The 110,133-nt window shown below is 43.0% G+C and overlaps 4 long non-coding RNA genes across 5 annotated transcripts; 3 read left to right on the plus strand and 1 right to left on the minus strand.

The window, feature by feature from the left end:
- Nucleotides 1-18,611: 18,611 nt before the first annotated feature.
- LOC103349281 (uncharacterized) lies at nucleotides 18,612-43,438 on the plus strand. The gene is made up of 5 exons (XR_007921868.2): nucleotides 18,612-18,739; nucleotides 32,452-32,573; nucleotides 33,870-34,401; nucleotides 40,705-40,832; nucleotides 42,809-43,438. It is a non-coding gene; the product is annotated as an uncharacterized lncRNA (long non-coding RNA).
- A 19,231-nt stretch (nucleotides 43,439-62,669) lies between these two features.
- Nucleotides 62,670-68,241, plus strand: LOC138844071 (uncharacterized). Its single transcript, XR_011379467.1, has 3 exons — nucleotides 62,670-63,398; nucleotides 67,539-67,721; nucleotides 67,814-68,241. It is a non-coding gene; the product is annotated as an uncharacterized lncRNA (long non-coding RNA).
- Nucleotides 68,242-72,676: 4,435 nt separating this feature from the next.
- Nucleotides 72,677-79,700, plus strand: LOC103349279 (uncharacterized). The gene is made up of 3 exons (XR_517494.4): nucleotides 72,677-73,256; nucleotides 73,449-73,562; nucleotides 78,766-79,700. It is a non-coding gene; the product is annotated as an uncharacterized lncRNA (long non-coding RNA).
- A 10,914-nt stretch (nucleotides 79,701-90,614) lies between these two features.
- LOC138844067 (uncharacterized) lies at nucleotides 90,615-98,518 on the minus strand. 2 transcript variants are annotated; one of them, XR_011379463.1, is made up of 4 exons: nucleotides 96,737-98,518; nucleotides 94,493-94,790; nucleotides 91,084-93,886; nucleotides 90,615-90,721 (listed from the first exon to the last, which is right to left on the minus strand). It is a non-coding gene; the product is annotated as an uncharacterized lncRNA (long non-coding RNA). The 2 variants fall into 2 exon arrangements; XR_011379462.1 differs by having other exon boundaries at nucleotides 96,617-98,518.
- Nucleotides 98,519-110,133: the final 11,615 nt, after the last annotated feature.

The following is a 110,133-nucleotide window of genomic DNA, read 5'->3' on the forward strand; positions in this document are numbered from 1 at the left end:
AATCTCCAGACTGATTTCCATAGTGGCTTCACCAGTTTGCTTTCCCACCAACAGTGGGTTAGTGTCCCTTTTTCCCCACATCCTCGCCAGCATCTGTTGTTGGTAGATTTCTGTATGTGAGCCATTCTAACCGGGGTGAGGTGAAACCTCATTGTGCTTTTGATTTGCATTTCCCTGATTGCTAGTGACCTTGAACATTTTTTCATGTGCCTGTTGGCCATTTGGATTTCCTCTTTTGAAAAATGTCTATTGAAGGGAGGAATCTGGAAAACATCATGCTGAGTGAACTAAGCCAGTCCCAAAGGGACAAATATCATATGGTCTCCCTGATCGGCAACAACTAACTGAGCACCAAAGGGGAAACTTGCTGAAGTGAAATAGACACTATAAGAAACAGTGACTTGATCAGCTCTTGTCTGACTGTTGATGTACAATGTAATACTTTATCCATTTTAGTATTTCTTTATTGTTCTAGTGCTATTGGTTGAACTCTGTAATTAACACACAATTATTCTTAGGTGTTTAAATTTTAACTGAAAAGTGATCCCTGTTAGGAATTTGGAAAGCATTATGCTGTGTGAAATAAACCAGTCCCAAATGGACAAATACCATATGTTCTCCCTGATCGGGGACAACTAACTGAGCACCAAAAAGGAAACCTGTTAAAGTGAAATGAGCACTATGAGAAACGGTGACTTGATCAGCCCTTGCCCTGACTGTTGATGAACAACTTAATACGTTATCCTTCTTAGTATTTTTTTTGTTTGTTCTACTTAATACTTTTGGTTGAATACTGTAATCAATACACAGTTATTCTTAAGTGTTGAAACTTAACTGAAAAATGATTGCTGTTAAATATAAGAATGGGAATAAGAGAGGGAAGAGATGTGCAATTCGGGACATGCTCAAGCTGACTTACCTCAAACGGTAGAGTTAGAAACATACCAGGGGATTCCAATTCAATCCCATCAAGGTGGCATGTACCAATGCCATCTCACTAGTCCCAGTGATCAATTTCTGTTCACAATTGATCATAATGATAGGACTAAGAGCCAAAGGGATCACATAAACAAGACTAGTGTCTGCCAATACTAGCTGATAGAATAAAAAAGGGAGAGACTGATTCAACATGGGAAGCAGGATACACAGCAGACTCATAGAATGGAGATGTCCTAAATAGCACCCTGGCTTCAGAATCAGCCCTTAGGGCACGCGGATCTGGCTGAAAAGCCCATGAGAGTATTACAGGCATGGAAAGCCAAAACACTCTGGGGAAAAAAACAATACCTAAATGAAAGATCTTCTCGCGAGTGAGCTCCCACTGAAAAGAACAGGTCATCAAAGAAGGAGGTACCTTTCTCTGAAGGGAGGAGAGAACCTCCACTTTGACTATGACCTTGTCTAAATATGATCAGAGTTGGTGAACTCAAAAGGCTTCCATAGCCTTGGCAACACATGAATAGATCCTAGGGTGATTACTGATGCCATAAACAAGAGTGTCAATTTGTTAAGTCAACAACAGGAGTCACTGTGCACTTACTCCTCATGTAGGATCTCTGTCCTTAATGTACTGTACATTGTGATTTAATGCTATAACTAGTACTCAAACAGTATTGTTCACTTTGTGTTTCTATGTGGGTGCAAACTGTTGAAATCTTTACTTAATGTATGCTAAACTGATCTTCTGTATATAAAGAGAATTGAAAATGAATCTTGATGTGAAATGGAAGGGGGGAGGGAGAGGGAAAGGGGAGGGTTGCGGGTGGGAGGGAAGTTATGGAGGGGGAGCCACTGTAATCCATAAGCTGTACTTTGGAAATTTATATTCATTAAATAAAAGTTAAAAAAAATAAAATAATTCAGGTGCTTAGTACAGTATCTGTAACCTGGTGCTCAGTTAACATCATTTAGTATAGTACCATGTGACAGTCACTGGGATGAAGCTGGGTAGGAGAATCTTGTACTATATGAAAGAAAAGACCAATAATTGTAAACTGACTAGTAAATAGGGAATAAGGTACATGTGCCAACAACATACAAAACAGGTTCACGTCAGGGAGCAGAGACTAGGAGGTCATCTCGGAGGAAGTGATCACAGGTTGAGGCACAGCACATCAGGTAAGTTATATGGAAAAGCACAGTGAGGAGAAACACTAGATTGATCCAAGGATTGAAAGTAGTCCGACAGGGTCACAGCACAGTGAGAGAGGGACTGAAATTAGTCGGAGAGGGTCACAGTACAGTGAGAGAGGGGGCCACGCCTGGTGATGAATGAACTGAGGTGTCCTTCCCGGAATGCCACGCTTCTTCCTCTCTACTGTCTTAGGGTAGAATTAGGTAGAGAGAGGATGTAGTTTCTATGTATAAACGTGGGTATGAAGTTTGGAAGGGAGGGTCTCATAAATAGTGAAGGGAAAATACAGAGCATAAAAGAACCCAATCAAAGGAAGTACGATGTTATCTGGTGGCTGGTGTTGTGGCCCAGAGAGCTAAGCCACCACATATAATGCTCACATCCCATACTGGAGCATGTTTTTGAGTCTTGGATGTTGATCCAGCTCCCTGCTGCTAATGTGTCTAGCAAATAGCAGAGGATGTCATGAGTACTTGGGCCCCTGCCACCTACGAGCAATATCTGGATAGAATTTGTGGCTCCTAGCTTTGGCTTAGACCACCTTTGGCAGTTGTGTTCATTTGGAAAGTGAACCAGTGGACGGAAGGTATCTCCCTCTCCCTCTCCTTTTCTCTTCCTTTGAAGTAAAAATGAAAACATACTTTAAAAATGATATTATCCAGAGGGGACTCTCCTAGTTTCAGCAAGGATGCAAACTGGTATTTGGGACCATAAGGGATGTAACAGGTGGTTAGGGGCTTCAGAGCCAAGGAGTTTACTGTTATCTGCATTATATTAAGATCATGCACAGCCCTTGATTCACATTCCTTCATTACATGCCCAGTCATCCTGCCGAGATGGACATTTTCCTCCAATGAAGAAGAGTGCAATGGGAGGCACAAAGAATTTAAACACAGAGAAGCTGGTAGTGGCCAGGAAGATCTGACTATAACACCAGGTTCATTCATTATCAAACTGCTTCTCTCCAGTGCAAACTTGTAGGAGTTACACACACTGGCAACCATTATTATTTCAGTAAGAAGGATTTGATCAGATTTTTTTAAATTTATTTGACAGAGTTATAGACAGAGAGAGAGAGAGAGAGAGAGAGAGAGAAAGGTCTTCCGTCAGTTCGCCCCCCAAATGGCCGCTATGGCTGGCACTGCACCGATCTGAAGCCAGGAGCCAGGTGCTTTCTCCTGGTCTCCCATGTGGGTGCAAGGCCCAAGCACCTGGGCCATCCTCCACTGCCCTCCTAGGCCACAGCAGAGAGCTGGACTGGAAGAGGAGCAACTGGGACTAGAACCCAGTGCCCATAGAGTGCCCAGTGCCCAGTGCACCTGGTGCTGCAGGTGAAGGATTAATCAGATGAGCCACAGCACTGGCCCGATTTTTTACAACCTTTTGCCTCCTGTCATGCTATTGACTTGCTCATGTCCCAGGGCCTTTCTTCTTGGTAGCTATGGGGTGTTTTTTTTTTTTTTCCCTTTGCCTGTCCCTAAGGCTGCTTCCTGCTTGGCCTCCAAACTTGCATTCTATCACATGCTGCATCCAGCAGCAGATCTTCCCGTCACTCACCTGGTTGCCTATTACTTTAAATATAACATGGGTCACTATCACTCTTGGATTTACTGAGCTATCCTGTCATTTTGACTCCATCTAGATTCTGACTTCAGGCAGCAGGGACCATGGCTGTCTCACTCAGAGCTCTATGTACCCTGGCACAGTTTTTTGTGCTCACCACATATTTGATGAAAGATGAGTGGAGGAACCAGACCTTCCTGTCTCAACGCTTTGGCAAGCCTCTGAGGCCAGGAGGGTCTCCTTAGAGGGAAAGGCACAGGAGCACTCACTGGTCCCAAGCTCTGACATCTCACTACCATGTGCCTAGTCTCCCAGGCAGATTTCAGAATTGCACTCTGCTGCCCAGAGTAAATCATACAGAGATAGACGTGGATGGTAAAATACCTGGAGGGATCAGAGCCAACATAAGAAAGCTTCCGTCACTTAGTAAATAGCAGGAGGCACAGAGACAACATGGGAAGTGACTGAGAGAACACAGCAGAAAATAGGACTTTTCTGGATTTGAATTCTGGCTACTTATTACTAGCTGTGTGGCTTCAGGTAAGCTACTAAGCAATTTTATGACTCAGTTTCCTATTGTAAAATAAAATTATAATCTAACCTATTATAACCTAATACGGTTGGTGTCAGGATTATATGAGATAGCATTTGAAAATGCTTAGAAGAGAGCCTGGAACACAGCAAATAAGAAGTGCTGACTTAAAAAGGTGAGTGCACACAGGCTGCCCAAGAGAGATTTCCAGGTGATTCATGTGTTTATGTGTGTTGGGGCAGGGGGTGGATGCATCACTTAATATCCTTGAGTTTTGTTCCCTTATCTTATCAAATGGGAATGTTGACAGTAGCACTCTCTGGATTATATTTGAAGTGTGACAAGTAACCACAAGGCAGCCCAGGAAATGACCATCACAAATCATATAGGGCTCCTGTTACTAAGGAAAAAATACAGAATTTGGAGTATACAATTTGAAGTTTCTCTCACACTTGTCTTCTAACTCTATTTATGTGTGTCATCAGAAGTGCCTTTCCCTTTAACTTGTTGCCCTTTTTTCATTATGGTTTCTGGGTTTTGTTCATTACATAAGAAAATCTTCAACACTGAAAGTTATAAAACAACTTTTCATCCATAGTTTGCTATAGAATTTTTGTTTTATTGTTTTTCTTTTAACTTTTGTGTTTTAAGCTATTTCATATATTTAGTGTGTGCTATCAAGTTGAACACCTTGTTCTTCAGCTGCATTTCAACTTCTTTAGCTCCAAGGCACTAAGATTGTGCACTCTGTATGTCTATACTTACTGTTCTTTCTGCAGTCCCTGTCGCTCCAGGAAGTCGCATAGTCACTAGGGATGTCCTATAAGTCCCAGCTCAGGAGCCTCCTGAATCTTTCAGAATCCCAAATAACTGATGTTTACCATACCACTCCCCGCTAGGCAGAATTGGGCACTGCTTCCTTCTTGCTGCTTTTGTAGTCCCGTGGACCCCTGCTGCCCCCCATGCTGAGTTTCAATGTGACCTTGTAGCTCTGCAGCTAGCTTGGGTTCAAGTCCCAGCTAAACCTCTTTCTACATGTACGAACTTAACTTATCTTAGCCTCAGTTTCTCTGAAAATGGGTATAATGACATCTAAATAGGAACGTTTGCTGTGATGACTAGATGAAACAACCTATAGAAACTTAGTAGGGCAGTGCCTAGGACATTATAAGTACTACCCAGGGGAGTAGCTGGCCTTTCATGCTTCTGGATGTGACTTCCATATCCCAAATCACAGTGTCTGACTTTGGTTCCAGTTCCAATTCCCCTTCCACTTACAGCATCCTGCAGGTGCACATTCTGGGAGTCAGAACATGATGGCTTGGTTACTTGGGTCCATGTGACCTATGTAGAGACTCAGATTTTGTACCTTGCTCCCTGCTTAAGCCTGGCCCAGCCTTGGCTGTTCTGGGCATTTGACGGGTGAACCAGTGGGTAGGAGACCTCTGTCTGATTCTCTCTTTAAATTTCAAATAAAATGAAAATCAATAAGAAAATAATTTCAAAAGCATAAAAAAGGCCAGCGCCACAGCTCACTTGACTAATCCTCCACCTGTGGGGCTGGCATCCCAGGTTCTAGTCCCGGTTGGGGCACCAGTTCTGTCCCAGTTGCTCCTCTTACAGTCCAGCTCTCTGCTGTGGCCTGGGAAGGCAGTGGAGGATGGCCCAGGTGCTTGGGCCCTGCACCCGCATGGGAGACCAGGAGGAAGCACCTGGCTCCTGGCCTCGGATCGGCACAGTGCGCCAGCTGTAGCAGCCATTTGGGGGGTGAACCAACGGAAGGAAGACCTTTCTCTCTGTCTCTCTCTCTCTCTCACTGTCTAATTCTGCCTGTCAAAAAAAAAAGCATAAAAAAGAGAAAAGGAAAGACTCTACCGAATGTAAAGGGACTAATCCAGCAAGAGGAAATAACCACCCACCCACCCACCCACACATACCCCCTCTGTCTTGGAGCATGACAGTGTATAAAATATATAAAGCAACATTGAAACTCATAAAATCATAGGCTCCAAGAGTAGGACACTTTATTATCCTACTTTAGCAAGTGGACAGTTAATCAATACAGAAAATCAACAAACAGATTTAAACTGCACTCTCGAACAATGGGATTTGACAGACTTGTGTAAAACATGCAATCACACAGTTGTGGAACAGAGGCTGGCACTGTAGCACAGCAAGTTAAGCTGCCACCTGGGATACCACTAGCATCTCGTGTGAGTGCTGGTTTAACTGCTGACTGCTCCATTTTTTATTCAACTCCCTGTGGAAAGCAGTAAAAGATGGAACAAATGCTTGGACCTCTGTCACCCACATGAAAGACTGGGATAGGATTTCAGGCTTCTGGCTTCCACCTAGCCCACCCTCCAGCCTTTGAATCCACTAGGGGAATGAAGCAGTGGATGGAAGATGTCTCATGTTCTGTCTCTAACTCTGCCTTTCAAATAAATGAAACTTTCCAAAAAAGGAAAAATAAAACAGTTAAATAATTACAGAATACATATTCTTTTTACAGCTCATGGAACTTTCCCCAGGATAGAATAAATGAGAGTTCACACAAAAGTCTAAATATATTTTATATAACAGAGATTATATCAATATGTTTTCTGGACACAATCCAGTAACATTGGAAATCATTAACAAAGAAAACTGTAATCCATATTAATACAGTAAAATTAAACAGTCTCTTCTGATCAAAAATGGTCAAAGGGGAAATTTAAACATGTTGTGAAGTGAATAATAATGTAAATACAACACATTATAGTTGATGGGTTATTGAACAAGCAGAACTAAAAGGAAAGTTTTAGCCATCAGTGCCTTCACAAAAAAAGAAAGAAATTCCAGTCCAGTTCTCTGCTGTGGCCCGGGAGGGCAGTGGAGGATGGCCCAGGTGCTTAGGTCCCTGCACCCGCATGGGAGACCAGGAAGAAGCACCTGGCTCCTGGCTTTGGATTGGCACAGCACCAGCTGTAGTGGCCATTTGGGGAGTGAACCAATGGAAGGAAGACCTTTCTCTCTGTCTCTCTCACTATCTAACTCTGTCAAATAAAAATAAAAATAAAATAAAATAAAGAAAATATTAAATTAGCAACACATTTGTTTATTTAGAAGAATCACTAAAACTCAAGGAAAGAGGAAACATAAGAAAACCAAACCCAAAATTACTAGAAGGAAATAAATATTAAAAATCATAGCTGAAATGAAGAATATTGTAAGAGAAGCGAATGAACAAATAGGTGGTTCTTTGAAAAGATGAACAAAACAAATCCTTAACAAAACTAAGAAAGAAGATTCAAAGAAGTGGAATCAGAGATGAAAAGGGAAACATTACAACTGACACTACAGAAATACAGAGTATCACCCCAAATCCCATCCATAGTTATACGTTTTTCTCTAATAAAGCTCCAGCTGGGATATAGCTATGGTTTTAATGACTAGGACAGTAATGAAACAAGAGGGAGGAAACGAGTTACATGTATCATGTGGTTTTCTGGTATCTTTAGAAAGCATTCTATTTTTTTAACAGAATTTGACTAAATCAGCCTATTCCATTCCTTTCAAGAACACATACATGCAGTTCACATTCAATGGATACTGAATGGATGGATACTCCCAGCCAACTTGAATATCTCAAATTCAGTCTATCCAACATCACATAGCACATGTCCTTTCCTAGACTGTTTTCCCTCACATGCACGCTAAATAAGGCTGATGCTACATAGCCAGATGTCTTTAACTCCTTATATCCATTTCCACTATTGAATGCTTTTCATTTGGCTTCTTAACTATTTCTTCAATCCATTTTCTCTTCCCTAGCTCATGACCTCTCTCAGGTGCTCATCACTGCTCATCAGGACACTTCTAACAGTCTGCTCTTCAGTATCTCTGCTTTTCTGAAATCATTCAATTACACAAGCACCACCATCATCTTTTCAAAATACAAACATTACCTGTTCACTATTCTGAGTGTATATTCTGAGTATAACATACAGTATTTCCCCACTGCCTAGCTCAAGCTCTTCAACTGACAAATATATCAATTGGGCTCCCAGTAATGTGTCACCAGTCCTTGCTTCAAACTGGACTTGAAGGATGCCAAATACTCACTGTTCCTCTCGCAAATATCTGATGATTCACATTTTTTACCATCGGCTCACTCATTTTTCCCATCTTCCTGAACGTGGCTTGTTTACTACTGTGATTAATTCTTACTCATGCATCAGACCATGCTCAGGTGGGACCCTCTGCTAGGAAGTCACATGCATTGTGTTCAGTATTCTTCAGTGTGCTTCCACATAATGCCCTCAATGTCTCCCTCACAACAGTGTATTGTATGGAAATTATGAACCCCCTTGCCCACACAGGCCTGGTGTGCAGGAACATAGGGAAGAGGACTAAGAACAGTAAGGGCCAATATTTCATGAAGTACACCCCATTTCCTCACTGTAGTAGACAGGGTCCCTAAGGCTTAGAGAGGCAATGTGCCCTGCTCAAAGCTACCTTCTTCCTGTGTACCCTTAACCATCAAACTGTATGACACAGAATCACACAATGGCTAAACATTCATACCGTATCAAACACTTCAATTACCCTACTTTAATTATCAAAGACTGATAGGTAGTAGAAAGACGCACGACTTGGCAGTCTCAGCTTTGGCCACAAGCAGCAGTTGCACCTGAGTCTCCACTTAGAGGACACCATGATAATGGCCGGTGCCATGGCTCACTTGGCTAATCCTCAGCCTGCGGCACCGGCAACCCATGTTCTAGTCCTGGTTGGGGTGCCGGGTACTAGTCCCGGTTGCTCCTCTTCCCGTCCAGCTCTCTGCTGTGGTCTGGGAGGGCAGTGGAGGATGGCCCAAGTGCTTGGGTCCCTTCACCCGCATGGGAGACCAGGAGGAAGTACCCAGCTCCTGGCTTCAGATCAGCGTAGCGCCGGCCATAGCGGCCATTAGGGGAGTGAACCAACAGAAAGAAAACCTTTCTCTCTGTCTCTCTCTCACTGTCTAACTTTGCCTGGCAGAAAAAAAAAGTCACCATGATGGAGGTTTCCCAGGTCAATCAAAAGCTGTTGGTCCACCACACTTTATAGAACTACACAAAACCACTTCTCACCCCTCCTTCATCTGCTGGGCTTTAGCTCCTGCCTAAATGTCCATGTGATTGAATTCTGACCTCTCCAGGAAATTAAGTTCATCAGAGAAGCCCATGAGTGAAGAAGTACTTTGATAAGCAACATTTCATTTTAAAAATAAAAGTTTAAATTTCAAAATAAGACTAATATTTACTAAATTCACTTTAGTAGGCACACCTTAGGTCCAATCCCGAAAATTAGGTCCAATAGTTCCAAATCACTTAGGAAGGCATCAAAGCACTACATTTCCAAGTGAAGTCTACAGCACCTGGTACCTGTTTTCACTAAATACTTAGCAGATACACTGACCTTTGTGACATCTTTTTTTAATGGCATCCATCATAAGTGCTTTTCCCTGCTGCCTCTTCTGAAGAACTTCTATCCATGCCTGTGATATGGACATGAGCACAATAACAGCTTTCACAAACCATTATTCCACGTGTCCAAATTCCCTTAGTAACAGCACCACAAATAAATCACTGCTGTTTAATGTTAATGTTTATCATGAGCTAAGAACCAGGTTCAGGGCTCTGAGTATATGCTCTGTCATTATTCTTAACAATCCAGTGAAGTCAAAATTCTTTTTATCTCCATTCAGGAAGAATATACAGTAATTAATTCCCTTGCCAAAGTCACCAAATGAAAAAATGCAGAGCTGAGATTCATACCCAGGAAATCTAACACCAAAGCCTACGTTCTTACTTCATTATGCAATACTTCTTACAAAAATCCTAACAAGTCATGTTGAAATATACAATTAAATTCAAATTGTCAGTTCTATTCACTTTGTTGCAAATCTCAAGATGTTACTTTTTTTAACTGGAGCTATTAAAATTTAATGCAGCATACACATACACACACACATACACACACACACACGAACACACACCCACACGTACTCTGGATCCAGTCATCAGTTGATAGATATTTTGATTGACTTCCTATTTTCCAATTTTGAATTGGGCTGATATAAAACACAGGAGTGTAGGTATATCTTTCACATGGTGATTTCAATTAATTGGATATGGAGAGATCATTATGTTAAGTGAAATAAGCCAGACTTAGAAGGAGAAAATTATATTTGTGGAATATATAGTGAGTGCAAAAACTGTATGGATGTCATATCATTTGTTGTTGTTACAAATAATGCTTCATTGAAGTATACAATGTACCTTACAACATACCTCTTTCCCCATATTATAATCATTATCATGAATCCCTCATTTTGTACCACTGTTTAAGAAAAAGTAATATACGGGTATGCACAACCTACATATGAAAGGAATGTTGAAAAATGTTAAAAAGTTTAAAAGTAAAAAATATAAAAGGGAAAAAAGTATGTGGATGAACTTTGATGTTCACAATTTCAAAAATAAATCAATTATGTAATAAATACAAATTTTACCACTAGTTATATTTGGGCAAAAGAACTACCTAACTACATCAATAGGCATGGAAAGTACCAAAATGAAAAGGAAGAATTCATCTGCCCAGAAAACTAGAAATGCTTTAACAATTAACAGAAGCACGGGGCCAGTGCTGTGGCTCACTTGATTAATCCTCCGCTGTGGCGCCAGCATCCCATATGGGCGCCAGGTTCTAGTCCTGGTTGCTCCTCTTCCAGTCCAGCTCTCTGCTGTGCCCAGGAGGGCAGTGGAAGATGGCCCAGGTGCTTGGGCCCCTGCACCTGCATGAGAGACCAGGTAGAAGCACCTGACTCCTGGCTTCAGATTGGCACAGTGCCGGCCATAGCAGTGATTTGGGGAGTGAACCAATGGAAGGAAGACCTTTCTCTCTGTTTCTCTCTCTCTCACTGTCTAAAACTCTGTCAAATAAAAAAAAATACTCCAACGCACACTTTCTCAGTCTCACCTTCACTGACATTTTGGACGATTCTTTGTTGGAGGCAGGCCTGGTTTGTGCACTGTTAGGTGGGCAGTAGCATCAATGTCCTCACCCCAGTAGATGCCAGTAGCACCCTCATCTGAGCTGTAACAACTGAAAACATCTTCAGTGACAGAAGTCACCTGAGGAGCAACGTTATCACCCACTTGTGAGATGCTGCCCTAATGTTTCCTGGAGCAGCTGGCACTCCTGAGATATCTTGGCCTTTGGCAATTAGGTTATGTTAAACCAATTGCAGTGTCACTGAGATAATCTCAGCCTGCCACTTCCGGATCAGAAAATCCATGAATCTGAAGCAGACATGATCTGATTTTACACCAGAAGACAGACATTCACAGTTCAAACAAGTAATCACTCCTCTAGAGAGACCTGCAGTGACTACTGGCTCCCCATCAATACACTTTTATCTAATTCTGAAAACATTATAGAAGGAATTCCAGCTGAATATACTTAGGTATACAACCTCAGCTTCCCAGAGAAAAAAGAATTCCCCCACTTCTTACCTTTTGCATCTGCTTTTCAGACTTGGTCATTCCTGCAAAATATTCAGTAGGCCTCTTGGAATGGACTTTGAGCTGTGGCAAGGCAATAACACCGAAGCACTGTGCCTGGGCCTGGCAGTAGCTGAAACTGCATGACAAAGTGAAAAATGAGGGGTGAAAGTCACTCCTAACATTTCACTTCCTCTTATGAGTCACCCAAGCTCAGAAAGTCTCTGCACACCTGACCTCTGACAGCTAAAAGAAACAAACAAAAACTGATTAACCTCCCTAATTTCCTGTCTTGTAGAAAACTGGCTGTGCCTCTTATTTTTAAAGAGAAGTGAAATGTTTCCAGACATTAATTAGTTTTAAAGAATGATCACTCTAAAGGCACTCACTAACACATGAACTAGTGTCAAGCGAAAGAAATTCCACACATAAAAGTGCTGGGCACTTTTCCCCAACATTTTAATATACTGTAAAAGAAAACACTCCAAAAGTATTTTTAAAAACCCATCAACTGGACTTGGAATCACAGCTGAGGGACCAAGGAGCTCGTCTCACTCACCCAAGGAGAATCTCCTCCATGCTCCAGTCTAAAGCAAGCATCCTCCCCAATTGCAGGCTCTTGCTAATTCCCTGGTGTGTTTCTGTGGACTGCACACTCAGTGCTTGCCCCTCTCCCTGACTCTCCAGCACAAGGGCCATTATTCAATATTTGACTTCCATATTTGAAGATAAACATGCAAACTTCTCTCTTGCTGGAAGCACGTGGTTTTTATTCTGAGGTCAACAAATTTGGGGTACTAGATAGAGGACCACATTAACATTTTCAATCCATGTTAGTTCCAGCTTAAATTCAAACACTGCTTTAGGCCACTAAGACACTAAGCCTCCAAGAAGGGGCTCCTAAGTCCTCTATCACACCCAGGGTGCAGGAGAAACATACAAATGCCATCCTTCAATACCCAACATACAGGGTGCATCTCTCTTGGTACGAGTACTCCAGCATGACAGTGTTCCACTGGATGCATTTGCTCACCACGTAACTCTGGGTCTCATAAAGTCTCTCTAACCTGTGGACCTTGTTTCAGGACCCCTTGAGAAATCATGTGTGGCAACTACAGGATGCAGGCAACATCAGAGAAGAAAATCACTCTCCATGCCTGCGCAGCTCACAAACAACTCTTGGTCAGAATTAAAACAATCACCAGAATCGAGTCCAAAACCAAGAACAGGGCATTAGGCTTGCAACACCCAACCCCCACCTCACCCTGTACCTGGCCTTGAGTCAAATTCTGAATTAGGAGCTCTACTTCCTGCCATATATCCACATTTCCAGCTTATCACTTCTATGCAGACCGCTGGCTAAATGCAAAGGTTGCTTGCAATGCCTAGTTGTAGCATCTATGGGTACCATTGTGATCTGTGTCTCAGGACAGAGCAGAATCAGTGATGTCCCAAAGCCAGAGGCATGTCCTGGGGTGGAGCACTTTCCACTCAACTAAGCTGCTCAGGCACAGCAGAAATTCTTGGCCAGCGCCCTACACACAGTGGTAGTTGCTTGATTTTGGTCTTTGATCTCATGTGGTCAATCAACAGTACTTACTTTTTTAAGATTTATTTATTTTGAAAGTCAGAATTACAGAGACAGAAGGAGAGACATAGAGATCTTCCATCCACTGGTTCACTACTCCAGATGGCTACAATGGCCACCTCTGTGCCAGGCTGAAGCCAGGAGCTTTATCTGGGTCTCCTGCATTGTGTAACAAGGATGCAAACATTTAGTTCATCTTCTTCTGCTTTTCTCAGGCCACTAGCAGAGTGTTGATTTACAAGTGGAGCATCCTGGACATGAACCATGGGTTACTGGCATCACAGGTATCAGTGTTACCAATTATGCCACAACATTGCCCCCCAACCTTATTCTTCGAGGAATTGATCATTATATTTTCCTTTGGACACCACTGTGTAAGTGCAATAGGGCACAGAAAAGGCAAAATGTTCACTCCAGTTAAAACCCTTCTCAACCTGATGATATGACAATGGAGATGTGTCTGAAATCAGAACAAGAGTAACTAATCACACACATATAGCTAAAATCACATTGATGCCCATTCTCATCATTGCTATTCAATATAGTCCTGGAAATTTTTGCCAGGCAAGAAAAAGCAATCAAAGGGATACAAATTGGGGAGGAGGAAGACAAATTATCCCTATTTGCACACAATATGATTTTATATATAAGGGATCCAAAAAACTCCACTAAGGGACTATTGGAACTCATGGAAAAGTGTGGTAAAGTAGCAGGATATATAGTCAATGCACAGGGCTGGCACTGTGGCACAGGGGGTTAACGCCCTGGCCTGAAGTGCCAGCATCCCATATGGGCACCGGTTCATGTCCCAGCTGCTCCTATTCCAATCCAGCTCTCTGCTACAGCCTGAGATAACAGTAGAGGATGGCCCAAGTCCTTGGGCCCCTGCACCCGTATGGGAGACCTGGAAGAAGCTCCTGGTTTCGGATCAGCACAGCTCCGGCGGCAGTTGAGGCCATCTGGGGAGTGAACCAGTGGTCGTAAGACCTCTCTCTCTCTCTAGCTCTCTCTGTAACTCTGTCTTTCAAAATAAATAAAATAAATGTTTTAAAAAAATAAAGTCAATACACAATAATCAACAGCCTTTGTATACAAAGATGATGTTGCAGCTGAGAAAGAACTTCTAAGATCAATCATTCACAATACCTACAAAGAAATCAAATACCTTGGAATAAATTTAACCAAGGATGTCAAAGATCTCTATGATGAGAATTATAAAATATTAAAGAAAGAAAAAGAAGAAGACACAAAAAATGGAAAAAGCTTCCATGCTTTGGGTTGGAAAAATCAATATCATAATGTCCATTCTTCTGAAAACAATTTACAGATTCAATGTGATATCAATCCAAATACCAAAGAAATTTTTCTCTGATCTAGAAACAATGATGTTGAAATTCATATGGAGGCACATATGAACAACTAAATCAGTCTTATACAACAAAAGCAATACCAGTTTTCAAGACATACTACAAGGCAGTTATAACAGAAACAGCCTGGAAGCAGGCGCCGCGGCTCACTAGGCTAATCCTCCATCTAGTGGCGCCAGCACACCGGGTTCTAGTCCCGATCGGGGTGCCGGATTCTGTCCTGGTTGCCCCTCTTCCAGGCCAGCTCTCTGCTGTGGCCAGGGAGTGCAGTGGAGGATGGCCCAAGTGCTTGGGCCCTGCACCCCATAGGAGACCAGGATAAGCACCTGGCTCCTACCTTCGGATCAGCGCGGTACGCCAGCTGCAGCGCGCCAGCCGTGGCGACCATTGGAGGGTGAACCAATGGTAAAAGAAAGACCTTTCTCTCTCTCTCTCACTATCCACTCTGCCTGTCAAAATAAATAAATAAAAACAGCCTGGTACTTGTACAAAAATAGAGGGACAGACAAATGGAACAGAATAGAAACACCAAAAATCAATCCAAACATCTACAAACAACTCATATTTGATCAAGGAGCTAAAATCAATCCCTGGAGCAAGGACAGCCTCTTAAACAAATGGTGCTGGGAAAACTGGATTTCCACATGCTGAAGTATGAATTAAGACCCCTACCTTACACCTTGCACAGAAATCTACTCAACATGGATTAAACATTGAAATGCATGAACCGACACCATCAAACTATTAGAGAACATTGGAGAAACCCTGCAAGACATTGGCACAGGCAAAGAGTTCTTGGAAAAGATCCCAGAGGCACAGGCAGTCAAAACCATAATGAACAAATGGGGTTACTTCAAGTTGAGGTTTCTGTAGGACCAAAGAAACAATCGAGAAATTGAAGAGGCAACCAACAGAATGGGAGAAATTATTTATAAAAGATGAACTGATAAAGGATTAATAACCAGAATCTAAAAGAGATCAAGAGATCAACAACAACAAAACAACCCAGTTAAGCGATGGGCCAAGGATTTAAGCAGATATTTTTCAAAAGAGGAAATTCAAACGGCCAACAGACACATGAATAAGTTTTAAGGACCATTAGCCATCAGGGAAATGTAAATCAAAACCACAATGAGCTATCACCTCACCCTAGTTAGAGTGGATTTCATACAGAGATTAACAACAAATGCTGGTGAGGATGCCGGGAAAAATGTACCCTAATCCACTGGTTGGTGGGAATGCAAATTGGTAAAACCACTAAGGAGATACCTCAGAAACATGAATATAGACCTACCATAGGACGCAGTCATCCCATTCCTCAGAATTTAACCAAGGGAAATGAAATGAGCAAATAAAATAGTTATCTGCACCTCCATGTTTTTTGCAGTTCAATTCACAATAGCTAAGACATGGAATCAACCTAAATGCCCATCAACAGAAGACTGGATAAAGAAATTATGGAATATATACTCTATGGAATACTACACTGCAGTAAAAAAAATGAAATCTGGTCATTTGCAACAACATGGATGAATCTGGAAAATATCATACTTAGTGAAATAAGCCAGTCCAAAAGGGACAAACATCATATGTTCTCCCTGATCTGTGACAACTAACAGAGCACCTGAAAAGAAACCAGTAGAAGTGAAGTTGACACTCTGAGAATCAGTGACTTGAATAGCCCTTGTTTTGACTCTCAAGGAGCAGTTCATTAACTTATTTCTTTTTTACTATTTTCTTTTTCTAGTTAATACCATTGTTTGAACCCTTTACTTAACAGAATTATCCATTGGTGTTTAAATCCAATTGAAAATAGACCCCAGTAAAAAATAAGAGAGGGAATAGGAGATGTAAGTTTCAGGACACATGACCACAGACTTACCCCAAGGGTAAAGCTAAAAAATTGCCATAGGACTCGAAATCTCATTAAGATGGGTGGTACTAATGGCATCCTACATGTTACAGTGATCACATTAAGTGTGTAATTGATCATATAGTTATGATTAAGTGCCAAAGGGATCACATAAATAAGACCAAATGTCTGTTAATAACAATAGATAGAATTAAATAGAAGAGAATGTTGCCACATAGGAAGCAGCCCACACAGGAGACTAATGACAAATGTGCCCTAAACTCTGACCTCAGAATCAGCCCTTAAGGCATTCGGATCTGGCTGAAAAGCCCATAAGAGCCTTTCCAGGCATGGAAAGCCAAGACACTGTGCCAAAAATGATCTACATGAAGGACCTCTGTGAGTGAGATCCCAGTGGAAAGAAGAGGCCATCAAAGGAGGTACCTTTCTCTGAAGGGAGGAGAGAACTTCCACTTTGCTTATGACCCTGCCTAAATACCGATGGAGTTTGTGGACTCAAAAGTCTTCCAAAGCATTGGTAGCTCATGACAAGGGCCTTGGGTGATCACTGATGTCATAAATAAGAGTGTCAATTGTTAAATCAACAACAGGAGTCACTGTGCATTTATTCCCCATGTAGGACCTCTGTTCTTAATGAGTTGTACTGTGAGAATTAACTGTAAAACTTATTTTCAAACAGTAATTTATATTTTGTGTGCCCAAAGAAGTGCCAGTTATAGAAATCTTAGTATAGGGTTGGTCTTCTGTATATAAAGTTAATTAAAAATGTATCTTAATGAAGAATATTATGGGGAAGGGAGCAGGAAGTGGGAAGAGAGAGGGGATGGGAGGGCAAGTATGGAGGGGAAGAACTGCTATATTCCTAAATCTGTACCTATGATTTTATATTCATTAAACATAAACTTTCTAAAAAATTAAAAATCACTTTTTTCAGTGTCAATTTATTTAAAAATAACTACTATTATTTTTCCTTTTTTTTTAAACAGATAGATTTAGTGAGAGAGAGAGAAAGGTCTTCCTTTTTCTGTTGGTTCACCCCCCCCCCCCCAAATGGCTGCCACGGCTGGCGGGCTGTGCCAAGCGGAAGCCAGGAGCCAGGTGCTTCCTCCTGGTCTCCCATGCAGGTGCAGGGCCCAAGGACCTGGGCCATTACAGAGCTTTTTGCAATCACATATAAAGGCACCAGCAATATTACCCCGCCTGACAAGTAACTACTTGTGTAACGTGATCACATTTGTTCTCATTGGCATTAGCCTTTCCATGATACCATGACCTCAACAACTTACCCGCTTTCCCTCACTGCGTGCTGCATTCAGCACTTCACATGGTGACATACACATACAAAACACCATCAACTTAAACATCCACCATTACAATATGATGAAGACGCATGCACCCAACAACCCAGGGGAGGAGACAGGACATTTCCCAAACCACTGTTGCATTCCTCACTCACCCTACACACCCGTTCTCGGATTTTACAATTATTACGTTTACCACGCACGCTGTAACTTTCCGCTAGAGGTAATAGATTTTGCTAGTTTCCTATTTTACAAGGGCAGAAGCACAAAACTCACCAGCACCTGGCGTCCGTCCCTGTGCCCACTGCTCAGGGCTCCGGCGCCCCAGACCGCAGTGGGCCCGCTGACCAGAGCCTCTCAGCCTCCAGCCCGTTCCGCTGAGAGTTTTGCCGCAAACACGCTCTCCGGAATACTACGTGACGTGGCGTGGCGCGGCGCGGCGTGGCGCGGCGTGTTGTGGCGCGTGTGACGTGACGCGGCGTGTCGTGTCGTGTCGCGTGTAACGTGACCTGGCGCGGCGTGGCGTGTTGCGGCGCGCGTGTCGCGCCATGTGAGAGCCATGACTTTGGTTCTGCCGGGTCCCGACTACGTCGTTGGACTGCACACGGCGGCGGTGGGCACTGAAGGAAGCCAAGTGCACCTGCGCCTCTGGCTGCCAGGACTGAGCTCCGGCTTCCTCCTACAGACTAGAGCGGAGCCCTGGTCACGCCGGCGCCTGAGGAGGTCCGTGTCCGTTACCGCGCGCTTGTGCGCGCGCGCTCGCTGAGCTCGCCGAGTGTCCGCGCTCCCCCTGGTGGCGGTAGAGGTGATCGCGCCGCCTCAGTCCCTTGCAACAGTGCGTGTCCGGAGCAGCAGGTAAGTAGGACCTGAGGGGCAAGGGAACGGGGCAGAGCTCCAGCGGGCACAGGCATTGCAGGTTGGGAGGGGATGAACCTAGAGGCCAGTGCCTGGAATTTTCTGTTCCCTCCTGCAAGATCGCGGTGGAATTGGAGCCTGGAGGTCCGAGGCCCCTTCCGGGAGTTAGGCAACAGGTGGGGTCTGCAGAGATGCAAAGTTCCTGGTGTTGGTGCCCCTGCTCTGGACTTTGGGCGGGTGTGTAGGCTTCACCTGAAGCCCAGGCCTTGCTGCTTTGTCTTCATGAGGAGCTGCAGAACGCCAGTGGCACCACTCTCCCTGGCCTGCCTTTCATGGCCGCTGGGCTAAAGGGTCAGCTCATGGGGCACACCGAACTTGCAGGCAGGGCCCCGAAGAGAGAGGGAGGTGGTGTAGAGTCCAAGCATACTGGGGAAGCAGACTGGCCGGTAGCCAAGGTACTGAGTGGATCGTTAGGATTATGCAAGGGGGAGAGTGCAATAGGCCTCATCCTGCAGTGTGGCTGCCAGGCTCCGGGTGTTGGACGTGACCTGGCGTGGCAGGCGGTAATGGAAAACTTGACCTCCGGGACAGCCAGTTAGCTCCTGTGCACCCTGACATCCTGTGTTTAGGCCTGCAGCCTCCAAGAGAATGCCTTGGCCTGGGGTGCGAGGGTGTTTGGGGAGGCTGGGTGACCCAGCTGATGTGACTGACAAATGGATGAGCCTCTTCTGTCTGTGGAGGGCATCTGCCAGGACCCCCTGAGCTCCAGGCTATTAGCTGCCCACACAGGCTCCTGGTGCCTCCTTGCCCCTCAATTTCCTCATCTGGGCATCTGGATCAGTCTCCCCTTTGTGACTTTATTATTGTCGCTCCCCCTCTTCATGGAGGAACGACACAGGACCCTGCGCTGTTCTTTTGTCTGCTCGGCCCTCCCCGGGTTTGCTGCTGGTTCTTCCCGGGTTGGCTACCGACCCTTCCACCTCCGTGGAAGGGCGGTTCCCCCTGCCACATTCCCCACTTCCGCGGGGGAGTGGCACACCGCCGGCCGGCTCTCTCGGGGGCTGCACAGGTGTTCCTTCAGATAGATGTTCCCCTTAGATGTTCCTGGTGCATGTTGTCTCTCTCCTCCTTTATAGTCCTCTTCCACCAATCCCAACTCGGCTGCCCATACACCGAGTACGCTGCTCTCCTCCAATCAGGAGCAGGTCCTACAGTTTCTTGGTTGAACTGGAGGCAGCTGTGTAGAAGCTGTTTCCCTTCTCAGCGCCATATTGTGGGAAAGCAGATGCATAGAATAAGTCTTAATTCCAGTAACTTAGTCTAGTCCGAGTTGCTCCCCACAATTATGAAACTGCAGAATGTCTTCTGGTTAGGAGGCTGGAGGGGAATCAAGATGGCCTACACCTAGTCCTATGCCTAGGCCTTTTTTGTACTTCAGACCTTTTTTTCTCTTTTGTTAAATATTTTATTTATTCAAGAGGTAAAGTTACAGTGAGAGAGAGAGGTTTTCCATCGTTGTTTCACTCCCCAAATGGCCACTACGGATGGAGGTGGGCCCATCCGAAGCCCAGAGCCAGGAGCAGCTCTTGGTCTCCCATGCATTTTGCAGGGGCCCGCCTGATTGGGCCATCTTCTCCTGCTTTGCAAGGCCAGCAGAGAGCTGGATCAGAAGTTGAGCAGTCAGGACTTGACCTGGTGCCCATATGGGATGCCAACACTGAAGGCAGAGAATGAACCTACTGTGCCACAGTGCAGGCCCTGACACTTTAGACCTTGTACCCGATAACATACCCTAAAGCTAAGGGAATCCTAGAGAGCTCTACTCTCAATTTCACTCACATTCATTCAGGTATGTTTGTTTATTTGGGGGTTTTGTATGCTATAAGCTCAGTGTATTTTTTTTTTTTAGATTTCTTTATTTTGAAGGAGTTGGGGGTATAAAAGGGTTGTGAGAAAGCCAGCAAGAGGGTGCTCTTCCATTCACTGGCCAATGGCAGAGAGCTAGGTCAGAAGTGGAGTATCTGGCACATAAACCAGTGCCCAGTTAGAATGCTGATGTTACAGGTAGCAGCTTTACCAACTACACACAACACTGTCCCCACTAGCTCACCTTCAAATCCACCCCATCCTCAGCTGTGTCAAAGTGCATGTCCTGTTGCTGAGCAGTTAGTGTCTTACCAACTGTCCTTGTGAGAGAGAATACATCCTTGTTCAAATCTGCCTTTCTGACTTCTTTCCAAATGGCTTCTTGTTTGGAATCACTTGGCTAAATTTGGAAGAGATGGGGTTCACAATGCTTAACTGCATCCTGGGATGGTTGTGCAGGCTGTAGGCCTAGCTGAAGGAGTGTGCTTGGTTCCTGTCATTACCAAAGAAGTTGAATTTGTTGTTGAGTGCATGAACTGACGAGGGCTATGTGCAGCTGGATGGAGACCAGCCGAGTGTTCTAAAGGCATCACCTTGTGTACCTGCACCACAAACCCATTATGTGGCCTTGTCAACTCATGTGTGTGTTGCTGATTGAATGAATGGCTTCCCAGCCCACCTCTGCCCCTATGGGTGTGGGAAATTAGCCCACTGGTGGCCATATGTCCACCAAAGGATTGACTCAGAAACATGAAGGCATGCATAACATGAGGTGTTTGTTGTTACCTGCTCTTGAGAGCTGTGTCCAGCAGGTAAAAACAGGCTCCCCGCTCAGAGATGCAGCTCCTTTTAATCTGCCATACAAAGTTTGAAAAACTAGGAGGTGCAATCTAAGCCCTGCATGCTAGTTGAGGGATTATAAATAATTCATTTTCTAGGACATTTGTTTCTAGGACACCTGTCTAGAGCAGCAATTCCTTTCTTTAATCTTGAAGCTTGAGTATTTTTACTGTGGCTTGCTGAGAGCTACCCCTGTGGCTACTCCAGAGAGTCAGTAATCTGGTCTGCATTCATGTATGTTGACACATAATGCTACTTCTCTCTCACACCCATTCCACCTGCCAACATACAGGCCATCCCAGGGTGAGGAGCGGCTCATCCCCAGCATTAACATGATGGTCCCTTGAGATTTCTAGGAATTTAGTAAATGTTTTATTGAGATATAATTTGTAATCTATAAAATCCACATCATTTAAAGTGTATTAGTGTACACATTTATCACAATTGGTATCTTACAACCATTATAACAGTGCATTCTAGAACATTTTCATTACCCCTATAGGGAATTGTGCCCCTTAGCATCTCCCTACCCCCACCCTTCCTCAACATTGGATAACTATTAATCTTCCCTGTCTCTATGATTTTGCTTATTTCCTGTAAATGGAAACATGCAATGTGAGGTCTTATGTGACTGGCTTCTTTTGTATAAAATAACTTCCAATGTTCGTTTATGGTAAAATACATATTGATTCTTTTTTTTTTTGACAGGTAGAGTGGACAGTGAGAGAGAGAGACAGTGAGAAAGGTCTTCCTTTGCCGTTGGTTCACCCTCCAATGGCTGCCGCGGCCAGCGCACTGTGGCCTGCGCACCGCAATGATCCGATGGCAGGAGCCAGGTACTTATCCTGGTCTCACATGGGGTGCAGGGGCCCAAGTACTTGGGCCATCCTCTACTGCACTCCCTAGCCACAGCAGAGAGCTGGCCTGGAAGAGGGGCAACCGGGACAGAATCCCGCGCCCTGACCAGGACTAGAACCCAGTGTGCTGGCGCCGCAAGGCAGAGGATTAGCCTAGTGAGCTGCGGTGCCGGCCATATTGATTCTTTATTCCCTTTTTCATAGCTGAATAACTTTCCATTGTATGATTTTGCCATGCTTTTTCTGTCCATTCATCATCAGGACATCAGAGGTGTTTCCATCATTGAACTAGTAAAACCAACACTGCTGTGAGCATTCATTGATGTGTTTGTGTGTATGTGTGTGTTCACATAGGTTTTCAGTTTTTTGAAGTACACATAGAGGTATAACATGTGGTCATACAATACTTCTGTGTTAAGCTTTTGGGGAGCTGCTGGACTACTTATCAAAGTGTCTGCATGATGTTACAATCCCACAAGCAATGTATGAGGCTTCCGTTCTCTCCACATCTGTGCCAATTCTCTGCCATTCCTGTTGTCACTCTCCTCGTGAAATTTGTATCTCCCAGTGGTTTTGATCTGTATTTCCCTAATGAAGAATAAGGGTCAGCATCTTTTTATTTGCATATCTTTTTTGAGGAAATGTTCATTCATACATTTTGTTCAACTTTTATTTGGTAATTTTGTTTTTTTGTATTGAGTTATAGGAGTTTATTTATATGTATACATTCTGGTTACAAGTCCTTGTAACAGTGTATGACATGTAAATATTCCTCATATTCTGTTGGTTGTTTTTTTTTTTTCACTTTCTTTGATGGTATCCAGTGAACAACATTTTTTTTAACTTTTATATCTCCTCCTCTCTCTGTGTAACTCTAACTTTCAAATAAATAAATCTTTAAAAAAGTTTTATGAAGTCCAGTTTATTATTTCTTTCTAAGAATTTTACAATGTTAGCAGTTTACCAGATTCTGATCAACTTTAATTTAGTGTTTTATGTGATCATGCATACATTCTTCTGTATATAGTTATTCATCATCCTTGCATCATCTGATGAATCTTCTCCATTTAACTGCCTCAGCATACATTGTATAAAGTCAGCTGTCTATAAATTTAAAGGTTTATTTGTGGCTTTAAACTTACCCCATGGATCTGTATGTCTGTTCCAGCACCATGCTGTCTTGATTACTGCAGATTTTTGTTAAGTTTCAAATGAGGAAGAGCAAGTCCCCAGCTTCATTTTTTCTCAAGATAGTTATAACTGTTCTAGACTCTTGAATTTTCATATGAATCAGGATCAACTTGTTGATTTCTGCAAAGAAACCAGCTTAGATTCTGACAGGATTATGCTGTTGTAGGTTAACTTGGAAGAGTATTGCCATTTTAGTTATCTTAAGATAAATATAGATTGGCATCCGTTTCTTTTATGTTTTTACTTATTTCAGCAGTGTTTAATAGTTTGCAGAGTTCAAATTTCACATTTGTTTACATCTATTAAATAATTTATGCTATTTTGAATGGGATTGTTTTCTCAATTTTCTTTTCTGATTTTTTCACTTCATTTTTTTAAATGATTTCATATTTATTTATTTACTTTTTTATTTAAACACAGTTCAAGGGAGAGAGGGAAAGATGGAGATTTTTCCATCTTTTTGGGCCACTCCCCCAGTACTCATGACAGCCAAGTTTGGGTCTGGCCAAAGTTAGGAGCCAGTAACTGTCCTGCTCTCCAGTGTGGGTGGTAGAGGCCCTGGTCCTTTGGCCATCTTCTGCTGCCTTCCCAGGTGCATTACAGGGAGGTGGATCTGAAGTGGAATAGCCGAGGTTTTGAACTGGCACTTATGTGTTGGATGCCAGTGTTACAGGTGGCAGCTTAAACCACCGTATCACAACATGACTCCATGTTTGTTTGTTTGTTTTTATGTTGATCTTGTATCCTGCAACTTTGCTGAGAGTATGTTGAGTTTTGAACACATCAGGCACTGAAATGGCAAATGTTGGTGCTGCTGCCACTGCTACCCTGAAAGTTTAAGCACTACATCATTTCCTTCTGTTTGAAGATGGCTCTGTTCTCAGTTTTACTCAGCTCTGAATTGGAACAGGTAATACCATCCCTTCCTTGTATGAAAAGAGATGATGAAAAGAGAGATGAAAGCTCCATGAAAAACACCTAGTAAGAAGTCTAATAAGGTTTATGTGGATATTACTCCTTTCACTGGAATTTTCATTTGGAAACTGTTAGCACAGGGATGAGGAATATATACATTTCTACATGCCCACCCCATCATTCATTTAGGTCATTTTTTTGCCACAGTGCCTTAGCTTTCCATGCCTGAGAAACTCTCATGGTCTTTTTAGCCAAATCCGAATGCCTTAAGGGCTGATTCTGAGGCAAGAATGCTGTGTAGGACATCTGCCATTCTATGAGTCTGCTGTGTATCCTGCTTCTCATGTTGAATTGTTCTCTCATTTTTAATTCTATTTTGTATGACATAGTAATTCTTCTGAACACTAAATTCTGCAGGGATTCACTGAAATACAGGCTGTTTCTCAAAGTCTCTAAAATAAGAGTTGAGTGATTTAACATTTTTTAAGGAAACTTTTACTTTAGCAAGTCAATAATTTACTATTTGGTGCTGGTTACTTTGAGTCCTACAAGAAAGTCAGTTACACACTGCTCTGAGCTCTGACTACAAAAAACAAAAGGTATCTAAAGAAATTTTCAGTATGTTAATAAGTCTTAAATATTTAGTATTAATAGGACTCTGAAGGACACAGGTAAGGGAGGTAATGATCATATACTAACTACTAAAGCACAATTATAAGAGGATAGTTGAGACTGATTGGATACCATCACATTTGGTGCCTATTCTTTGATTGCTAAGTCCTATGAAGCTTTGCATGCCTGTAGAACAGAACCTTTAGCATGGTGAGCAGCTGCAGCCTTTTAAGACTGTAAAGAATCTGAGAAGAATGGTGATAGTACTTTAGGATTGCATTGAATCTGTAAATAGCTTTTGGTGGTATAGAAATTTTAATGAGATTAATTTTTCTAGACCATGAACATAGAAGACTTCTCCATATTTTGTGTCTTTTTCTACTTCCTTCTTTAATGTTTTATAATTTTCATAGTGGAGATATTTCACTTCCTTGGTTGCTGGTTAAATTTATTCCAAGGTACTTAAATTTTTTTTAACTATTGTGAATGGGACTTACCTTACAAGTTGGTTCTCAGCCATGGCATTGTCTGTGCATACAAAGGCTATGGATTTCTGTGTATTAACTTTATATATTTAACTTTATGAAAGTTTGAGTGCCAGCAGTCTTTTAGTGGAGTCTTTGGGTTCCCCCATATATGGCATCAAGTCATCTGCAAACAGGGATAATTTGACTTACTCTTTTATCATTTGTTTGCTGCAACAGCCAGGGCTGGGCCAGGCCACAGCCAGGAGCCAGGGAATTCTTCCAGATCTCCCTCATGAGTTCAGGGGCCCAAAGACTTGGGCCATACTCTGCTGCTTTCCCAGGCACATTAGCAGGGGGTTTGATCCAAAGATGAAAGCCGGGACATGAACTGGCACCCATATGGGATGCTGGCACTGAAGACGGCAGTTCTCCCCTACGAGAACTGCTTGGCAGTGGTCCAAGTTTGGAACCACGTTCTATTCAGTGAACAAATTTGGGGCACTATGCATCTTGCAAGAAAGACTCTCCCATTGTTTCCCTTCTTTTTATGTAGGGATAATGATTTTCTTTTCTTTGAATAAAGTTCATGAAGGGCCCATGAGAAGCACAAATAATGGTTTTACACCAGCAACAACATTAGTGAGAGATTGGAATTCATTGCTATGTTTTATTGAGTTAGAAAGCTCAGGTCACCACTCATCTTGCCAGAAATCTTTTCCCCCCTCAATATATGACCTGGGAAGGGCCCTTATTCACTAAATAAAGAGTCTTTTGCAACAGTAGCTAAAGCACTTCTTCAAAGAGTTTCCAGATGCTTCAAGAAACAAACTGTTGTACAGCACTAGCCAAGAACACTCAGTTTCTAGTGTTTCTCATTTCTCTTTTTTCTTCTCTCCCTCCATTCCTTCCTATTTTTTTTTCTTTTTACAAAAAAGATTTATTTAATTGAAAGACATACACACACACACACACACACACACAGTTCTTCCATCCACTCGTTCATTCCCCAAATAGCCACAGTGGCTATTGGATGGGCCAGGGGTATGGAGCTCTATCTGGGTCTCCCATGTTGGTAGCAAGGACCCAAGTACTTGAGCCAGCTTCAGTTGCTTTCCCTTTGCATTAGCAGGAAGCTGTATTAGAATCAGGCCAGGGGCCAGTGCTGTGATGCACCAGGTTAAGCCACAGTCTAGCTCTAGCATCCCATATGGGTGATTTAATGTAATTTTGTCTACCTGTTTCACCACAGAAGAGGAACAGTATATCTAGGCTGAAGCTCAAGCCTCTGCTCGTTTTCTGGTGCTTCAGCAGCCAGAGTTCTATGCTGTGAGGTATTCAGTGGTCCAAACAATTAAACTGTCAAAAGAAACATGGGAATTTATAACACCAAGATCACCTGGTTTCAAGTCTACTGGCTGGGATGAGGAAGTACATTATCAAAGCTGTAGATTATGATAAAATCAAAGGCAACACAAGAAAAGGAAGTAAATTCAGCTTTGTTTGATGGCTGGTGAAAGAATTAAAGAGATATACTAATCTAGTCCCTGGTAGTCCTGTATGACAGGTCCTACTTGGTACCCATTCTGTTAGTCAGTCATAAAAAATTAAAAGGGAGCCTCAAAAGCTGGCCATGGGACCCCAGACGCCTACAGGCCAGATGCCAGGGATAACATTTTTAGTGTTCTAGTATAGAGGCTAAAGTAGAAGTATTTTCCAACATGGAAAATAGTCCACTCAAATCATAGGATGATAATCACTGTAATTCGTACCCAGCAACCTCAGAATCAACACAGAGGCCATTCTGCTATTGAAGGAACACATATTAGGTGTGAGAAACTGGATCATTGACACAAGGAAGGTCTGTCTCTGATCAGGTCTATTCTAGTAGGCCTGATCTATGAGAGGAAACTCTGGAAAAATTGGAATGTTGAGTGATACTTTGATGGAAGAGATTTCACTTTTTAAACAATCTTAAAAACACAGTGTCTCCCATAGTAGAACACTCAGGTGACAAAAGCTCAGATATTACCATCTAATGCATTCAGCTCAAAAGCCTGAGCTTATTGTGAATTAGAGCCCTAAACTGGAAAAATGCCAGAGTCAATATTTCCACGGACTCCAAATGTTTTCCTTGTGCAAAATGCATATGCAGCAATTGGGAGGCAAGGAAGCCAATGGACTACAAAAAAAATTAACATGGGAAAGAGATATTAGCTCTCTTTCAAGCAGCATTGGATATGAGGGAGGGCACGTGGGTAGGAAAGTGGCATGTAGCGTGAGTGAGCAGGCACGAGAACTGGCAAAACGGTGGGGCTGGCTCAGCATGCTCCAGCCTTTTATCCACTTCCAAAAGGGGAGTGGTTACATAGTCTGACAGGTGGGTGAATACAGGTGAGATCCCATAGGGGTAGGAGGGTGTGGCCGCCAGCTCATGAGCCTAATTCTGTCTCCCTGATTATTCCCATATCTTTCCCCCCTTCAGAGATTCCAGACCCTTAATCTTAAGGGGATGCTGAAGGACGTAGACTTATCATATCTTCTATATCTACTTCCTGCTGATCAGGGATGCAGGCCCTGTCTGTCCTGGGTCCAGAAATCTCTTTCTAGCTCATCTAATGAATTCATTTCATGAGCTGGAGAATTTTCAGGCACTGCCAATGGCTGCATCGCCTGCACGGTCATCATTACTCTCAGAAGTCTTTGAGTTCTGAAACATACAAGTTTATCAGTGAGCATAAACAAAACTGAAACAAAACAAATTGCAAGTGAAGTACTCTTTAAGATGGAAAGAAAATATTTTATAGACTCCTAGGTAGTGGGTAGTGATAGGCTATCCTACGCAGATTATAAAACCACTTAGCCTGAGCATAGAGATTTATTTTTAATCTCTCTCTCAGTGAACATACAGCTGTTTGAGTAAAGGTGGCAGATTCTATCAATCACTGCACATGTTCCTCCTTATTCTATTAATATATATTCCAAGGTCTGTGTACCATCCATAACTACCATGGACAGACCATCCACAGACATAACTACTCGCTGTAAAAGCTGGCCTGCAGTGTAAGCCAGACTGCCTAATACAATGGTAAGGTTTTTAACATTATCTTCATGTGGCTCACCAGGATCTTTTATTATAATAGAAGAAACCCACTACAGAGTTTTTCTTCTAATAACATCTTCTAGAAAGAATCAAAAGAAGATGTAGCTACAACATATCTGACTAAAAGTGCAAGCAATCTTGATGTGATGAAAGCAAAATCTTTACTTATCTTTTTGCTTTTTGAAGAGCTCTTTCAGATCTTTGGCTCACAGGAATAGCAGACATGTCTTTTGAGTTCACCTGCAAAGACTCAAGAGGTGAAGCTTAATCCCTGACAAATGCACACAAGCTGGGATGCCCTGTGATTTCACTGAGGTAGGCCTGCTCAGTAGCACCTGGTATATCCCTTCCATTCAGGTTGCAACTGGTCTGAAGAGGATCCTTCCTTCGAAGTTTTTATTTATTTATTTATTTATTTATTTATTTTATTTATTTTTTTTTATTTTTGACAGGCAGAGTGGACAGTGAGAGAGAGAGACAGAGAGAGAAAGGTCTTCCTTTGCCGTTGGTTCACCCTCCAATGGCCGCCGCTGCAGCTGGCGCACCGCGCTGATCCGATGGCAGGAGCCAGGAGCCAGGTGCTTTTCCTGGTCTCCCATGGGGTGCAGGGCCCAAGCACCTGGGCCATCCTCCACTGCACTCCCTGGCCATAGCAGAGAGCTGGCCTGGAAGAGGGGCAACCGGGACAGAATCCGGCGCCCCAACCGGGACTAGAACCCGGTGTGCCGGCGCCGCAAGGTGGAGGATTAGCCTATTGAGCCACGGCGCCGGCTCGAAGTTTTTAATAAAACTAAATCTTCTGGGGAAGTAGGCTGCTCATGAGTCTTAGGATCTGGCCCTGGGAGAACTGAACCTTCTGATCTTGAACCTCTGAATCAAAGAGGATGGCAGAAGTGAGGAAGAGCCTTCCATATAGCATCTGATCTGGACTAAGCTTTAAGGCAGACTTGGGTGTTATTCTCATCCTGAGAAGGGCAATAAGCAATAGTTTAAGCCCTGATTCTGAAGTCTCTTGGCAAAGCTTAGCTAGAATTTTCTTAAGACTAAAACTAGCCTTTTCAACTTTACCCAATTACATGTCTCCAAGAGGCATGAAGATGCTAAGAAATTGCTAGAGGAGCAACTACCTATTGAGTTATTTTCAATACAAATTAAGGTTCACTGTCACTCTGGAGTGACTGCAGGAGTCCAAATCATGGCACAGCATCCTTCAGCAAGGCTTTGGATATCTCCCTTGCCTTTTCTTTTCGAATTGGGAAGGCTTTTACCTATCCTTTGAAAGTATCATTAAAGCTAGAAGATACTTATAATTTGCTGGAGATATATTAATGAAGTCAATCTGCCAATCTTTACCTGGATATGTTTCTCTTATTTGCACAGGAGTCAGCAAAGGAGGTGACTTTACATGACCACCAGAGTTATTTTGTAAACACATAGGGCAAAAATGAGCTACTACTCTTATGTCAGCGTTTATCCCCTTACCTCTGAACACTTCAGAGAGTATTTGCATTAAAGCTTCTCTTCCCATTGGGTAGAGTCATGCATGCATGTCCTTAATAATTTTCCATTGAGAGGCCATTGGGTGCATAACCTTACAATCCAAAGTCCACCATCAATTATCATCTTTAGTATAATCCTGTTGTTGGGCCCATTCAATCTCAGACCCGGTATCGTGAGGTTCTTTGTCATTGCTACAGGCTGAGGGCCATTCCTAGGAATTCCTGTGCAGCACCTTTTTTGCTGTCTCATCTGCTAGTGCATTTCCCTTGACATGGTTGACTTCCTTCTGATGTCCCTTAGAGTGAATGACAGCTACTTCCAAAGGCACCAGTACTGCCTGAAGTAGAGCTAATATCTTCTTTCCATTTTCAACAGGGGAATTCTTTGCAGTCAGTAAGCCTGTATCTGTCCAAGCTGCATGTGCACATAACACAAGGAAAGCATATTTGGAATCTGTGTATATGTTAACTTCTTTTCCTAATTGCAAGCCTCTAGTTAATGCAATAAGTTAAGACTTTTGAGTTGAATTATTGCTTGGCAATGTTTCAGCTTCTATTACCTAGGTAAGATCTATTACAGCATAACCTGCCTTTCTAATTCTTTCTTCATATAGCTACTTCCATCAATAAACCACTCTGCATCTGGATTCTCTTTAATAGCTCGGAGACCTTTTGCCATTTTATTTTATTTGACCTTAAAGCATATAAGACAGGAATATTACCAGGAGATATGGATCCAAGAGTCCATGTTTAAGAAACTTAACTTTAAAGAAGCACCTAAAGATAATAACTCTTACAAGAAATGGAGTTGGACACTTAGACGTAAGTAAAACTTAAGAGACATAAGAATATCCTCTATTCAATACACTAAAAGTAAATCTTAATAATACAACTCTTTGGAGATATAGATTCTGCATGAGTTGGTAGTACACAGTGACTCCTGTTGTTAATTTAACAAGTAACACTCTTACGTATGATACCAGGGATCACCCAAGGCACTTTTTTTTTTAACAGGCAGAGTTAGACAGTGAGAGAGAGAGAGAGACAGAGAGAAAGGCCTTCCTTTCTCCATTAGCTCACCCCTCAAATGGCCACCATGGCCGGCATGCTGTGCTGATCCAAAGCCAGGAGCCAGGTGCCCCCTCCCCGGTCTCCCATGTGAGTGCAGGGCCCAGGCACCTGGGCAATCCTCCACTGCCCTCCCAGGCCACAGCAGAGAGCTGGACTGGAAGAGGAGCAACCGGGACAGAATCTGGCACCCCATATGGGACTAGAACCCGGGGTGCCAGCACCGCAGGTGGAGGATTAGCCGAGTGAGCCACAGCGCTGGCCCAACCAAGGCTCTTGACATGAGATGTCTAGGCTGTGGAAGTCTCTTGAACCCACAAATACACATCAGTTTTCAGACAAAGCTATGAGCAAAGTGGAAGTTCTCTCCTCCCTTCAGAGAAGAGTAAATCTTTCATTGATGATCACTTCTTTACATTGGAGTCTCACCAGTGTCCATGTAGGGACACTTTTTGCAGCATGTTATAATGGTCATTCTGTGATGCAATAACCTGGGGGATAGTGTATGCGATAAAAGTAGCCATAGTCCTAGGAATGTGTCCAGTTACTCATTGTGACTCACTTTAGCTAGCTGAGTATCAAGCAGAATTTTCACACAAAACGATGAAAAAGCTACCTCCAATTTTCCCATGTCAATCCAAGCCTCACCCTCTTTCTTCTTCAGATTCTTATTTTCCAACCTGCCTGCCTTACCTCACTCCTCATGCTGGCAAACCTAAGCCTGTCCTCCAGCACAAGAAATCTCCAGCTGTCTGCCCTGCCTGTCTCCTTGCTCTGACCAAATGCTCTTTCCACAATTGCATTCCTATTCCCAAGACCTCCAAGACTTCCAAATGCACCCTGGCCTCTGTTGACTCCAAGTCACCCACTCCCCACCCTGTTCATCTTGCTGCCCGTTCCTGCTTCTCCTCTGCCTGCGCACGGACTCCTCCTCTCAGACCCTCTTTCTAGTTCTCTGGACTCTCTTCTTCATTGTGCATACCCTGGCCCAGACCTGCATATTCTCAGATATTATCTTGGAGATTGTACCTTTTCTACTGGCCAACACAGTACAGACACAATTCAGACAGGAGTGGATTCCCAGCAACCTTGCCTGGTGAGTAAGGGGAATACAAAATGATGGCAGACTGACATAAAGACTGACATACAGTCTGTACTGTCACCTCTGATAGTTATAGGACCCTTTCTACAATGACATGATCCTAGATATATTATTAATATCTGTATATCTTCATCTCCATCTGTTAGTTCTTTTTAGAACCATAGATATCAGTAATGATGTCCTTTCTCTGAACAGGTTCTTTACTTTCAGTCCTGCCAGATGGACCAGACTGTAGGAGCCTCCAGATGTACAAGTAACTTCTCAATGGAATGTGGTCTGTAAGCACAGAGCTGACAAGAGGACAAGTCACAGAGAAGGTAAAGAACACGGAGCAGGATACCTCTAATGTGCTTTGGAGGAGAAAGAGCAGAGGGCAGATAATAGAACATAAACACAGAAAGTAAGTGGTTATTTTGAGGAGATTCACCTAGCTAGGGCAATGAGATGCCACAAGTGATGAGGATTTTCAGAGCCACGCCCTAGTGCCATCTACCTTGTATTAAAGACATGCTGAGCTGGATGCCAAGCCCTTGACCCACATTCCTTTATTACTTTCTCAGTCATGCTATTAAGATGGCTATTCTCCTAAAATCTTAAGGTAAGTAAGGCCCAAAGGAGTTAATGCAGCTGAGTGGCTAGTAGCAGAAGGACAAGGAATATCTGACTACTAAGTCTTGGTTCATTCCAGTTTCAAACTGCCTTTCTAAAGTAGAGGCATGGTAGGACAGATGAGTTGTGGGGTCATAAATGAGCATATTTCAAATATCCCTGGAAAGAAATGATTGAATTCATGCCCATGAGTTTTCCAAAACTTTATGAAAAATGCAGGTATCATGAAAAAACAACAGAGTTTTCAGAATGATTTTGTGCAAACAAAACTAATATTTTAATTCCTCTTTCCATAAACTTTTTGAGATCACCTCCTGGGTCAAATGTCCCTATCAGTACCCTGGGGATCATGACAATATGGATCTGGAGCCAGAGCTAATGAGTCTAGGAGATTCCAGCCCCTCATTATGTGTAAGCCTCAATCTCACCCTAGCCCTCTGCCCATGTATAATGAAGGCTGCTCTATCACTGTCCCTGGAGATAGGGAGAGCTCAACTGGCAGGGAACACAGTCTTGACAGTTTTTCTCCAGCTAATACAGCTTCCCAGTAGGATGAGAGTGTATTTCCCTCTTAGCCTTACAAAATAGTGAAGACTGCAGGAGGTAGTTTTGTCCTTGCTAGGACAAAAGGCGCCCAGGAAAGGACCACGATGCCAGTAATTCAGCCAATATGGGTCGGCCTCTGTTCATGTTCCTGGATGGTAATTGCTTGTGTAATGGTGTAAGTAGGGGAACACGGTGTTAACAGTCAGATATTTGCTCAGCCAGTTACATGCTGACCAATCATGAACCTGTCTCTACTCTCCCAGATAATGCAGAGATGCTCAGATATACTTCTTGCTCTTAAATATTTAAATGGAAATTAATGCATTTTTGTGTTCATGAGACAGAAACATGAAGGTTTTGTCTGTGGCATTTAAGTTGGAGAGGTATCTGACTCACTCCACAATCTTTTCAGATGATTGGTCAATATGAAGTACACTCATCAGCCATTTATTTCCTAGGTTGGCCACAGGATGGTGAACTCATTACTGGCAATGGCTCAAGCAGCTTCAGTGCCAGCATCAATGCTGAGAATCTGAACACATGGCTGAATGTCTGAAGACAGAGAGAGAGCCAAGACGGCAGTGGTGCTATGGGGATGCCAATTGGCTGGATAGCTTGTAATGCTGTTACCCAGAGATGGCACTGACAAGCCACTGGCCAGAGACAGCAAAGTGAAGCCACTGCTGAGAGATGGCAGAAGGCCTTAAGTACAGCCACAAGGGGTATAAGGCAAGCAGAGGGCAAATTATTAGTCCTCTGCATGCTAAGTCTGCAGTATGATGGCAAACCATTTTCTTATGGTATCTCCAACAGCTTCAGTAGCAGGGTAAAACCTGTGGGCCTGTGCACATGAGTCAACATTTGAAATGGAACACAGAACCCAGAAGGGCAGTGTTGTGCCATGTGGATAACACTGCCTGGATACAGTATGGGATGCTGCTACCCAGAGAGGCCACTACTCGGACATGGCAGAGAGATGCCAGTGCCAAGGTACAGTAGAATGCCTGGGACCCAGTTGGCTCAAGTGGACTTTCTCCACAAACATATGAGGTGTTGTGCAAGGAATCAGAGCAGTAGGAATGCTTGGAACTACAATTTCATTAAGACAAAATGTCTCTTCTGACCACAGCCACTGGATATTTCAGAAACCCCTGAGGCCACATCATAGTACACATATTAGACATATGGAAATGCAACGTGTTAGATGTAGTCATGTTGCCTAAAATGGGCATTGTTAAAGCTGAAGATTTTATAATTCTGTTTTTCAAAGTTTCATATTTTGTGAAGTTGTGTTTAATTGCTTCTTGTTTCTTTTTAATAAACTAATATTTTCCTCACCCTTTTCCTTTTTCTGAGCCCTGAGGAGTTTCATTAGTAGGTTGGAAGCCCACTGGACTCTCCACTGTCACTGTGCACTCCCAGAGTCCTGGAACTTCAACAACCACTAAATACCTGTGGTCCCTATGTGGAACTGCAGACCCACGTCAAACCACCTGAGATGACCTGTTGAAGTGTCACCTATCAGCTTATTTCAGGCTCATTCTGCAACTTCTTCCATACCCACTGTTGCTCCAAACATCCCCACTTAGTAACAGGGCAGTCATTCAGTTTCCCAAGTCAGAAGCATTCATGTTGTCCCAAAGTCTTTGCTCCCTCATTCTACACTCTCAGGAGTATCTTTTTCCAATTGCCTTGCTTTGAAAGACAGCATCTCAAATGAGGACTTAATTCTGCCCCATCAATGCTACCTAAATTGGCTTCTGAATCGAGCCTCACTTCTGCTTGAATGGGTCTGATAGGTTCCCAGATACTCTCCTTCAGACAACACGGTCCTTTCTGGCCTTCCTGTGCAAAATGACCAGGCAGAGATATGCTGACCTTCATTTGTCTGACCTGAATCCTTTATTCCTGCCCTCAGTCTGCTTCTGTAACTGTTCCTTTGCATTTCCCCCTGGGATGGAAAGAGATAAAATGGCTGACGACAGAATGAGGTGAAGCACCCAAGAGTCCTGAGATGGAATTTAAACATTTGTCTTCCACAGGCAGGTCCTAGCACCCAGGTTTCAGGTGTGGTGCCTGAGTTGGAGGTGTGTCTGAGCTGATTACACTGCCACCCTCTTTTGCCTTCTCAGCCAGCAGCTCAAGCCTCAATGGTGTGCTGTCTTCTAAGAATATTGTGCCAGTGCCCAGATCACAACGCAGGCACAACAGATTTCCTGTGGAATGTTGGCTCCACCATCAGTGCAGGTCAATCACTCTGTAGTCTATAGGTCCATGGAGGCAGCTCTAAATATACTTTGTATATTTAGAGATAAATATACATCTAAGAACACCCATTCCTGGTACATGGCTCAGTAGCTATTAGCCAGTGTTGGCTTGGTGTTTCTCATGCCCAAGATTTCCACACCAGCTTGAACCTCCAATGTGAGTTACAGCTCCAATGTATTGGGAGACCTGAAAGTGTGTTTCAGCTCCAATGTCTGAGGATGGTTGGATACAGGCTACAGCACCAGGAACTAGAGAGACCTGGATGTGGATTAGAACCTGCTAGAGGCCCAAGAGTCGTAGGTGTTGCAATGAGCCCCCTAGAGTCCCAGAAGCCCTAGAATTTATGGTAAAAAGGCTGCAGAAATAACCAGAGCACTGGACAGGGGCATTGGAGATATGGGAGGAGATGACATATGTGGATCAATCTGTAGAGAATCCTGGAAATGTCTGTGATACAGAGCTACATACAGGGAAACTCTAACATGGGTACAAGAAGGCAATCTTGGATGCCAGATCTCACCTCAAGTCTTAACTGGGACTTGAGCACCTCCTTGACTTGCTTTCTCTGGTCTGCTTTAACGAATCCAGGAAGTAAAGAAAGCTAGGCATCAGTAGCAATGTAAAGATAGGTGGCAGTCTGATTAAGGCTGCTCTGTATAGTGATCTGCCATCAAAGAGACCCAACAGGTCAGTCCACTACAGGGGCTTTCAATGTGGAAAGTCAGGGCTTCAGCAGAAGTCAGCATATGAAGAGCTCTCCCAACCAAGAGTTGAATCACTGCAAACAGAACTGCCCTAGATTCCAAGGACTTCAGGTCAGAGCCACAGATCTTGTTGTCTCTAAACTGAAAAGTCTTTCATTCAGCCCAGCTTCCAAAGTAACCACCACTGCTGAGGGGACGGTTAAGTAGGGTCAGTGACATTGCAGGCAGAACTGTGAAGTTCCTCTTACAGATGCCACCAGCATTCACCTGGCCAGAGGCTCACACCTCCCTTAGAGATACCCCATGTGGAGAGAAAGATAGACCTAGGACTCCTAAATGGCAAGGCCTTAAAGCTCAGCAGATTATCAGGCCCATTCTGTCAGCTTCTCTTGGCCTCCATTGGAAAACTTATTCATGTTTAGACAGCAGCTTACTTAGGTGCCCTCCAATATTGATTCTGTCCTTTGTTCTACACCCTATCTAGCCCACATGGGACCACATTCATTGGTAATTCTCAGTCTCTAACATCAATGGCTCTACCCCTGAACTGTGTCCACTGATGGTCCTCTCCCCCACTTAATGTTGTATGACTTCAGAATTTCTCTACAGAGAGAATCTTCTACCCACAAAAGAGGAGTGGCCTTTCTCCCAGTCTTGGTTGGGATAAGCTTCAAACCACATCCATCAGACAGTCTTCACAAGGGTCCAGAGACCTCCCCACATTTCCTCTCCTCTATGAAATCCTATTACTTGTTAATGCTACTCTTAGAATTGTTGGTTGTTATTCTCACCCTGTCTTTTATACTATCATATCTGTTGAAGTGTTACAGGAAATGATAATGGAATGAACCAAAGCCTTCACCAACCAGGCAGTCAACCAAATGCTGCTACAGGGATATATTCAGCTCCCCACCCAGGAGACAGTCACCCCATGCCAACAGAGAGCACCTCGTCACTCCATGTTAACAGGAAGTAGCTCTAAAGACAGATCATCATCCCTGTACCACTCCTGGACTTTTGGGGCTAATGTAATCCCAGAAAACTCTTGCTTTATAAAAAACAAAAAGGGGGATATTATTAAAATGGAACAGTCTCATCTGTGGCATAATCTATGCCCCAGACACTATCCTAGGCTCTATCCCCCACTGCCAATGCTGGGAAGCCATGTGATCACATGGCCCAACCACAGGTGTCAGCTCTACCGCTCCCCCATGGGATTCACTGCTCCTACTTTCCTGCCCGCCCCCCAGACAAAGGTTTAATAGGACCTGTTCCTGAAAATTTCTCTCTCTCTCTCTCTCTCTATATATATATAAACATATATTTATATATAAATATATTAATATTATATATTATAATATATATTAATATATATTACATTCTTCCCCTCTCTCTTACCCTCTTGCCCTCTCCCCCAGCCCAGTGGGCTTCCCCCACCCAACAAACAATTTTCCTCTAAAAAAAGGTAATCTTGGATGCTAGATCTCACCTAAAGTCTTAACTGGGCTGATGAGGAACCATAACCTCCTTTTGTCCTCCAAGGTTAAGAGAAGACTTTCAGTTATATGTAATTCTATATCAATTCCCATGATTTACCATTATTTAGAAATTGGACCTGGGACCCCAGAGTCCCATGGACCAAATGTTAGATATAACATTTGAGGAGCTTAAAAACAGATACAAGTCTGTGGAGGAAGTGTTACTCCAGGGTGGACAGCAGCCCAGTAAGTAGGCTCCAATCATTGCACTCACTATAACTAGTGCCTAGTGATGTCACAGTTAATCCAGGGGGTATCATTCTGCTAAGACTTAAGGGCACACAAGTGGATGTTTAGGTATGGGAAGCCAGGACATTGATGCAAGGAGTTTTCCTACTTGAATAACCCACCCAGCCTTCACCTGCAATGTAAAAGAAAAGGTGACTGGAAATGGGACTGTCCTCACCTCCAAAGGTAGAAGACTCAAATTCCCTCAAGGCCTTGTCTGAGGAATGATTCAGCCAAGGAACTCAGGCAGCTCCCACAACCCATAGGAATGGCTCATGCCAAGAGTCCAAGGGAATTTTGATATTGCAAGTAAGAATATTAATTTTGTAATTTACATGGGATCGACATACTCGGTACTGAATTCTCATGTGGGGCACCTATCCTCCCTGAGCTATGCCATGGGAGGTGGCAACAAACCAAACTTTCAAAAAATGACTTTGCCTTTAGTTTGCCAGATAAATATTCTTATTTTTCAGTATTTTTCAATGGTACCTGAATGTTCACATCCTGTATTGGCAGGCATTTAATATGATCAATTGGTACCTCTCCCATGTTGCTTTCCTCTGTGTCTTTGTCCTAATGCTAATGTGTTGCTGTGGGTTTGTTCTGAGAGGAGGAGTGTGGTGGGGGCAAGAGGCACGGAGTCACCACACAGTCCCCGGGAGTTGGGTGAAAGCGGGCCAGAGGTGAGCAGCCCACAGACTTGTTTATTTCAGTTCTTACAACAGTTTTTATAGCCAAGACAGCCAATCCGGTCAAGGGGCGGTTTATTCCCTAACCAATCACAGCCTGTTGCCAGGCAGGCTCTGAAGCCATCCAATCACAGCCTGTTGCCAGGCAGGCTCTGTTGCCAGGTGGGTTTCAAAGCCATTCCTGAGTAACTGACGCTCGCTTGCCAGTGGCCATCTTGGCATGGCCTTCTCATTCCACCACATTTCCCCCTTTTCATTTACTTTTGAGCAACGGGAGGTATGATTCTTGGCCATACCATTGTTGACCCCATTTCCATGTGGTCTCTGAACGCAGCTGTGCCTGTCTTAGGTTGTCCCCCAGTGGATCTTACCCGTCATTGACTAACCAGCGCTCAAATCGAGAGACCACAGGATTTCTTGCTCAGATAGGGGTAGGAATGAGGAATAATGGTTATCAGGAATGGAATGGCATGATCGCACACAGGCTGTGGGCCATTTGAGTGGCTGACCAGAGCTAGTGGGGTACAAAACAGTAATGTAGCTATGGGCAGTTTCTCAGGGTAGGATGATAGGGCAGGTGCATCTGCCAACAAGGCAGATTCTCAGTCTTGTTCAGCTGGTTCTGGTTGGCTGTCATTTGCAGGCTGGTACCCAAATGGGCTGTCCTGCATTCTCTGGAAAGACACAAGCATATCCTCAACCCTTGGTTAGCAGAAGCCTTTTTACAGGCGTTGGAATCCAGGGCCTGAATTTTGCATCCATTCCTACATTTACAGCAAACATGTGGGTGGGATGGGGTCTAGCAGCTGCCCTGAGAGCCTGGGGTGCCTGAGTACTGCTACAAATGTGGGGATCCTTACTGGGTGTGGATGGGATGACCTCGCAGGAGTTATTGTCTTCGAGGTCCTCTAAGTTCATCCCACGGGTATGTGGGGGGTGGCTGACTAGGCATTGCTACATTGTTTGCTGCATTGTTTGCTACATTCTTTGCTGCATTGTTCACTACATTCTTTGCTACATTGTCATTTTCACTGTCCAGAGCTCTCTCTCCCTAAGTCATCAACTGTTGTCTGTGAGACAGATGCCTGGAGTGACAGGCTCTTATCACTCACAGACTAATGAGTGCAAACACAAGAATCAGCTTGGATGATCCTCCTGAAAACAAAGATAAAGTAGATCCTCAATTCTGGGATTAGGGCATAGCCTCACAGCACACACGCTGTCCCTTTAGCAGTCCTTTTAAAAAAACATTCTGTCATTGGTCAGAGGCTAGAAGGAGACTTGCCATTCATGGAAATTTTTCTCCATCACGGAGACCTTGTTCCTTGTCACTTTAGAATACACCTGTTCTTCCTGTATAGAAGCCAAATGGAGAATACAGAATGGGTCAGGATCTCAGAGATATTAACAGAGCAGTTCTTCCACTTCACGCTATTGTGCCAAGTCACTACACTATAATAATGCAGATACCTGGAGGCACCTCATAGTTTCTAGACCTAGACATAAGGGACGACTTCTGCATGCCATTAAAACCAGAATCCTAGCATTCGTTTGCCTTTCAATGGGGTGATTCTGCCTCAAATGTCACTCAGCAGTATACTTGGAGAGTCCTTCCTCAAAACTGGGAGACAGACCTCACCCATTTAGGATTCCTTTTGTAAAGGCTATTAGGGAGTTTCAATTAAGACTGCAGCCATTCTAAAATATGTAGATGATATTATTTGCAGTCCCTAAAAAGAGGACTCAGATGAAAATATCATCCAGGTCTTGAAATTTTTAGGTAAAGAGGATATAGAAATTCCTCAACCGAATCTCAGGTTCTTAAATGGGAAGTATAATATCTGGGATATATTCTAACCACAGGAAGGATCCCTCTTTCATTGAAGTCAAAGGAAGTGATATTACAAACAGGGCCACTACCACAGATGAAGAAAGTGAAGGACATCCCTGAGAAGGCCAAATTTCTGCAGGATTTGGGTATCATGATTTGGGTAAGTAGCGAGACCCTTATATGAGGCCTTAAAGAGTCTGACACAGACCTATGTTATTGGATAGTAAGACAACATGAAGCTTTCAAAAAGATCAATGACATACTACCATAGGCACTAGCACTAGGAATGCCTAATGAAGACAAGCTAATTCCTCTGTATAGCAGAGAAACAGGGCATAGTTCTGGATATGCTCACTCAAAATTGGATTCACTTTTATGATAAGGGCCTACTTTTCAAGATAACTGGATTCAGTGGCTACTGGACACTCTGTGTTTTTGCTGTTACACTGCATCTGGTAGAAGGAACCATCAAGTTGATTTCAGGGCAAAACTTGAAAGCTCAAACTCCACAGCAGGTACAATGAATTCTACAGGAGGATGCCTTATTAAGTACCTGAGTACCTGTTTCAGAGGCATCTTAGGTAACACTCAGCATGAAAGTCCTCAATCTAGCTATCTCCTGCCATTTGAGGCACTAGCTAACTCTTGTGTATAGATCATACAGCACATCTACAGCAACAGGCATATCAAGGTGAACCTCTGGAAAATCCTAATGTTTAATGATTTACAGTGATGGAAGTAGCTTCCTGAAAGGAGTTAGAAAGGCATGATATTCCATAGTTGATCACACTCAAGTAATACATGCAAAGGCATTGACTTCAACCCTACAAAGTGAAACACAGACCAGAGCCTTATAATTATAAAAAAGCTCTAAGGTTAATACTAAGAAAGACTACAAATATAAACTCCTTGTGTTACAGACACCTGTGGAAATTTGGATAGAAAAGGCCATTGGATGCATAGATATCTCCCATTAAGCTTCAGAAAGATTTGAGCTCTCTTCCTGGCAGTCACCATCAAAGGAAATACACTAGCAGAAAAGGCAGCAAAGAAGTCTATTGCTCAGTAGGTTTTAGAAATAGCCCCAATACTCAGTGTATAAAGAGAACCATAAGACTCTACTATCCCATGTCTGAGACATATTGTTTAAGCAATAAGGATACACTAAAAATGTTCATGGGTGATGGAATTAAATCATAAGGCCATATTACCAATGACCTCTCCATGGAAATTTACTAAGGAAATGCAAGGCTCTACCCATTTGGGGTAAGATACCCTAATAAAAATAGGCAGCTGGGTATTAGAAGGGAAAGCATTTCTTAGTATTATAAGGGAAGTACCTTAGTCTATCCTCTTTGTTTACAAAATACCCCTAGTGGTCACACCAGACCACATCCCTTAGTCCTATACAAAGGAGAAGAATCTACCAAGGAGAACATTGGCAACTATGCTTTACTGACATGCCCCTAGAAAATGGTCTCAGACACTTTTCATTCTTTATTGATACTTTAACTGGATAGATGGAGGGTGTCCCAACTTGAACAGAGAAGGCACAAGAAGTTAAAATCCTGCTAAATGAAATCGTTCCGTGTCTGGGTTCCTCAAATTACTGCAAACTGACAATGGGCCCTCTTTGCTTCAAATGTTAAGTCAAATGTTAAGCTTCTGATTTAGGAATCTCCTTCATCTCCATGCAGCTTGAACAATTCAATCTTCAGGTCGGGTCAAAAAGCCAATCACTGTCTTAAGATGCTCCTGGCTAAGCTTTGCCAAGAGACTTCAGAATCATGGCATACGTCATTGCCTATTGTCCTCCTTAGGATGAGGCAGGCCCCGACTACCTTAAAACAGACCTTTCTAAGTTGTTATATGGGAGACCTGTCCTCATCTTAGACATCCTCTGATTCAGATACCCAGGATCTGACAAAGCATTTTGTCAACATTGGTCATGTACAAAAGTGTCTGACAATATGGCAACAAAATTTTCACAGTACTAGATTCCAAAAATCATTAAGATCTCTCAGTGAGATCTTATTTTCATTCTGGTGCTACTTAACATTTCCCGTGCTATTATATGTAATTTCTACCTGGATACACCTGTCACGTATTAAAATTCTACCTCTTGGGTCTTCACAGGTGCATACAGGATATAAGCCTGCCTATTCTTGGGAGACAACTGAGGATCTCATATTTCTTTTGGAAAAATTATTTAAAGTTTCTGTTTTGTTACATTAAAGATGTTGAACCTACTAGCTGATGTGATTTTCCTACCACTTCTGACAATAACAGGAGTCTGTTTTTGGCACACAAAGTCCCTTGAGACTTCCTCCGCTATTACTGTTTTGGGCGACTTAGCTAAGACTAGTTGCCAGGTTCTATAGCAATTATGCAAGCCTGAAAATTCTCTATCTAAAATGCTCTTGAATAAGTAGAATATCTACTGGTAGAGCAAGGTTATATACAGTAACTAACAGCATGTGTCACATTTACTTTAACAGTTTGCTAAAAAGAAAATATAACAATGATTTATAATAAAGATAAATGGCTCCACAATTTTGCTAAGGAAAGTCTACTATCTTTCACCACACCATTAGAGAATCAAAAGAAAATAATTCTCTTTATAACAGGGACCCCACCTTTGATTTGACTTTTTCCAAGTATGCTCTTTAATTTGCAAACTTAGCTATGTTCGAAGTTCTCCCTTTCTCAGGGAACTGATAGAATCCCAGCCACTTGCCATGACTAGTGGTAATCCTCTGGTTCATGGGGCAAAATCTCCAGATCACTTATCTAGGGATTTTCATTCTCAAGGTTGGCATGGACACCATCCTGATTCAGTATGAAGCACATATGGAAGATAGGCTTTCTACACATCTCTAAAAGACTGTGGGACAAAAATCTCTGAGGACACAATAACATGGGAGCCCAGAATAGTCAGGGACTTAGTGAATAAATGCGTTATAAAATTCTAGAGTATCTTCTAGTCCTTCACAATCTTATATGCCAGTCTAGTACCCCCACTTTTTCCAGATGCACCCAAGTATACTCCAGGACCAGGAAGGAGGGGACACCATGAGCACATGCAGACTATGATCCTCATGGAGACTCCATGAAGCTTTCCAGAAGACAGCACAGGCACTGAAATCACGCAAAACTCAATGCTGTTTCTGCATTCCATTGGGTCTTCAATGTATACCACATAAAGTGGGCAATTTAAACGCAAATGTCATTTTGGCTTTCTCTGCTGTTACTCCTTATTTCTTTCAACCTCACCAAAGAAGCGTTTCTCCTCATGGGATGCCAGATTCACCTCTTAATACATTCTTATTCATTTATTCACTCTCCCTCTGTCTCTCCCCTTCCCTCCAATAAATAAATATATCTTCTTTCAATAAAATAAATCTTCTTTCAATATTGCAATATATTTATGTCCCAGTACTCAGTTCCTGACTCAGGTGGGTATAAGAACTAGAAACCAAAAGCTGGAAAATACATTCCTACAACAGAATGATCACTCTAAAGATCTATTAACACATAAACCAATGCCAAGTATGAGTTATTATGAAATTATCAAATAACATCCACACAAGAACCATCTATAAAGGATTTTTTCATAAGAAGTGAGAGCTCTGAATAAGAAAAAATGGTAGATATTTCAAAAATTTCACACACTAGACATTTCAGGGCTATTACACCATTCACTTCATTGTCATGTTGTTATGAGAATATATTTCCCTGTTTTTTATATAAATATTTTTGCTTCCACAGAGATAAGAATTCAATCCAGAGTCACAAGTGATGTGGAATGACTAGGCAGGCAGCTAGATAGTGTGCTGTGCTGGAATTTTCAAGCTCCTATACATAATTTTATCCTCTTGTTAAGCAAATCCTCTCCTTTACCAGTGTGTATATACTTATCTGGGAAATAAGGAAATATACCATGAAAATATGGATATTAAGGTCACATAGAAATTGTGGACATAATACAATTTCCACATGTCTACATGCCTGCAGAGGCACCATATCTTACTTCAAAAAGAGACCAAAAACTGAGAAGGGCTCTCTTTCTTTTGGCACAGACCACAGCTGGAGGTGCTGTGCAGACATGCACTCTGTCTCTCCTCCAGCACTACTGTTTTCTTTAGGTAGTCTTCTGCTCCACTGCCTACCCATAATAGGTATTTATCAATGTGGAACATCCCATGCTCACACATTTATGTCTTTCTCACCACTGGAATAAATTTGCCATTACATGATGCACATTATACATGTTAGCACTTAGAAGCTGTGTCTATATTCTAGGCAAGAACCTGGATTTTAAAGCAAAACACCCACGCATACAGCATATGGACTCAAAGTGGCATTCAATGCTGCAAGAGGACTTCTACAAATATTGCATTTCAAAAGCCTTTCTACTCGTCAAGACCCACTGTTCATTCATTCTATTATCCTGTATTTTAAGACAATAAAAAATATTTGATCAACAGTCAGGGTGAGGGCTGATCAAGTCACCATTTCTCATAGTGTTCATTTCACTTTAACAGGTTTCCTTTTTGATGCTCAGTTAGCTGTCACCTATCAGGGAGAACAAGTGGTATTTGTCCCTTTGGGAGAGCAACTTAATATGTTATCCCTCTTAGTATTTTTTGTGTTTGTTCTACTTAATACTTTTGGTTGAATACTGTAATCAATACACAATTCTTCTTAAGCGCTGAAACTTAACTGAAAAGTGATTGCTGTTAAATATAAGAGTGGGAATAAGAGAGGGAAGAGATGTGCAATTCGGGACAATTCAAACAAAGTTCAAGCTGACTTACCTCAAACTGTAGAGTTAGAAACATACCAGGGGATTCCAATTCAATCCCATCAAGGTGGCATGTACCAATGCCATCTCACTAGTCCCAGTGATCAATTTCTGTTTACAATTGACCATAATGATAGGACTAAGAACCAAAGGGATCACATAAACAAGACTAGTGTCTACAAATACTAACTGATAGAATAAAAACGGGAGAGAACGATCCAACATGGGAAGTGAAATACACAGCAGACCCATAGAATGGCAGATGTCCTAAACAGCACTCTGGCCTCAGAATCAGCCCTTAAGTCATGCAGATCTGGTTGAAAAGCCCATGAGAGTATTTCAGGCATGGAAAGCCAAGACACTATGGAAAAAAAAAACCTAAATGAAAGATCTCCGCGAGTGAGATCCCAGTGGAAAGAACGGGAGGAGAGAACTTCCACTTTGACCATGGCCTTGTCTAAATATGATCAGAGTCAGTGAACTCAGGGGGCTTCCATAGCCTTGGCAGCTCATGACAAGAGCCTAGGGTGATTACTGATGCCATAAACAAGAGTGTCAATTTGTTAAGTCAACAACAGGAGTCACTGTGCACTTACTCCTCATGTAGGATCTTTGTCCTTAGTGTGCTGTACATTGAGATTTAATGCTATAACAAGTACTCAAACAGTATTTTTCACTTTATGTTTCTGTGTGGGAGCAAACTGTTGAAATCTTTACTTAATGTATGCTAAACTGATCTTCTGTATATAAAGAGAATCGAAAATGAATCTTGATGTAAATGGAAGGGGAGAGGGAGTGGGAAAGGGGAGGGGTGCAGGTGGGAGGGACGTTATGGGGGGAAGCCATTGTAATCTATAAGCTGTACTTTGGAAATTTATATTAATTAAATAAATTTAAAAAATATTTGATCAACCCTCCAGCCCCATCCAGGCAAGGGAGCCACTCATGACATGCTATTCAGGAGCTAAGGCTAGATAACAGGGCAGGATAGATAGATGACTTTGTATGACAGGATAGATGAGTAACTGATCTAGGATGGGCAACCAGCTATTTGCAAACATTAAGGGTTTCATAACTATCTCATGAAAACAATCAGGCTGGTGACAAGAATGATTAAGCAGCCAAATTCATCCACCATCTTGCATCAGGCAGTTGAAAAAACACTAGTTTTTACAAGATTGGTTATTTTAACTCTTGATCAGCAAATATACTTCATTATAATAAAAAAAATTCAACCTGCTAGAGACTGAATGTGCTAATGAAACACACAACAGAGCTTTGATCCCCAACTGGACTTCCATGGACAGAGACCCACCATGAATATAGGAAATGACACACTCATCAGTAAAAGGTGACAACATGAGCTTGAACAATCTAAGAATCTTAGTCACACCCTGAACATGCACACTCATTCCCTCCTGTGTGCTTTGCCCCTGTTAATAAATTGTAACTTACAACTGATCTTTGTCTCTGCCCTATCTTCAAATTCATTCCTGCACCAGTGACAGTACTAGGTCTCCACAACCATCAACATAGCTTTTTTTGTAAGATTTTTTATAAAGGCAGATATCCAGAAAGAGAGAGAAAGAGATAAAAGAGATCTTCCACCTGATGGTTCACTCTACAATAGCTGGGGCCCGGCCAGGCCAGGAGCTTTGTCTGGACTTCTCACATGGGTGGCAGGGGCCCAAGAATATGGGCTATCTTCTGATGATTTCCTAGGTGCAACACCTGGGAACTGGATCAGAAATGGAACATCAGGGACTTTAACTGGAGCCTATTTTGGATGCTGGCACTGCAGGGCAGTGACATAACCTGCTATAGCACAGTACCAGTCCCCTCAACATAAACTTTAAGTGTATTTCATAAATTATTTTTCATCGCTGTCCATTTAGTATATACTATTGAACTTTACAATGCCTGCAGATATTCCACAGTGAGTTCTTGAAGGACACCCAATTTAAGTTAGAAAAACAATGGCATGACTGAAAAAGGCTGGCACATGCAGTCATGAAAAAGAACATTTCACAGAGATTCATGCCTGGCTAAGCCCACAAAATGCAGTGCAGAAGTTTGGAAACAGCAGAAGCGGCTTAGAGGGAAACAGGTAGAAGGAATAGAATTGGAGGATGGTGAACAGACTCCATTACATTTGCCCTGCTACAATCTTGAGTGTGATGGGGACCATGGGACCATCAATGAATCACAGGTATCTAGGTTGGAGGTATTTGTTCCTTCCTTAATGTGGGATCACTAAACAAACTCCCTTCCTAACACGAAGGTGGTCCAAACTACCTGCCACTATTTAGATGTCCTTAAAGACCCTCCTCCTATTCAATATCCTGACACTGTCCAGTCCACATTCTCCATCTCACACCTGCTATCCCCTAGTATCCATTTTCAAACCTCACTAGGGTGAGGATATGGGAGAACTCAACTTCCTCATTCTCCTTGCAACAGTCCCTCTTCCTTTAGCTTGTCCTCACTGGCATACGAATGACTGGTGCCTTGAGGAAAATGTGTGCTCTCATTCCCAGGTTTCTGGCATCTTGCTAATGAGCTTCCTGTGCCCATGACTGCATCTCAAAATCTGTAGAAATTTAAACTCTTATGACATACTACTCAAGGCTCTGTACAGATGGAACCCTTAACTTTGAGTATAAGCTGCATGGCCTTCCTGGGACATTACTAGGCCCCATGTTTTCTCTGGGTAAGCAACACACTTCATGGGCTGGATTCTTGGCTTACATAGATACCAGGAGTGAGTCTGAGCAACTTCCAAATATCTCTGTTCTTCCAGGTCTTTTGCCAGTAAAACAGAAACTGCTTCACTGCTTTGTTGTGAAGATAAAATAGGATAAGTATAGAGCTTTTAGGTTGTACCTGGCTTGCAGTAATTGACAAGCAAATCTATTATCTTCCAATTTGTCTCTTGTATGATCCTCTCCTGAGGACCTTTTTTCATCTTTAAGTCTCCTCTAAATTCCAGGTCCACATCCCTTGCCTAGTTCACACTCCTATTCCCCTCATGCTCCATCATTTCCCTTGGGCTATCTGAGGATTTAGGCAGGTTCCAAGGAGTTCAGCATGCCTTCCCAGCTCACAACCCACACTAACATAAGTCCATGACTTCTTCCCCCAAGATATCTGGTGCCAGCTGTTTTTGACACCTCAAACTTCCATTGCTCTATACACACTTTCCCCTCTCCTCTGGGCTTGCCCTTGTGCTAAGAAGAAGGCATACAGAGATAAAAATCAAAAAAAAAATTTTTTTGTAAATAAGACTGAACCTCTTACACAGATTTCCCCAAGGTAGTGGCAGGGTACAGCCAACCAAGATGTAAAGATCTAAGATGTCTTTACAAGTTCTGCATAATTATCCACTTATCTAAATGAACTCACTGAACTGGGAGTGAGGGAGTGGTACAGCTGGTCCAATAGGGTTCTAATCATACTATGTATGCATTTTGAAGGGTGGGGAGATGAAACAGTGGGTAGGAGACATGTCTTTCTGTTTCTATCACTTTGCTATACAAATAAAATTAAAATTGCTACATTTAAAATAGTATTTTAAAATAAAGCATAATTAGTGACAAGCTTTTTTTTTGAAATAGTGATCAAGATGTTCAAACCAGCAAGAAGAAATGACTATTATAAATATTTATGTACTTTGTATTGTGGTATGGAATTATGTAAATCACATAATTGTATAGAATATGTAAACACACATAAGCAGATAGACTCCAATAATATGGATGTTAAAGACCCAGTTTTAGAAATGGACAGATTATCTTGTGGAAAATAAAGAAAGAAATAGCAGTGCTAATTTGTACCCTGGATCACTGAGATCTAACACACATCCACAGAATTTTCTTCAAACAGCTGCAGAATACACACCTTCACAACACCTCACAGAATCTTTTCGAGGATAGAGCACATGGTAAGTCACAAAAAATATTTCAACACATTTTAAACACTAGAAATTAGTTTTCTGATGATGTAATAAACTGGAAATCAATAAAAAACAAAACTTTAAACAACATACGAATACTGAGAATTAAAACATTTACTTCTTGGCCACTAGAAAAAACTTTCCAAGATATTTACTTTTTAATTTTTTATTAATATGAAGACAACACATTTCATTCATTCCATAGGTAAATTACCAAGAAAACAATCCCACTTCAAGCCTCAGTTCTACACTCCCCAACCCCAAAAATTTCCCCTCCCTTTCTCCTCTCTACTCACCAGTTTTTGCAATGACCTAATTTTAGTCCACTCAATATCCACTGGCTTAACTGGCATTAATGATAACATTCAAGAAGTAGAAAGCAGGAAGACCAAAGTTCCACAGGAGTATAAATGAGTTAAAAATGACAGTCATAACACAAAATGTCCACATCACTCCTATACCTTTTTTGTATTCTACATTAACTGGCACATGTCAGAGGAAACATATATTTGTCTTTTTGAGACTGGGTTATTTCACTACATAAAATGTTCAGTTGCAACCATTTTGTTCCAAAACACAGGATTTCATTTTTTATGACTGGGTAGTATTCCATAGCCTATATATACCTAATTTCTCTATCCAGTCATCAATTTATAGACAACTGGGGTGAGTTCATGTCTTATCTATTGTGAATTGAGTTGCAATAAATATGGAGGGACAACGAACTCTTTCATATGCTGATTTTCTTTGGTAAATTCCTCAGAGTGGGATAGCTGAGTAATATTGTAGACGTATTTTCAGATCTCTGAGGAATCTCTGTACTGTCTTCCATAATACTAGTTTACAGTCCCACAAACAGTGGATTAGGGTACATTTCTCTGCATCCTTGCAAGTCTTTATTGCTTTTAAAATTTTTTTTATCAGATCCATTCTATCAGTGGTGTGGTGGAACCTCATTGTTGTTGTATTTGCATTTCCCTGACAGCTAGTGATCCTGAACAATTCTTAATGTGTCTGTTAGCCATACATATTTCATCCTCTGAAAAACCGCTATCCAGGTCCTTTGCCCATTTCTTAACTGGGTGAGCATGTGCTGAACTGTACATCTCCTTCCTGTCTTATTCCCACTCTTATATTTAACAGGGATCACTTTTCAGTTAAATTAAATATTACTTTGGACAAATTTTTGCACAGTCTTATGAAAACTGTAATCTCCACTGAGGAAAGTAAAATAAGAAGCAGACACAGTAGAAGGAAGAAGCATCTAATAGGTGATTTTCATTTTTCCTTGATTTAATTCTGTCTTACATTATACATCAGTATCCTACACGTGGGATCATCTCTCTACTTGAAAAAAATTCTTAACTAATTTCAGTATGATCCATGCAGTAATTTCGTTGTGAATGATAATCAATATAAGCTTGCCTAAGGCACCTTTTTATGGTTGTGATCATTAAATGTGCATGTGTGAGGGGTGTTCCTTTCAACAACTTCAGGAATTTCTAAGACATGTATTCTTGATCATGTGATAGTATCCCCTAGAGCTCGAGCACTGTTTTATATTTTTCTATTTTCTTCTCCCTACCCCTTTCCTCCATTCCTCTCCGGGTTCATCCTAAGTTCCTTCCAAGGGTTTTTCTCTTTTAGTTCAGATACTTTCTTCTGCCTCACCAAGTGGGCCTCTAAGGCTTCCCACTGTATTTTCTATTTGACACACTGAGTTTCTAATTTCTACAATTTCTCTTCAACATCACTGTATCCCAGTAAATCTTTCATCCATGTCATGTATGGATTTATTTAGCTCATGTATTTGCTTCTCATTGCCTCTGAGTAATCTTATCATCATTCTTTTGAATTACTTTTCAGGCATTTCATTGATATCTTCATATTTACATTGTAATACTGAAGTGCTTTCGTGTTTCTTTGGGGGAGTCCTATTGTCTTCCTTGTTCATGTTTCCTGTATTTATACATTTATTTTTAGGTATTTGAAGAAATACAAGTAGGTTTTATCCTCTGATGGCTTTTATCTTTGAACTATGCCACTGTGGTTAAGTGGAGTGTTTGATTCTTCAGTGGATATCCAGAAGTCTGAGTTAGGTGGAACTAGGGTTCTCTGGTCTGTGCTCCAGGGTGAGATGAGTCCAGGGTGAAACCCAAGTTGTGTATGGTAGATCTCCCCTGTGCTGGTAGTGGGGAGGGCATTATCATTACAGCGGGTGTGATCACCTCCCTCTCTGCCAAAGTGATCAATGCCTGGGCTGAGCCCACAGTGGCTATACAATCCACTCAGGCAGGCATATGATCCATACAAAAGATCCATACAGAAGCTCAGTGTGAGCACAGAACCCTCTGGAATGACCCATCCCAGGAAATCAGGCTCTCTGAAGCCAGAAAAAGTGATTTTCCATAGACCCAGCTATACCCTACACCCTGTTATGCATCACAGAATTTCCATGGCGCAAACCTCCCAACATCACAGTGTATAGGAGATCCACTCTTGAGAACTGGAAGCCTGATCTGTCCACCAATTGAGCAGGGGCCATATGCTAATGGGTGTTCTGTCTCGGCAGTTTGAGCCCCTGAGCCTGAGAGTAGGGGAATGGGAGCACCTCACAGTTCTAAATGATGCCTAGCCTCCTGCCAACTCTCTAGGCCAGAATACAGATAGAGTCTTCTGGTAAAATTCAATAGTCACAAGCACGCATAAGCTACCACAGCCTCCATTTGTGTTAAGATGTTGCTTTCTCTCTACTGATCACTAGGTGCCCTTGTGGCTGGATGGGGAGAAGGAAATACCCTCTTTGTTCCTTGGGTTAGGTGGGCACCCTGCATCCTGCTAGTGTTCCAGGCTGGGCACAAAGCCAACATGGTCCACAACTTTTTTCCTTCACTGATGGCAATACCATCAGTGTCACAGGATGCCACAGATACTTTCACCTTGCTCCCAGAAGATGGCATCTCCTCCAGCCCCTGACTGTGTTAAAACATTTATTATTTTTTTGACAGGCAGAGTTAGACAGTGAGAAAGAGAAAGACAGAGAGAAAGGTCTTTCTTCCGTTGGTTCACCCCCCAAATGGCCGCTATAGCACTGTGCCAATCCAAAGCCAGGAGCCAGGTGCTTCCTCCTGGTCTCCCATGTGGGAGCAGGGCCCAAGCACTTGGGCCATCCTCCACTGCCTTCCCGGGCCACAGCAGAGACCTGGACTGGAAGAGGAGCAACCGGGACAGAACCGGTGCCCCAACCAGGACTAGAACCCGGGGTGCCGGCACCACAGGCGGAGGATTAGCCTAGTGAGCCACAGCGCTAGCCAGTAAAATGTTTCTTGAAGTGAATGAAAATCAAACAAAACATAGCCCAGGTGATGGGAAACAAAGTAGTACTATATCAAATAGGCAGAAAGATCTTCAACAACTTTTTGCTGTAACACAAGGAAGGAGGAAAAGAAGAACATTTCAACCACAAAATTAGAATGAGGAAAGAAATAAGAGTCAGATTATATATATGTACATAGCATTAAAACGATAAAGGAAAATATCCTGATTATAAGGAGATCAAGATACTCAACAATACCAGAACACATAATTCAGTTCAGAAATGGGCAAAGAACATGAACAGGTATTTTTGAAAGGATGGAATACAAATGGATAAATGCTCAAGATCACTAGCTCTCAGGGAAATGCAAATAAAAGCCACAATGAGGTTTCACCCCAGTTAGAATGCCTATCATCCAAAATAAAAAAAAAAAAAATGCTGGTGAGGATATGCAGCAAAAGGTACTCTAATGCACTGTTGGTGGGGATGTAAACTAGTACACCCATTATGGAAGACAGTACAGCAATTACTCAGAAATCTGAAATTAGGTCTACCATAGGAACCAGTCACCCCACTCAATGGAATATATCCCCAAAAATAAAGCATATGAAATATTTACCTGCACTCCTTTCTGTAATCTTTGGAAAGCATTCTAAGTTAGGTAAATCTTCCTTAACCCTCCTTGGTTTTTTCATTCCTCACAGTTCATATTCAATTCCAATAAACTTTCACGCCTCTTTTCCCAAATGAGAATCTCAAATTCAGTAAATCCAAAATCATACATGATCTTACTGAGACTGAGTTCTCCCGTGCAAAGTCCCTAGTTGGAGATCAGTACTATACTGTTCAACAGGTCACTCTGACTAAAATCTGGGCATGATCTGCAGTCTTCGTTTTCACACTCCCTACACCCAGTTCCACTACAGAGTCCTGCTCAATCAACCTCTTAAATATTTCTTCCATTCATTTTTTCATTATTCCATTAGTATTTTCTGGTCACCAACACTACTTATCTGGAATTCTGAAACAGTTTCCAAGACAGTTTCCTGCATCTCTCAAGTCCTTTTCTTACACTAAGGCCATCAATACTTTTAAAAGCATGAAGTGTACATGTCATTATTGGGAGGAAATCCCATAGGTGTCTTGCCACTGCCTGCTGATAAAAGCCCAAGCTCTTCAACTGGCAGACAGCCTGGGCCTACAGCCACATCTCAACATCCTTGCCTCACACTGAACTTCCAGAAATGCCAAATATTCACCATTACACACACACACACACACACACACACACACCCCTCACATTTTACATCAACATTCTTGACTCACTTAAGTTCTTTTTTTTTTGACAGGCAGAGTTAGACAGTGAGAGAGAGAGAGAGACAGACAGAAAGATCTTCCTTTCTGTTGGTTCACCCCTCAAATGGCCACTATGGCAGGCACTCTGCGCCGATCCAAAGCCAGGAGCCAGATACTTCCTTCTGGTCTCCCATGCAGGTACAGGACCCAAGGACCTGGGCCATCCTCCACTGCCTTCCCAGGCCACAGCAGAAAGCTGCACTGGAAGAGGAGCAACCGGGACAGAATCCAGCGCCCCAACTGGCACTAGAACCTGGGGTGCCGGCAGAGGATTAGCCAAGTGAGCTGCAACGCTGCCCACTTAAGTTCTTCCTTCTTCAAATATTCACTTCATTCCTCTTCTGGTTAGTTTTTACATACTTCTGCTTCATATGACATTCAAAGGGAACTCCTACAGGGACCCACCCTGTAATGTGTCAAGTAATCCTCAATGTGCTCATATAATATTCCCTAAATGTCTCCTTTATAGTACTTAACTACGTTATGTGGAAGTGATCATCTGATAATCCCATGACCAGAAAACCAGAAAGGTGAACAGAAAAGAAGAGTAAGAACCAACATTTTCTCTTTTCATCTTTGAAATCTAGGAAATGCACATATTTCCTTATTCTAGTTCATGAGATCCATAACATTTACAGAAGCAAAGTGACCTGCTCAAGGCTACCTCCCTCCTAGCAGACAAAATTGGGATCTGATTACAGTATTCAACCAAAAGTATTAAGTAGAACAAACAAACAAAAAAATACTAAGAGCGATAACGTATTAAGTTGTTCATCAACAGTCAGGGCAAGGGCTGATCAAATCACTGTTTCTCATAGTGCTCATTTCACTTTAACAGGTTTCCTTTTTGGTGCTCAGTTAGTTGTCACCGATCAGGGAGAACATATGATATTTGTCCCTTTGGGACTGGCTTATTTCACTCAGTGAAATGTTTTCCAAATTCCTAACAGGGATCACTTTTCAGTTAAAATTTAATCACCTAAGAATAATTGTGTGTTAATTACAGAGTTCAACCAATGGTACTAGAACAAAAAAAATACTAAAATGGATAAAGTATTACATTGTACATCAACAGTCAGGACAAGAGCTGATCAAGTCACTGTTTCTCATAGTGTCCATTTCACTTCAACAAGTTTCCCCTTTGGTGCTCAGTTAGTTGTCGCCGATCAGGGAGAACGTGATATTTGTCCCTTTGGGACTGCCTTAACTCAATCAGCATGATGTTTTCCAAATTCCTCCATCTTGTTGCAACTGACTGGGTTTCATTGATTTTGACTGCTGTATAGTATTCTACAGAGTACATGTCCCATAATTTCTTTATCCAGTCTACTGTTGATGGGCATTTGGGTTGGTTCCAGGTCTTAGCTGTGGGGAGCAACCCGGACTAGACTAAGTTACTGGAATTAAGACTTATTCTATGCATCTGCTCTCCCACAATATGGCGCTGAGAAGGGAAACAGCTTCTACGCAGCTGCCTCCAGTTCAACCAATAAACTGTAGGACCTGCTCCTGATTGGAGGAGAGCAGCGTACTCGGCGTGTGGGTAGCAGAGTACGGACTGGTGGAGAGGACTATAAAGGAGGAGAGAGACAACATGCACCAGGAACATCTAAGGGGAACACCTGTGCAGCCCCCGAGAGAGCCGGCCGGTGGTGTGCCGCTCCCCTGCGGAAGTGGGGAATGTGGCAGGGGGAACCGCCCTTCCACGGAGGTGGAAGGGACGGTAGCCAACCCGGGAAGAACCAGCAGCCAACCCGGGAAGGACCAGCAGCCAACCCGGGAAGGACCAGCAGCCAACCCGGGAAGAACCAGCAGCAAACCCGGGAAGGGCCGAGCAGACGAAAGAACAGCGCAGGGTCCTGTGTCATTCCTCCACGAAGACGGGGAGCAACATTAGCTATTGTGAATTGAGCTGTAAATTCCAAGGAGTGGGATGGCTGGGTTGTATGGTAGGGTTATATTCAGGTTTCTGAGGAATCTCCAGACTGACTTCCATAGTGGCTTAACCAGTTTGCATTCCCACCAACAGTGGGTTAGTGTCCCTTTTTCCCCACATCCTCTCCAGCATCTGTTGTTGGTAGATTTCTGAATGTGAGCCATTCTAACCGGGGTGAGGTGAAACCTCATTGTGGTTTTTATTTGCATTTACTGATTGCTAGTGATCTTGAACATTTTTTTTTCATGTGTCTGTTGGCGATTTGGATTTCCTCTTTTGAAAAATGTCTATTGAGGTCCTTGGCCCATTTCTTAAGTGGGTTGTTTGTTTTGTTGTTGTGGAGTTTCTTGATCTCTTTGTAGATTCTGGTTATTAATCCTTTATCTGTTGCATAGTTTGCAAATATATTTTCCCATTCTGTCGGTTGCCTCTTCACTTTCCTGACTGTTTCTTTTGAAGTACAGAAACTTTTTAATTTGATGTAATCCCAAATGTTAATTTTGACTTTGAGTGCCTGTGCTTCTGGGGTCTTTTCCAAGAAGTCTTTGCCAGTACCTATATCTTGCAGGGTTTTTTCCAATGCTCTCTAATAATTTGATGGTGTCGGGTTGTAGATTTAAGTCTTTAATCCATGCTGAGTGAATTTTTGTGTAAGGTGAAAGGTAGGGGTATTGCTTCATGATTCTGCATGTGGAAATCCAATGTTCCCAGCACCATTTATTGAATAGACTGTCCTTACTCCAGGGATTGGTTTTGGATCCTTGATCAAATAGAAGTTGGATGTAGATTTGGATTGATTTCTGGTGTTTTATTCTGTTCCATTGGTCTATCCATCTGTTTCTGTATCAGTACCATGCTGTTTTGATAACAACTGCCCTGTTGTATGTCCTGAAATCTGGTATTGTGATGCCTCCGGCTTTGTTTTTGTTGTACAAGATTGCTTTAGCTATTTGAGGTCTCCTGTGTCTCCATAGGAATTTCAGCATCATTTTTTTCCAGATCTGAGAAGAAGGTCTTCAGTATCTTGATTGGTATTGCATTGAATGTATAAATTGCTTTTGGGAGAATGGACATTTTGATGATGTCGATTCTTCCAATCCATGAGCATGGAAGATTTTTCCATTTTTTGGTATCCTCTTCTATTTCTTTCTTTAAGGTTTTGTAACTTTCATCGTAGAGATCTTTAACAGTTATTCTTAGGTGTTGAAACTTAACTGAAAGTGAACACTGTTGAATATAAGAGTGGGAATAAGAGAGGGAAGAGATGTGCAATTCGGGACATGCTCAAGCTGACTTACCTCAAACAGTAGAGTTAGAAACATACCAGGGGATTCCAATTCAATCCCATCAAGGTGGCATGTACCAATGCCATCTCACTAGTCCCAGTGATCAATTTCTGTTCACAATTGATCATAATGATAGGACTAAGAGCAAAGGGAGCACATAAACAAGACTAGTGTCTGCAAATACTAACTGATAGAATAAAAACGGGAGAGAATGATCCAACATGGGAAGCAAGATACACAGCAGACCCATAGAATGGCAGATGTCCTAAACAGCACTCTGACCTCAGAATCAGCGCTTAAGGCATGCGGATCTGGCTGAAAAGCCCATGAGAGTATTTCAGGCATGGAAAGCCAAGACACTCTGGCAAAAAAAAAAAAAAAAAAAAAAAAAAAAAAAAAAAAAACAAAAAACAAACAAAACAACAACAACAAACCCACACACAAACAACACCTAAATGCAAGATCTGCGTGAGTGAGATCCCAGTGAAAAGAACAGCTCATCAAAGAAGGAGGTACCTTTCTCTGAAGGGAGGAGAGAACTTCCACTTTGACTACAACCTTGTCTAAATATGTCAGAGTCGGTGAACTCAAAAGGCTTTCATAGCCTTGGCAACTCATGACAAGAGCCTAGGGTGATTACTGATGCCATAAACAGGAGTGTCAATTTGTTAAGTCAACAACAGGAGTCACTGTGCACTTACTCCTCATGTAGGATCTCTGTCCTTAATGTGCTGTACATTGTGATTTAATACTATAACTAGTACTCAAACAGTATTTTTCACTTTATGTTTCTGTGTGGAAGCAAACTGTTGAAATCTTTACTTAATATATGCTAAACTGATCTTCTGTATATAAAGAGAATTGAAAATGAATCTTGATGTGAATGGAAGGGAAGGGGGAGAGGGAGAGGGAAAGGGGAGGGTTGCGGGTGGGAGGGAAGTTGTGGTGGGCGGAAGCCATTGTAATCCATAAGCTGTACTTTGGAAATTTATATTCATTAAAGAAAAGTTAAAAAAATTGGGATCTAGGGCCGGCGCCGCGGGTCACTAGACTAATCCTCCGCCTAGCGGCGCCGGCACACCGGGTTCTAGTCCCGGTCGGGGCGCCGGATTCTGTCCCGGTTGCCCCTCTTCCAGGCCAGCTCTCTGCTGTGGTCAGGGAGTGCAGTGGAGGATGGCCCAGGTGCTCGTGCCCTGCACTCCATGGGAGACCAGGAAAAGCACCTGGCTCCTGGCTCCTGCCATCGGATCAGCGCGGTGCGCCGGCCGCTGCGCGCCAGCCGCGGCGGCCATTGGAGGGTGAACCAACGGCAAAGGAAGACCTTTCTCTCCGTCTCTCTCTCTCTCTCACTGTCCACTCTGCCTGTCAAAAAAAAAAAATCGGGATCTGAAGCTAAGGTCTCTAACCTTAAGCATCACACTGTAAGATGAGGAACTACACAGTGGCTAAACACTTGCTTAAAAGGTGTCAAATACTTTAATTACTTACTCATGACCTGGCACTGTAAATCTTTGTCACACGTATCCACTGTAGCCTCTACACTTGAGTCCACACATGGAGTTGTTTTCCAAGTCCACTCATGAGCTGATGGTCCATCACACTACACAGAACCAAAAACCACTTCTAATCCCTCCTCATTGGCTGGATTTCAGATCCTGCATTCATGTCCCCACAGAATGGATTTCTGATCTCTCTTGAGGAAATCAGGTTTATCAGAACGAACATGGTTTGTAAGAATTACTTGATACTGATGGGTAGTTTATTCTAGACTGCAATAAAAAGACAGAAATCTGGGGCCAGCAGCGTGGCGCACTAAGTTAATCCTCCGCCTGCCACATAGGCATTCCATATGGGCGCCAGTTCTAGTCCCGATTGCTCTTCTTACAGTCAAGCTCTCTGTTGTGGCCCAGGAAGGCAGTGGAGGATGGCCCAAGTGCTTGGGCCCCTGCACCTGCATGCGAGACCAGGAAGAAGCGCCTGGCTCCTGGCTTCGGATCGGTGCAGCTTTGGCTGCTGCAGCCATTTGGAGAGTGAACCAACGAAAGGAAGATCTTTTTATCTGTCTGTCTCTCTCTCACTGTCTGTAACTCTACCTGTCAAATAAATAAATAAAAATCTTTTTTTTTAAAAAGAATATAGAAATCTTTAAGTAAGTTACAGAAGGCGTGTAGAGTCACCAAATGTTTGAAATAATTTGGATACAAAATCTATTAATCTATTTTCTCTAACATAAAATTAAAATATAATCCTCTACTATAACAATAAGGTTTTTACAATACACATATGTTAGTAAATATTTAAAATCATCTTAAAATTTGTTTAAAAACTTCAGCATCATCTTTTGATAGTTTTTGTTTAACTGGTGACTCTGTCAGATTTCTAGCTAGGTAGTTCTGAGTTTTTTATTAAGAGTTATGGTCTGTTAAAATACATGCTTATTCTAAAGCATTTAGGTGAATTCTTTGTAAAGTGACCAAATCTTGTCTCTAATATGTCATGATGTTATGGGATCTTATTTCAACCAGATATTTTAAGCCTTCTTGACAGCCTTAACAGACATTCAAAAATCAAAGTTCCAAATTCATAGGATTTTGATATTTCCAGTTGAGCCTCTAGAAATATCAAATGATATGTCTTTTGTCTTTAGAGACACCAACTAATAAGGGTATTAGGATTATATTAAAGGTGCTGCCAAGAAGTAGAGTGGTTTTAAGTTCTAATAATGTAAAATACTATTAATACAAATGTCCAAAATTATCTTGTTGTGTTACTATCAGACATGATGGTTATCTTAATGAGAAAGACCCAGAGGCCTAAAAGAGATCTTTTATAAAATTCCACAGGTGCTTTCAGAATTAACACGTGGAGCAAGCAGGTGCCTCTTGTTGGGTTAACAAGTTTATAATTGTAAACATGGCTATTTAAAGTCTTTTGTCATCCACAGTTTTCTATATCGGATTTGCTACTCCTGAAAGTTAAAACATTGTTGGTTCTGTGCTTAAATGGGTCCCCTTAGGTTCCAAAGGACATCTTTTCCCAGACCTCCATTGTATCCAATAGCTTGAGACAGTTTTTGTAAATAAAGCCAATAACTTAATACAGGTTCCAACTTAAAAAAAAAGTTAATTGAGTTTACTAAGAACAAAAACTTCTAATCAAGTAATGGTAATGAAAAAGTTAGAGTAAAAAAACTACTACTAAAACTGCTTTACTCTTCTATATTATATGCTATGTTGTAATGTGTGTATATTGTATGTCTACATGAAAAAATTAAGAGCTCTGTTTTAATTGATTTATAGAAAATTAATGTTCATAAATTTAAACTGCTAAGTTAATCAAAGAAATGGCTCACTAGGCTAATCCTTCGCCTGTGGCGCCAGCACCCTGGGTTCTAGTCCCGGTTGGGGCGCCGGATTCCATCCTGGTTGCTCCTCTTCCAGTCCAACTCTCTGCTGTGGTACAGCAGTGCAGTGGAGGATGGCCCAGGTCCTTGGGCCCTGCATCCGCATGGAAGACCAGGAGGAAGCACCTGGCTCCTGGCTTCAGATCGGTGCAGTGCACCGGCCACAACACGCCAGCAGTAGTGGCCACTTGGGGGGTGAACCAATGGAAAAAGGAAGACATTTCTCTCTGTCTCTCTCTCTCACTGTCTAACTCTGCCTATAAAATAAAATAAATAAAGAAAAAAATTTTTAAAATTAAAAAAAATAAATTTTTGTTCATGTGACCTAAATAAGTCTCAATATCAGATGTTTTACATTTGTTTAAAAAAAACAAAATGGTTTAAGTCATTGACATGTTTATACTTGGGTTTGCAGGTTGAACATGTTATAATTGTTCTAGATATTTAAACAATGTTTCCAAATATGTGTACTCTTGCCTTCAAATTCATAAAAAGGCATTAGAACTTCTGACAAATGTTTTCATGAGTTATTATTTAACAATTGAAATTGTTTCCTAAATTTTCATTTAATAGTTACTGTCAGTAGTGACCTGAGAAGCCTGTCTTGTTCCCTCATTTCTCTTTTCTCTTCAAGATGGGAAACTAATTTTGTTTTAAAGGACTCTCCAGGATGTACAATTTTATCCTTAAACCTTATAAAAATAACTAATGTTTTTCTGTAAATGACATAAAAATTATGATTTGCATCTAGCTTTACTTTGGGCACAGTAAGAAGGCAGAACCTCCCTTTTCAAAACAAAGGAAGGGAGAGACGGTTTTAAAGTGAGGACATAGCTTTCTGATGTAATCTCATACAACACTCACTTTATAAAAACAAAAGAGGGAAATGTTAGCAAGATATAGCCATCTTATCTATGGTGCCATCTATAAACCCCTGACACCATCTTCGGCTCTGGCCCTGCTGCCATCTTGTATCATAAGCTTCCATCCCAAGCTAAGCCTGCTTTACTAGAAGTGGTGACCAAATGGCCTAACCGCAAGTGCCAGTTCCACCCCAACACTACAGGATTCGCTATTCCCACTTCCTTCCCTCTACAAGCTATATACGACCTGTTCTCTTAGTACAGGCTGCCGTTTCTCTTGTGCACGGAGAGCCAGCCTGCTGTGGTTCCCACACACACCAGCAAACCTTTCTCTTACTCTGGTGTTTACTGTGTTTTGTGGTGACCTTTCCTTTCTTTTTTTTTCTTTCTTTCTTTCTTTCTTTCTTTCTTTCTTTCTTTCTTTCTTTCTTTCTTTCTTTCTTTCTTTCTTTTTTCTTTTTTTTTTTTTTGACAGGCAGAGTGGACAGTGAGAGAGAGAGACAGAGAGAAAGGTCTTCCTTTTTCCGTTGGTTCACGCTCCAATGGCCGCTGCGGCCGGTGCATTGCGGCCAGCGCGCTGCGCTGATCCGAAGCCAGGAGCCAGGTGTTTCTCCTGGTCTCCCATGTGGAAAACAATTTCCACATATGCCTGTGAATACCAATCCCCATCAATGCTTATATCCCCCTTTTGATACCTCAGAGGAGGTCAGCCAACTAATATATTTAGGTACAAACCATTGGCTTTCCACAGAAAAACTTTCCTCATTTTATACCTTTTGCATCGGCTCTTCTGTTTGGCCATTCCTGCAAAACAGTAAGGGGCCTGCTGGTAACGAATTTGCTCGTGGTGAGGAAGTGATGCTGCTTCAGAGTAACTGAGCCTCGTGGTAGCTGACAGTGAGGCTGAGGGGAGGGAGAGAGGCCTACCATTTCACTACCCAGGATCACATGTTTCTCCACATCTGATCTCTACTTGCAAGAAGAAACAAACAAAAAACAACAAAATCTCATTAATCTGTGTCTAGGAAAAAATATGTTGCACCTCATTCTTTGAAATAAGGAAGACAATGTTGCTAAGAATACATTAGTAGCTTAAAAGAATCAACAGAGGGACCAGAATAGGCAGAGAGTTAGATAAGGAATAAAAACCTGGAAGATTTTCTACACTCTCTGCCCTAGGCCTGCAACATAACTCCACCCCTTTTCATGCCAAGCCAACATACCCAGTTTCACATGATGCACCCTAGTCTCCTCTATAACCGGGAAGAACAGGACACCATGCACTTGTTCACTAAGTTCCGAGTTTAAATGCCATTAAATATTTCCATTAGATTTTTCCAGATGACCTCAGGCAGACTAAACATTGCCCCTAACTCCACCTAATTTGTATATTCAAATACACCATTACACATTCACTCAATATAGGGGGGCACTGGACAAGAAGAGCACATTTTTATTCTCTCCTGCTTTCTCCTCATAGGCAGTTTCCTTCTCTCTCTCTCTCTCTCTCCCTCTCTCTCTCTCTCTCTCTCTCTCTCTCACACACACACACACACACACACACTTACTCTCTGGCTTTTACTGAGGATTTTTCTTGTTGTGGGTGGGCATATTCATGCATGAATGTGCAAACTCAATTCAAATGATTTCTGTCCTCATTATTGTATTTAGGTCACTCGTTTGCATTCTTATCTCGCATATAAGCAAGAATCTGGAATAAAAAGCTGGGAAACACTCCTACAGCATAATGTGGAGAGCCAGGAGACAGGGGAATCATGAGAAAGAGGACTGTGACACACGTGGACATTTGGTGAGTGCAACTGCGTGCTCTCTTCCTCTCTTGTGCTGAGGATGCTTCAAAACTTCCACGGCTGTCACTCTAAGCATTTTGTTTCATTTTCAGTATCATAGCGTCTGGGTGGGCATTTGAAATGCCAATCTGAGTACTGTAATAATCTGTCTTTTTAATTAAAAGCCATATAGCTACAGACTGGAAATTCTAAAAAGCCATGACATGCCAGTACATGGCAAGAAAATACAGGATTTTGGTTGGTTCAGCTTGCCTCTCAGCAGGCAGAACAGGGCATAGGCATGACTACTCGCAGGCATCCACCAGCCCAGCTCCTGGTGCTCGGGGCCTGGCCACATTGTGTTCTGAGAGCTAGGACATACTGCCAGAGATGCTGACTTTGACTGAGTTTCTCAAAGGTACTGGTGATGCTCTTGTGCCCAGGGTGTTGCTGAAGCCAAACTTCATGTGGATGACCTAAACACTTTCTGTCCTGCATTCACCATTCTTCCTTAACTGTTCCTCCATGTTACCCCTGGGACAGAGAGAGGAAAGACGAATGAGCACAAGCACCCCATTTCCTGCCTGGAGCTTCAACATCTGGCTTCCATAGGCAGGGCACAGTATCAGGTTTGGGATCTGATCATTTAGACTGAGACCAGGCCCCCAGTTTCCAGTGTCTGGCTTCCAGCAGAGGCTTAACTTCACAGCTCAACTTCCTGTTCCAGCAGAACATGCACCGTCACTATAGCCACATGTGACCGTTTGATCAGTTGGGATGCTGGAGTGCACACTGCCATCCTCCTTTGTTTTGTCTGCCAGCTCAAGCCTTGATGGCTAGATGTCTGCTTGGAGCAGTGTGACAAGTGTCCAGATCACAGCCCTGTGCCGTGAACATGCCAGGGTCCCTGTGGAATACTGGCTCCACGGTCAATGTGGGTGACTCACTCCAGAATAGATGCAGTCAGTAAGACCTTAAAGCAGCTCTAAATATTACTGGTATATCTACAAGAATGCATACCTCTAAAGGCAAAAATTCCTGGTGAGTGCTTCAGGTATCTATTAGCTAGCTACAGCTTGCGATTTCCCATGACTTTAGTTACCTTGCTTGGGTGAGGCAGAACTAAACTGGTTCATGGTCAGCTTGAATTTGATAATTAACTGTACTAGATCTATGTAAGAAGCTCACATAGGTATTTGTTGTCTTTTGATAATGTGTCTGTAACAGTTTAAGCAACCGGGATTCCAGTTAAAGTTATGGACCAAAATTATGACGCTACAACGTGTACATTTTTGGAAGAATGTGTTAATCTTACCAAAAATTGTCAGATTTTAATTGTGAAACTTTAATTTGTATAAACTTGTTCACATTGGGGTCGGTGCCATGGCTTACTTGGTTAATCTTCCGCCTGCAGCACCGGCATCCCATATGGGCACCAGGTTCTAGTCCCAGTTGCTCCTCTTCCAGTCCAGCTCTCTGCTGTGGCCCAGGAAGGCAGTGGAGGATGGCCCAAGTGCTTGGGCCCCTGCACCTGTGTGGGAAACCAGGAAGAAGCACCTGGCTCCTGGCTTCAGATCAGGGCAGCACCGGCCATGGCAGCCATTTGGGGAGTGAACCCACAGAAGGAAGACCTTTCTCTGTCTGTCTCTCTCACTGTCTAACTCTATCTGTCAAATAGATAAAATAAAATAAAATAAAATTTTTAAAACATTGTTCAGTGACGGGTCCAATTTGAAAAAAAAAGGGATCCATCCTGCCACACCACAAAACAGCGAGATGTTCCATGGTTATTGGAAGGATCTCAATAAGTAAATGGTCAGATTTAACTCCCTACACATCCTCTGCCAAAGGTGAAAACAACAACCCAAGGACATTATTAAAGAGGGCTGTCCCCTGACTGAGTTAAGTCTGTTTCATCTTTCCATCCATCTTAAGCTCAATCCTTGGAGCCCTTCACTACACTTTTTGATCAGTTCCTTGACACATGGCCGATAATAGAAATGAGGAGTTAGATAAAGGCCTTACACAGTGAGACACTGTGCTCAGGTGAGCCAGCTTGTCATCATCACTTTGACTCTACAGTTTAAGGCTGAAATGAGAGCTGCCCAAGAGACTTCCCCATGCCAAAAGAGAAGGGTCAGACACTCACTGAGAAATCAGGATCCTCCTGGGAGTTGGGGATCCAGAACTGCTTGACCATTACCACTTCTTTCCCATGGTGATGGGATGTGGTGAAGCACAAAAGAGCGGTGCCAGTGGGGCAGCAGGAATTTGAGGACAGTAAGAACCTTTCTCACATCTCTTCCAGGGAGGGCTATGGAAGCTGGAAGAAATGCTGAAACCCTTTTAGACTCAATTCCTATGCATACTTAAGAGTCCACAGTGCACTCTTGGTGCAAAAGCAGGATGAACCCAATTCAGATTACATAAATTATTTAGAAACACAGAGAAATTTTCTGGGCCAGAAATTCAACAGGCAGTGTTCTTTGCCAGGACTGAAATGGCATTGGCTTTTCTATTTATAAATGGATTTCTCCATGCCCTACTAGTCTAATAAAAAATATAACTTGATAATGTAAAGATGTAGATATGGCGAATTCATGGTTTTAGCTCAAATTTTGAGAGGACTCCAGAACAGTAAAAGAACCTGAAGGCTAGGGGCTGGCACTGTGGCACAGGAGCTTAAATACCTGCCTGCAGCACCAGCATTCCATCCAGGCACCAGTTCGAGTCCCGGCTGCTCCTTTTCCAATCCAGCTCTCTGCTTGTGGCCTGGGAAAGCACTAGAAGATGACCCACGTGGGAAACCCAGAAGAAGCGCCTGGCTTTGGATTGTAGTTTCACCATTTGCAGCCATTTGGAGAGTAAACCAGTGGGTGGAAGACCTTTCTCTCTGTCTTTCTCTCTCTGTGTCTGTAACTCTACCTTTAATATAAATAAATAAGTAAGCTAAAAAAAGAACCCAATGGCTTTAAGAGTTCAACAACTGAGGGGCTCAGAAAACAGATTTCACCTTATCCTTTTCTCAGGCCATAGTAAAAAACTCTAGAAGAAGAAATTCTCTCCAGTTTGTCGGTCTTTATAGCAAACAATTTAGCAGTTTGGAGGGGAAAGTATCCAATTTTATATCAGCTCACCATTTTCTCCCCTCCACAAACAATTCATATGTTGAAACTATATCCCTCAATGGGATGATAGCAGGAGGTGGGTTCTGAGGGACTTAATTAGCATTGGAATATATAATTATATGAATGCCCTCTTTAAAGAGGAGACAAAGGAGGACAGGTCAGGACATAAATAGGAAGAGGTCCTCATAAGAATTCACCATGTTGTACCCCAGTCTCAGACTTTCCAGCCTCCAGTAGGCCATAATACTAAGACAATATTAGGAATGGCTTTCTGTTGACCTGGACTCATGAGAATGATGGAGTAGGGAGTCTGCTGACGTTCAGTAAACTTGAAGAGTTAGAGACTTCTCCACCTTCTCGACAGTTAATTGTCTAAATTTCTTAACTTCTCAGTACCATTTATTGTCTAATCTCACTTCCTATAGATGCTTAAGATGTGCAGTACTATAGCAAATGTTCACTTGTGAATCCAATCTCCCAGGCCTGCCTAGTCGCCTCAGTGGTGTTTTAGAGGCAATCTTGGAAAGCATTTCGCTATGACTCTTGCCTGCCCAAGCACACACAAAACTGCATAATTTGGGAAACAGCAGGGGGTACTTAGAGAGTAGGCAGAAGGAACAGGAAGGGGGAAAGGTGAACATGCCACATTATACATTCAGCGCTGCTACCCTCATGATTGGAAAGGGGACCATCACTGGACTGCGGGTATCTGCATAAGAGGCATCTACTCTTTCCTCAGTAAGTGATCACTAGAGAAACTTCCATCCTAACGTGGTCACCAAAATCCCTGCCACTCTTTAGATGTCCTCGTAGACCCTCCTCTTACCTAATAGCCTTGCACTGTCCAATCAACCTTCTCCATCTCTCACCTGTGATCCCATATTGCGCATTTTCCAATCTGATAAGAATGGAGACTATGAGTATAACCCAACTTCGTCAGCCTCCTTAACAAAAGTTCCTCCTCCTTTTCCTTGTCTCCATTGGCATATTAAGGTCTGGAGCTTTGAAAGAAATGTATGCTTTCATTCACAGGAGGTTTTTGGCAACTCGGTAATGAGCTTCCTATGCCTTTGATTTCCTTCCAAAATCTGCAAATTTGACTCTAAGTTAAAATAGTCAAGGATCTGTAAAGATGGAACCTTTCACTCCTCAAGTATATGCCATAAACACTCCTCAGGGCTCCTTGTGTCCCTGCCGGCTCCATGAATTTTCTGGGTGAGTACCACATGGCATGGATTGGTTTCCTGGTTTACACGGATAGCAGGGGTGACTATGACCAACTTTTAAATACCTTTTTGTGCTTCCAGGCCTTCTGTCAGTAAAACAGAAACGACTTCATTGCTTTCTTGTGAAGATAAATAGGGTAAGTATAAGCCTTTTAGGTTGTACCTGGCTTACAGTAATTGACCAGCAAATCTACTAATGTCTTCTGATTTCTCCCTTATATGTTCCCCACCTGAAGACCTTCTTCCAAGTCTCTGCTAAATTCCAGGTCCACATCCTTTGCCTATTTCACACTTCTATTTTCCTCACTCTCCATCATTGTCCTTGGGATTTCTGAGTGACCTAGGTGGGTTCCAAGGAGCCCAGCATGCTTTCCCAGCTCACAACCCACACTAACACACCTGCATGACCTCTGTCTTCCAAGACAACCAGTGTTAGCTGTCTTTGGCAAACCCATCTCCTATGGTTCAATATACATCTCCATCTCTCCTCTGCGCCAGCCTATACTAGACAATAGGCACATAGAGTTAAAAGGAAATTTTTCCTTGTAAATGACAATGAAACTCTTCCATGAGTTTCCCCAGAGTAGAGGTGAGACACAGCATCCCATGTGTCCCATGCAGCCAAAGGTGTCCATGACTGTCCTTTGCAATTAACCAGTTATCAAAAAGAATTCTCTGAATTCAGGGAGTGGTACAGCTGGTCCTATAAGGTTCTAATCACCTGACTTAGGAAGTTATTTGCCTCTACAATAGATAACATCCTGCTGGCCAAAACTGTCCAGAGGAATTTGGAGTAGGGGAATTCCAGGTCTGGATAGGGAAACTCCAGGTCTGCATAATGTTAAGTACCACCTGCTTGTAACACTCTAGATGGACTGAAGCCCACTTGGCCACAATCAAATTTCCCTAATGAATATTGCATTGCTGACCAACCAAGGGAAGATTACAGGCACCAGGATGTTTGCCACAAACTAAACGTGCATCTCACAGCCCCAACAGCAATCTGCAATAATCTTTTCTGTTAACTCCTTGGGAGAACCCTGGAATTAAGCCATAGCTAACAGGCTCCTTGACCTGTTCTTTGCAAATAAATGCAAGTTTATTCCAACAACCCACTGTCAGTGATGAGATTCTGACCTGTCAGATGAGTGGACCCAGGTTGAGCAATACCTCCAGCTACTTTAAAGAGTTGTTCTAAACAAGAGTGTCAATTTGTTAAGTCAACAACAGGAGTCACTGTGCACTTACTCCTCATGTAGGATCTTTGTCCTTAGTGTGCTGTACATTGAGATTTAATGCTATAACTAGTACTCAAACAGTATTTTTCACTTTATGTTTCTGTGTGGGAGCAAACTGTTGAAATCTTTACTTAATGTATGCTAAACTGATCTTCTGTATATAAAGAGAAACGAAAATGAATCTTGATGTGAATGGAAGGGGAGAGGGAGTGGGAAAGGGGAGGGTTGTGGATGGGAGGGACATTATGGGGGGGGGAAGCCATTGTAATCCATATTCTGTACTTTGGAAATTTATATTCATTAAATAAAAGTTTAAAAAAAGAGTTGTTCTGCATCATAAATAAATACAAATTGAACATCTTTAGGGCATTAAGTGAGAACTGCATGGAATGCTAGAGCTCTGAAGAGGTAACAGATAAGATTCTGAGGAAAACTTGAATTGCTGAGCGTATAGGATTAAGAAGAATATTCCATATGGAAAGAAATGAAAGCATTAGGTACAAGAAAGCAAAATACAGGTGATATCTAAGTATCCAGCATGTTGGTGAAAATAAAAGTAATTAAGTGGATTGATCTTAGAGTGTATGTGTGAGTTAGATTTGGGGAGAAGACAGACAGAGGCCAGGTAAAATTTAAGGGACTTCTTAAAACACAGGTGGGGAACATCTGGCTGCTACGCCATTCAAGGATCACAAAATCACTTGCTCTGGCCTCCCCAAGGCAACCATGGGCGGTTCTCAAAATTTGATGTAAGTATAGCAGTCTACTTTGCCATTGAGAACCTTGTATGGCCTGCAAATGATGTTATGAAGAGCCAAATGGTTCTTAGCAGAAAAAAATGTACTCTACCCCTGCCTTAAACCATAGTAAGTTTCTAGGAATCTACAAAGCATACTGTACTTCCGTAGAACATTTCATGTGAGGACATGAAATGATTTGAATTTCAGAAGTACCAGGCTCCTGACTGGTGTGTGGGAAAAACTAGAGGAGAGCCTATGAATAATGGCATTAGGAAAGAGAAAAGTTAAAACGGCAAGTTCTCAGTTTTCAGTGTGTGGTGGTGTATATGAAAATGAAAAGGCTGCTTCTGACCACTAGTGTGTAGAGAACAAAGATTCTGTTAAACATCCAGTCATGCATAGGACATCTTCCTATGAACCACGATGAGTTTTGGAATCCACAATTTCACTTTTGAGAAGACTGAAACACCCAGGAATGTTACACATGAATTCAGACACAGCCCCTGAAGTTGCAGCTCCACCTATATACTTTAGTTTTCTGAGGCATCCTGTGGATGGAAGTAACAGGCCTGAGTGGTCAGAGGCCTGAGTATTATCCTGGTCCCCTCCTATGAAACTTAGGACAGGGTCACCCAATCTGACAATGCTTGTATTTGCATATAATTGATTAAAAAGGATGTCTGTTGTTAGCCTTCCAGAATGTATGCTATATAGATGTCAAAAAATGAGATATGGCTCCTACTCACAAGGGATGTACACGTGTCATATATATCTTCTCATTAAAGATTTAAAGATTTTCATTGGCCATAGGATTCGAAGTTCCTAATGAAATGATAAAAGAGCTCAAAATGAAGATTGAAAAGCTTATGAAATGTGTGACATGAAAACATCAGGAAATGATATTTGAGTGGTAGTGCTCTAAAAGGAGTGAAAGAAAAATATACAACGATCCTAGGAAAGTATGTCAGATACTGTGAAACCACATCAAGGGACAAGGAAGACAGAATACAAAATTAAGTTGAAATATAACTGGCCATCTAATTTGAAATAAGGATCGGCATTATGGAACACTGGTTTAAACTGCTGCCTGGGATGCTGGCACCCACATGAGCACCAGTTCAAGTCACAGCTGCACTATGTCATATGCAGCTCCCTGCTAGAATGCATGGGAAAGCAGCAGAAGATGCCCAAGTGCTGGACACCTGTCACCCACCTCTGGAGATCCAGATGGAGTCTTAGCCTCACGGCTTTGGATTGGCAGAGCCCTAGTCCTGGCAACCATTTGAGGATTGGACCAGTGGATGGAAGATATGCTTTCTCTCTCTCTCTCTCTCTCTCTCTCTCTTTCTCCCCCTCCCTCCCTCCCTCCCTCCCTCCCTCCCTCCCTCCCTCCCTCCCTCCCTATCTACCTTTCAAAAAATAAACCTTTCAAGAAAAGAATTTGAAGGAATCAATGAAAATGATGCATATGTAACAAAAATAGGGACCATGAGATATAATCAGTCTATGCCTTTGGAGACAAAACTGAATAGGTGCAACAGAAAATAATATCCAAAATTTAATAATTAACATAGAAAAAGAATAATTTTTGTCTAAAGGTGATGCAGCATGATGTGCTAATGAGAACTGATACAGGACACAGGGTTAAGGCACATTTTGAATGCTGACATTCCATGTTAGAGAGTCTGGGTTCCAGATCTGACTCTGCTCCTGATTCCAGATAGCTGTTAATGTGCCCACTGAGGGCAGCAGATGATGGCCAAAATTACTCAGTCACGCTCACCCAAGTAGGAGATTTAGACTGAGTTCTAAAGTCCAGGCTTCAGCTTGACCCTGACCTGGTTAATGCAGACATTGAGGAAGTAAAGTAGTAGACTTGAGTGTGCAGATGTGATTTCTCTCTCTCTCTCTCTTTCTCTCTCTCTCTCCAAACAAAATGAAATATAAACATAATTTTTTTAAAAAACCGATACAGGCTATCAACAAACTGTGTATCCTGCTAGGTATAAATAAAATAATAATGATAATTAAAATAATGATGAATCTTCTTCCGAGGGTTAAAAGAAAAGCCTTCTATAAGGGGAAAGTATTATACTGGCCTCAGACTGTGTTAGAAAATGTGAGAAATGGAATAATCCTTCCTAAAGCTCCCAGGGAAAACTGAAGGATGCCTCAAGATACTGTCTAACCAAAGCTATTCCTCTTAGACAGATGTTCTGTTTAGGCGAGATCAAGCGAGCATCACAATCCAAATACAGACAATGAGCAATCAGGAGTGGGCAGCCATTCTTAGCGTGGGTGCTGTGATGCTGGTTCCAGCTCAGTCAGGCAACAAATCAAGGGGCCACAGCGTTGAGCCACACAGAGTGAAGCTTGGCTCTGAAGCAGCCCTGCAACTCCGGCCCAGGAGCACAGGAGGGGCGGAGCTATGTTTCAGTGCTCTGGGCTACTTTGCCCTCCCTTCCTTTATGTCCTCTATTTTGGCCCAAGCTCAGTCACATAGCATTGTAACACACAGCCTGCATGTGACAGTTTCCTCTCTCCTCTTTGATGTCCTCCTCATTGCTAACATGGATATAACATCTCATCGCTGATTCACCCATATTCACGAATACAAAGACATGAAAGGGCTTTAGAGAAGATGAGTTCAACAGACCAGGGCATAGACTTTTTTTCCATTTCCCAATAGCTGTTGCGAAACTATCTTCTACACCCCAACCACCTAACACTATCCTAGCCTGTACAACTGTCTGTTCTACAAAATGACATCCAATCCCACGGGCAGAGGATGATATTACAGTCTCATTTCTTCTCTTTGCTATCTGCCATGATCACTCTTCCACCTAGCCCCTGGGTTTGTGTCCCTGGTGGGAGAGGGGCTCCCCACTGCATCAAAGGCGAGGGGCACACACACGTCATAAGGGGCATTCTGTGATGCAATAACCTGGGGGGGTGGTGTAGGAGATAAATGTGGGCGTAGTCTTAGGCATGTGTCCAGTTACTCATTTTGACTCTCTTTGGCCAGATGAGTAACTAGAAGCATTTTTGCTGAAAATGACAAAAAAACTACCTCCGATTCTCCCGCGTCACCCCCAGCCTCACAGTCCTGCTCCTTCAGATTCCTGTTTTCCAACTTGCCTGCCTCACCTGGCTCCTCCCTCTGGCAAACCTAAGCCTGTCCTCCAGCACAAGAAATCTTCAGCTGCCTGCCCTGCCCATCTCCCTGCTCTGACCAGCATCTTTTCCCACAAGGACATTCCTTCCTCCAAGACTTCCAAGCGCACCCTGGCCTCTGTTCCCTCCACGTCACCCACTCACCGCCCTGTTCGTCTGGCTCCCCTTTCCTGCTTCTCCTCTGTCTGGGCCCCGACTCCTCCTCCCAGCCCCTCTTATTAGTCCTCTGGACTCTGTTCTCCACGGACACCCACCCCAGCCCAGACCTGGGGATTCACAGATCTTACTTTGAGATCTTACCTTCTCTAAGAGCCTTGGCAGTTCTGGCACAGTTCAGAAGAGAGGACAGTGGCTTCCCAGCAGCCTAGCCTGGTGAGTAAAGAGAATGTGAGAGGATGGCCAGCTGATGAACAGCCTATAGTGTCAGCTCAGATAATTACAGGATCCTTTTCCCAATGACAAGATCCCAGTTATTATACCACTATATCTGTTTTACCTTCATCCTCAACTTTTAACCTGTTTTAGAACCAGAGGTATCAATGATGATGTGCTTTTTCCAAACAGACTCTGCACTTCCTCTCCTGCTGATGAATCAGCCTTCAGGAACCCCCAGGCCTTCAAGAGGCTTCTCAGTGAAAGCAAGTCACAGAGCTGACAGCGGGACTAGTGACAGAGAAGGTAAAGAACCTGGAACAGAATATGTATAATCTGCTTTGCAGCAGAGAAAATCTTGTTGGGCCGTCCTGGATCCAAAGGATTTTAAGGAAGCGTGACCTCTGCCAAGTGTTAGGACACCAGGCCACTGTTAAAAAGTGGAGAGTCAAAGCTGTTTTCATTCCTTTTTCTTTCTTTTTTTGTCTCCATGAAAGGAGGGGCCACCCACCATGTTCTGATCTAAGATCCCAAGGATAAGCCTCCCTATCAGCATCTTATGTCCCACAATGTGAAAAGTAGCAGAGTCTAAATGGAATGAACACATCCAGTTCCTACCCAGACGACAGTATCACAAGAACAGATAGTATTTTTACCCCTCTCCTCAAACCGACAGATTCAATACAAACTCAATCCAAATACAAACATCTTTTTCATGATGTTGAAAAGCTGATGGAAATTTTTAAACAAATGCAAGAATAACCAAGATTTTCATAAGTAGGTATTATGTTCATAGGTATCATTGCTAATTACAATAATCATGGTTAGTTGAAATTATCTACTATTGGCACAAGCATGGACAGACAAACTGTACAAGGTCTACAGACAAAGTATACACTTTAAGACACAAATGATGGGGACAGGATTTTCTCTATTCACCAAGTTCCTGCTATATCAGTTGAAGAGTTATTTAGAAATAAAACATTTTATATGAAAAATACATCCACACTGGAAAACTTAAAAGCAAGCAATATAGAATTGCTCTGCCTGTGCCTGACTACATATGAAAAAGCAATGGAAATGTTGAAAGGAAGAAAGTTGGTGTATCCTCTGTTAAAAAAATTGAAAACCATTTTACCTATTTTTCCTTCTAATATGAATACTAGAACACTGACATTGGAATTCCTAGAACATTTTTATTGGACAGGTGTATATCAGTGCACAATTATTTCAGATTATGTTTACCTGAAAAAGCATATTTTCCTTCAGTTTTGATGAAGATTTTCATTGATTACAGAATTCAGCTAGGCATACTTCTTTCATTTGATACTTTAATGAAGTTCTATTGCCTCCAAGTTTTGTGCATCTTGGAAAAATTTTCTGTAAATACTCTATTTGTCTTCTGTGCATACTATCATTTTTTTACCTGTGCATATTCACATGAGTGGTTTGACTCATAATTTGATTATGATACGCCTTGATGTGGGGTTCTTTGTGTCCATCCTTCTTCAGGAATGTTATTTTTTTGTTCTTTAAGTTAATTATTTCCTGAAACTGACATTCTCTCATTAATTCTTTGAATATATTCATATTTCCCATTCATCTACTTCTGAGTTCTGAATACCATTTGTGTTAAAGAACTGCTTCCTCTACTGGGGAATGAGGCTTATTTTATTTTGGTTGCCTTTTTCTGTGTCAGCCTGGTTAATCCTTACTGAAGTACTTTAGATTCACCAGTCCTTATGTCTTCAATGCTTGATCGTATTCAGAGGATTTTTTAAAATCATGTGTTATTAACCTCCAGAATTCCATCTATTTTTTTCTTTTTAAATTTTTCATTTCTGTTATTATGTTCTTGTTCTCCCTTTAATCTTTAACAGGAGAAGAATAGAAAAATAACATGAGAATAACAACAATTTTCAATTACTTCACATTAATTTCATGTAAGACATTTTGGTTTCTATCTCTGTTGATGTTTATTCCTTAGATGTGAATTTGAATTTCCTATTTTATTACTACACTGCATTTCTACATTTAGTTGATGCTATTAATTGTGAATGTAAGTTTGTTGAATACTTAATTTTGTTGACTTGCTTTAAAAATTGGTACAAATTTTTCTAGCAGGCATGTTGGCTATTTGTGTGTTAGGCTGTATTTTAATAGTTTGATTCTTTATTTTTTAGACAGGCAGAGTGGACAGTGAGAGAGACAGAGAGAAAGGTCTTCCTTTGCCATTGGTTCACCCTCCAATGGCCGCTGCGGCTGATGCGCTGCGGCCGGCGCACCACGCTGATCCGATGGCAGGAGCCAGGTGCTTCTCCTGGTCGCCCATGGATTGTAGGGCCCAAGGACTTGGGCCATCCTCCACTGCACTCCCTGGCCACAGCAGAGAGCTGGCATGGAAGAGGGGCAACCGGGACAGAATCCGGCACCCCGACCGGGACTAGTACCCGGTGTGCTGGCGCCTCAAGGTGGAGGATTAGCCTAGTGAGCCGCGGCGCCGGCCAATAGTTTGATTCTTGGCTGTGGTAAGGGAAGTCCAGGGTAGTCTGTCTTCTTCTTCTTCTTTTTTTTTTAAAGATTTATTTATTTGAATGTCAGAGTTACACAGAGAGAGGGGAGGTAGAGAAAGAGGGAGAGAGATCTTCCATCTGTTGGTTCACTTCCCAGTTGGCCACAAAGGCTGGAGCTGAGTTGATTCAAAGCCAGGAGCCAGGAGCCTCTTCCGGGTCTCCCATGGGGCTGCAGGGGCCCAAGTACCTGCGCCATCTTCTACTGCTTTTCCAGGCCATATCAGAGAGCTGGATTGGAAGTAGAGCAGCCTGGACTTGAACCGGCATCCATATGGGATGCCAGCACTGCAGTCGTGGCTTTACCCACTATGCCACAGCGCCTGCCCCAGCCTGTCTTCTTAAGGCTACATCACCTCTATGGCAGCATTATGAAGGACCGGAGGACAGAGTAATAGACAGTAAGCACAGAAAGCACAGGGTGTCTTGAGAGAGTCTCCTAGCTAGAGCAGCAGTACACTCCAGGACTTGAGGCAATGAGGGATGACACAGGTGATTAGGATTTTCAGAACCGAGCAGTCGTGCTATCTGCCTTGTATTAAGGACATGCCAGGTCAGATTTAGAGCCTTGATTTACATCCCTTTGTTAGATTCTCTGTCATCTTGTTAAGATAGACATTTTCCTCCCATTTATACGTGAGTTAAGTAAGGCCTAAAGAGATCAAGTGGCTACTAGTGAAAGCACAAGAAAGCACATTGTCATTCTGACAATGAAGATTAGGTTCATTCCTAATCAAACTGCCTCTCTAAAGTTCAGACTTCATAAGGAAGGAGAGTTGTGGATGGTAAATTCAGTTACTTAAAATGTTAGTGGATGGCCTGGCGCTGTGGCTCAGTGAGTTAATGCCCTGGCTTGAAGCGCCGGCATCCCATATGGGCACCGGTTCTAGTCCCGGCTGCTCCTCTTCCGATCCAGCCCTTTGCTGTGGCCTGGGAATGCAGTGGAAGATGACCCAAGTCCTTGGGCCCCTGCACCTGTGTGGGAGACCCAGAGAAAGCTCCTGGCTCCTGGCTTCGGATCAGCACAGCACCAGCCATTGTGGCCATCTGAGGGGTGAACTATCGGATGGAAGACCACTCTCTCTCTCTCTCTCTCTCTGACGTTTGAATAAAGAAATAATTTTTTTTTAAAAGTTCCTGGAAAAATATAATTATAGATTTTGGGGGGCATAAATGATTTAATTTATGCATATGAGAAGTTTTCAAAATTTTTATAAAAAATATAGCTATTAAGAAAAACTATAAAGTTTTGCATCTATTAAATTAATGTTTTAATTACCCTATCCATAAAGTTTTGAGGTCACCTTATCTGGCAAATGCCTCTACTGGTGCCCTGGCCATTATAACAATGTGGAGCTACAACCAGAAAAAAAGAGTCTACAGAGATTCCAATCTCTCATTACATTTGAGGCTCAGTCTTGTCGGAATTCTGCCCCATGTGGAGTAAGAGCTACTCTTCCACTGACCATGGTGGAGGGAGAGATCAGCTGGCAGGGCACAGTCTTGCTAGCTGTTCCCAAGCTAACAGCATGTCTTCTCAGTAGAATGAGAGTGCATTTTGTTCCTAGTGTAGGGAGCTGTGAAGATTGCAGCAGCTGGGTTGAGTAATGCTAGGACTAAGGGACCCAGGAAAGGCTCCCAGTGGCTTGTATTAAAGATGGTTTGTCGCTCCCCCTCTTCGTGGAGGAACGACACTAAGCCCTGCCTAGGCTTCATATCCGAGTCACGGCACCATTATGCCGCTCCCCGTCTTCGTGGAGGAACGACACAGGACCCTGCACTGTTCTTTCGTCTGCTCGGCCCTCCCCGGGTTTGCTGCTGGTTCTTCCCGGGTTGGCTACTATCCCTTCCACCTCCGTGGAAGGGCAGTTCCCCCTGGCCACATTCCCCACTTCCGCAGGGGAGCGGCACACCGCCGGCCGGCTTTCTCGGGGCTGCACAGGTGTTCCCTCAGATGTTCCCCTTAGATGTTCCTGGTGCATGCCGTCTCTCTCCTCCTTTATAGTCCTCCTCTGCCAATCCCAACTTGGCTGCCCACACGCCGAGTACGCTGCTCTCCTCCAATCAGGAGCAAGTCCTACAGTTTATTAGCTGAACTGGAGGCAGCTGTGTAGAAGCTGTTTTCTTCTCTCCCAGCGCCATATTGTGGGGGAGCAGATGCATAGAATAAGTCTTAATTCCAGTAACTTAGTCCAGTCCGGATTGCTCCCCACAATGGTTCTGCAGGCCGGTGCCGCGGCTCACTAGGCTAATCCTCTGCCTGCAGCACTGCCACACCGGGTTCTAGTCCCGGTCGGGGTGCCAGATTCTGTCCCAGTTGCCCCTCTTTCAGGCCAGCTCTCTGTTATGGCCCAGGAGTGCAGTGGAGGATGGCCCAAGTGCTTGGGCCCTGCACCCCATGGGCGACCAGGAGAAGCACCTGGCTCCTGCCTTCAGATCAGCGCAGTGCGCCGGTCACAACGCGCCGGCCGCAGCAGCCATTGGAGGGTGAACCAACACAAAAGGAAGACCTTTCTCTCTGTCTCTCTATCTCACTGTCCACTCTGCCTGTCTAAAAAAAAAAAAAAAAAAAAAAAAAAAAAAGATGGTTCAGCTGCTCAGCCAGCAAGGGATTCATGCTGTTCGTGGTTCTGGGTGATGCAAGGGCTTATTTAACAGGGAAAATAGGAGAAACCATCATGCTAACAGGGCATATATATCCATATATATCCTCAGCCAGCAGACACCAAACCCACATTTGTCCTTACTGTCCCAGGAATACTCACAGTGCAGAGACACAGATAAACTGTTTATTTTCAAGTACTTCAGTAGAAACGAATGCACTTTTGACAGGAGGATTTTGATTGTGGCATCTGCTTTAAATTTGCATCTGACTCATTCAATGTTTTTTTCAGAAATTATTCAACGTGAAATCTGCTCACCAGTTCTTTACCTTCTAGGTTTGCCACATGAGGTGGAGTCTTTCCTGTCCATGAGTCAAGCAGCTCCAGTACTAGGGAGTCCTGAGAAGCTGGGCACACGGCCAAGAGCCTGAAGACAGAGAGCCAGGAAGGCGATGGTGTGCCATGGGGATGCGACTGGGGGGTGAAAGCAGAGAGTGCTGCTACCTGGAGGGTGCACTGACATGCCACTGCCCAGAGATGGCAGAAGGATGTCAGTGCAAAAATGTGCAGAAGGCCTGGGTCCCAAGCACCTCACTAGGATTTTCAGAGAAATATCTCAACGTTGCAGAAACTCTACAGCTACATTGGCTGAGTTTCTCCACAAGGTTAAGCGGTGCTCCAGAAGGCATTAGGGAACAAGGAATACTCATGACTGCAGTTTTCCCAAAGAGAAAATGCCTCTTGTTGCCTAGCCAAAGTGGATACTTCAGGAACCCCTGAGGCCACATCAAAGCACATATATTACGTTCAAGGAAATGCAACTGTGTCACCTAAAATGCTCACTATAGAAGTTTAACTTTTTATAATTCTGCTTTTCAAATTTTTATATTTTGAAGAATTGTTGTATTTACTGCATTTTTGTTTCTTTTAATAAACTATTGTTTTTCCCTCATAATTTTATTTTTGCCTGAGTGCTGTGGGGAGTTTGCTTAGTAGATTCTAATCCCATGGTACTCCCAATTCCCTTCATTTGTGCAATCAACATTCTTGAACCAATAACATCCCTTACATGCCACTGGGGCTCGTATGGAACTCCAAATCCACCAAAAGCTCACTTTGGATCACTCATTGTAGTCTACGCACCAGCCAAAATCAGGCTTATTCTGCACCATCTTTCACACTCATTGCTGCTCCAGAAAACCCCCACTAAGCAACAGAACTAGTCATTCACTCTCCTTCATTTCACACAACGGAGAAGTCAACCTTTTCAGGATTCTTCACTGCAAAAGACTCTATCACAATTGTGCAGGTATCTCCACCCCTACTCACTTAATTAGACCTTCTCAGGGCCTAGATCTGCTTCTCAATAAAATCTCACTAGTGCCTGGAGAGATTTAATGGGCTTCTCTACTCTTTCCAACTCCCTTGTCCCAACCCCTCATGTGCAGGACTGCTGGTAGAGCTATTTTAAAAGGCCAGTTTGATCATGTCAATTGTTTCAAACATGGTCCAGAAGCTTCTGAGATGAATGTGTAAACTAATGCTGTGCAGTTCAAGGCCCCTTCAGGTCTGGTTCTGCTCCTAACCAGATCCATCCTTCTCTAGACCATTAACTTTCATAAAGATTCTTGGGACTAGTGTGCGTCAGCCAATGCTAAGTCCTCCAATACTTGTCCTTTTCACCATGCCATTTCTAGATAAATGAATTTCCATATCATATTTCCCACTGAATTTCCTACATAAACACTGTTCCTTCTTCCTGAACTTTTCTCCCAACTTCTATGCCTCGCCAACTATGGTCCACAATAGCTTGGAGTTTTTACATTAGTGCCGTTCACTTATTTCAGGAAAACAAATGAACGTCCAATTGTGGAAACTTGGTCCAATACAACCATGCAAATAACCCCTGAATGCATCAAACTAGGCAATGATTCCCTAGAATAGGAATTGGGGGTGGGGGGTTATTCAATTTTGTTCCACAGCACTCAGCACAAGGCCTGGAGTGGGCCAGAAGGTAATGATTGAATGGTGCGAATTAAGGTGGGTCTTAGAGATGGAACAGAGTGCTTGAACGTGTATTGTAATCCTCACACAAACACGAGAGCTCATGCCTTGGCACAATAACCTAGAGCAATCTGCAGATAGTATTCCTGTGGTTTGAGAATCCCCCTGAGATAGAGAACAGAGGAACAGCTCTCTTGGGGTAGTGTGGCCTCAGAGCAGGCATCAATGTTCTATACTTTAATGCTGGAAATTGGAGGCATACCAACCAGGCTCAAAAATAACAGGCATGCCTACTATACAGCCTATGTATTAACTCCCGTGGCAACAGATACATTCATTATGTACATAAAATAACATTCACTCATTCGTCAAACAATTTAGATGTTGATATTAAGAGCAAGATTCTAGAGCCAAACTACCTGAGTTCACATACTAATTCTGTGAGTCATTAACTTGTGATTTTGAGCAGACTTTGGAACCTCTGATACTTAAAGAATTTATGAGAACCAAAACAATGCAAGTGCACAGAACAGCATCTGGCAAATGGTGCTCAGTAAACATTGGTCATTGTAGTATCACGTTGACAGTCACAGGGATGATGCTAAGTAGGAGAATCTTGTACTACTTGAAAGAAAAGTAGTAAACTGACAAGTACATAGGCAATAAGGAAGGTGTGAAAACAGCAAAGAAAACAGGTTTCAGTGAAGGGAGCAGAGACTAGGAAATCTTGGAGGAGGTGATCACAGTTTGAGGCACAGCACGTCAGGTGAGTTATATGGAAAAGCACAGTAAGGAGCAGCAGCAGATTGGCTCCAGGACTGAAAGTAGGGTGTAAGGGCTGCGGCACAGGGTGAGAGGGGCCATGCCTGGTGATATGTGAAGTGAGATGTCCTTCCTGGAATGTGGTCCTTCTTCCTCTCTACTGCCTTAGAGTAGAATCAGTTGGAGGGAGGATGTAGGTTCTGTGTACAAGGGTGAGGTATGAAGTGTGCAGGGGAGCATCTCACAGACAGTGAATGGGCAGAGCAGTCAACAGAAAAACAGCATGATCAGAGGGAGCGGGGGCCAGTGCTGTGACTCAGAGCTCTAAGTTGCCACATGCAGTGCTGGCATCCCATTCTGGAGCAATGGTTTGAGTCCTGGCTGCTGCTTCTGATCCAGCTCTGCTAAGGTGCCTAGGAACGCAGCAGATATCATAAATACCTGGGATCCTACAAGCCACTTGACATATCCGGATGGAGCTTGTAGCTTCTGCCTTTGGTTTTGACGAGCCCCAGCAGTTAGGTTCATTTCGGGAATGAACCAGTGGATGGAAGGTATCTCCACATCTCTTCTCCTCACCCTTCCTCTCCTTGTCTTTCAAATAAAAATAAATGTATTTTTTAAAAATGATATGACATAGGGGTGACTCCCCTTGCTAGAGTAAGGATTGAAGCTGGTAATTGGGGCCAAAATGGATGTCACATGTGATGAGATTCTTCAGAGTCAGGCAGTTCAATGCCATCTATCTGTATTGTATTAAGAATATACCTTTTGGGGCCGGCATTGTGGCACAGTGGGTTAATGCCCTGGCCTGAAGCGTTGGCATCATATTGGGAGCCGGTTCAAGACCCGGCTGCTCCATTTCCCATCCAGCTCTCTGCTATGGCCTGGGAAAGCAGTAGAAGATGGCCCAAGTGCTTGAGCCCCTGCACCCACGTCAGAGACCAGGAAGAAGCTCCTGGCTCCAGGCATCGGTTCAGCACAGCTCCGGCCATTGCAGCCATTTGGGGAATGAACCATCAGATGAAAGACTTCTCTCTCTCTCTCTCTCTCCCTGCCTCTCCTCTCTCTGTATAACTCTGACTTTCAAATAGATAAAAAAATGTTTTAAAAAAAAGACTATACCCAGTTGGGGCCAGCACTGTGGTACAGCAGGTAAACCCTCTGCCTGCAACGCCAGCATCCCATATAGGCACTAGCTCGAGTACTGATTGCTCCATTTTCTTTTTTTTTTCTTTCTTCCTTTCTTTTTTTCTTTTTTTTTTTTTTGACAGGCAGAGTGGACAGTGAGAGAGAGAGACAGAGAGAAAGGTCTTCCTTTTGCTGTTCGTTCACCCTCCAATGGCCGCCACGGCCGGCGCGCTGCGGCCGGCGCACTGTGCTGATCTGATGGCAGGAGCCAGGTGCTTCTCCTGGTCTCCCATGGGGTGCAGGGCCCAAGCACTTGGGCCATCCTCCACTGCACTCCCTGGCCACAGCAGAGAGCTGGCCTGGAAGAGGGGCAACCGGGACAGAATCCGGTGCCCCGACCAGGACTAGAACCCGGTGTGCTGGCGCCTCAAGGCGGAGGATTGGCATAGTGAGCCGCGGCGCCAGCCAATTGCTCCATTTTCAATCCAGCTTCCTCTAACGTGCCAGGGAAAGCAGCAGAAGGTGGCCCAAGCCCTTGGGACCCTGAGCCTATGTGAGAGCCCCAGAAGAAGCACCCAACTCCTTGTTTTAGCCTGGCCAAGCCCAGGAAGTCGTAGCCATTTGGGGAGTTATCCAGAGGATGGAAGATATATCTCTTTCTCTCCTTCTATCTCTGTCTTTCAAATAAATAATCTTAAAAAAAAAAAAGAATGCACCCTGCCTGAGGCTAAGCCTTTGATTTCCATTGTTTCATTATATTCTTAGTCATCCCAGTGAGGCAGACATTTTCTTCCATGAAGAAGGGTGTAATGGGAGGCCCAAAGAATTTAACTAACTGAGAACCTGCTATTAGCAGAGCCAGGAACATCTAACTATAAGCACTGGGTTCACTCCCTTGTTCAAACTGCCTCTCTAGGGCCGGCGCCGCAGCTCACTAGGCTAATCCTCCACCTTGCGGCGCCGGCACACCAGGTTCTAGTCCTGGTCAGGGCGCCGGATTCTGTTCCGGTTGCCCCTCTTCCAGGCCAGCTCTCTGCTGTGGCCAGGGAGTGCAGTGGAGGATGGCCCAAGTGCTTGGGCCCTGCACCCCATGGGAGACCAGGATAAGTACCTGGCTCCTGCCATCAGATCAGCGCAGTGGGCTGGCCGCAGCACGCCGGCCATGGCGGCCATTGGAAGGTGAACCAATGGCAAAGGAAGACCTTTCTCTCTGTCTCTCTCTCTCACTGTCCACTCTGCCTGTCAAAAAAAAAAAAAAAACTGCCTCTCTCAAGTGCAGACTTGGCAGAGCCAATGATATGTGGATTCACACACATTAATGGCACTGACAACCATGCTTATCTTAGTAAGAAGGATTTGACCATATTTCTTAGAACCTTCCTCTTCCTGTCGTGTTAAGGACTGTTCAAATCCTAGAGCCTTTCTTCTCGGTAGACACAGAGTTTCTCCTCTGCCTCTTCCTATAACTGGCTCCGAAATGCCACCCAAATCTGCATTCCAGCACACCCAGGCTCTAGTAGGGAATCGTGCCTTCACTCAGCCAGTTGGCTATTGTGTTAAACACAACAAGGGTTACTCTCAGTCACTGTTGGGTTTACTTGTCTACCTGTACCTATTCTGTCACTTTGACTCCATCTTGATTCTGACCCCAGGCAGCAGGGGACCGTGTCTGCCTCACTATGTACTCTATTCCCAGTACCCAGGATGTACCCTGGCACAGCATTGGTGCTCAAAAAATATTTGATGAATGGGGAGTGGAGGAATCAGACTCTCCTGTCTCAAGGCCCTGGCAATCCTCTGAGGCCAGGGTGCTCTGCTCTAGGATACAAGGTGGCCGGGGGAATGCCACAGAGGCACTCAATGGTCCCAAGCCCTGGCTCCTTACTACCATGTACCTGGTTTCCCAGATTTCATAATGCCACTCATTATGCTTCCCAAGAGAGAAAACTATGCAGGTACAAGTTGAAGGTAAAAAAACCTAGTGGGATCAGAGTCAAGGTAAGAAAGACTCCTTAGTAAACAACATAAAGTACAGTTTCAACATGGGCAGTGGCTGTGAGAAAATAGCAGGGAATGAGGCTTGTCTGGGTTTGAATTCTGGCTACTGACTACCAGCTTTGTGATCTCATGTAAGCCACTAAGCCCTTTCATGACTCAGTTTCCCTGTTGTAAAATAGAAATATTGTAATCTTATCTATTGTAATCGATCTGATAAGTTGGTATCAGGTTTGAATGAGGTAGTATTTGTAAAGTGCTATGTACACAGTAAATGGGAAATGTTGGTTTTAAAACAGTACCTGAACACAGGCTGCCCAAGTGAGCTCTCCCAGTGATTACAAGGAGGTGGCATGGAAGCATCACCTAATATCCTTGAGTTCTCTTACCTATAAAATAGCAATGTGTTTTAACAGAAGCTTTCACTTGATTAGGTTGGAAGAGTGACAAATAACCACAAGGGGGCCTGGGAAATGCAGTTCAGCACATTCCATAACAAAGGGCTCCAGTGACTAAGGAAGACATGCAGAATTTGAAGTACACAACTTCAAATTTCTCTCATGCCTGTCTTTTGAGTCTGTTTATGTGTGTCATCATGCAGAAATATTTTGCCCTTCAACTTGTCACACAGGCAAATCATTTTCCTTACAGGTTCTGGGTTTTGAGCATTACTTAGGAAAATCTTCAACAACCACACTTTTACTACGCATACTTTGCCACTGGGTATTGTCTGCCAGAGAGTTTTTGTTGTAAGTTTGTATGTCCTCCCCCCTGCTCTCAACATTTGGATATAACCCATTTGTTGCATTCTGCATGTGGACTGAAGTTGGAGACCCTGGTCATCAGCTGTATTTCAGCTTCACTGCTGCTCAGTTCCTGACCCTCAGCAAGCCCTGAGTCACTGGGGATGTGCTTCAGTCCCAGCTCAGCAGCCTCCTCCTTCACAGAGTCCCACTGACTGATGTTTACCATGCCACTCTCCACCAGGCAGAGTTGCACACTGCTTCCTCCTGCTGCTCCTGGATTCCTGTGTGTCCTGTGCTGTCCCACACATATCATTTGTGCCTCAGTGTGACCTGGAAGCTCTACAGCCAGACAGCCTGAGTTCAAAGCCCAGCTCAACCTCTTTCCAGGTGTGTGACCTTAACCTCCCTTAACCTCAACTTCTCTGTCTGGTGATGGGTATAATGACAGCATCTAAACAGACAGGTTTGTTGTGAGGCATAAGGGAAACACTGTATAGACCGTAAGTAGGACAGTGCCCAGCACATACTAAGTGCTCAGTAAATACAGCCTACACAGGAATGTCATTGTGATTCCATGCTGCTGGATGTGATGCCCTTATCCTATACCAGAGGGCCTAGGTTTAGTCCCATCTCCACTTGTAATTTTAGGATCCTGCTGGTGCACATGGTGGGAGGCAGCACGTGATGGCTTGGTCACATGGGTTGCTGTCACCCTATGCGGGGTACTCAGATTGTGTTCCTTGTTCCCTGCTTTGGGATGGCCCAGCTCTGGCTGTTTTGGGCATTTGAGTTGTGAACCAGTGGGTGGGAACTATCTCTCTTTCTCAGTTTTAAAATAATATGAATATAACTAAAGAATTAAATTAATCAAAAGCATAAAAAGAGCAAGGGAAGTCACCACATAATGAAAAAGGGCCTAATCCAGCAAGGAGAAATATCAATTGAAAGTATATACATGGAGCTGTATTGAAGCACCCCAATATTTTAGCAACATTAACACACATAAAGAGATAGCTTCTAATACAATGATAGTAAGATATATTAATATCCTACTTTCAGAAGTAGACAGCTAATCCAAACAGAAAACCAACAAACTGTTGCAGAATATACAATCTTTTCAACAGCCCATGGAAATTTCTCTGGGATCGAACAAATTAGAGGTCACAAGAAAGTCCCAACAAACTTCAGACAACAGAAACTGTATCGATGCTTTCAGAACATAATCTATTAACACTGAAAATCACTAACAGAATAACTTTGTAATCCATATAAATATAGGAAAATTAATGTATACCTGAACAACTAATTGATCACATGCTTATCCTATAGGTAGAGGCGGCTGCTATACAGCCAGACTTCTTTTACTCCCCACACTCAATTCCACTACTAAATCTTGTTCATCTGGCTTCTTAAATATTTTTTCAATCCATTTTCTCTTCCCTATCCCATTACCACTCTCAGGTGCCCATCACTACTCCTCTGGACATCTCTTATAATCTGCTCTTCAATATCTGCTTTTCTGAAGTTAATCCTTTACACAAGCAAATCATCATGTTTTTCTTTTTTTAAGATTTTATTTATTTGAGAGTTAGAGTTGCAGATAGTGAGAGAGACACACACACACAGAGGAAGGTCTTCCTTCCATTGGTTCACTCCCCAAATGGCTACAATGGCCAGAGCTGTGCCAATCCAAAGCCAGGAGCCAGGTGCTTTTTCCTGGTCTCCCATGTGGGTGCAGGGGCCCATGCACTTGGACCATCTTCTACTGCTTTCCAAGCCACAGCAGAGAGCTGGGTTGGAAGAGGAGCAGCCGGGACTAGAACTGGTGCCCATATGGGATGATGGCACCGCAGGCAGAGGATTAACCTACTGTGCCATGGCACTGGCCACAAGCACAACCATCATGTTTTCAAAAATACAAACGTTACTTACTCACCATTCTGAGTATAATATATGCTATCTCCCCACTGCCTGGTGTATTGAGTTCAAGCTTTCAAGCTGACAAACAGATTGCCCAGGACCCCAGTCACATGTCACCAGTCCTTACCTCAAACTGGATGCCAAATACTCACTGCTGCTCGCTCTCTCTCTCACTATTTCTCTCTTTCTCTCACACACACACACTCATACACACCTGCTTATTCACATATTTGAGTGTTGGATCACTCATTTTCCCCTTCTTCCTGAAAATGGTTTGCTTACTACTCGGATTAATTCTTACGCATCAGACCATACTGAGGCGGGACCTCCTCTAGGAAGCCACCCTGGACTCCGTCAGGTATCCCTGAATGTGCTTCCACATTATTCCCTCAATACATCCCTCATAGCACTTAATGGGTTTGGAAATTATCATCCCCCACACAAGCCTGGTGTGCAGGAACATACAGAGGGGACTAAGCATAGTAGGAGCCAACATGCTCCCTTGTGGTGTCAGGAATACCATGAGGCACACACCATTACCTCACTGTAGCAGACATGGCTCCTAATGATCACAGAGGCAATGTGGCCTGCTCAAAGCTACCTTCTTCCTGAGTGGCAGAACTGAGATCTAATCGCTGTGTCTGTACCCTTAACCACCGAACTATATGACACGGAATCACATAATGACCAAACACTCACCATGTATCAAATACTTCAGTTATCTCACTCTAATCATCAAAGACCGATATGTGCACAAAGACTCAGTGCCCGTCATGCTCAGCCTTGGCCACAGGCAGCAGCTGCATCCTCTCAATATGAGGCCATCGTGGTGGAGGTTTCCCAGCTCACTTATGAGCCAGTGATCCAGCACACATCACAGAACCAAACAAAACCACTTCTAATCCCTCCTTCATCTGCTGGGATTTAGCTCCTGCCTTAGTGTCATGCGATGGAATTCTGATCTCTCAAGGAAATCAGGTTTATCAGAGAAGAATGTGACTGAAGCAATACTTTGATCAGCAACATTCCATTTTAAAAATCAAAGTTTAAACCTCAAAATAAGGCTGATATTTACTAAATTCACTGAAGGAAGCACATTTTACACCAAACACCAATCCCCATAGGTAGGTCCAATAGTTCCAAATCACTTAAGGTACCAAAGCGCTAGCTTTTCAAATGAACTCTAGCACCCATAATCCATTTTCCCTAAATCCTTAACAAAGCGATATACTGACCTTAGTGATATTTCATAATGGCATCCATCATACATCATAAGTGCTTTTCCCTGCTCCCTATTCCGAAGAACTTCTGTTCATACCTGTGATAATGACACAAGGACAGGTCACAAACCTTCATTCCAGGTGTCCAATATCTCTTCCTAATAACAGCACAAACAAACCATTAGCATTTAGTGTTAATGTTTAACATCTGCTAAAAACTATATTAAGGGCCTTAAGTAGATTCTCAGTCCCTCTTCTTAACAATCCAGTGAAGTCAAAATTATTTTTAGTCCCCTATCATGAAGTACAGAGTGGTTAAATAACTTGCCCAAGTCACATAGTGAGAAAGTGCAGAGCTGAGATTCACACCCAGGAAATCTAACACCAAAGTTCACATTCTTACTTCATTATGCAATCCTACTTACTAAATTGTAGCAGGTCATTTGGAAGTATACAACTAAAAACAAATTGCCAGCTGCATTCATTTTGTTGAAAATCTCAGGATTTCATTTTTTGTTGTAGCTAATTATACACATGGATCAAATCCTGGCTTTGCCACTGACTGCATCGCCTGAAGCAACTGGCTTAGCCTTTCTATGCCTGTTTCCCAAAATGTAAGCAGAAACAAAACAGTAGGGGAACGAACACACCTTACAGAACTGTCTGTGGACTAAAGGGGTTGATTTATAGACAGTGCTTCAAATGTACCTGGCATAGCATAATCACAGTGTGTCTCTCTCTTAACAGTAGCTATTATTACTGCCATGTGTTCCTGGCCTCTCCCCAAAGTTGGCAACCTTTCCCAAGTTGGGCCTACAGAAATAATCTAAAACATTGTACGCAGTCATCATCTGATGCATCTTGGTGATTCTCTATCTTTGCCACTGTGAATTGGGCTGCTATAAAATATAGGAGTGCAGGTTCTCTCTTTATGTGATTTCAGGTCACTGGATATGGAGAGATCATTATGCTAAGTGAAATAAGCCAGACCTATAAGGAGAAAGCATTTCTGGAATATATAGCAAATACAGAAAGTGTGTAGATGTCATATCATTAGGCATATCATTATACATAATGCGTCACTGAATTATACAATGTACATTATAATATATCCTCTAACTAGAGGCTGGTGCTATAGAGCCAGACTTCTTTCATTCCCCACATCCTCTTCCACTACTGAACCCTGTTCATGTGGCTTCATATATATTTCATATATATATCTCTTCCCTGTCCCACTACCACTCTCAGGTGTCCATCACTGCTCAACTAGACACCTCTAACACTCTGCTATTAAATATCTCTGCTTTTGTCAAGTCACTCATCACACAAGCACCACCACCATCTTTTCAAAAATACAAACTATCTGCTCACTATTCTGAGTATAACACATGGTATCTCCCCACTGCCTGGTGGATAAATTGTAAGCTTTGCAACTGACAAACAAATCACCGGGGCCCCCAGTCGCAGCTCACTGGTCCTTGCCTCATCCTGGACTCCTGGGTGCCAAATATCCATGGTTCTTCTCACAGATATCTGACGATTCACATCTTTCATCCTTGGGTCACTCCCTTTTTTATTTGTTCCTCATAATGGCTTGTTTACCTTTCTGGTTCATTCTTTTGTAAGATTTGTTTATTTGAGAGTCATAGTCACACCGAGAGAGGCAGAGATATAGAGAGAGGTCTTCCATCTGCTGGTTCACTCCCCAAAAGGCTGCAACAGTGGGAGCTGGGCCAATCGAAAGCCATCAACCAGGAGCTTCTTCCAGGCCTCCCACGTGGGTACAAGAGCTAAAGCACTAGAGCCATCATCCACTGCTTTCCCAGGCCATCAGCAGGGAGTTGCATTGGAAATGGAGCAGCTGGGACACAAGCTGGCACCTGTATGGGATGCTGCCATTGCAGGCAGAGGCTTAACCTTACAATACCATGGTGCCGGCCCCTCTGGCTCATTCTTACACATGCACCTGGCAAGGTTGGGACCCTTTAGTAGGCCACCCTGGACTGTGTTGGGTATTCCTCAATGTGCTTCTACATTATTCTCTCAATGTCTCTCTCATAATACTGTGTTATATGGAAATTATCACCTCTCCCTACAGGCCTGGTGTGCAGAAACACAGTAAAGAGGACTAAGAACAGCACGAAGCAGCATTCTCCCTTCTGATGTTGGTAATACCATGAGGCACATACAGTTTCCTCTCTGTAGTAAACACTGTCCCTGATGCTTAGAAAGGCAATGTGTCCTGCTCCAAGCTACCTTCTTCCTGAGGGCAGAATTAGCATCTGTTCCCTATGTCTGTATCCTAATCCACCAAACTGTATGACATGCACACAATGGCTAAGCATTCGCAATGTGTCAAATACATCTATTATCCTAATAATCAGAGACTGATACAGATGGAAGGCTCCTGTCTGGCACTCAGCGTGGCCACTGGCAGCAGCTGTACTCTCTCCACGCTGAGTCCACTCCTCGTGGAGGTTTTCCAGCTCACTCAGAAGCTCTTGGTCCATCATCCTGCACAGAATCAAACAGAACCACATTTAACCCCTCCTTCATCTACTGCGCTTTATCTCCTGCCACCATGCCCCATGCAACGGATTTCTGATCCTTCAAGGAAATTGGGTTATCAGAGAAGCCTGTGACTGGAGTATGTTGATCACCAAGATTCCATTTTAAAAATAAAAGGTTAAAACTCAAAATAAAGCTGATATTTATTACATTCTCTTTAGCAGGCACATCCTGTGCCCCATACCAGTCTCCACACTTAGGTCCAATAGTTACAAATCATTTAAGGCATCATAGCACTAGATTTCAAATTAACTCTACAGTACCTTTACCCATTTTCTCCTAAATGCTTAGCAAAGAAATTCACTGACCTTTTTGATACTTATTAATGTAATTCATCATATTTGCTTTTTCCTGCTTCCTCTTCTGAAAAACTTCTCTGTGTACCTGTGATATGGACACAGGAACAGTTACAACCTATGCAAACCATTCAAACATTATTTCAAGAGTTTAAAATCTCTTCCTAATAGCACCATCAATCAACCACTACTATTTAATGCTAGTGTTTAACATCTGCTAAACGCTATGTGGAGGACTACACGTATATTGTCATTCCATCTTCTAAACAATCCAGTGAAGTCAAAATTATTTTTATCCCCTATCATGAAACACAGAGTGACTGAGTAACTTCCCCAAATATAGAGTGAGAAAGTGCAGAGCTGAGATTCACATCCAGGAATTCTCACACCAAAGGCTGTATCCTTCCTTCATTACAGAATCCTACTTACCAAATCATGGCACATCATGATGAGGTATACAACTAAACATATATTTTCAGTTTCATTGGCATTGGTGCAAATAAGCTTTCATTTTTTATGGGTGCTTAGTAATATTAAATCCTGCATACACACACAGACACACACACACACACAGATTTTCTTTATCCAGTCATCAGTAGATGGATCTTGGTTGTTTTCCTATCTTTGCTATTGTAAACTGGGCTGCTATAAAACACAGGAGTACAGGGATCTCTTTGACATGCTGATTCTACTTCACTGAATATGGGGTGATCATTATGCTAAGCATGAGCAAATTTTTTGTGGAAGTTAATATATAGCATCTATAAAAACTGTGCAGATGTCATATTATTTGTTATTTCATTATAAATAATGCTTCACTGTAGTCTACCATATATGTTAAATATATTGCTCTTTCCCCATATTATATCATTGTCACGAATCCCTCCTTTTCTGAGATTAATATCACTGTTTCAGAAGAAATATGTGTATGTACATATGTACATAGGAAATGGCAAAATATTTAAAATTGTTAAATTTTAAAACTAAAAAACATTCAAAAGTGAAAAAAGTACCTGGAAGAATCGTGTTCAAATTTCAAAAATAAATAAGTAAATAAATCGATTAATAAACATACATTTTCCCATCAGCTGCATGTGTCCAGAGGAAATAACTAACTCCCTGTTACTAGTCAAGGGAAGTAACAAAATGAAAGAGAAGAGATCATCTTCACAGAAAACAAAGACATTTACAATGAAAGGAGACACTGAATACTCCAAAGTATAATTTCTTAACAGTGCCTCCACTGAAACTCTGGACAGGATGATTCTTTGTTGGAGGCAGGGCCTGCCTGTTCACAGCTGGGTGTGCAGCAGGATCCTGGCCCTCTCCCCAATACACTCCAGTAGCATGCTCGGCTGAGCTAAACCAAGCGACACATCTTGAGAGAGTGACCAACTGGCCACTGCTTTAAGTCAATCTAGGAAATTCAGACAATGAGTCTCTGAGAAGGGGCCCCTGAATTTTTCTCTCCCACACCCAGGGTGCTGGAACAGCATACATATGCCAACCCTCAGTGCCCAATGTACAGTGTGCATCTCTCCAGGTACAGGTATTCCAGCATGACAGTGTTCCTACCTGGTGCCCAGGATCATACACATGGCTCTTGGTCTCCTAACGCCCCTCTAACACAACATGGGCCTTGTTTCAGGACCCCTTGAGAAGCTGCATCCTGAAAATACAGGATGCAGGCAATATCAGAAGGGGAAAGCCCTCTCTGCATCTGCTCAGCTCATACTGACCTCTTGGTCTGTAACAAAAGAAGCACCAGAATTGACTCCAAAACCAAGAATTGGGGTGCCTGGCTTGCATCTCACCAGCCTCTCACCTTGTACCTGGCCTTGAGTCAACTTTTTGATCAGAGCTTCCACTTCCTGCCAACACACTGTTTTCAGTTCGTCACTGCTATGCAGATTGCTTGGGGTGTCTAGGAGTAGCGTGGATACAGTATGATCTGTGTTCCAGGACAGGGCAGGGTCAGACGTGTCCCAAAGCCATAGGCATCCTCTGGGGTGGAATACTTTTCCACTAAAATCAGCTGCTCTGTCTCAGGAGAAATTATTGGCCAGGACCCTATGCACAGGGGTAGCTGAGTTACTCCATGCTTTTGTTTTTTATTCCATGTGGCCAAACAACAGTACCTGATTTTTTTAAAAAAGACTTATTTGTTTTGAAAGTTAGAGTTACAGCAACAGGGAGACAGTGAGAGTTTCCATCCACTGGTTTCTTCCCTAGATGGCTGCAATGTCCAGTGTTGGTCAGGCTGAAGCCAGGAGCTTCATCTGGGTCTCCCATATGGGTGGCAGGGGCCCATACATATGGTCAATCTTCCACTGCTTTTCCCAGGCCATTAGCAGGGAGCTGGATTGGAAGTGGGGCACCCAGGACATGAACCAGCACCTGTACAGGAAGCTAGCATTACAGGCATCAGTGCTATCTGACATGCCACAACCTCGGCCCCCAGTACCTTATTCTTTGATGAGCTGATCATTATATTTCTACTCTGGAGAGCAGTGTGTGAACTGCAATATGGGACAGAAAAGGAAAAATTCCATTCCAGTTGTAAGCATTTCTACCCTGCCGCATATGTCAATGAGAATGTGTCTGAAATCAGAATAATGTTAATCAATCACACACACACATAGTTAAAATCAGATACAACATTATATAAAAAGCACTTTTTCTGTCATTTTATGAAAAAAAAGTTGAGGCTGTTTTTTATGCATCATCATTTTCTTTGTCATCACCAGAGCCACTCCTAGGGTTGTTGAGCAGCTTTCCAGAGTAGACTACCTTCATCGCAGCACCTTTTGCAAACCTGTATGAGACACCAGCAATATTACTGTAAGTCCCAAATAACCACTTGTGTAACATTACAATTGGTTTCATTGACCCTACTCTTATCTATAATATGCATGATCTCAACAACCAAATCACTTTCCCTCACTTGATGATACATTCAACACTTTTTATTGTGACATACATATACACTAAATTAAATATCTGTAATTACAATAAAATGAAGACATATGAACCCAATTAGCCAGGAGACAGAACATTTCTTGCACCAGTGTTGCATTCCTCCCTCACTCCTACACACTCCTTCAGTAGAAAAAGACCCCTGGGAGAAGCCAATGCTGATCTTGTCACCCAACTCAGGACCATTTGAGCAGGGAGTTCCAGAGTCATGGGTGCCTGAGGGTGAGGCATGAAGGATGGACCACAAACTCCAGATGGCTCCTCCATTCATTTGCATGGTAAAGTGTGCAGCCAGAGGAGGATCTCAGGAGAGCACTCTAAAACATGGGGCCTGACTCAGTCCCAGGGTATTACTGATGAAATGAAAACATGCAGATCATGAAATCGGGAGATCTGAATTTGATCTGGATCTGCACTTCTTAAGCTTACAGAATGTCAATCTCACCTACAAAATGGAGATGATGGGGGCCGCTGCCATGGTACATGACGGTAATCGTCTGTCTGCGGCTCTGGCATCCTATGTGGGCACCGGGTTCTAGTCCTGGTTGCTTCTCTTCCAGTCCAGCTCTCTGCTGTGGCCCAGGAAGGCAGTAGAGGATGGCCTGCACCTGCGTGGGAGACCAGAAAGAGGCACCTGGCTCGTGGCTTCGGATCAGTGTAGCTCTGGCCATTGTGGCCATTTGAGGGTGAACCATCAGATGGAAGACCTTTCTTTGTCTCTCTCTCACTGTCTGTAACTCTACCTGTCAAGTAAATAAATAAATAAATCTTTTTAAAAAATGGATATGACATTTGGCTCCTGAAGTCATAAAGCATCTGCACTTTTTTACCCCCAACAAAGCACAGAGCATGCCCTGTATGAAAGGCACAAAGTAGACACATCCCACACACAGAGACACACATGCACAAAACAGACACAAACACACAAGCATACACACACAACACCGTCTTCATGGTGCCTCCATTCTAGCATGGGAAGGAAAATAATGCAAATTAAAAGTACAATATGTATGTGCTATAGTTTGAGCAAGATGTGGTTCACAAACTCATGCAGACTTGTAATACCCAAAGGCATAGGATAATGGTACTAAGAGGATAGAATTTAATCCAATCATTGTGTTGATTCAGTGAGCCTCGTGGGAACTGGGCCCAGCTCAGCTCTCAGTGGGATGTGATCATTCTGCTGTCCAAGCCGCATGCTCCACCACTGCCATTCATCCAAACACCTAGAAACCAAACCAATGAGGCCACCCAGTCTTGAACCTCCAGACTCTGAGCTAAATAAACCTTTTCTTTTCATACATTCAGTTTTCTCAGGAAGTTCATTATAGTAACGAAACCTTACTAATTACTATGTTAGGCAGTGTCAGATGCTAAGGAAAATAAAGCTTGGAAAGAGAGTGTGAGTCTGTAGACTGCATGGCTGGGGAAGGCTCAGTGAGGAAGTGATCTCTGAGTGAAGGAGCAGTCATGTTGATTCGGGGGGGGACAAGTGGCACAGCGATGAGAATAGCCAAGGCTCTGAGTTAGATGTGTGCTCAGTGTATTAGAGAATGGTCATGGACATGACATGGAGAAAAGCTATAACAGGGGGCAACACCTATAAGCACACTAGGATATAAGCCTTTACTGAGAGAAAGGAGTATTCATGCTTGTTGATTGGGTTGAGTGGATTCCCAAGATACAAGTTCTGTTTCCACAGATTCATCCTGGCTGCCGCCGACAGAATAGCTGCACAGAGGGACAAGAGAGCACTCTGTGGCCAGCCTAGTCATGGCTGATATACTGCAGCTGGGACTCACAACAGCAAGGCAAGGACTGCTTAAAATATACAAATCAATCAGTGATCTAAATGACATCAACATATGAAGGATAAAAACACGTAATTATCCCAACAGACACAGAAAAATCATTTGATAAAATTTAAGACTTAATGACAAAAGCCCTGAAAATATTAGGTATAAAAGGAATGTCTCTCATCATAATCAAGGCCATGTATAAAAATCTCAAGAAACATACTGAAAGGGGAAAAACTTATACTAGGACTGCTATCATTACATTTAATACCACAGCAAAATATAAATTGGTTATATAAGAGCATACGGAGCAAGACTTGGCCAGCTACAGATAGAAAGGAGGTAAGTTCCCCATGAGCAAAAAGAACAATCTGGGAGCTCGTGTTGTGGCATAAAGGGTAAGGATGCCACCTGTAATGCCAGCATCACATATAGATGCTGGTTCATGTCCCAGATGCACCCCTTCCCATCCAGCTTCCTCCTAATGGCATGGGAAAAGCAGTAGAAGATGGCCCAAGTGTTTGGATCCAGGCCATCTGGAAGACCAGGAAGAAGCTCTTGGCTTTGGCCAGGCCTACAGCTGGCCATTGGGGCCATGTGAGGAAGGAAACGGCAGATAGAAGACACCCCTCTCTCTCTTTTTTTTCCCTCTCTCTCCCTCCCTCCCTCCCATTCAAATAAATAAATCATTAAAAAAAATGAACAAGTGCTCGTCTAACTCCTGAACTGACAGCTACAGAATGACCTCTTCCATCCCGACCATGACTCTTTACCGTGCACAGTACTGCCCCTACCACAGTACACAGAACATGAGTACTGATGACAGAGAGGATGTCCTCCGCTTTCCCCTGACCTACAGGGAGTGCTGTAATCTGGAGCGGTACTTTCCTTACCCCCATGGGATCCAACGCGTTTCAACCGTCGGCTGGCCGAACGTGAGCATGCCGAGCTATCAGACGGCGTGGCGTGGCGTGGCGTGGCGTGGCGTAGCGTAATGTAGAGGCGCCTCTGTAAGTTGATGCAGGTGGGCGCCACCTACAGCGCTGGATGGGGCAGCGCGGCGGTTGAGGCACAGAGGAAGCCAAGCGCTCCTGGGCCTCTGGCTGCCTGGACAGAGCTGTGCCCTTCGCCCTACACACTGGAGCAGCACCCTTCTCACCGCTGCGCCCTACACACTGGAGCAGCGCCCTTCTCACCGCTGCACCCTACACACTGGAGCAGCACCCTTCTCACCACTGCTGGAGCGGGTGTTTGTTGGGCGGTGCGCCTTTGAGCACCTGCGCTCCCTGAGGACGCCCTGCGTATGAGCTGTTTCCATTAAGGAAACAGCGTCACCTCAAAGCCCAGTGCAACAGAGCGTGTTCCAGAGCAGCAGGTATGGGCCTGATGGGCAGGGGAAAGGGGCAAAGCCCTGGTTGGCAGAGGCGTCAGGAGCTGGGTGGGGATGACCCTAGAGGTCAGTAGCTGGATTCTTCGGTTCCTTCTTGGAAGATCGTGGTGAAATTGGATCATAGAACTCAGGGCCCTCAAGTCTGAAGACCCCCTCAAGGGGCTAGGAACCGGGTGGGGTCCGCAGCCCTGGCCACTGCTTCTCTTCAGCTCAGCGGTGTGGGAAGTTAATTTCCAGGCTCCCCATAGTTGGGCCTTCAGATCTGCAGAGATGGAAAGTTCCCATTGTTGGTGCTTCTGCTCTGGACTTCGGTTTGCTGTACATAGTCTTTTCCTGAAGCCCAGCTCTTGCTCCTTGTGACTTAATGATGAAGTGCAGAACTCGAGTGTCAGCGCTCTCCCTGGCCTGCCATCATGCCCTCGGGCTAAAGCGTCTTCTCCTGGGTTGCACGGACGTTGTAGGCAGGGCCCCAAAGCATGGTGTGGTGTGGAGTCCAGGCATCCTGGGGAAGCAGACTGTGGCTGGTAGTCAAGATTCTGTGTGGGTTGTTGAGGTTATGCAAGGGGGAGAGTGCACCAGGCCTCATCCTGCACATGCTGCCAGGCTCCCAGTGTTGGACACAGCCTGGCAGTCAGTGGCTAAGTCCTGACCCTGGGGCCAGCAGCTAGCTCCTGTGCATATTCGCATGGTGTTATTAGGCCTGTAGCCTGCAAGAGAATGCTGTGGCCTGGAGTGTGAGGGCGTTTGGGGAGGGCAGGTGGCCCAGCTGACCTGAGTGATTGACAAATGTTTGAGCTATGAGCTGAGCCTCTTCTGTCTGTGGTGGGGTGTTTGCCTGGACCTCCTGAGCTCCAGGCTACTGGCCACCCACATAGGCTCCTGGTGCCTCCTTGCTCCTCAGTTTGCTTGCCTGTCCTGAAGGGCCTATGGTGGCAAAGTTGTGAGGTTCAGGTAAAACCGTTTTCTGGCCGGCGCCGAGGCTCACTAGGCTAATCCTCCGCCTTGTGGCGCCGGCACACCGGGTTCTAGTCCTGGTCGGGGCGCCGGATTCTGTCCCAGTTGTCCATCTTCCAGGACAGCTCTCTGCTGTGGCCAGGGAGTGCAGTGGAGGATGGCCCAAGTCCTTGGGCCCTGCACCCCATGGGAGACCAGGATGAGTACCTGGCTCCTGCCATCAGATCAGCGCGGTGCGCTGGCCGCAGCGCACCAGCCATTGGAGGGTGAACCAACGGCAAAAAAAGGAAGACCTTTCTCTCTGTCTCTCTCTCTCACTGTCCACTCTGCCTGTCAAAAAAAAACAACAACAACAACAACAACAACAACAAAAAAACACAGTTTTCTGGGCATCTGAATCAATTTCTTCCTTTTTCTGACTTTATTATGAAACTGTAGAATGTCATCCTCTTAGGAGGTGCGTTAAGAATCAGGACGGCCTTCTCCTAATCCTTGGCCTCAGAGCCTGTTGCTACCCACTTTGTATACCTTAGTTTTTGTACCTTTCAAGAGGCCCACACTTGAGAAATCTGAGAGCGCTCCACTGGCAGCCAAAACCAGAATGCTCTGTGCCATAACCCCAGGCCCTCATCCCCCTGGACAGTCGGCTTCAGGAACAAGTGTGAATCTGATGTGTATTCTCTGCGGTCAGACACCATGAAAGATTTCAGATTGGGACCAGGGAAGATTGCTAAGAGGATTTCACATCTAATTTTCTTCTGTCATGCTACTCATGTCTGGAAAAGTGTTGCTTCTACTGTCTTGAATGAAATATTATATATGAGCTCCCTGTGGATATATACTTGCTATAATAGAAATCGTGGGTCCTTTTGGATTTCCCTGTGTTGTAACTCTTGCCAATGTTGTTAAAAAGTTATCTAGATTGTTGAAAGAATACCAATTCTCATTTTGGAAGAAAAAACATTTTTTTCTTCTGTTTTTTATTAACATAAAGAGAACAAAATTATGTATTTCAGATATACAGTTCTAAGAACATGATGCTTCCCTCCCTCTCTCCTCCTTCCTTTCTTCCTTATGCTGTTACTTTTGAGATAGCTTACTTTCTTTTTTTATATATGACAGATAGAGTTAGACAGTGAGAGAAAGACACAGAGAGAAAGATCTTCCTTCATTGGTTCACCCCCCAGATGGCTGCTATGGCTGAAACTATGGTGATCCAAAGCCAGGAGCCAGGTGCTTCCTCCTGGTCTCAAATGTGGGTGCAGGGGTGCAGGGGCCCAAGCACTTGGGCCATCCTCCATTGCCCTCCCAGGCCACAGCAGAGAGCTGGAGTGGAAGAGGAGCAACCGGGACTGGAACCTGGCACCCATATGGGATGCCGGCACCACAGGCAGAGGATTAACCTAGTGAGCCATGGTGCCAGCCCCGAGATAGCATATTTCAATTTACTTTATAATCATTGGCTTAATATTCCACTATATATAGTGTTCAACAAGTAAAAAATGGAAATACCAGTGTTCACAGGAATATAGACAACAGCTCTAAACAATAATCAAATCACAAGATGGCAGTTTAGCTCTTATACTTTCAGGTCTTTTTTTGTGTACTTTTTTTCCTTCTGTCTCATATATACATATATGTATATATTCATAAAAAGGTTTATGTATTCATTTTGAAATAACTATATCTTCCATCTGGTGGTTCACTCCCCAGATGGTCACAATGGCCAGAGCAGATTCAGGCAGTAGCCAGGTGCCAGGATCTTCACCCAATTCTCCCACATGTGTTGAAGGGACCCAAACACATGGACCATTGTTTACTGCCTTTACTAGGTTATTAGCAGGGGAATGGATCAGAAGTGGTGCGGCCACTGTGAATGCCAGCATCACAGGCAGGAGTGTACCCACTGTGTCACAATGCCTTCACCATGAGTTTGGTTCTCAGTCACTTTATCCTCAGCTCTTTTGATGTGCAAGTACTGTTGCTAAGTAGTTAAGGGGTTACCAGTGTTCCTTGTCAAAGAAAATGTTGTGAAGAGCACTTTGTTCACAAATCTTTGCCTTTTGGGGCCAGTGCTGTGGCACAGTAGGTTAATCCTCTGCCTGTGGCGCCGGCAACCCATATGGGCACCGGTTCTAGTCCAGGCTGCTCCACTTCCAATCCAGCTCTCTGCTATGGCCTGGGAAAGCAGTAGAAGATGGCCCAAGTCCTAGGGCCCCTGCACCCATGTGGGAGATCTGGAAGAAGCTCCTTTCTCCTGGCTTTGGATCGGCACAGCTCTGGCCATTGTGGCCAAATGGGGAGTGAACCATCGGATGGAAGATCTCTTTCTTTCTTTCTACCTCTCCTCTCTCTGTGTAACTCTGACTTTCAAATAAAATAAATAAATCTTTTAAAAAAGAAAAAAAAGATAAAACATCATGGGGTCATTTCTCATGTAGGTCACCATATGATAGATCACTGAGCAGCCATTTCTGACTGTTCAGTGTGAAAAGAAAGACATACTGTTGGTAATTCCTATTTTATTCTCTTCTCCTAAGCAGCTTTTCATGATTGCCTCACAGGGAGCAGTTTGTCTGTTTTGTAAAGCAGAATTTGCCTTTGGGACCAAGGCAGACTCACTGTAGCTATAAGGGGCAGCATGCGGGGAGGATGCATCCATTCTGCATCATTAGCAAGTAACTGGTGAGTTCTGTCTGGGTCACAGCAGTGCTTGAATTGAGAACCTGATAGCAATGTTAGGTGGCTCCCCACATAGAAGCATCTGCGGGATCTGGCACTGGGAGGCCCTACTTTGTCAACTTGGCCAAGGTTATCAATGGGTGATATTGCAGAGGTCATTCTGTAGCAAATTCTTGCCAAGGCTAATTTTGCCTCATCAGTCTCCTGCTCTTTGAGTTTGAACTTGAAATGACAGGATGGATTTGTGGGTGCATTTAATTTTCTTTGAAAAGTGTTTCTTTCTCATCTTGAGTATATACACGCATTTACAACATAAAATTCTTGATTTCCTCACTCATCCAAATTCTGTGGTTGCTCTTGGTAGGATTCTGTGAACTGGAGTTATTGATGCAGATGATTTTATTTTGTTATTAACAGTAATGTCAACACTACCTGTTTCATTCAGAACCCTGCTTAAGGAGAGAGCAGAATATGGGCTGTGTGTGGAAATAGTATAGCCAGATCTTAAATCATGATTCTGTGGAATGGGAGAGGGAGCGGGAGATGGGAGGGTTGCGGGTGGGAGGGAAGTTATGGGTGGGGGGGAGCCACTGCAATCCATAAGCTGTACTTTGGAAATTTATATTTGTGAAATAAAAGTTAAAAAAATCATGATCCTGAAAAATAAATCAAACAAAAATTTTGAGTTTGTGAGGCTTGTTGGAGAGGGAAAAGGAAATCTCTCCCTGCCACCCACCTCCAGAGATTTTGCTTTGCATTCTTCTCAGATAATGGTTGTCTTTGATTTTCTTCTCCTTTCCCACTGTTGGTGTTGAAGGATAGACTGATCTTTCTACTTCTCAGGACATTTTTCTCATTGCATCTGTGGCACACTCCTGAACCATTTTCTTTTGTTTTTAAGAAGTTCTGGAGAGCAACCCCAGCACCACTCTTAGGATTTGATTCCATGGCGGGGATTGCAAAATGGATAGTCAGGCTTCTTTTCCTTGGGGATAGAGCCTGGATTTGCAGTTTCTGAGGGAGCCAAAGGAGATGGCTGGGGCTTTGCAGATTTAAGATAGTGTTTTGCTGACTGCTATCTCTCCCTCTCCCTGACCATGTTTACCTCTCCTGACCATGCTGGCAGCCTCTCTAAAAGACAGTAAAACTGAATCTTTTTTCCTACAGACAGCTCTGTCTGGCTCATACCTCAGCAACAGCCTCCTAGTAAAGACATCATGTGCATGGAGAGTGTTCACATACAGTGTTCAGTTGGCTAATCTGCTGGGACTGCATATAAGTTAATCATTTTAGAACAAAGAATGATACTTAAGAAATGATTAGGCCTCAGATTGTTTCTGTGTGCATTTCAGCAAATTCTGAGATGTTAAATTCAGGATGAGTATCCTTCATCCTGGTTTTATTTGTTTTCTGTATTTATATATTTGCGAGTTCATGCTGGTATCTGCTAGTTTATCTCCCAAAAACTTATATGTCCATCAGAAACTGGAACTCAACACAGGTCTCCAGTACCTGTGGAAGGAACTCAATTACTTTGCCATTACCACTTCCTCCCAGGGCCCACATTGGCAAGAAACCTGGTATAAGCTGGATATGGAAATTGAACCCAGGCACTCATTGGGATGGGGCCTTTTAACTGGAATTTTAACTACTAGGCTAAACACTTGCCCCTGAGTTAAAAAAAAAAAACAACATACATTTCTGTACCATTATCAGTGTTTAGTACCATTTGTCATAAGGAAGAGGATTATGAACACTTGCCTTTATTTAATATGCTTTTGAAAGAAGAGACCCAATATTTTCTGGTTTATTCACTTGCATTCAGGTGAGTTAGAGTAAGCTAAGAGTGTGTTTAACAATCCCTGCTTTGCTAGTTGAGGGAATATAATTGCATTTTCTATAACATTTGCTTACCATTTTGGAAAAAAAACTGTCTAGAGCAGCACTTCCTGCTCTTTGATATTGAAGCTTGAATGTTTTGACTACGGCTTGCTGAGAGCACCCCTGTGGCTGCTACACAGAGTTGGTTGTCCAGTCTTCATTGCTGTATGCTCATGCATGCAATGCTACCCCTCCTCTTTCACATCCATTCCACCTGCCATTGTGCAGGCCACACTGGAGTTGGGAGTGGCTCACTATGGCATTCATGTGATGACATTTTGAGATTGCTATAAATTTAGTTGAGTATTATTTCTTTAATAAAATTTATATTGAGACAGTTTATAATCCACATAAGTCATTCATTTAAAGTATACTAGTATACACATTTATTATAGTTGGTCTGCTACCATTACAACAGTGCATTCTAGAGTTTTTTAATTAGCCCTAAAGGAATCAGTTCCCCTTAGTTTCTCCTCACCCCACCCTTCCTCAATCCTGAGAAACTACTAAACTCTGCCCTGTATCTATAGATTTGCTTATTTCCTAAAAGTAGAATCATTTAATGTGAGGTCTTATATGACTGGCTTCTTCAGTGTGAAATATCTTTCCTCAGGTTTCATTCATGGTGATGTACATACTGATTATTTATTCATTTTATAGCTGGATAATGTTTTGAAGTATAATTCTGCCACACATTTTCTATCCTTTCATCATCAGGACATGAGAAGTGTTTCCATTTTTGACTAGTAGAACTAACACTGCTATGAGCATTGGTGTATGTGTGTGTCTCTGTGTATGTGTGTGTGTGTGTACATAGGTTTTCAGTTTTTTAAAAGTACACATGGGACAGCAATATGTGTTGGTTGTATGGTACCTCTGTGTTCAGATTTTTGAGGAGCTCCCAAACTGTTTTTCATAGTGCATGATTTTACAATCACATGAGCAATGTATGCGGGTTCCATTTTCTCCACTTCTGTGCCAGTACCCTGTCTTTCCTATTGTTCCTGTCCTAAGGTGTGTGAAGTGGTAGCTTACTGTGCTTTTTTAAAGATTTATTTCTTTATTTGGAAGGCAGAGCTACAGAGAGGCAGAGGAACAGAGTGTGTGTGTGTGTGTGTGTGTGTGTGTATGAGAGAGAGAGAGACAGAGAGAGAGAGAGAGAGAGAGAGAGACAGAGAGAGAGGTCTTCGATCTGCTGGTTCACTCCCCAAATGCTCCCACCAGCTGGAGCTGAGGCCATATGAAGCCAGGAGCCAGGAGATTCTTCCAGGTCTCCCATGTGAGTACAGGGGCCCAAGGACGTGGGGCATCTTCCACTGGGTTCCCAGGCTACAGCAGAGAGCTGGATCAGAAGTGGAACAGACAGGTGTCCAATTGGCACCCATAGGAATGCCAGCACTGTGGGCAGAGACTTTATCTGCTATGCCACAGCACTGGCCCCTTCTCATTGTGGTTTTGATTTGTATTTCCCTAGTGAAGAATAACAGCATCTTTTCATTTGCTCACTATTTGTATATCACCTTTGGTGAATCATCCATTCATACTCTCTGCTTATCTTTTATTTGGGTAATTTGTCTTTAGTATTGAGTTGTTAAGAGTTTGTTTACATATTCTGGATACAAGTCTTTTAATAATTCATGAGATGTGAATATTTTTTCTTATTCTGCTTATTGATTTTTTTTTAACTTTCTCTGAGGGGTGTCCAGTAAACCAAAGATTTTTTTAAGTTTTATGAAATCCACTTCATCAGCTATTTCTAGGAGTTTTGTAGTTGAAGCTATTACTAGGTTCTTGATCAACTTTGATTTAGTATTTATACATGAGCATAGTTTTATCAGCCTGATGTCATTCTTCTGCATATAGTTATTCATCATTCTGGCATCATTTTTTGAATCCTTACCCCATTTAACTCCCTCAGCATACATTGTATAAATCAGTGGACTTTAAATTTAAAGGTTTGTTTGTGGTGTTCCTCTTACCTCATTGATCTATATGTCTGTCCCAGTACCATGCTGTCAAATTACTAATAAATTTGAAATGAGGAAAAGCAAGCCTTCCAACTTCATTCTTTTTCAAGATATCTCTGACTGCTGTAGTCTCTTAAATTTTCATATTTTGATTTCTACAAAGAAAGCAGCTTAGATTCTGACATGGTTGTGTTCAGTCTGTATATTAGTTTGGAGAGTATTATCATCTAAACACTGTTAAGAAAAATATAGGTTGCAATCCATTTATTTAAAATTTTGCTTTTTCAACAGTATTTTATATTTTGCAGAGTTTAATTTTGTATTTTTGTTAAATTTATTCTTCAGCATTTTATGCTTTATTAATGGAATTGTTTTCATAATTTTCTCTTATCAATTGTTTCACTACTAGTATATAGTAGTTAATTTTAAAAGATTTCTTTACTTATTTATTCATTTATTTATTTGGAAGATAGAACACCAGAGAAAGGGAAATAAGAGATTTTCTATCCTGTGGTTCACTCTCCAAATGCCTGAAACATCCAGGTTTGGGTTCAACCAAAGCCAAGAGCCAGTAACTACATTCTGATCTCCAGTATAGGTGATAGTGGTTCAATTCCTTAAGCCATCTTCTGCTGCCTTCCCAGATGCATTACTGTGGGCTGAATTGGAGGTGAAGCAGCCAAGGACTTGAACCAGCACTCAGATATTGGATGCCAGTTTCACAAGAGGCATCTTAACCCACTGTACCACAATGCTGACACCATATTATTGAATTATGATATTGATCATGTACTGTGCAAGTTTGCTGAGAGCCCCTGAAACTTAAGTAGCACAGGTTTCTGCTAGTGCTGCTGCTGCTGCCATGAAAGTTATAACATTACTTCTTTTTCTCCTGTGTGAAGACTGTTCTGTTCTCAGCTTTCCTCTCAGGTAATAGTATACCCTCCCTGGATGAACAGGAAGATGAAGTTCTGTAGAGAACACCAAGAACGAAGTCTAATAAGGTTTATTTAGTTAATAGTCCTCTCATTGGAATTTGCATTTGGGAAATATTACAAGGAGTTGGGGAATAATGATCATTTCTGCATAGAAAACTGATCTGAAGAAACAACAAATGTAAGGGAGGCCACAGAAATCACTTGTTATATTTGGCTTTTATGGATTTATGTGCTGCCCACCACTCATTATATGCATTTCTGGATGGATAAATGCTTCATTTATTGTCATATAATAAATGCTTCTTTTTCTTAACACGCTATATATCCATGGAACAAATTTAAAATTGATTCCTACACGTGGCCGCTGGTCTGCCCTCTGAGATTCTGGATTTTTCCATTTACCCTTCTTAGGCCCCTCTCCCTTAATAAAGTCCTTACATTCTATGTATTTTTATCACTTCTCCAAATAAAATTCTGAGCTTTGCCTGTCTCATTTGTTCCTGAGCTTAGAATGTTTCTCTAAGCTTGAGACAAGAACCTGAAATATTAATTTTGGCTTAAAGTTATCCAATAACATTTGGGGACCCTAAAGGGACTAGATACTTGTTTAATCTGTTTAAAAACAAGCAACATGGGAGGAGACATTCAAACGGCTTCATATGGCTTCCAAGTTCTGAAAATCTTTGTGCCTCCCAGCCTCTCTTCTCTCAGATTTTGTGGTTTTAGACATGCAGTTTCGTCTCTCTCAGAAATGTGCCTGAACAAACGCACAGGGTTTTGCTTCAGATTACTTTGGTCTTATGAACGACAGAGCTCAGGCAGTTTTTGGCTTTCTCTCAGTGCTTGTGGTTTAGGGAAGAGACTGTAAAAATGCAAAGATTGATTTTTGTGTGCGTGTGTGTGTTTCTTCTTTTAGTAGCTTCAGGAGAATGGTAAGTTAGCATTAATGGAATCTGGCAGAAAGATGAGAGAAATGTGCTATCAGAGAGCCAGTTTGAGAAAGTTTATCGATGTCTGGAAGTTTCCAAGCTAATTCTGATGTGTTTTTAAGGCTTATTTACATATTTTCTAAGGGGAAAGCTTAAAAAATTTTTTACATATCATGGATGGGTTTAAACATTACCAAAATTTTGTTCTACCTCAGGTTCTTTGATTTTCAAACCAGGCATGCTTTCCAATTGGTAATTTCAGGTTGGGAGCAGGTCCTGTTACCTAGCAACTTTACCATCATAGTACAAGGGGGAACATGCACAGTGATTGATGGAATTTACCACCTTTACTCAAACAGTAGTATGTTCAATCAAAGAGACATTAAAAGTCTCTCTGCTCAGGCTAAATAGCTTTTTAAGCTGCACAAGGATAGCCCATCACGGCCCACTATCTAGGAGTCTATAAAACATTATTTCAATCTTAAGGGGCACTCCACTTGCAATTTGTTTTGTTCCAGTTTTGCTTATGCTGATTGATAAACTTGTATGTTTCAGAACTCAACGAATGATGTCCATGCAGGCGACACAACCACTGGCGATGACTGAGCATTCTCCAGCTCAGGAAATGAATTCAATGGATGTGGTAGGAAGAGATTCTAGATCCAGGACAGGCAGGGTCTGGGTCCCTGATCAGCAGGAAGTAGCTATAGAAGATAGGATGAGTCCACATCTTCAGCGTCCCCTTAAGATTAAGGGCCTGGGATCTCTGAGGGGGGAATGATATGGGACCCAATCAAGGAGAAGGTGTTAGATGGATGAGATTCATGAGAGGACACCATTCCACTCCTTGTCCCTAAGTGATCCCACCTGTATCCACCCACCGGCCAATCAGACTGTTTAACCACTCTACTTTTGGAAGTGAATAAGCGGTGTGGAATGCCCTGGGCCCTCCCTTGCTCTTCTGTGCACCTCTTGCATGCCACCCGTTTTTGCTGCCGTTCCTGCCTGCACAGCTCCTTCACACGGCTCCAGCCTACAGACTCTCACACGTGGCCCCAGTCTGCCCTCTGAGATTATTTTATGGAGTATCCCATTCATCCACCTTGGGCCCCTCTGCCTTAAAAAAGCTTTAAGTTCCTGTACATTTCTCTCACTTCTCCAAATAAATTCAGAGCTTTACCACGTTGTCTGACTTGTTTGTGTCTGAGCTTAGAATGCTTCTCTAAGCTTGAAACAAGAATTCAGAATATTAATTTTGGCTCAAGGTCACATGATAATATAGCTACAAAGTTTTAGAGAAGCTTTCATTTAATAAAGCTACATGACCACACTCTGTGCACAATTTTAAGCACATTTATATGTCGATAGGTACATTTATATGCATGATATGCCCACAGCACTCAGTACGCTCAAGAGCATCTGCAAGTTCATCTGGTTTCAAAAAATCAGAAAAAAGTGGTGGCTTATGAATAGAGTACCTATTAGCTTTAATAAGTCTAAAAACTTTCAGGAAAAAGAAATAAACAAAATTCAGTTTGTGACATGCAGAGATAGACATTTCCCTGTTCTCCAGGAACCTTTATGAAATCCAGTTTGAATCTACGACCTGACACCATCAAGTTACTAGAGAACATTGGAGAAACCCTTCAAGATATTGGCACAGGCAAAGAATTTCTGGAAAAGACCCGGGAGGCACAGGCAGTCAAAGCCAAAATCAACTATTGGGATTGCCTCAAATTGAGAAGTTTCTGTACTGCAAAAGAAACAGTCAGGAGAGTGAAGAGACAACCGACAGAATGGGAAAAAATAGTTGCAAACTATGCAACAGATAAAGGGTTAATAACCAGAATCTACAAAGAGATCAAGAAACTCCACAACATCAAAACAAACAACCCACTTAAGAGATGGGCCAAGGACCTCAATAGACATTTTTCAAAAGAGGAAATCCAAATCGCCAACAGACACATGAAAAAAAAATGTTCAAGGTCATTAGCAATCAGGGAAATGCAAATCAAAACCACAATGAGGTTTCACCTCACCCCGGTTAGAATGGCTCACATGCAGAAATCTAACAACAACAGATGCTGGCGAGGATGTGGGGAAAAAGGGACACTAACCCACTGTTTGTGGGAATGCAAACTGGTGAAGCCACTATGGAAGTCAGTCTGGAGATTCCTCAGAAACCTGAAGATAACCCTACCGTTCTACCCAGCCATCCCACTCCTTGGAATTTACCCAAAGGAATTTAAATTGGCAAACAAAAAAGAGGTCTGCACGCTAATGTTTATTGCAGCTCAATTCACAATAGCAAAGCCCTGGAACCAACCTAAATGCCCATCAACGGTAGACTGGATAAAGAAATTATGGGATATGTACTCTTTAGAATACTATACCGCAGTAAGAAACAACGAAATCCAGTCATTTGCAACAAAATGGAGGAATCTGGAACACATCATGCTGAGTGAAATAAGCCAGTCCCAAAGGGACAAACACCATATGTTCTCCCTGATCGGTGACGACTGACTGAACACCAAGAGGGAAACCTGTTGGAGTGAGGTGGACACTATGGGAAACGGTGGCTTGATCAGCATAGCCCTGACTGTTAATGAACAACTTAATACATTATCCCTCTTAGTAGTTTTTTTTATCTGTTCTACTTAATATGACTGGTTTAGTTCTGTAATTGATGCACAGTTATTCTTAAGTGTTGAAAATTAACTGAAATGTGATCCCTGTTGAACATGGGAGTGGGAATGGGAGAGGGAAGAGATGTATAATTTGGGAGATGCTCAGGCTGACTTGCCCCAAGTGGTGGAGTTGGAAGCATACCAGGGGATTCCAATTCAATCCCATCGAGGTGGCATGTACCAATGCCATCTCACTGTTCCAGGTGATCAATTTCAGTTCACAGTTGGTCATGGTGGAGGAACTAGGAGTCAAAGGGAGCACATAGACAAGTCTAGTACCTGCTAACGCTAACTGATGGAGTAAATAAAGGGGAGAGTGATCCAACATGGGAAGTGAGATACTCAGCAAACTCATAGAATGGCAGATGTCCTAAATAGCACTCTGGCCTCAGAATCAGCCCTAAAGGCATTCGGAGCTGGCTGAAAAGCCCATGAGAGTATTTCAGGCATGGAAAGCCAAGACACTCTGGCAAAAGATCTCTGCGAGTGAGATCCCAGTGGAAAGAACAGGTCATCAAAGAAGGAGGTACCTTTCTCTGAAGGGAGGAGAGAACCTCCACTTTGACTATGACCTTGTCTAAACAAGATAAGAGTTGGAGAACTCAGAGGGCTTCCATAGCCTTGGAAACTCATGACTGGAGCATAGGGAGATTACTGATGCCATAGACAGGAGTGTCAATTGGTAAAGTCAACAACAGGAGTCACTGTGCACTTACTCCTCATGTAGGATCTCTGTCCTTAATGTGCTGTACATTGAGATTTAATGCCATAACGAGTACTCAAACAGTATATTTCACTTTGTGTTTCTATGGGGGTGCAAACTGTTGAAATCCTTACTTAATGCATACTAAACTGATCCTCT

Source organism: Oryctolagus cuniculus, chromosome 10, assembly GCF_964237555.1.
Source record: "Oryctolagus cuniculus chromosome 10, mOryCun1.1, whole genome shotgun sequence".
Taxonomy (NCBI): Eukaryota; Metazoa; Chordata; class Mammalia; order Lagomorpha; family Leporidae; genus Oryctolagus; species Oryctolagus cuniculus.